The sequence below is a fragment of the Musa acuminata genome, chromosome BXJ2-10, assembly GCF_036884655.1.
Source record: "Musa acuminata AAA Group cultivar baxijiao chromosome BXJ2-10, Cavendish_Baxijiao_AAA, whole genome shotgun sequence".
Lineage (NCBI taxonomy): Eukaryota > Viridiplantae > Streptophyta > Magnoliopsida > Zingiberales > Musaceae > Musa > Musa acuminata.
The window spans coordinates 157,781-301,959 of record NC_088347.1 but is presented as its reverse complement, the minus strand read 5'-3'; the positions used below and the strand labels follow the sequence as shown (position 1 = coordinate 301,959).

At 39.9% G+C, this 144,179-nt stretch overlaps 1 protein-coding gene across 2 annotated transcripts; it reads left to right on the top strand.

Annotated features, from left to right (window-relative positions):
* The first annotated feature begins 67,205 nt into the window (after positions 1-67,205).
* Positions 67,206-138,231, top strand: LOC103999782 (mitochondrial thiamine diphosphate carrier 2). Of its 2 annotated transcripts, none has more exons than XM_009421630.3 (7): positions 67,206-67,516; positions 75,359-75,475; positions 82,406-82,517; positions 103,560-103,687; positions 121,747-121,899; positions 132,638-132,787; positions 137,688-138,231. In XM_009421630.3, the coding sequence occupies exons 1-7, from the start codon at positions 67,400-67,402 to the stop codon at positions 137,904-137,906; spliced, it is 996 nt and encodes a 331-aa protein (XP_009419905.1). In that variant the 5' UTR covers positions 67,206-67,399; the 3' UTR covers positions 137,907-138,231. The 2 variants fall into 2 exon arrangements, with proteins under 2 accessions (XP_009419905.1, XP_009419906.1); XM_009421631.3 differs by having other exon boundaries at positions 67,410-67,516; positions 75,359-75,467.
* Positions 138,232-144,179: the final 5,948 nt, after the last annotated feature.

Below are 144,179 nucleotides of genomic sequence, written 5' to 3'. Positions count from 1 at the left end.
GGCTCAAGGATAACATATCTTCATCACGTAGGATGGATCTCCTCAAAAGAGAATTCTGGGTCTCACATAATAGATATCGCAGGAAAGTACCTTAGAGAGGGTAAACTGTAGATCAACACCGTTAGGATTGTAGAGTTTGCTGCAAGGATTCTCCACAAAATTTGGGCCGAAACTGACAACGTTTGGCCACCGATCGTCAAGAAGAAAACTCTTAAACATAATCTTTCTCTCTCCTCTTTTCTCTGCACGCCGCAATCTCACTGTGCGCACCCACACACTGCAATCTGCCCAATTTTGCCCTTTCTCCCTTAATTACTGATTTGGGCTCAATAGGCCCCAATTGTCTAAGTCCACATATGGGCTGGACCCAACAATTCTCCCCCTCCAACTCATATGGTGGACTGTACCAAGCCCGCTCTTCGCCTACATGCTTCAAGCTTCTCCTTAGGCAAAGACTTTGTCAACATATCTGAACCATTATCATTGGTATGCACCTTTTCCAACTGTAATTCTTTCATCTCAAGCACATCACGAATCCAGTGATATCTCACATCAATATGCTTGGATCTAGAATGGTACGTTGAATTCTTGGAGAGGTGAATAGCGCTCTGACTATCACAGTAAATAGTATATCCTTCTTGTTTCAAGCCCAATTCCTGTAGAAACTTTTTCATCCATAAAGCTTCCTTGCAGGCTTCAGTAACTGCTATGTATTCTGCTTCTGTGGTTGATAGAGCAACACACTTCTGTAACTTAGACTGCTCCTCCTGGAAATGTCATCAAGAATCCCGAAGTAGACTTCCTGGAATCAGTATCACTTGCCATGTCTGCATCTGTGTACCCTTCTAACACAGGTTCATCATCTTAGATATCTTAATATCCATTTTACTGCTGCCCAATGTTCCTTTCCAGGATTTGAGAGAAATCGGCTAACAACTCCAACTGCATGAGCTATATATGGCCTAGTACAAACTATAGCATACATCAAACTGCCTACTGCAGATGAGTAAGGCACTCTGGATATTTCTTCTTTTTCTTTCTCACTTGTAGGACATTGTTTTGAACTCAACTTGAAATGACCTGCAAGTGGAGAACAAACTGCTTTGGCTTTACTCATGTTGAATCTTTCAAGAACCTTTTCAATGTAAGTCTCCTAAGATAGCCAAATCTTCCTTTTCTTCCTATCACGAAGAATCTTCATGCCAAGTATTTGTCTCACCGATCCTAAGTCTTTCATGACCAAAGACTTACTTAGCTCTCTTTTAAGCTTTTCAATTTTTCCAACATCATGGCCAACAATCAACATATCATCAACATATAGCAGTAAAATAATAAAATCATCATCTGAAAATTTCTTCATAAACACACAATGATCAGATGTGGTTCTATCATACCCTTGGCTCATCATAAAGGAATCAAACTTCTTGTACCACTGTCTAGGTGTCTGTTTGAGTCCATATAAGCTTTTCCTAAGCTTACATACCAGATTTTCTTTTCCCTTGACTTTGAAACCTTCTGGTTGCTCCATGTAAATTTCTTCTTCTAAGTCACCATGAAGAAATGCTGTTTTTACATCAAGTTGCTCAACTTCTAAATTCAAGCGGGCAGCCAAACCAAGAATAACTCGGATATAGGACATTTTCACAACCGGAGAAAATATTTCTTCAAAGTCAATATCTTTCTTCTGACTAAATCCTTTCACAACTAGTCGTGCCTTGTATCTTTGTTGTGAGCTATTATTTTCAGTCTTCAATTTATAAACCCACTTATTCTTGAGAGCTTTATTCTCTTTCGGCAGCTTTACCAAGTCATAGGTGTGGTTCTTAAGCAAGGATCTCATCTCTTCTTACATGGCTTTAACCCACTCACTCTTATTCTCATGTAGAATAACTTCTTGGTAAGTTTCTGGCTCTCCCCCGTCAGTAAGCATAACATACTCATGTGGAGGATATATGGAAGAGGGTTGTCGCTCTCTAGTGGATCTTCTCAATGGAATCTCAACTGGTGGTGGAGGTGCCTGTTCAGTTGGTTCAACATCATCAATTGTAGGTGTATCATCATTAGTATTCTCACCATAATCTTCTTGTTCATCTCCCCCATGATCATCATGAACTACAGGTGAAGGAACTAGACCCAAACTCCAAGGAATATAAACAAAGGTTTCTGGCTTCTCAACATTATCACCATCATCAAATAATTGGTCTTCAAGAAACACAACATCTCTACTTCTAATAATCTTCTTGTTCACTAGATCCCATAATCTGTACCCAAACTCTTCATGACCATATCCCAAGAAGATACATGCTTTTGTCTTATTATCAAGCTTGGACCTCTCATCTTTGGGAATATGAACAAATGCTTTACACCCAAAGACTCTCAAATGATTATAAGATATATCTTTTCCTCTCCATACTCTCTAGAAAATCACCTTGCAGAGGAACTGATGGAGAAAGATTTATCAAGTCAACTGTAGTTCTCATAGCCTCCCCCCAAAATGACTTTGGTAACTTGGCGTGGGAAAGCATACACCTAATCCTTTCTTTAATGGTTCTGTTCATCCTTTCTGCCACACCGTTCTGCTGAGGAGTTTTAGGAACTGTTTTCTCAAGCCTGATACCATGGAACCTACAATAATTCTCAAAAGGACCCCTGTACTCGCCACTATTATCTGATCGAACACACTTTAGCTTTCTGCCAGTTTCTCTTTCAACATTGACATGAAACTCCTTGAAAGCATCGAGTATCTGGTCTTTAGATTTTAAAGCAAAAGCCCAAACTTTTCTAGAATGGTCATCAATAAAAGTAAAAAAATAAAGAGCACCTCCAAGAGTTCTAGTTTGCATAGTACAAACATCAGTATGAACTAAATCAATAACATCAGATCTTCTAGATGATAGATATGTCTGAAATGCAACTCTATGTGTTTTTCCAGCTAAGCAATGATCACAAGATTTAAGAGTTTGAAGTCCCTTCTAGCAACTCTGGTAAGAACTGCTTTCTAGCAAGAGTTTGAAGTCCCTTCTCGCTGATATGTCCAAGCCTCTTATGCCAAAGATCTATACTTTCACCTTTTCGAATTGCATTAATCTCTCCTTTGTGTAGCTTAGCTTCCATGACATAAAAAGAGTTAATCTTCTTTCCTTTTGCCACAATTAGAGAACCTTTAGTGAGTTTCCATTTACTTTCACCAAAATAATGTGCAAAGCCCTCGTCATCAAGTCTACCTGTAGATATCAAGTTAAGACGAATATCTGGAACATGTCTTACATCTTTGAGTATTAATTTGCTCCCAATACTAGTCTCCAAGCAAATATCTCCAATACCCACAATCTTAGATGTACCACTGTTTCCCATTATGACATTACCAAAATCACCAACAGTGTAAGATCTAAAGAAATCACCATGAGAAGTGACATGAAATGAAGCACCAGAGTCAATTACCCAATTACTATCCTGGGCTACAAGGCTAACACAACCTTCATCACAGACAATAGTGATATTACCTTCAGCAGCAACTGTATTGGTCTCTTTTTCATTTTTCTTCATTTCATTCTGTTCTCGCTTCCAAAACCTACACTCTTTCTTCATGTGACCTGGCCTATTATAGTGAAAACATTTGATATCTCTTCTAGATTTAGATCTTCCTCTATAACCATGTGGATTTCTGCTATGACTTCTTCCACGTCTTTCTTGTTTTTCAGTAACAAATGCACCAGAAGAAGATTCACCATGTTCTTTCCTTTTGGCATCTTCATTTAGCAAACTGTCTTTAACCATATCTATGGTTAGAGTCCCCTCTGGCGTGGAGTTACAAATAGTCACAACATACGTTTCCCAACATTCTGGTAAAGAGCTGAGAAGTAATAATCCCTGCATCTCATCATCTATATTCATTTTCATAGCAACCAACTTGTTTGCAAGACTCTGAAATAGGCTTATGTGCTCAACAATGTTACCACCATCTTTATACTTCTGAGGAGAGAAATTCTATTTCCCACTGTCTTTTTCGCAAAGAGATTTTCTAACCTTTGCCAAACAACATCAGCTCTGATTTCATCTGAAATATGCTCATGCAAGTTTATATACATCCATCTTCTAATATAGGCAATAGCTTTTCTATGTTGAACTTCCCATTCTTCATCGTCCATAGTAGAAGGTTTATCTTTAACCTTGATGGGCTTATACAAATCTTTGCAATAAAGCAAATCTTCCATCATACGTCTCCAAGTTGAATAATTTGATGAGTACAATTTAATCATACCATCAGACTCCATTTCAATCACACAAGAAAAACTAGCACCAAACAACCTGATGCTCTGATACCACTTGTTGGGAAGAAACCTGTTAATGCGGAATAATTCTTTTCCCTCTTTGTGTATCAAAATAGGTTCCTCATCAAAATACCAACTTGATATCAAAATGCTAATATCAATCAGCACAACATAAACAATAGAGCAATAAATCAATCACACAGTGAGACCAAATCTTTTTAACGTGGAAAACCCAATGTGGGAAAAACCACGGGACCGTAGTCCACCTCAAACTTCCACTATCAATAATAATGATAATAAGTTTACAGTAGGTCTTCTCTAGAATAACTAGAGGATCAGAATAACATCAAGATCATAGATCTTGGCTCAAGGATAGCATATCTTCATCACGTAGGATGGATCTCCTCAAAAGAGAATTCTGGGTCTCACAGAGTAAATATCATAGGAAAGTACCTTAGAGAGGGTAAACTGTAGATCAACACCGTTAGGATTGTAGAGTTTGCTGCAAGGATTCTCCACATAAAATTTGGGCCAAAACTGACAACGTTTGGCCACCGATCGTCAAGCAGAAAACTCAGAAACCTAATCTTTCTCTCTTCTCTTTTCTCTGCACGCCTCACGCTCACTATGCACGCCGCACACTCACTCAATTTTACCTTTTCTTTCTTGATTTCTTTGATTTGGACTGATGGCCAAATTTGTCCAAGCCCACATATGGGCTAGACCCAACACAATTTCCATTCGCGTCGACTCGGAACAACAAGAACAAGTGCTAATCCAAAGCTAGTTTGGTTTGGGCAAGACGTTGGTTGTGCATCAGTTCAATTAACTGTTTCTTTTGCTTGATATTGAGATGAAGACGAAGACTAAAAGTAAATAGGTTTCTATAGAATAAAGTCAGAAGAGAGTACACTCCAAAGCTTGAACTCAAAGGATCGGATCGGTATTAGTACCAAAGTAAGGTTAAGGCAACGAAGCAGGAAGTGTCGTTGAGTCAGCAGAGTCTCTTTCTTTAGTTAGTGGGCGGCAGGGCTGCTAAGTCATGTACTTAATTCTTCCCTTTCTTTCCGGTACTTCATTATTCCTTTTCTTTGTTTACCAGTCAAGGCATATTCCCTTTCTTTCTTTGTTTACCGGTCAAGGCACTAAGAAGTGCATGAGTTGACCGGTTCGATCGGCCAGGCCCTACCCCCATCGTTCGGGATCAGAATAAGTGTTAGCTCCCAAAGAATCAGTTTCAAGAGAATCAGCGGGAGTAGAATCAAGATCAAGGAACAGAAGTTTACTTTCCCTTTGCGCCCGTTGCTTGCTTATTTGTTGAATCGAGGCGACTCCAATGTCCTGTTCGACTGAATTGAATCAAAGTTCGAAACAAGCTACTTGTTAGTTCAATTCAAAAGATTTAAGGGAATGGAGCCCAGCCCCTTCGAGCCCCATGTATATAAATATCTCCGTAATTTGAGTGTTATTCTTCATCTAAATATCTCCATAATTTGAGTGTTATTCTTTCGTTCTTTGTTCTGTGCGAGTCTTAGTATACATCTACAATAAAAGAAGCAGTGCGAGGATAATCTGTCTTTGTTGTCGATTCGATCGAATGGAGCCTAATCTACTCTGTCTTTGTTGTTGATTCGATCGAATGGAGCGTATCAAAGCAGTTCCTTCTTGGCGACAACAGTATCGCCGTGTGTTAGCCAAGCGGCCACAGTAACATGCTGCCTCAAGCGGAGTCACTGAAGAAGCACAAGACAGGGATTCAGAGCCAGTAACGAGCATCGTCTTGGCTCTGCTCATCCACTTCTTCTCTTTCTTCATCGCCGATCTTGCTTTTCTTCGCCGGCCTTGCTCCCTCTCCTATTTGCTGCCTACAGCAGACACTCTCCGTCGTCGTCACGCAAGGAGGAAAACATTCTCTCACTGCCTCCTCAATAGCGGTGAACGGCGAACAGCGGTGTCTTCCTCGCTTCCCGGCCAACAGCAGTCGCAACTGCTGCATCTTCCTCTACCGCAGCAGCCTTCGCTGCCGCTTCCCTCTACACAACGGCGGTGTCCTCCTCCTCAATAGCTACGAACGGCGAACGATGGTGTCTTCCCCGCTCAGTCTTCCTTGCTTAACGACGACTGCTGCGTCTTCCTCCTTCGCTGTCGCGGCCGCTTCCCAGCCAGCAGCAACCGCAACTGCTGCATCTTCCTTCCTCTACCACAGCAGCTTTCGCTGTCGCTTTTCTCTATACATCTAATTGCTGCAGATTTCTCTCACTGCAGTTTCCTTGAGTAACACTGCAGATTTTCGCTGTCATTTCCCGGCGAACCGCAGTCTTGAGTACCGTTGCAGTTTTCGCAGCCATCTTCCGGCGAACTGCAGCCTCTACAATCCGCTGTAGCAAGCAACAATCAACAGCAGCGAACCACAGTCTACATCTAATTGCTGTAGATTTCTCTCACTGTAGTTTCCTTGAGTAACACTGCAGATTTTCGCGGCCATTTCCCGGCGAACCGCAGTCTTGAGTACCGCTGCAGTTTTCGCAACCATCTTCCGGCAAACTGCAGCCTCTACAATCCGCTGCAGCAAGCAGCAATCAACAGCAGCGAACCACAGTCTTGAGAATCGCTGTAGTTTTCGCGGTCATCTTTCGGCAAACTGCAGCCTCTACAATCTGCTGCAGCAAGCAGCAATCCACAGCAGTTGCCGACAACTTTGGGCACTGTTGTAGATTGCCTAATCTGTTGCAGCAATCTATAGCAGCAGCCCCCTCCCTCATTCTCCACTTCTTCTATAAAAATAAAAAATAAATAAATAAATAAAAACGAAGAAAAAAAAAAATGTCTTCGTTCACTTATTCTGATGTTTCAGTTCCTGTAGGGACTCCTACTTCTTGTTCTTCTACAGGGCTTATCTCCATCAATGCTGCCACGCTGATACCCTTTAAGTTATCAAAGGGTGGCAACTATGCGTCCTGGCGAGCTCAATTTTCTAATCTTTTATTTGGATACGACTTGCTAAGTTACATTGATGGCTCTTTCAGATGTCCTCCAGCCATGCTCAACATCCCCAGCGATCCCAGTCCAGTACCCAATCCAGCTCACAAACTGTGGCTACGTCAAGATCGTATCATCCTCCAAGCCATTCAAGCTTCAGTTGCTGGATTTGTTGCTCCCTTGATATCTTCATGTGTGACAGCTGCTGATGCATGGTCTACACTGCAAACCACCCTGGCAAATCATTCGCGTACTCGCAAGCTCAGTCTTCTATCCAAGCTTATGGTGACAAAATAAGAGGGAAGTAGTATCTCTGATTATCTACAACACATCAAGGTTATCATTGATGACTTGGCCTTAATAGGTCATTCCCTATGTGACGAAGAGGTTGTCATTCATACCCTCAATGGTCTCGACACTGACTACAAGGAATTGGCTGCTGCAATTCGGGCACGCGACTCGCCAGTCTCTTTTGAAGATCTCTATGATAAGCTGACTGACTACGAGATGTACTTGAAGCGTGCGGACAAACTACCTGGATCAACTGTCACTGCTCAAGTCAGTCATAAGTCTAAACGGAAGAGCACTCGGTACTCGCCGAACATCACCCAAGGTTTGGCTAATGCGCCTCTTGATTCTGTGAGTTCCATGCAACACCCCTCCTATCCTCCTAGTCATCACTTCTCGCAAAGTGGCAACTCCCGCCATCATCCGTCTTGGCGTCCTGCCCAACCGAGCCATCAAAGACGGGTCGTTTGCCAACTGTGTGACAAAGTCGGCCACTCCGCTAAAGTTTGCCGGTCTCGTCCCCGCCTCCCTGCTCCGTCACACTGGCCTCAGGCAAATCTCCTAACTTCTCCGACACCTAGCCAGTCCAACTGGATTGTCGACTCTGGTGCCTCTAATCACATCACCGCTGATCTTCAGAATTTGTCTCTTCACAATCCCTATGGCGACGATGAAGATATCATCATCGGTGATGGTAAAGGACTTCCTATAACTCATACTGGTTCCACAACGCTTAATTCTGACTATAATACATTTACGCTCGATGATGTTTTATGTGCTCCTCATATTAAACGCAACCTCATTTCTGTTTCTTAATTTTGCAAACATAACAATACTTCCATTGAATTCTTTCCTTATTCTTTTCTTGTTAAGGACTTGAGCACGGGGGCATCATTGGTCCAAGGCCCGAATAAAGACAACATTTACGAATGGCCGTCAACCTCTCGAATAACCCAGCCCACTGTTCATTCTTCTGTTGCGGCTCCGATTGATGTGTGGCATCGTCGGCTTGGTCATCCCTCGTCCTTTATTCAGCAGAAATTATTATCTCGTCACTCTCTTCCTCTTTTTAAGTCAACTAATTCTATGATGCATTGTGATGCTTGTCTTAGTAATAAGAGTCATCGGCAGCCTTTTGGCTCATCTTCCATTTCCTCTTCTAAACCTTTTGAAATTATATATACTGATGTTTGGGGTCCTGCTCCAATCTTATCTTTTGATAAGTTCCGATTTTATGTTATTTTTGTAGATCACTTCTCTAAGTACACATGGATATATCCTCTTTCCCATAAATCTGACGTTTCTCGCATTTTTTCCACTTTCCAGAAGTTGGTCGAAAACTATTTTCAGTCTACCATTAAGACAGTCTACTCTGATGGTGGTGGTGAATATCAAGCCCTGGCATCCCATCTCTCAGCTTGTGGCATTCAACACCTCAAGTCTCCCCCACATATTCCTCAACTAGTTGGTTCTGCCGAACGCAAACATCGGCATATAGTAGAAACTGGACTCACACTTCTACATCAGGCTTCCATGCCTTCAACTTTTTGGACAGCAACCTTTCAAACTACTGTCTACCTAATTAATCGAATGCCTACACCAGTTCTACAATACCGGTCCCCCTTTGACACACTATTTCACAAACCCCCTAACCTTCGTAAACTCCGAGTGTTCGGTTGTTTATGTTATCCTTGGTTACGTCCCTATGCCTCCCATAAGTTAACATCCCGATCTACTCCTTGTGTCTTTATTGGTTACTCACTTGAACATAATGCTTTCCGCTGCTATAATCTCCACAATCATAAAATCTTCATATCACGTCACGTTGTCTTTGTTGAGTCTAACTTTCCTTTCCAAACCCTTCCATATCCTGCCATACAGACCACTTCACTATCTCATTGGGGTATACCTTCGGTCCAATCGGACGAGCCTCCCATGACTTCGTTCCTACTCCACTCCACTCTTCCCCACTTGATGGGGCAATATGTTCCGAGACACAACCATCCTCTTTATCTCCTTCTTGCCCAAGTGCCCCTGACGTGTCTCCACTTGACCCGACTTATGCCACAGATCCTCACCCAACATCACCTCCCAATCCTGTCATCTCTAATCATCCTATGACCACTCGCTCTAAGCATGGTATTTTTAAACCTCGTCAGGTACTTAACCTTCAAGCTATCATGAATTCCTCATCCCCCAACGTTGAACCCACCACCTTTACTCAAGCCCAAAAATCTCCACATTGGCGTACTGCCATGAGTGAGGAATATAATGCCCTCCACCATAATTCAACGTGGGATCTCATTTATTTTCATCCTTCACAAAACATCATCGGGTGTAAGTGGGTCTTTAGAATTAAGCGGAACCCAGATGGCTCTGTTGCCCGATATAAGGCACGCTTGGTCGCCAAAGGGTTTCATCAACAACCTGGGGTTGATTTCACTGAGACGTTTAGTCCTATTGTTAAACCCACTACAATCCGGCTCGTCTTGAGTCTGGCTACCACTAAAGGCTGGCAATTACGACAATTGGATGTTAATAATGCATTTCTACAAGGATCTCTATCCGAAGATGTTTTTATGCAACAACCCCCCGGTTTTACTCATCCTCAGTATCCACAGCATGTTTGCAAACTTCGGAAAGCCATTTATGGACTTCGTCAGGCTCTGAGAGCTTGGTACACTGAACTTAGCTCATTTTTGCTTTCTGTCAGCTTTCTTAACTCCAAATCTGACACTTCGTTGTTTCTGCGACATTATCATGGAAACACAATGTATATTCTGGTATATGTGGATGATATTATTGTCACAGGCAATAATCCCATCAGCATCCAAGCGTTCATCAAACAGCTGGCAGCTCGATTCTCGCTTAAGGATCTCGGACCCTTGAGCTACTTTCTGGGCGTTGAAACTACCTTCATATCTTCCGGTCTCCTTTTATCACAACGCAAGTACATTCAAGATTTGTTATTAAAGACAAACATGCAGGATGCTAATGCAGTTACAACCCCCATCTCTACTAGTGGTTCTCTCAAATTATCGGATGGAAGTCCTGCTACAGAACCCACTCAATACCGCCAAGTTGTTGGCTCTTTACAATACTTAGCTCTCACGCGTCCAGATATCTCATTTGCTGTCAACAAATTATCACAGTTTATGCATCAGCCATCTACTCTACACTAGTCTGCGGTCAAGAGACTTCTACGATATCTTAAAGGGACCCTAAATCATGGACTCTTTTTTTGTAAACACTCTCCACTTTGTCTTCATGCCTTTGCCGATGCTGATTGGGCAGGTAACCTTGATGATAGAACATCCACATCAGGATATATTATCTTCCTTGGTGCTCATCCAATTAGCTGGAGTTCTAAGAAGCAAAAGACAGTCGCTCGGTCTACAACTGAAGTTGAATACCGTGCCATTGCTGCTACCACTGCATAACTCAATTGGATCACGAATCTACTCCAGGAACTCAACATCGATTCCACCCCTACAATATATTATGATAACATTGGAGCTACCTATCTGTGCGCTAATCCGGTATTTCACTCCCGCATGAAACATATTGCTATCGATTTTCACTTTGTACGCGATCAAGTTATCTGCCGTCAACTTCGTGTTTCTCATGTTTGTTGAATCTCGGATTTTGATGATGAAGTCAATTGTCATTTGTTATCTAATCTATGTGTTGAGATAAGTGTGCAGGATTAACTACGATGAGAGTAAGACAAGCAGTAGGAGTTGCGCCGGAGTCAAGATCATGATCACGTTGGGAGTTCGAGAGTTCGACGGAAGTTCGGACGGTCGTCGGAGGTTCAGAGAGAACAGATCCGAGAAGTCCAGAAACTTGCCAAGCGAAGCTCGTCGGAACTCGCCAAGTGGATCGTCGCAAAGTCCAGGAGTATGCCGGATGTCCGCAGGAGGATCACCGAAGGTTATCGGTTGATCGACGGAAGTTGGCCGGAAACTCGCCGGAAGAAGCGATTGACGCATCGGAGCAAAGCTGCAGAAGTTGTCTTAGAGATAATCGTAGTTAGCACGATGATTAAGCATGAAAATGGGAAGTAATCCCATTAGCTTAATCTTGGGGCAATTGGGCCCCTGAAAAGATTCAAAGTGGGTCGAATGGAGTGAACCATTCGGACCCTGATTGCACCAGGAGGTGCAACCGCCACAGCCAGGAGGTGCAACCGCCTGGGCTGTGGGGTTGAGAGGTGCAACCGCCCCAGCCAGGAGGTGCAACCGCCAGGGTTGCAAGGCTGGGAGGTGCAACCGCCCCAGCCAGGAGGTGCAACCGCCAGGGTTGCAAGGCTGGGAGGTGCAACCGCTCCAGCCAAGAGGTTGCACCGCCAGAGCTCAAGTTCCGAGCTCTGCCAGGCGATACAACCACCGAGCTCAGTCTTCGAGCTCTGGCAGAGTGGTGCATCAGCCTGAGCTCAGTCTCGAGCTTTGCCAGGTGATGCATTCACCAAGCTCAGTCTTCGAGCTCTGGCAGAATGGTGCATCAGCTTGAGCTCAGTTTGGAGCTCTGCCAAGTGATGCAACCACCAAGCTCAGATTTCGAGCTCTGCCAGGTGATGCAACCACCAAGCTCAGTCTTCGAGCTCTGCCAGGTGATGCAACCATCGAGCTCAGTCTTCGAGCTCTGGCAGAGAGAAGCAATCGGCAGAGCTCAGTCTTCGAGCTCTGCCAGGCGGTGCCACCTCTCCAGTCGAGAGGTGCAACCGCCTGATCCCAGAATTCTGGGATTTGATCGATTTGATCGTTTTGAGCTCGAATTTTGAATTGGGTTGGGGCCTATAAATACCCCACCCATTCAGCACTGAAAAGATAACAGACCCATACCAAAATCGTGATCTTTTCTGTGATTCTAAAGAGCTCAAAAGTGTTGTAAAGCCTTTAAGTCTCCTCCTTCTGTTCTTCAAGTTTTCGATTGTAAAAGTGAGGAGAGAAAGGTCTGTAAAGGTTGTCTCCTAAGCCTGTCAAAAGGAGAGAAATTGTAAGAGGGAAGTTTGGCCTTCGCCCATTGAAGGAAGGCACCTAGTTGACGTCGGCAACCTCATCGGTGGAGGAAGCCAAAAGTGGAGTAGGTCAAGGCTGACCGAACCACTCTAAATCTCTGGTTTGCGTTTAATTTCGAGTACTTTATCATTACTGCAAACCTCCCTCATCACTACTGCTCTCTGCGCTTTCACGAACAAGTTCTAAGAGCTGTTCTTCCAAATCTGCATTCAGACGTAACTTCGTATTTTCATACATTACAGTTTACGTTTACGTTTGATTCTGCAGAACTGTTTTCCGCGTTTTTACGAACGAGCTTCCTTGCAGTTTACGCTTACATTTTAATCCTATTAATAACTGCAATCTGTCCTCTACGATTTTACGAACGAGTTTCAACATTTAGACGTAAAACTGCATTCAGACGTAAATCGGCTTTCCTCGCTCAATCGTCAGATTTCAGTTCACATTTACGTCTTGATTTCAACTGCATACTGCCTTCTGCAAGTATATAAACGAGTTTCAAAGTTTAGACGTAAATCTGCGTTTAGACGTAAAACTACGTTTAGACGTAAATCTGCGTTTAGACGTAAATCTGCATTTAGACGTAAAACTGCGTTTAGACGCAAAACTGCGTTTAGACGTAAAACTGCGTTTAGACGTAAATCTGCGTTTAGACGTAAATCTGCGTTTAGACGTAAATCTGCATTTGGACGTAAATCTGAGTTTAGACGCAAAACTGCGCTTAGACGCAAAACTGCGCTTGAACGCAATCTGCGCTTAGACGCAAACTGCACCTTGATACAAACTGCGAATTTGCTTTTGCATCACAATAGTTTTTGAACGAACGTAGCTTTTGGTTTATAAATTATTATAAGATTTCCGCTGCACTAATTCACCCCCCCCCCCCTCTTAGTGCTCTCGATCCTAACAATTGGTATCAGAGCAAGGTTAACTCTCTAAAGGATTAAAACCCAAGAGAGATGGCATACGCCGGAAACCAAGAGGGGCATTCAATTACACGTCCACCCATGTTCAGTGGAACGGACTACACTTACTGGAAGACCCGAATGAGGATCTTTCTTATTTCTATGGACTTTGAACTATGGAACCTTGTTGAAAATGGATTTTCAAAATCTTCTCTTCCAATGATCGATTGGAACGATTTGGAGAAGAAGGCTTTCGCTCTTAATGCAAAGGCTATGAATGCCTTATTTTGCGCACTAGATAAAAACGAATTTAATCGTGTTTCAACTTGCGAAACTGCTTTTGATATTTGGCACACACTTGAAGTGACCCACGAGGGCACAAGTAGAGTGAAAGAGTCAAAAATCAATTTGTTGCTACATTCTTTTGAACTTTTTCGAATGAAACCGAGTGAAACCATTGGCGACATGTTTACCCGTTTCACGGATGTCGTCAACGGTTTAAAAGGTCTCGGAAAGAGCTTTTCGGATTTTGAGCTTGTTAATAAGATACTAAGATCCCTTCCTAAGAGTTGGGATCCTAAAGTCACCGCCATTCAAGAGGCAAAAGATCTGCAAAATTTCCCTCTTGAAGAACTAATCGGGTCATTAATGACCTACGAAATGACATGCAAAGCTCATGAAGAGCAAGAAGACATCCTTCCAAAGAACAGGAAGGATATGGCACTTAAAACTTCTGAATGCCACTTGAGAGGAAACTCAAGTGATGAGGACTGTGATGATGACTTGGCACTTTTGACAAGAAAGTTTAAAAAATTCTTCAAAAGAAACAAGTTTAAAAACGATGTGAAAAATAAACTTGAACCTAAGAAGGACCAAGTAATCTGCTATGAATGTAAAAAGCCGGGACATTACAAAAGTGATTGTCCCCAAGTCAAGAAAAGAACAACAAAGAAGAAGGCGCTCCAAGCAACATGGGATGATTCGAGCGCATCTGAGGAAGAAGAATCCAACACCGAGCAAGTTGCTCATTACGCATTTATGGCCATCGAAGAGGAGGTAACGGATTTATTAGATGCTGATTTATCTTTCGATGAATTATTAAATGCCTTCCATGATTTATTTGATGAATGCAAAGTTATAAATAGAAAATACAAGTTGCTAAAAAAGGTACATGATAATCTTACTTGTGAGTTTGATAAGTTAAAAGTCGAACATCATGATAATTTAAATTCATGTATCAAATGTCATGATTTAGAAACTTTACAAAAAGAAAACTTGCTACTTAAGGACACCTTGAAGAAATTCGAGGTTGGTAGCAAGTCATTAAACATGATCCTTACAAACAAAGGTCATGCTCCCAAAAGAAGTGGGATTGGATTTGTGAGGAGTCCTCACCGAAATCCAACTACCTTTGTAAAAGGCCCCATCTTACACGTTCAACACCAAACCATGTGCAACTTTTGTTGCAAATCTGGACACAAGACACATTGTTGTCCATTCAAGAAAATAAGTCCAAACAAATTAGTTTGGGTTCCTAAAGGAACCATGATAAACTCTATGCAACATGATAGAAAATGTAGATCTATTTATGAAGCACCCAAAAGCAAATGGGTACCTAAACATCATCCTTTCTTGTAGAAAACTAAACAATCGCAAGCTAGGAGCAAGAAATGGTACCTTGATAGTGGATGCTCAAGGCATATGACCGGAGATCCATCTCAATTCTCTAAGCTCTCTAGCATAGACGAAGGATATGTCACCTTCGGAGACAACAACAAAGGTAAAATCATTGGCAAAGGAACCATAGGTAACAAATCCAACCTCTCTATTGAAGATGTTTTACTAGTTGATGGTTTAAAACATAACCTCTTGAGCATTAGTCAATTATGTGATAAAGGATATATTATAAGATTTGAATCTAATGCCTGCATCATTGAAAAACCACACAAAAATATATCTATGATTGCATTAAAACAAAACAACGTATACACTATTGACATCAATGACTTATGTGATGAAATGTGCTTTGCCGTTATGAATGAGGATGCTTGGCTATGGCATAGAAGATTAGGTCATGCTAGCATGAAACTAATCAATCAAGTATCATCTAGAGAACTTGTAAGAGGAATTCCTCATATCAAGTTCATCAAAGATAATGTATGTGATGCTTGCCAATTAGGTAAGCAAATAAGGGGTAGCTTCAAAGCTAAGAATCAAATAAGCACCTCTAGGCCCTTACAATTGATCCATATGGACTTGTTCGGACCAATATCTACATCGAGTCTAGGAGGTAGCAAATACGCCTTTGTCATTATTGATGACTACAGCAGATATACATGGACCTACTTCTTAAAACAAAAAAATGAATGCTTTAGACATTTTACCAAGTTTTGTAAACTTGTTCAAAATGAGAAGGAATCTATGATTTCGTCAATTAGAAGTGATCACGGTGGAGAATTTCAAAACCATGACTTCCAAGAATTCTGTGAACTCAACGGATACAACCATAACTTCTCTACTCCAAGAAATCCTCAACAAAATGGGGTAGTAGAAAGAAAAAATCGAAATTTGCAAGAAATGGCAAGAACCATGTTGAATGAACATAGCCTACCCAAATATTTTTGGGCCGAAGCTGTAAACACTGCATGTTATATTTTAAATAGAGTCCTAGTAAGACCCTTACTCTCCAAAACTCCCTATGAGTTATGGAATAACAAAAAACCCAATGTCTCATATTTTAAAGTCTTTGGGTGTAAGTGTTTTATCTTGAATGAAAAGGATAACTTAGGAAAATTCGATGCTAAATCTGATGAAGGAATCTTTCTTGGTTATTCTTCGGTTTCTAAAGCTTTTCGCATCTTCAATAAAAGAACCTTAATTATTGAAGAATCCATCCATGTTGTTTTCAATGAGATTTCAGAAATTAAGAAAAATGATCTTGATGATGATGTTAATTTTGATTCCTTGAATTTAAACGAAACCCCGTCTCCAACTAGCAACTTGGTTGCATCCACTTCCAAAACATCCTTACCCAAGGATTGGAAGTATATTGATGCTCATCCTAAGGAGCTAATCCTAGGAGACACATCAAAGGGGGTTCAAACACGATCTTCTTTTAAAAACTTTTGTGCCAACGCCGCTTTTCTCTCCCAAATTGAACCCAAATGTATTGATGAAGCCATGAAAGATGATTCATGGATTATCGCAATGCAAGATGAATTAAATCAATTTGAGAGAAATGAGGTGTGGACGCTTGTTCCTAGGCCAAATGACCATTTAGTAATTGGTACTAAATGGATCTTTAGAAACAAGCAAGATGAAAATGGTATCGTGGTTAGAAACAAGGCTAGATTAGTGGCCAAAGGTTTCAACCAAGAAGAAGGTATCGATTACGAAGAAACCTTCGCACCTGTGGCTCGATTGGAAGCCATAAGGTTGCTCCTTGCCTACGCTAGTTGCAATAATTTTAAGTTATTTCAAATGGATGTTAAAAGCGCTTTTCTAAATGGTTTCATTTCCGAAGAAGTTTATGTTGAACAACCTCCTGGATTTGGAAACAATGGCTACCCTAATCATGTGTTTAGATTAACTAAAGCTCTCTATGGTTTAAAACAAGCCCCAAGGGCTTGGTATGAGAGACTTAGCTCTTTTCTCATTGAAAATAATTTCATTAAAGGCAAGGTTGATACTACATTATTTATCAAGAATTTTGAAGATAATTTTCTCATTGTTCAGATTTATGTTGATGATATTATCTTTGGTTCTACAAATGAATCTCTTTGTGAATCCTTTTCGAAAACTATGAGTCATGAATTCGAAATGAGTCTAATGGGAGAGTTAACATTCTTCTTAGGCCTACAAATCAAACAACTAAGCAATGGCATCTTTATTAGTCAAACCAAATATGCTGTGAGTTTGCTAAAGAAGTTCAAAATGAATAATTCAAAAGCCATTGACACTCCTATGAGCACCTCCACTAAGTTAGAAATTGATGAGAATGGAGAAAGCTTCGATCAAAAAACCTATAGGGGTATGATAGGAAGTTTACTTTACCTCACTGCCACAAGACCAGACATTATGTTCAGTGTAGGACTTTGTGCTAGATTTCAATCAGACCCTAAGATATCTCATCTCAAAGCTGTCAAAAGAATACTCAGATATCTTAATGGAACTACCAATCTAGGATTATGGTACCCAAAATCAGAAAATTTTGAATTAACAGCTTATGCTGATGCGGACTTCGCTGGCTGTAAACTAGACAGAAAAAGCACATCAGGATCATGTCAATTTTTAGGACATGCCCTTGTATCCTGGTCATCTAAGAAACAAAACTCGGTTGCCCTATCAACAACCGAAGCTGAATACATTGCAGCAAGTGCATGCTGTGCACAAGTTGTATGGATGAAAAACACTTTAGAAGATTACAAAGTGAATCTTAAAGATATTCCCATTAAATGTGATAACACGAGTGCAATATGCTTAACTAAAAATCCTATACAACACTCAAGAACAAAACACATTGATATTAGACATCACTTTATACGTGATCATGTCACTAATCATGACGTGACCATAGAATTTATTGATACCAAACATCAACTGGCTGATATCTTCACAAAACCCCTATGTGAAGAACAATTTGATTACATAAGAAGAGAATTAGGAATGTTGATGTGTCCGAATACTTAAACTAGTTAAAATTATCTTTCGGATGTTATTACTATTACATGCCTTGACAACGCTTGATCAAATAACATGTTGCAAATTATGTGACAAATATTTTTAACCAAATGCATGTAAGAAGTTCATTTTTCAGGTTGTATGCTAAATATGGGATGTTCCCGTACACTCTTATGAAAACTCCTTGGAAAATGACTTTCCTCCGTCAAGCAAAAACAATAAAGTGATATATGTGTCATGACTTCCTTTATATGCTTGATAATGCTATCATGCTTTTTGTTGATGACAAAGGGGGAGAAAAATATGAATTGATACACACTATGTCATAGATGAACTGCCATAATCATATCTATGTCATAGTTGCAAATACTTGAGTGATGCTATAAACAATGTTATGCCATCCTTGCATCATGTCTTGATTTGATATTGTAAAGAAAATGCAAACTTACTAGAAAATCTCAAATGTGAGCATCATGTAAAAAGTCCTTCGTTGCTTTATATGATTACATGATGAATGGTTACAAACACAATCATACAATCTTGATGATGTATGTCATGCATTGACATAATTATTGAAGAGATACATCATGATAGGCATCATGATGGGAGCATTGATAAGTTTAACTGATCTAACTTATCAATACGTCACTTGAATTCTTAGGTCTTGAATTCAAGGTTGACTTATCTCAACTATGGCATATAGATAGGGGGAGTTAAGGACAACTCCTTTATCAATTGATTGTCATCATCAAAAAGGGGGAGATTGTTGAATCTCGGATTTTGATGATGAAGTCAATTGTCATTTGTTATCTAATCTATGTGTTGAGATAAGTGTGCAGGATTAACTACGATGAGAGTAAGACAAGCAGCAGGAGTTGCGCCAGAGTCAAGATCATGATCACGTTGGGAGTTCGAGAGTTCGACGGAAGTTCGGACGGTCGTCGGAGGTTCAGAGAGAACAGATCCGAGAAGTCCAGAAACTTGCCAAGCGAAGCTCGTCGGAACTCGCCAAGTGGATCGTCGCAAAGTCCAGGAGTATGCCGGATGTCCGCAGGAGGATCACCGAAGGTTATCGGTTGATCGACGGAAGTTGGCCGGAAACTCGCCGGAAGAAGCGATTGACGCATCGGAGCAAAGCTGCAGAAGTTGTCCTAGAGATAATCGTAGTTAGCACGATGATTAAGCATGAAAATGGGAAGTAATCCCATTAGCTTAATCTTGGGGCAATTGGGCCCCTGAAAAGATTCAAAGTGGGTCGAATGGAGTGAACCATTCGGACCCTGATTGCACCAGGAGGTGCAACCGCCCCAGCCAGGAGGTGCAACCGCCCCAGCCAGGAGGTGCAACCGCCTGGGCTGTGGGGTTGAGAGGTGCAACCGCCCCAGCCAGGAGGTGCAACCGCCAGGGTTGCAAGGCTGGGAGGTGCAACCGCCCCAGCCAGGAGGTGCAACCGCCAGGGTTGCAAGGCTGGGAGGTGCAACCGCTCCAGCCAAGAGGTTGCACCGCCAGAGCTCAAGTTCCGAGCTCTGCCAGGCGATGCAACCACCGAGCTCAGTCTTCGAGCTCTGGCAGAGTGGTGCATCAGCCTGAGCTCAGTCTCGAGCTTTGCCAGGTGATGCATTCACCAAGCTCAGTCTTCGAGCTCTGGCAGAATGGTGCATCAGCTTGAGCTCAGTTTGGAGCTCTGCCAAGTGATGCAACCACCAAGCTCAGATTTCGAGCTCTGCCAGGTGATGCAACCACCAAGCTCAGTCTTCGAGCTCTGCCAGGTGATGCAACCATCGAGCTCAGTCTTCGAGCTCTGGCAGAGAGAAGCAATCGGCAGAGCTCAGTCTTCGAGCTCTGCCAGGCGGTGCCACCTCTCCAGTCGAGAGGTGCAACCGCCTGATCCCAGAATTCTGGGATTTGATCGATTTGATCGTTTTGAGCTCGAATTTTGAATTGGGTTGGGGCCTATAAATACCCCACCCATTCAGCACTGAAAAGATAACAGACCCATACCAAAATCGTGATCTTTTCTGTGATTCTAAAGAGCTCAAAAGTGTTGTAAAGCCTTTAAGTCTCCTCCTTCTGTTCTTCAAGTTTTCGATTGTAAAAGTGAGGAGAGAAAGGTCTGTAAAGGTTGTCTCCTAAGCCTGTCAAAAGGAGAGAAATTGTAAGAGGGAAGTTTGGCCTTCGCCCATTGAAGGAAGGCACCTAGTTGACGTCGGCAACCTCATCGGTGGAGGAAGCCAAAAGTGGAGTAGGTCAAGGCTGACCGAACCACTCTAAATCTCTGGTTTGCGTTTAATTTCGAGTACTTTATCATTACTGCAAACCTCCCTCATCACTACTGCTCTCTGCGCTTTCACGAACAAGTTCTAAGAGCTGTTCTTCCAAATCTGCATTCAGACGTAACTTCGTATTTTCATACATTACAGTTTACGTTTACGTTTGATTCTGCAGAACTGTTTTCCGCGTTTTTACGAACGAGCTTCCTTGCAGTTTACGCTTACATTTTAATCCTATTAATAACTGCAATCTGTCCTCTACGATTTTACGAACGAGTTTCAACATTTAGACGTAAAACTGCATTCAGACGTAAATCGGCTTTCCTCGCTCAATCGTCAGATTTCAGTTCACATTTACGTCTTGATTTCAACTGCATACTGCCTTCTGCAAGTATATAAACGAGTTTCAAAGTTTAGACGTAAATCTGCGTTTAGACGTAAAACTACGTTTAGACGTAAATCTGCGTTTAGACGTAAATCTGCGTTTAGACGTAAAACTGCGTTTAGACGCAAAACTGCGTTTAGACGTAAAACTGCGTTTAGACGTAAATCTGCGTTTAGACGTAAATCTGCGTTTAGACGTAAATCTGCATTTGGACGTAAATCTGAGTTTAGACGCAAAACTGCGCTTAGACGCAAAACTGCGCTTGAACGCAATCTGCGCTTAGACGCAAACTGCACCTAGATACAAACTGCGAATTTGCTTTTGCATCACAATAGTTTTTGAACGAACGTAGCTTTTGGTTTATAAATTATTATAAGATTTCCGCTGCACTAATTCACCCCCCCCCCTCTTAGTGCTCTCGATCCTAACAATGTTCATACGGCTGATCAATTGGCCGACTCATTTACGAAGCCTCTAGCTCGTAAACTTTTTGCATTACATCAGTCCAAGATTGGCCTCCTTTATCGGAGCACCATCTTGCGGGGGCATGATAAGTAGATGAGATTTCCTAACTATTTGAGGAAATCTCTCTACTCTGTTGAGGGAAATCCTCTAATCTGTTGAGGAAAATTCTCCCTTCTAACTTGTATAAAAGGAAGGAGGATATGTTAATAACAATCAACTACTTCTAAAACTTGTTTATTTATTTATTTTCTAACAGTTTCTGTTTCCCCGAACTGCTTCATACGTTTCTACGGCTTCTTTTACAGATCAGGCTTTTGCCTATAATTCTATATACGATTTCAGTTAAGCGCCAACCAACCCATCTTTCTTGATTAGGATCATCTGCAACAGAAGAAAGTATTACACTGGCTCGGTGAAAGTAGAGTTTCAAGAAAGAAGCATTATAAGTTAATCGAAGTAAAGTGCGTAAGGAGAGGGTGCATCTGTCCATTCTTATTTGTGTTTGACTCGTCCCAAGATATAGTTGACTCGGCCCAAGACTCCATATCAGCGTCAGAGTGACTATTGCACGGAAGGATCAAAGAAAGTTGGCGCGAATACAGGACTACAAAATAGGGTGTTTTACTTCCAGTTTCATCCCCAGTTTCAGTAGCATCATTACAAGTTTCAGTAGTCGAATGGCCAGTTCGAGTCAGGTTAAGGCACACAAGCAAAAGAGTTCAAAATACTATATATAAGTGAGAAAATATGGGTTCCCATGCCTAAATTCCTTTCTTAGATTTCGGGAGGTTACTTTACTATCTTTTATATGTTATGTGCACTTTATTCCATTTTGAGAAAGAAATGAAGGTGGTTTAGGTTACTCCAATCTATACTATGCCAGTGAGATTCAATATCGGATATTCCTCTCTTATATGTGCATAAGTTATATTGAAATGGAATGTAGCGCTAACGGTTAGGAGAGTTGAAAGCGTTAGCGAGCTCTTTTAAGACATCCATTATGTAGATCAATCCTTCGGCTATGGAAAGGCTTTCTTTTGATGATAATGTCCGTTAGACGAGGCGAAGTGCATACATGGATTCTTTAATTAATGAATAATTGAGTGGCCTTAGCCAACAAGTTTACAACGATAAAGCGAGCTCCTCTATATTATAGCAGTTGGCACCTTTGGTGAGGTCCAAGGGTGTGTTGGAATTCCTACAATCCTTCTTTCTTGTCTTTACCTATGGTGGATAAATATATGGCGAGAACCTATCTGCTGGTGGATAAATATGGTGAGAACCTATCTGCCTCTCTTGGAGCGAGTATTCCCCCAGTGGGCCTTATCTTATAACAAGCGTCCTGCTAAATGGAGCCTTACCCAAGTGTGTTTGATAAGGAGTTTATTATCTTCTTTCCCGGACTAGCCTAGAATAGTTTCTCTATCATCTTTCTATTATCATCTCTTGTTTGTCCTGCAGTGAAGGGCCGCAGAAAGCTAAAAGGGTTCGAGGAAGAAAATCCACTTCTCTTTCTTTCTTATTTGGCTAAACTCCATTTGGCTGGTAAAATCACAGCGCTTGCTTGGACCGGGGGACGGTGCCTTGTTACGGAGGTGAAGTTTTAGTCACGAAGGACGGGCAATTTCCAATATTATTGAAAAGCGCTAATGAAAGCTATTACCAGAATCTCTTAAGTTTAGTTAGTGCATTCATTCCATTTTCGCATTCAAGAGTGTTGCCAGAGGTATATGAGCAAGAGAAGGATCCGAGGCAGGGGGTTAACTCGCTAACTCCAGTTCTAGTTGAATCCCTTGTTTTCTCCTATCTAGTTTCATCCGTATTTGTTGGCTACGAGAGATATTATTCGGCATCAGGAAAGGGAGTTTTCGTTTACAGTTCAGTGTCTGATTCCAAATCAAAGGATGCAGTGCGAAAGAAGCAAGTTGTTGTCGGTCCTCTTGCTCCCTCTCTGGGCTCTATAAACTAAGAAGAAAACTCATAAGAGACGAGCAACGTAGTTAGTTGCGCGGCAGAGCCGCTAGAGTTCCCGCAGTTAGAACTTAGTTATAACAATTCCAGCTTTCGTCGGCGGCAGGAGCTATCTAGTCTGTACTACTAAGAATTCCACTATTCAATATCAGAATTCAATGCAAGTAGCATTAGGTACGATCTCGTTTAGTAGTAGCGTGTCTTCCGCTCCCATACAATACTTGCTCGTACAAAGTCGAAAGTAATAAGTAGACCGCGCTTCAAAAGGAAAGGAAACTATAGAATGGAATTGACTACTTGCTGAACACATGGGTTATACTACTCCCCTGCAGACAGTAGCTTCTCTTCTTCCTTGAAAACGGAATGGAACTGGCACTTAGTATACGCTTGGCCTGGTCATTGAATAGCACGTGACGAATCGTATCGGAAGAGATATCTGGTGCTTTCTGTCTCTTATATTCTGATGATCTGACGGATGAGCAGGGACGAGAGTCAGGCAAGGCCAACTACCATCGAGACTGTTAGAAAATAAATAGATAAACAAGTTGTAGGAGAATTTTCCTCAACAGGTTAGAGGATTTCCCTCGGAGTAGAGAGATTTCCTCAAACAGTTAGGGAAATCTCATCTACTTATCGTGCCTCCGCAAGATGGTGCTCCTATCAAGGAAGCCAACTTATCGTGCCTCCGCAAGATGGTGCTCCTATCAAGGAAGCCAATCTTGGACTAATGTAATGTAAAAAGTTTACGAGCTAGAGGCTTCGTAAATTAGTCGGCCAATTGATCAGTCGTATAAACATGAGAAACACGAAGTTGACGGCGGACAACTTGATCGCGTACAAAGTGGAAGTCGATAGTAATATGTTTCATGCGGGAGTGAAATACCGGATTAGCGCACAGATAGGTAACTCCAATATTATCACAATATATTGTAGGGGTGGAATCGATGTTGAGTTCCTGGAGTAGATTCGTGATCCAATTGAGTTCTGCAGTGATAGCGGTAATGGCACGGTATTCAGCTTCAGTTGTAGACCGGGCGACTGTCTTTTGCTTCTTAGAACTCCAACTAATTGGATGAGCACCAAGGAAGATAATATATCCCGATGTGGATGTTCTATCATCAAGGTTACCTGCCCAATCAGCATCGGCAAAGACATGAAGACGAAGTGGAGAGTGTTTACGAAAAAAGAGTCCATGATTTAGGGTCCCTTTAAGATATCGTAGAAGTCTCTTGACCGTAGACCAGTGTAGAGTAGATGGTTGTTGCATAAACTGTGATAATTTGTTGACAGCAAATGAGATGTCTGAACGCGTGAGAGCTAAGTATTGTAAAGAGCCAACAACTTGGCAGTATTGAGTGGGTTCCGTAGTAAGACATCCATCCGATAATTTGAGAGAACCACTAGTAGAGATGGGGGTTGTAACTGCATTTGCATCCTGCATGTTTGTCTTTAATAATAAATCTTGAATGTACTTGCGTTGTGATAAAAGGAGACCGGAAGATGTGAAGGTAGCTTCGACGCCCAGAAAGTAGCTCAAGGGTCCGAGATCCTTAAGCGAGAATCGAGCTGCCAACTGTTTGATGAACGCTTGGATGCCGATGGGATTATTGTCTGTGACAATAATATCATCCACATATACTAGAATATACATTGTGTTTCCATGATAATGTCGCAGAAACAACGAAGTGTCAGATTTGGAGTTAAGAAAGCCGACAGAAAGCAAAAATGAGCTAAGTTCAGTATACCAAGCTCTCGGAGCCTGACGAAGTCCATAAATGGCTTTCTGAAGTTTGCAAACATGCTGTGGATACTGAGGATGAGTAAAACCGGGGGGTTGTTGCATAAAAACATCTTCGGATAGAGATCCTTGTAGAAATGCATTATTAACATCCAATTGTCGTAATTGCCAGCCTTTAGTGGTAGCCAGACTCAAGACGAGCCGGATTGTAGTGGGTTTAACAACAGGACTAAACGTCTCAGTGAAATCAACTCCAGGTCGTTGATGAAACCCTTTGGCGACCAAGCACGCCGTATATCGGGCAACAGAGCCATCTGGGTTCCGCTTAATTCTAAAGACCCACTTACACCCGATGATGTTTTGTGAAGGATGGAAATGAATGAGATCCCACGTTGAATTATGGTGGAGGGCATTATATTCCTCACTCATGGCAGTACGCCAATGTGGAGATTTTTGGGCTTGAGTAAAGGTGGTGGGTTCAACGTTGGGGGATGAGGAATTCATGATAGCTTGAAGGTTAAGTACCTGACGAGGTTTAAAAATACCATGCTTAGAGCGAGTGGTCATAGGATGATTAGAGACGACAGGATTGGGAGGTGATGTTGGGTGAGGATCTGTGGCATAAGTCGGGTCAAGTGGAGACACGTCAGGGGCACTTGGGCAAGAAGGAGATAAAGAGGATGGTTGTGTCTCGGAACATATTGCCCCATCAATTGGGGAAGAGTGGAGTGGAGTAGGAATAGAGGAAACGGGCAAGTGTTGAACCGGAGTGATATAGTGCGGATAAGGAGGGGAGGAAGTAGACGAAGTCATGGGAAGCTCGTTCGATTGGTCCGAAGGTATACTCCAGTGAGATAGTGAAGTAGTCTGTATGGCAGGATATAGAAGGGTTTGAAAAGGAAAGTTAGACTCAACAAAGACAACGTGATGTGATATGAAGATTTTGTGAGTGTGGAGATTATAGCAGCGGAAAGCATTATGTTCAAGTGAGTAACCAATAAAGACGCATGGAGGAGATTGGGATGTTAACTTATGAGAGGCATAGGGACGTAACCAAGGATAACATAAACAACCGAACACTCGGAGTTTACAAAGGTTAGGGGGTTTGTGAAATAGTGTGCCAAAGGGGGACTGGTATTGTAGAACTAGTGTAAGCATTCGATTAATTAGGTAGACAGCAGTTTGAAAGGCTGCTGTCCAAAAAGTTGAAAGCATGGAAGCCTTATGTAGAAGTGTGAGTCCAGTTTCTACTATATGCCGATGTTTGCGTTCGGTAGAACCAACTAGTTGAGGAGTATGTGGGGGAGACTTGAAGTGTTGAATGCCACAAGCTAAGAGATGGGATGTCAGGGCTTGATATTCACCGCCACCATCAGAGTAGACCGTTTTAATGGTAGACTGAAAATAGTTTTCAACCAACTTCTGGAAAGTGGAAAAAATGCGAGAAACGTCAGATTTATGGGAAAGAAGATATATCCATATGTACTTAGAGAAGTGATCTACAAAAATAATATAAAATCAGAACTTATTAAAAGATAAGATTGGAGCAGGACCCCAAACATCAGTATATATAATTTCAAAAGGTTTAGAGGAGGAAATGGAAGATGAGCCAAAAAGCTGCCGATGACTCTTATTACTAAGACATGCATCACAATGCATTATAGAATTAGTGGACTTAAAAAGAGGAAGAGAGTGACGAGATAATAATTTCTGCTGAATAAAGGACGAGGGATGACCAAGACGACGATGCCACACATCAACTGGAGCCGCAACAGAAGAATGAATAGTGGGCTAGATTATTCGAGAGGCTGACGACCATTTGTAAATATTGTCTTTATTCGGGCCTTGGACCAATGATTACCCCGTGCTCAAGTCCTTAACAAGAAATGAATCAGGAAAGAATTCAATGGAAGTATTGTTATGTTTGCAAAATTGAGAAACAGAAATGAGGTTGCGTTTAATATGAGGGGCGCATAAAACATCATCGAGGGTAAATGTATTAGAGTCAGAATTAAGCGTTGTGGAACCAGTATGAGTTATAGGAAGTCCTTTACCATCACCGATGATGATATCTTCATCGTCGCCATAGGGATTGTGAAGAGACAAATTCTGAAGATCAGCGATGATGTGATGAGAGGCACCATAGTCGATAATCCAGTTGGACTGGCTAGGTGTCGAAGTAGTTAGGAGATTTGCTTGAGGCCAGTGTGACGGAGCAGGGAGGCGGGAACGAGACCGGCAAACTTTAGCAAAGTGGCCGACTTTGTCACATAGTTGGCAAACGGCCCGTCTTTGATGGCTCGGTAGGGCAGGATGCCAAGATGGATGATGGCTGGAGTTGCCACTTTGCGAGAAGTGATGACTAGAAGAATAAGAGGGGTGTTGCATGGAACTCACAGAAACAAGAGGCGCATTAGCCAAACCTTGGGTGATGTTCGGCGTGTACCGAGTGCTCCATCAATGCTGCCATGCTGATCCCCTTTAAGTTATTAAAGCGGCAGCGAAAGTTGCTACGGTAGAGAAAGGAAGATGCAGCGATTGCGGCTGCTGTTGGACGGGAAGCGGCTGTGACAGCGAAGGAGGAAGACGCGGTAGCCGTCGTTAAGCAAGGAAGACTGAGCAAGGAAGACATCGCCGTTCGCCGTTCGTCGTTATTGAGGAGGAAGACACCGCCGTTGAGGAGGTGCCGTTGTGTAGAGGGAAGCGGCAGCGAAAGCTGCTGCGGTAGAGGAAGATGCAGCAGTTGCGACTGCTGCAGGCCGGGAAGCAAGGAAGACACCGCTGTTTGCCGTTCGCCGCTATTGAGGAGGCAGTGAGAGAATGTTTTCCTCCTTGCGTGACGGCGACGAAGAGTGTCTGCTGTAGGCAGCAAATAGGAGAGGGAGCAAGGCCGGCGAACAAAGGCAAGACCGGCGATGAAGGAAGAGAAGGAGTGGATGAGTAGAGCCAAGACGGTGCTCGTTAGCACTGGCTCTGAATCCGTGTCTTGGTGCTTCTTCAATGACTCTGCTTGAGGCAACATGTTACTGTGGCCGCTTGGCTAACACACGGCGATACTACTGTAAAAGACGATGACGGAGCTCTATGATGATGGAGCTCTATGATGCATCCATCTCGGAGTTGAAAGAGCCCCCTCGCTACAAATGAGCACTTGCCTAATGACTTGTACTAATTAGGCTAACGCGCAACGGAACAAGTAAACAAATAAGAGGGTACTGTACAAACGGAAAAAACACTTTTTCCCTGGCCTGGCGGGCTTTTGGAACTCGTATTCAGTACACAGCTTAGCAAGTGGAATTAAGAAAGAACATGAACAATGGCTTTCGTTCGAACAAGCAAGTAAAGGGTTGAGTAAGCAGTGTGAAGTTACCTCATTTCTATAAGAAAGATGTTAACTTTATGGGCCTAGAAAGGGTTTTAGTGTTGTGAGCTCCGAACTATAACGTTAACAGTTAGCTTACTTTCTTCCGGGGTGGGTGCTTAAATTCTCTTCTTTTACTATCTGGGTGCCCATCCTCATTGTTGCGGGGCGATAACGTGAGAGAGAGTTTGTGTCTTTAGTAATAGGTTTGGTTACTCTCTTCTATTTTTGGTGAACGATAGATTCTTTTCCGTATAGTCTAGGTTGCAACCAAGGGTCTATCGTCATAGGCTAGGTTGCAACCAAGGGTCTATCTTCATAGGCTAGGGTGAAAGCAAGGGTTTATCGTCTGCCTAGTATCCAGTGAGTTTTCAAGTAATACTCCGTTTTCACGTTATTATAGAATGTGTTGAGATTTGATTCATAATTATCTAGATAGTTATCATGATCTAGTTGTTACATAATGATTTCAATAATCACCTCAATCATGATCTAGTAGTTATAGGGTGATTTGTGAGTCTAGGGCTACACCAATAACCAACCGATCAGATAATCCTTTATTAAGTACTATATACAACGTACGGTGCACCTGCAAAATAGGATGGTACAGTGGCTGCACATTGCATGTTATCTAAAAGAGTAAACGCAGACCAACATTGTGGTTGATATGAATCCCTCCCTTTTCTGTGAATATGTGGGTGCATAGTCTGATTCAAACCCAACATGTGAAACTTGATTTGATCGGATTAATTTGGACGCAAGACCATCTAATAATATATTTGGTTAGTTTGGTAAGTCCCACATAGTCCCACATCAGGAAAATCAAGCTTGGTATCTCCTCTTTAAACTATAAATAAGGGCCTAGGCTTTGAAGTCAGATGCACCACAAGAAAAACCTAAGTGTTTGCTTCAGGTTTAAATCCACACTCCTCAGTTAAATAGTTTGGGCTTATAGTTTAAGTTTTTCTTGTCTAATAGATTCGGGTGTTTTATGACTTAAGAACATCTTTCTAAGGCATTTGTAATAGTCCCTCTTTTATAGTAGTGATTTGCTTTTCCTTCGTCCGTGGATATAGGTCAATTGACCGAACCACGTAAATTTGATATTCTTGTCGCTTTTATTATTTCTGCTTTATTATCTTTGTTGGGTTATCAAAATTACCCTTGGATAAATTTCCTGGGGTTAGCTCTAACAAACTGGTATCAGAGCCTGGTTTTGGGATCTTTTGGCAACGATGATAATAACAAAGATCGTTGTTGAGAAATTTGACAGAAATGTCAACTTTGGCATGTGGCAACTCAAGATGGAGGTCATTCTGGTTCAAGACGGAGTTAATTTGGCACTATAGAGAGCTAAGAACATTCCAGATGGTACGTCAAAAGAAGATCTTGCGGGTATGAATAAGAAGGCCCGATCAAGCATTATTCTAAATCTTTCTGATGAGGTTTTACGGGAGGTAGCTACGAAGACTATGGCTAAGAGCATGTGGGACAAACTTAAAACCTTGTATATAAAGAGGACAGTGGAGAATCATCTCTATTTGAAGTAGAGTTTGTATATGCTTCGGATGACTAAAGGTATATCTATACTCTCACATCTTGATAAATTTGATTTCTTAGTTATGAATTTGGAGAATATATATGCGAAAATTAATGACGAGGATAAGACCCTATTACTTTTGTGTTCTCTTCCCAATCCTTTAAATATTTTCGTGATATTATGATTTATGGAAAAGAAATAATTTCGTATCAAAAAATTAAATCTGCACTAAAATCTAAGAAGCAGAGAGACAGGGATATCATTGGGGAAAGTAGAGGGAATCAGGCTGAAGGTCTGGTTGTCAATGGTAGAATGGATAAAAGAGAATTTGACAGTAGTAGATATAAATTTAGATCTAAATCCAAACTTAGAAATTTGGAATGCGGATATTGTCATAAAATGTGGCATATTAAAGCTGATTACTTTAAATTGAAAAATAAATTAAAGCAAAAGGAAAAAATTGTTGAGAAAACTACTGAGTCTGCTGAAGCTAGTGTAGCAGTTGATAAGAATGATGGAAATATTTTCTTTGCTACTAAGGACAGGACGAGGTCTAAAAATGAATGGATTTTAGATTCGGATTGTTCTTATCACATGTGTCCTAATAGAGATTTGTTTTCCACATATGAATATTGTAATGGTGGAATTGTTTTGATGGGCAATAATGCAGCATATGATGTTGTTGGTAGAGGAACAATCCGAACTAAAATGCATAATAGTATTATGAGGATGCTCACTAATGTTAGACATATTCCTGATTTAAAAAAGAATCTCATCTCTTTAGGCACCCTAGAGGCTCTTGGGTGTAAATACGCAGTTGAATGTGGAGTTATGAAAGTTTTTAGAAGTGCTCTTGTTGTTACGAAAGCTTGTAGGTCTGGTAGCTTATATATTTTTTCAAGGAACTACTATCACAGGCTCGGTTGCGGTCTCGTCATCATCATTGTCTGATTCTGACATCACCAAATTATGACATATGCGTTTGGGTCATATAAGCGAAAAAAGTTTGAGCATATTGAGCAAAAGGGGTCTACTTTGTGGACATAGTATTGGGTCATTGGATTTTTATGAACACTGCATTTTTGGAAAGTAGAAAAGAGTCAGCTTCAATTCTCCGTCAGCTCATAAAACAAAAGGTACTCTTGACTATATTCATTCAGACCTTTGGGGTCTAGCTCATGTTTAATCTAAGGGTGGTGTCAGGTATATGTTGACTTTCATTGATGATTATTCCAGGAAAGTTTGGGTTTATTTTTGAAGTATAAAAATGATGTTTTTCTAACCTTTAAATAATGGAAGGCTTTGATTGAGAAGCAAATAGGTAAACAGATTAAGCGGCTTCGAACAGATAATGGCATGGAATTTTGTGAAGGTGACTTTGATGAATTCTACAAAAATAAAGGAATCGTTCGGCATCGCACTATTAGGATAATGCTTCAACAAAATGGTGTGGCCGAAAGTATGAACATAACACTCTTGGAGAGAGCAAGGTGTATGATCTCAAATGCAGGGTTGACAAAGGACTTTTGGGCAGAGGCGATTAATATGTCCTGTTACATTGTCAACCGCGCTCTATCTGCAGCACTTAGCTTTAAAACTCCGGAGGAAGTTTGGTCAGGTACTCCTGCTGATTACTCTGATTTAAAATTTTTTGGGTGTTCAGCATACATGCATATAAATGAAGGAAAATTAGAGCCTCGAGCTAAAAAATGTATTTTCCTTGGGTATGCTTCTGGGGTGAAAGGAAACAGATTATGGTGTTCTGATCCCAAATCCTCAAAATTTATAATCAGAAGAGATGATACTTTTGATGAATTGTCTATGTTATTTTCTAAAGAAGAATCTACTAGTTGTACAAATGATAGTGCACAGAAGTAGGTGGAGCTTGAGATTGGTAGTTCTAATTCTTTTCAGTCTAACTCTTCTATTCAAAGAATGCCGGTAGATTGTCCTGAGTCTACTAACAAAGATGATCTAGAGGAAAAGCAATATTTCATAGCCAAGGATAGACCACGGAGAAATATTCGACCACCACAAAGATATGTAAATTTGGTTGCATATACTTTGTTTGTTGCAGAAGAAACAAGTGAAGTTGGTGAGCCTACTTCAGATGCAGTTTCTTGTGATAATTTCGCTAAGTGGTTGATCGCGATGAATGAAGAAATTGAATCTCTCCATCGGAATAGAACTTGGGATCTTGTGAAGCCGCCTTCGGGTAAGAAAATTGTTGGGTGCAAATGGGATACTATTGCTGAGGGAAAGATCCTTGTTAAGAAAATTCATACGAAGGACAATCCAGTTGATATGCTTATGAAGCCTCTTCCGGTTTATAAGTTCAAGCAGTGCTTGAACTTGGTTGGTATTCATTGTTGGTGATTGCCCGTTGGGGCTTTTGTGAAGAAGGTGGAGCAAGTTTTATTGGAATATACCAAGGTGGAGATTTTGTTAGTTTGGCAAGTCTCACATAATCCCACATTGGGAAAATCAGTCTTGTTATCCCATATTGAAACTATAAATAAAGGCCTAGGCTTTGAAGTCAAATACATCATAAAAAAACCCTAAGTGTTTGCTTTGGGTTTAAGTCTACACTCAGTTAAATAGTTTGGGCTTTGGGTTTATAGCCTAGGAACATCTTCCTAAGGCATTTATAATAGTCCCTCTTTTATAGTAGTGATTTGCTCCTCTTACGTCCGTGGATGTAGGTCAATTGGTCGAACCACGTAAATCTAATGTTTTTATCGTTTTTATTTTTTTTCGCTTTATTATTTTTTTGGGTTATCAAAATTATCCTTTGATAAATTTTTTGGGGCTAGCACTTACAGTTACTCCTTTCGATAAATTTCAAGGGCTAGAAACTAGGTTATTGTGCCGTTGTGCAGTGTACTGTCTTAAAGTCAGCAGTGAGATTACTTTATTACAGAATAGTTTTGAGTTTGACTCTTTTGTCAAAGCAAGGGAAGGGTTTTGCAGCCCCCTGTGAACCCTTATTAAAGAACAGAGAGAAGAGAGGCAGAGTTGAGAGAACAAGCCAGGGAGAGAGTTTGTTAAGTGAGTCAACAGTAGGCAGTTAAGATACTATAAGAAGTAGGCAGTTAAGATACTCTCAGTAGTAGGCAGTGAAGGTACTGTATACCGTGTGCACCTCATAAGTAGTCTGCTTAGACTCAATGTCGGAGAGGAGCCAAAGGTCTCAGAGATTCAATAAGTCTGCTTGTCTCCTATTTGTGAGTTGAATTCTTATACTAGGTGTGGTTAGTGACCCTAATATCTATTATACCGAGCAAAATCCTCTGATTCGGGGATTACCTTACCTTCCCTTTTGCCTCCGGTCGATCACTACTTTGACTCAATCATACCAAGCACCAATACTCTTTTACGTGGGTGCATCTTTTACTTGCGCGTGAAGAGGTCCTGAGTCAACCCACCCTTCTTTCTGCGTGGGCCCTTAACGTAAAGGAAGCAGTTAACCCTGATTGAAACTTATTACAGTGTTGGGTTGTCCAAATAACAGGACTTGCAACTAACTCGTTATAATGAGTTATTGCAGTTGCCATTGCCGAGGCCACAATGGAAAATAGACGACGTTGCTTGAGCAACTAGGAGCGGAATCTACTGGCATTATAGAGTTGTAGTTAAATAAGTTCAATCTCATTCTGTGCATCAGCGTCAGTGAATTCTTTTAGTTGTGACAATGGAAAGAGAGGCCTCCATAAGAAGTTTCGGCAAAAAGGGGTATATTCTGGTGTCTCTGTTAAGAAGGTAGTAATAGTTCAAGCATAATAAAGATCATAAACAGCGCTCAGAAGGTCTGGGTTCGGTGCTTTACTTGAAGTATAGGTCGTGTAAGAGGGAATCATAAATCGGCTCTTAGTCTTAAAGTAGAGAGTCTCGAGTATAATAAGTTGCTGTATCTAGATCTTAAACTGTTGGCAAGTAAGTTTCAAGTCATTCTTTATCTTTACTATAATATATACATTGTTGGATTTCTTTATCTTTACTATAATATATACATTGTTGGATGGGTTCATTCTCCTCTTTCTGCTCTAAGTCTCAAACAAGTATTCCGGAAGTCTTATAAGTTGCAGCAGGAAGTTCCGTTGAAAGTATTGTTTGTTCTAGATTCCGTTGGAGAGTAAGGATAAGAAGAAAGGGTCTGTCTAGCTTAGAACACCGACAGCAGTACAAGCAAGGGAAAAAGCATAAGCCGAATCCAAGTTATCAACTGCCCCCGCCGGAGCGATAAAGTCTAAAGTGTCAGCAGCAATCGGGTATGGGTATCTCGGGCGAAAGGAATCCAAAATGTAATAACATTCAATATCTTTAGTTTAGTATCAATGAGCCTTAAGGAGTTCTAAATAATACTCTAAAGTATGTTAATAAACCCTGGGAAAAGCCGGAATCTTCACGCCTTAAGAATCATGAAGGGGAGGTCCTTCGCCACATTCCCGCTCCAGACAGAAAGGTAAACTCTAATAGTCGCAGAAGAAGAAAGGCTGGGTAGGATCGTCAACTCATCTGCGAACACCTAACAGCTGAGGTTGGTTCCCAGGACTTGGTAATAAACTTTAAATACAGATCTTTCGAGCGCAGAAGCTCTTTCTTAATTGAGTATAGAATGAGATTGAACTGACACAATAACCTCTCTTGCAGACAGTGACTCTTTCTTGCAACAACTGTTGTACCATACCAATAGGTAGAACTCAAGTAATACCGAAATCCATACTTTTGGCCTATGTAAAAGTAAAGGAAAACCAGTGAATGGAACTTCTGCAACTAAGTCAGGTGCCGCGCCTAAACTTTTAACTGACTGATGATGCACTTCATTTCCATATTACTGATTGATGTTCTATACCAGAGGAATGTAACCTTTCTCTTACTCTGATTACGAGATATTTCCATATGCAAAGGCTCACGTAAGCTTCTTCTTATACTTTACCTTGAAACCGCTCCGCTTCTTATTTATATATTATTGGGTAATCTGGCTCGTCGACTACTTTTTCACCCCAACTAACTCAACCACCCTAAACATAAAGCAAGCCAAGCTCCCACCTTTCCGACTAAACTACTTGGTTCCTATAACACAACCCCTAAACATAAAGAAAACCAATTGAATCGCTCACACTCCTGAGACTTATTTATAGAGCGCATCTCCTCTCCTTATACATCTATTCCAGATAATATATCCTCTCCTTGGTTACCTATATTCGATTAGATCTATTGTAATATAGCGGGTAACAATAATTCTTTCGGTTGCTTCTTCATCTTCGACAACTTATCCTATCCTAATTAACGCTTCTGATCCCGATCCTAGCTCTTTCAACTCTCACAGGAACAGGTCATTCTTCTGCTTGGGATCCGTATTCAGATCTATCTTCTGTCGGAACTGTTGCTTTAAGAATTGAGGAATCCTAACGAACGCTATACCATAATCCCACGTCGGGAAAATCAGATTTGTTGTCTCATGTTGGAACTATAAATAAGGGTCTGGATTTTGAAGTCAGATGCACCACAAATAGCATCACAAGAAAAACCTAAGTGTTTACTTTGGGTTTAAGTCCATACTCAACTTTACTTTCGGTTCCGAACTCAACTTAAATAAAAATAAGGATATGTTTCTTGCCTTGCGTCTAGTCGTTAGCCGAAAACTTCACTTTCCGTGAAGAATTCCATTGTTGATTACCCGGTTGCTGCTGACGATTTAACCGTGGAGCCGTGAACTGATTTAGAGCCAATAACTTCATTTTAGGAATCGTTTGCTTATGTTCTAGCTTATCTCTTCTTGACAAAACTATACTTGGAAACTTTCCTTCCCACTTATACGCCTGTAGATTCTTTCCCGAACAAAACTTTAACTGCGAGCTTGAGTCGACTTTCCATCTTCATACCCGGACTTTGATATCTGCTAAGAAGTCAGAGTTCAGGGACATAATAAAGTACTTGCTTTGATTCCCCAAGTCATAGAGATAAGAGAGAGGTTCCTCCTGTGTATTTCTTGTGCGAGGAACGTCTACAAGCGAGAGATCGGAATCCTGATAAGATTAATAAATGTTTCTTGCCTTGCGTCTAGTCGTCTTCCGATTTGGGGGTCAAAACACTCTCCCCCGCTTTTCTCTAGGGTGCCTTTTCTAGTCCAAATCCACCAGGAGAATCCATGGACAGTCTTGATCCAGAGAGAAATCCTTCAGACTAACCCGCCTGCCTTTCCTCCATACACACACCTGTTAGGAATAAATGAGTTTGACTTCCCACAATCTGGCATTGTAAATGGAAAAAAAAAAGATTGTTCTCTGAGATGGACATGAAACTGGAATCCCAACAGATCATTATTCCGCTTTTAGTACTGGATGTAAAATGAAAAAAAAAAAAATCCTGTAAAATTGTTCTGCGAAGGACTGGCTAGGTCGAAGTGGTTCTTCTCCCTCGATCTGTCTTTTCGTTGGAAGGTTGGGTTTTCCCTCTATCTGGGTGTCCCGTTGAGTGCTACATCCGGTTGTCTCCCTGTTGGGAGGTTTGGTTTACTCCTTTTCTACCTTATTTTGGTTTTCCACAACTGAAACACCATGCCCTTTCTCCAGGGCTAGAATAGGATAGGTAAGAACTCCCGATCCAAAAAAGTATTGACTTTACTCTATGCCGTCCGCTTAGACTCTGACTGCTTGCTTTCATGAGTGCCGGTCGGGGAAGATAGACCAAACTACTTCGGCGCACGAGGTGGTGGCTAGGTAACATAATGGAAAGGTATCGGACTGCAGAACTCCATAAGCGCTTAACTGCTCAATGGAACTTTCAACACTAAATAGAGCAGCGGTCGACCGACGCCTTAGGTCCTTTAATTAAACCCCTTTTCACGCTAATGCTAATAGGGTTTTAGTTTTTACTCGCATCTATTGATTTGGATTGGATTGCTACGTGCGATACAGCTTAGTCGAGGTCTACTTGGAGTCCCGGTTTAGAGGAGTTTCTTAGCTTTAGATGGGAGGCTTTCTCTCCTTGGGGTAATAGTTTTGTAGGATGGCATCGAATTATGTGGTAGGACGGGAAAAAGCCCTAAACGCAGGAAGAATGAAACAAATCCAAGAAATACTGTTTGTTTGCGAGGAATCAAACGCGCACCTTAATCAATAGGTATAACTAGCCGGCAAAAGAAAGCCCTCCGAGATGCAAGAAAGGGACGGTAGTTGAGTCATCTGCGGGCCCAAGGCTTTAGGAAAAGGCGTCACTTCCCTTGCGACAATGCTCGATAAAGGCTAAAACTTCTTTATTTATTTACGATTACCCTTATTTTTGTCCTTACCTGCAAGCTTATCATTTGAGAGAGCGTAAATAAAGTCCTCTGCTGTAAGGCCCAAGCAAGGAAAGAAGGGCGGGAGACTCAGAAAGATGGGGGTTAGCGAGGCGGGTCGCAAGGTTTTAATTGATTGAGAAGGACTTGGCCCTATCGTCAATCGCCGGTCAATATTATTATTTCTTTCTACTAGACTAGTTCTCCAATAAGAGGAATCGGGGACGGCACTTAATTTTGACATTCTTTCTTCGTTGGTACCCCAGAACAATCAATAGTAAGTAGTCAGGTATAGCCAGTAGTTGGCCTTAATCCTAGCAGTGTTACGGAATCATGTTCAGGTGTTTCCTTTCTTTAAATATCAAGTCTGAATGTACTTATCTCTAAGAGAATGGCTTGCCCTCACATGTTTTAGATTTAGAATCGAAGAGTAAACCCTCGGATGCCGGTCTTTCACTCCGTGAAGGCTTTACAGAGAACTAACTAGGCTTTTAGGTTCATTGGATAAAGGCAGAGATCACACTGGTTTGTAATTGCTTTCTTTGGCTGTCACTTCATTCATCCGTGATAACCCAAGGCCTTCTTTTCAAAAGCATCTTTTGATCCTGCTTTCTCTGCTTTAGGGTAATAAAACAGAATAAATGGCAACTAGACTAGTGAGTAATTTCCTACTTATGTCGTTGGGGAGCGGAAATGGCACAGCAAGAAGAAAGAAGAACCGAAAGTCTTCGACTTACCTCTAGCATTTTCTTCTGTAGCTAATACAACCGATGTTGCTTCATCTCCTTTCCCATCCGCCCGGGGAACCGAGTCCTCCTCTTTAGTTATTAATGAATTGGCTGCTTCAGAGGATTGATACCACTTATGTAACTGACTCAGTAGATGGAGGAGACCAACCCTCTTTCACCGAGCCGAAAAGTCTGCGTTGCCAGCTGCTTGTTTCATTCTTTATTCTTATATTCTTTATTTCTTGTTTCATTCCTTTACTTTAACGCCCCCAATCCTGAATAGATAGAATATCGATGACTCTGACCGAGACTCCTGCTCTTATACCCGAATTATTACTTTAAACGAGCACTCAACGGCTCCTATACCGCCAAGCAACATAAACAAAAACAGCCCTTTTTCCCAGGTATTGAGTTAGTAGTTGGAGTCTTCGAGTACAATGCTTGGCCAGTTTACAGTGAAGTCGGTTAATAAATCTCCAGTTTACAGTGTAGTCGGTTAATAAATCTCTGTTGAGTGTAAGTTGAATTGAATGAGAAACTCGGAATAAGGAATTACAGAATGCAGCAACTACTACATAAAAAGAGTAGGAGACTCCGGATAGGAATAAGGGTACTATAGAATGGAAAGCATGAGACTCCGGATAGGAATCCATCCCTACCAGAAGTAACAGAATGAAACCACAACTATTCTCTACTAACTATAAGGATGGAACTGCTGAGTATCGGCTTTGACCTAAGAGTATAAGATTGGTACTATCCCTCTCTGGCTCTCTAATTCTTATTTCTCATTACAAACCTCTTCTTATTATTTGATTACTAGCCACCAAGCAACTGACAAGTAAGGAAACCTATCTAATCAAACTCTTACCTAGTACAATACCCTGGAAGCAAGAGCCATCGGACACAGAATCAGAACGAAACCGCTACAAATCTAATTAGAATTGACACCGGATCAAGGAATCCAGCTACAACAGATAACAACAAGGCTTTGACTCGAAACCGGGAATTACATCGCTGACTAAAAGACTGCTTTCCTTCCAAACCGGGAATTCCATCGCTGACTAAGAGACTGCTTTCCCTAGACCCCAGGCTTACTATCTTGTCTTTCGCTCTTACTTACCCAGCTCTAAAACAAACACTCCCGACTCGGATCTTTGAACTCTGGCTTGGCTCCCCTACTAGGCACAACTCCTTACTTACACAACTCTAAAATTGACATTACCTTCATAGCTTCACACAAGTACGACTTTCTTAGACTTAACGAACACTTCAACTAGAGCACTGAAACGTAACTTCCCGCTTCTAAGCCAACACTCGATTCAACGCAACCTGTACTTTATCCAGTGAGGTCACTCTGGGCCTTGCCTCTTTCTCCCGTAGGATTCAGCACTAGATCATACCCATGCTTATACTTATTTGTTGGGTTCTATGTTCTCTACAACATATCCCGTAATATCCCGTCTATAGTGAAAGAACGTTGGATTCAGCACTAAGTATGGGTTGGTGCCTATAGTAGTGAGACTTAGAGACAGGGGCGGTAGCTTGGGAGTGAAGGTATAAGTTTTTAATTGGATTGCCGGACCTAGTATAAGTATGAGTTTCCACTACGATTATTATTATTATTATTATTATTATTATTATTATTATTATTATTATTATTATCATTATTATTATTATCATTATTATTATTATCATTATTATTATGACATACCTTATGATATCCCTTTATAATAATATACCTTCTAATATATAAGTGGATAAGTAATAAGTAAAGACAGTCTAATAGGCATGGGTGTTTAACTCGCAGCCGCTACACTTTTTCTCTCTTCTCTTTCCCGCTGACTAGATACTTAACCTATGTAGAGCAACTTTACCTTCCCTTTGCTTTGCTGACAGTGAGAGGGCTCTCATGGCTAATCATCTGATTACCTGCATATCTCAACTCGGAAACAATCCTTATAATTCAGGGGTTGGTCTATAATATAAGTTTAATTTCACTTATTTTCTTTAGTTAATCAGTGAGTTCCGTAATTCCTATTATATAGGCGTGGTGAGGGAAATCTTTTTCAATTGATTTCTGCGCAAGAATACTCTCTGTGGCCGGTCAGTCGAAGTCTCAAGGAACAGTAGACAGTGGAAAGAAGCATGCTGAGATTACATTCTTAAACTGGCAAATCCAACAAGAATGCTGAGTATATAAATATGGGTAGGTAGTAATTCTTTTCTGCGCTCTAAGATAGATGATGGGGATATAAAGAGGAATAATCTTTATATATGAACAAATACTAGAAGATCCAACGGAATAAAATAGAAACACAATCAAACAGAACACCAAGATATACGTGGAAAACCCCTTCAATGTGAAGGGTAAAAATCACGGGACAAACTAGAGATAATCCACTATGAGAATAATAAATATATAAATCTCAATCTCTTGCCCTAAACCCTAGCAACAACAACAAGAGAATAACTGGGATACAAGGATCACGTCACTGCCCAACAATATCTAAAATCTCCCCAAGTAATCACAACAAGAGTCTACTGTAGATTTGATCTAACCTGAGATGAGAACACTGCTAGATGATTGAGAACAGCCTCTCTGCGTTGTCCTTGTCTTCTTCCCTTTCTTTCTCTTCCTTTTCTGCCTTGTTCTCCTTCTTCTCTTTGGAATCCCGTGGCACTCAAGATCTGCCTCGTTACTGCCTTTTTATAGCCTTTTTCTGCTTCTAAAACGCAGCCACCACACCCCCCTAATCTTAATTAGGGTTAGGTTAAGAGGGGGTGTGGGCTGTGGGATGCCCTAGCCCACATGGGCTGAATATGGGCTATCAGCCCAACAACCTCCCTCTTCAGCCCATAAGGGAGGTTGTCCCATGACTCCTCAATGTGAAGCCATGCCGACCAACTATCGACATATCTCCTGTCTTTCTTTTGGTAAGGTCTTCGTCAACATGTCTGCTCCGTTGTCATCTGTATGAATTTTCTAAAGCTGCAACTGCTTCTCTTCAAATACATTTCGAATCCAGTGGTATCTGACATTTATATGCTTTGACTTGGAATGAAACATTGGGTTCTTACACAAATGGATGACACTCTGGCTGTCACAATGCACCACATAATTTTTCTGTTTCAGCCCCAATTCTTGTAAGAATTCTTTCATCCATAACATTTCTTTGCATACCTCTGTAGCAGCAATATATTCTGCTTCTGTGGTGGAGAGAGCAATACACCTTTGTAACCTGGATTGCCATGACATAGCTCCTCCTGCAAAAGTAAGTACATAACCTGAAGTAGACTTTCTCGTATCTATATCTCTTGCCATATCTGCATCTGTGTAACCTGTCAACACATGTGGTCCACCTCCAAAGCTTAAACAAACCTTAGAGCTCCCTCTGAGATATCTAAAAATCCACTTCACTGTTGCCCAGTGCTCTTTACCTAGATTTGCAAGAAATCTGCTAGTAACACCCATTGCATATGTGATGTCCGGCCTCGTACATACCATTGCATACATTAAACTTCCAACTGCTGAAGCATAAGGAACCTTTTGCATTTTCTCCTTCTCCTCATCACTTGATGGACTCTGTTCTGAGCACAACTTGAAGTGGCCTGCAAGAGGAGAACCAACTGGTTTTGCGTTGCTCATACTGAATCTTTCCAATACCTTCTCGATGTATTTCTTCTGTGACAACCAAATCTTCTTGTTTTTCCTGTCACGAGAAATCTGCATGCCTAGTATTTGCTTTGCTGGCCCCATGTCCTTCATTGCAAAAGACTCACTCAGTTCCTTCTTCAACCTGTCAAATTTAGACATATCTTTCCCAAGAATAAGCATGTCATCAACATAAAGTAAGAGAATAATAAAATCCTCATCAAACCATTTGATGTACACACAATGATCTGAAGCCGTTCTTTTGTATCCATTTTCTATCATAAATGAATCAAACTTTCTGTACCACTATCTTGGAGCTTGCTTTAGCCCATACAAGCTCTTCTTCAACTTGTAGACAAAATTATCTTTACCTTTGACTTTGAAGCCTTCTGATTGCTCCATATAAATTTCCTCCTCCAAATCACCATGAAGGAAAGTTGTCTTCATATCTAACTACTCAACCTCCAAGTCCTAGCTAGTAGCAATACCAAGAGCAACATGAATAGAAGACATTTTAACAACAGGAGAAAATATCTCTTTAAAGTCAATACCTTTCTTTTGACCAAAGCCTTTCACAACCAATCTAGCTTTGTACTTTGGTTGAGAACAATATTCTTGAGTCTTCAACCTAAAAACCCACTTGTTCTTCAAGGCCTTCATTCCATTTGGTAGCAGCACCAAATCATAAGTGTGGTTCTTCTGAAGAGCATCCATCTCTTCCTGCATAGCAACTAACCACTTCTCTTTCTGCTCACTCTCAACTGCTTCCTAGTAACTCTCTAGTTCACCTGCATCAGTAAGCATCACATACTCATCTGTAGAGTATCTTCTGGAAGGTTGACATTGTTTAGAAGATCTTCTCAACTAAGGTTCTGCGGGAACTTGCTCTCCTACTTCTTCTTGCTCAACATGTTCTGCAGGTAAATCAACATCAGGCTCTACACTATTTTCCTGCACATCTCCCCCATCACCCTGATATACTGGAGGAATAACTGGGTCACAATCTGCTAATCCTTCTACATAAGTCTTGGCTGGTGCCTTCTTCTTCAAATCCTCACAATCTGCTAATCCTTCTACAGAAGTCTTGGCTGATGCCTTCTTCTTCAAATCCTCAAAGGTTTGATCCTCAAAGAAGACCACATCTCTGCTCCTGAACACCTTCTGCTTTTCTGGATCCCAAAGCCTGTAACCAAACTGATCATGTGAGTAACCAAGAAAAATACATTCTTTAGACTTACCATCCAGCTTGGACCTCTCATTATCTGGAACATGTGCAAATGCACGACAACCAAACACTCTCAAATGCCTGTAGGAAACATCTTTCCCTGACCATACATGCTCTGCAACATCACCATCTAGGGCTGTACATGGTGATAAGTTGATCACATCAACTGTAGTCCTCAAAGCCTCATCCCAAAACCTTTTGGGTAGCTTGGCCTGTGAAAGCATACATCTGATCTTTTCCATGATGGTGCGGTTCATCCTCTCTGCAATTGCATTATGCTGAGGTGTACCAGGAACTGTCATCTCATGTTGGATCTCATATGACCTGCAATAGTCATTAAACAATCTCGTATACTTACCACCATTATCTGATCTTATGCATTTCAATTTCCTTTCTGTCTCCCTTTCAACCCTGGCATGAAACTCTTTGAAGACATTAATAACCTGATCTTTGGTCTTCAAAGCATAAGCCCAAACTTTCCTGGAAAAATCATCTATAAAAGTGATAAAATAAAGTGCACCACTTATACCAAGAACATCAACAGATCCACCAGGAGTTTTTGTCCTCAAAGGATCACATACATCTGTATAAACACGGTCTAAGGCATGCATTTTTCTAGACAAAGCAGCACTAGCAAATGAAACTCTATGTTGTTTATCAACCAAACAATCAATACAAGGGTTCAGATGTATACCTCTGAGATTTGGTAATACCTCTCTCTTGGAAAGAGCTTGTAGCCCCTTCTCGCTCATGTGTCCCAATCGCCTATGCCACAACTCCATATTGAAGTCTTTCTCTGTAGTATTTAATTGCTCACCATAAGCTTTAGCCTGCAACCTGTACAAAGTATGACATTTCTTTCCACTAGCTATAGCAAGAGAACCCTTACTGAGCTTCCATTGCCCTCTGTGAAATCTGTTTTCATAGTCTTTATCATCTAGTCTTCCAACTGAAATTAAATTCAGCCTCAAGTCAATCACATCCTTAAGCACCAACTTGCAGCCAAAGTTGGTCTTTAAATGGATATCACTCATGCCAATGATGTCTGCTGTGTCATAGTTGCCCATCTTGACAACACCAAAGTTTCCAGACCTGTATGTAGCAAAAAAACTCTCTCCGAAGTGTAGCATGATAAGAAGTACCTGTGTCAATCACCCACTCAAGATCCTAACACACACAAGAAAAAATATCATGAGACAAAATCAAATAATCATCACCCTACACTGTAGTTGTAGTATTATCCTTTGACTATGTAGACTCCACTTCTTTTCCCTTTTTCTTATTCTTCTTAGGTTGCTTACATTGGTTCTTGTAATGTCCTTTCTCACCACAGTTATAGCAAACAATATCTTTTATTGATCTTGACTTGCTCCTACCCATACGTGAACTGCTTCTAGACTTTGACCTTCCTCTGTTCTCTAAGATAAGTGCCTGTGAATCATTATGAGATGTTGCTGAACTCTTTCTTCTCAACTCCTCATTCAACAAACTACTTGTTACTTGACTCATGGTGACAATACCATCTGGCGCAGAATTACTAAGGGAAACCACTAGTGTCTCCCAACTTTCTAGTAATGAACTGAGAAGTAACAATGCTTGCAACTCATCATCAAGAGACATTTTCATAGAGGATAACTGGTTAGTAATACTCTGCATTTCATTCAAATGCTCAACAATAGAAGCACCCTCTCTATATTTTAGGTTCACAAGTTTTCTGATCAAAAAAGCTTTGTTACCAGTTATTTTTCTTTCATAGAGACTTTCTAACTTTTTCTAAAGAGAATATGCAGAAATTTCAGTAGAAACATGGTAAAAAACATTATCATCAAGCCACCGTCGAATAAACCCAATTGTTTTTCGATCTAACCTCTTCCACTCATCATCTGTCATAGTTGTGGGTTTTGCACTATCCCCCTGCAAAGGTCCATACAAATCTTTGCAATACAAGAGATCTTCTATTCTTGGTTTCTATATCATCCAATTGTTTCCATTTAAACTAATAATGCGAGAAATATTACTGGCCTCCATGTTAAAATACAAAAATTAAATCACCAAAACCCTTGCTCTGATACCAGTTGATGGAGATATAAAGCGGAATAACATTTGTATATGAATAAATACTAGCAGACCATGATATGCAGCGGAATTAAATTAAATCATAATCAAATAGAACATCAAGATATACGTGGAAACCACATAGCAAACTAGAGATAATCCACTATGAGAATAATGAATATACAAATCTCAATCTATTGTCATAAACCCTAGCAACAATCATAAGAGAACAACTGAGATACAAGGATCACGTCACTATCCACGATATCTAAAATCTCTCCAAGTAATCACAGCAAGAGTCTACTGTAGATTTGATATAACCTAAGATGAGAACACTACTAGATGATTGAGAATAATCTCGTTTTCTTTCCTTTCTTTCTCTTGTTTTTCTACAATTTTTTTCTCCTCTTTGCTGCTGCGAAATCACCACGTTGCTATCCTTTTCTGTCAAAAAACGCTAGACCATTTGTGCGCCCAATAGATGTGTCTTCTTGGGGCGCTAGACCATTTGTGCTTCAGGACCCGTGCTGAGAGCTCTTTTGACTTTCCTTCGTGCAGGCAGCGGTCTTTCTCCATGAAGATTCCATTCCCTCTTTCGGTAAGCATCCAGTATCTCCGCAAGAAAGAGACTCCGGATGATTTTGTTTGCAAGGGGTAATAAATCATGGAGGTGATATCGAAGAATCGCATCCAAGCACTATTAGATAGAAATGAACCCATATGGACTAGATAAATAGGGGAGCCCCGGCTGTGTATCGCACTTATTCTGTATAAAGATGAGTCTCTATGGTAAAGATGCCTCTAATCAGTTTCCACTCTAAAAATTATATCGATAAAGGGCCTATGTTATCTATGTTATCTATTTTATGCCTAATCCAGCCTATGTTGAACCAAGCTATAGATGGTTGAAGGCCTATGTTGAACCAAGCTATAGATTGTTGAAGCAAGAAGAGAATCATAGATTGATGTCACATAGTTCCATGTTGTATATTAGATTGCTGCATTGATTTCCTCTTCTATAGGGGTCTGTCGATCTCATCGGACACCTATTGCTTGGCCGCTTGCTTTACCAATTGGCTTTCAAGGACGTTATTGAGAGTGGAGTCCAAACCAAAACCCATTCATTCATTTAGAATACTAGAATAGCGCTTAATTAGTTGGTGGCAACCAGGCGGAAACATCCGAGACCCGACCCAACACCATATATCCTCTTCATCACATGAAGAAGGTAAATCCATGTAGTTTCTTGAGTTATATCGATGGTAATCAACGAGAATAGAAAAAGAAGGCTTGCACAGCTAGGCAGACGGGTCTCTCGCGCCGCCACTACTATACATCGAAGGAACATAACAAATAAGAATTTCGAAGACAGAATAAATAAGAATTCGCATGGTGGTTTGGAAAGATAAGATTGAAGCCCAGCAACATACTTTGAGTTTTCATATACATTGCCTCTCGCTCAACTAAAAATAAGACCTTTCGTCCATGTCTTTAGGTCCAAAAGAGAAAAGAAAGAGGCTAGAGCACCGAAAATCCACCCGAGGCGCGAGAAACTATCCTATTAAGGAATTTATAAGTTGTGTGGTGTAGACCTAAAATCCATTTAAGGGTTTCTGCCCTCTGTCAGTGCATTAGGATGTGTCTATTTCTATCTCTTGACTCGAAATAGGAGAGAGCTGGTTGGAGAAAAAGGATCTTAGAGTTTATAGGGTATCTCTTGACTCGAAATAGGAGAGCTGGTTAGTTGTCAAAAAGGATCTTAGAGTTTATATGGGTCGCCTTCTCTTCTTTCTTTCCATCAGAGTTATTTCACAAAGACTTGGTCATGGTAAGAGAGAAGGGGGCACAAGCACACATGAAGAGCGCTGTATAACAAAGAGTTGTATGCTGCCATTCAAGAAGGTCCCAAAATGAATCTATTAAATCTCGCTTAAGGTGTAGGTGCGATGATTGACTTTGACTTCACGGGCGAGGTAAGGGAAAAAAAGAATGGAATAAGCATCTTACTCTTTCGAGCATACAAAACTTGGGGCGATATTGCTCCGTTGGTATAACTCTGCTCTTGCTATTAGGTCGTTCCGATTACGGGTTAGATGTCTAATTGTCAAGACGGTAAGAAAGAATATAGTAAGAAAGAATAAAGGCAAAGAACATAGTAAGAAAGAATTCAGAATATAAATAAATAAAAATAATAATAGAATAGTATAATATAAATAAATAAGAAATAATAGAATAGTATAATAAATATTGTAAGTATAATAAATATTGTCAGAAATAATAGAATAGTTTAATAAATATTGTAAGAAATAATAGAATAGTATATTGTACCTGAACCCGTGGCTCACTTTTCTAAGTAATGGGAAAGAGGACCGCGCTGAATGACTCCATTGAGACAAAAATAGAGGCTGAACGTAGAGGAGGTGCGTTGGTCTAATCTAGTATGGATCTATCATGGACAATAGTTTGAGTAAGCGGCTCTCCTAGGGTTAACTCATCTAGTATCCCAGGGGCAGAGAAGAGAGGTATTTTCATAATTTAGACAAAAGATAGAAACTGAAATTTCTCAAATTCCGAGGGGTAAAATTATCTTTTGCCCAGAAAACCCTAATGCTCTCATCCTCCCTTGTTGTTAATGCTGCCGCCGCCTCCGCCATCCTGTTGGCGACGGGCTATGTGGCGGAGGGTGGGGTCGAGCCCTCGCTTGCAGGCGGCATGCCCACTAGCGGCACTGCCCCTGCAGCTGGGCGCCCCGGCGGGCTCCTTCGCCTCCGCGGGCGGGCCCCCCTGTGGGCATCGTCCCCTCCGCGGGCGGTTCTGCCCGCAAGGCAGTGCCCACAGGCGATGCTGCCTCGCCGGGCGGCCACCCCTGCTGGGTTTTTGCCCACGGGAGTAGCGGCCACAGGCGTCGCTACCCTGCGGCACATCACCACGTGAGAGCAACGGCCGTAGGCACCGCTGCCCTTGCGGTAGCTGCTTCAGGCTGCCTGCCTACACGTAGATGGCAGCGAGGGCAGCAACAGTTGCTGCCCTTTTTCGCTTTTGCGTCAATGATTTTGACGTCAAAAACTTCTCCAAAATACAACACAAGCAGTTTAAAACCAATCTATTGCACGAACAACCTAGCTCTGATACCACTGTTGGGAAAATCTTTGGGGGCGATATCACATGCGCAGCGGAAGAACAAGAAAATAAAATCCCCGATTCCCAAAGAGATGTTCATCGTTGTGCGAAGATTGGTGCGCAAAATCCGCGAAATTGAAAAACTGCGTATATAATAGATTGTGTTACCTAGGGATATCATATATCCATGTTTCCTTGTAGATCCTTAGGATAGGGTGAAGGAGGTCAAGCGTCCTCCTCTCTAGCGGTGATCCACATAGCAGGGCTGCGACGACGCTCCTAAAAAACTCCAAGCCTACTCTGAGGTAGAGAGGGGAAGGAGAATAGGAGAGGCAAGCAAAGGCTCTAGCCTATGAGGCTCTGAATCCCTCCTATTTATAGAGGTCCCCTGTCAAACCCTAATGGATCCTCGCCTAGTGGGTATTGGATCTGCATCCAATAATCCAAGTCTTTTAGATTAGTGGATCTCTATCCAATAATCTCTCATGGGCTCTTATTGGATCTCGTCCATGGGATCCAATAATTTAGGGGCTTATTGGATATCCAATAAGACAAGGGCTCCGTCGGATATCTTATATCCAAACCTCTACTCATCATAATGCCTACTATATGTGTGTGACCCTCTAGGCCCAATATCGAGCTGGCCGTAAGTCATACCTGTCAGAACTCCTTCTAACTCAATGAATTATTATCTCTATAATAATTCACTTAAATTATTGACTACGGACGTACTAGGCCACTACGTCGTAGTCCCCAGACGATACAGGGGAATCTAATCCATTGGATTTGTCTGTCCTCAGTTACCGTGTACCTATAGTCCCTCATCCATCTAATATCCCAAAGACCATATATCGAGTATGGTGCTGTCAGACCCATACGATTTCTTCTCGAGTCTCGCTCTAATCGGATTCTCCCGGAGAACTCTTTCTCTCTTAACCCGAATGACCTTGGCCAGGGATTTGTCTGAGCAAGAACATATTGGATATTTCTCTCATGACGCTGAGAGTGTATGATCCTCTATTGACACTCAATAGCCCTCGTAAGGTCGACTACCACTCCCAATGATCAATTGTACTAGATTTGGGACAGCCAAATCTATAAGTCTGGTATCAAAGAGTGGAGCACTTATACAAGACATCCTTAGTGCCTCAAGTCTAAGGACCAGATATACCACTAGGACTATGGAATCAATGTTTGACAATAAGGCATCATCAACCATCTAACATTCCGTAAGCGAATAAATTAGTGAACTCATTCTCCAATGAGCACCTGTACTAATCCCTACACGAGCAGCTATGAGACCAGCTGCATCCATCATATAGACGGGTATACAGCACACTAGTCTGTCCGGTTATCACGATGTCCCTCTCGAGTAACCTATGACCGGGATTATTTAGGATATGTGTTTAAAGGTGAATCGATCTCATTTTCGTGATCTCATCATGATCCAATTCCCATTGCACAAATCCAAGGATATCACAATATATGTATGCATTTATGCAATAGTTATAAAGTGATATAGGCTAAAATATAATAAGCAAAAAGATTTTGTATCAAGTCACACGTGACATCACTTACGTGATTGGCTTACTGGGCACCTATGACTAGCAGATATGACATCCTTGGTGTCTCAAGTCTAAGGACCAAATACACCACTATGATTATAGAATTACTATTTGACAATAAGGCATCATTAACCATCCAACATTACGGAAGCAGATCAATCAGTGAACTCATTCCCCAATTAGCATATGTATTACATCCCTAGTGTCCCGACATGAGCAACTATGATACCAACTGCATCCATCATATGGACGGGTATACAACACGCTAGTATATTCGGTTATCTCAATGTCCCTCTCGAGTAACCTACGATTAAGATTATTTAGGATCTGTGTTTAATGGTGAATCGGTCTCATTATCGTGATCTTATCATGATTCGATTCCCATTGCACATATCTAAGGACATCACAATATATACATGCATATATGCAATAGTCAATATAAAGTGATAAATGCTAAAATATAATAAGTAAAAAAATTCTATGTCAAGTCACACGTGCCATCACTCACGTGATTGGCTTGCTGGGCACCTATGACTAGCACCTCATCCATCTAATATCCCAAAGGCCATATACCAGGCATGGTGCTGTCAGACCCATAAGGTTTCTACTCGAGTCTCGCTTTAATCGGATTTTTCCAGAGAACTCTTTCTCTCTCAATCTGAATGACCTTGGCTAGGGACTTGTCTGAGCAAGAACACATGTGATATTCCTCTCATGATACCAAGATTGGATGATCCTCTATCGACACTCAATAGCCCTCGTAAGGTTAACTACCACTCCCGATAACTAATTGTGCTAGATCTAGGACATCCAAACCTATTAATCATGTATCAAAGAGTGGTGCACTCAGATATGACATCCTTGGTGTCTCAAGTCTAAGGACCAAATACACCACTGTGATTATAGAATTACTGTCTGACAATAAGGCATCATTAACCATCCAACATTGCGGAAGCGGATCAATCAGTGAACTCATTCCCCAATGAGCATCTGTATTGCATCCCTAGTGTCCCAACATGAGCAGATATGAGACCAACTACATCCATCATATGGACGGGTATACAACACACCAATCTATCCGGTTATCTCGATATCCCTTTCGAGTAACCTATGATCGGAGTTATTTAAGATCTGTGTTCAAAGGCGAATCGGTCTCATTATCGTGATCACATCATGATCTGATTCACATTACACAGATCCAATGACATCACTATATATATATATATATATATATATATATATATATATATATATATATATATATATATATATATATATATATATATAAAGTGATAAATACCAAAATATAATAAGCAAAAAGACTGTGTATCAAGTCACACATGTCATCACTCACGTGATTGGCTTGTAGGGCACATATGACTAACAATCATTCACTTGACCTACAGCCAATCACCTATGTATCTATTGAATCTCGTATTTTGATGATGAAACTACTTGATATATGTTTATTATTTAATCTGTGTTTTGAGTGACGTAGGATGTTTCGATCAGGATGAGACAATTAAAGCAGGAAAATCATGTTGTGCCGGAGGAACATGTCAGAAGATTGGACGTCGGGCCGGTGGATCGGTCGACGTATCGACAGAAGGCTTCGGGCCGTGGACCTTGGCATCGGGCCAAGAAGAGCGGGTATTGTGCCAAGGATATCGGAGTTGCAGAGTCAATTGGCCAATTGGGCAATAGGCTCGAGGAGAGGATGATGCGCCAAAAAATCGGACGAAGCGTCGAGGGACCAATGACATGCCGGACAACATGGTTAATTGCTTAAGATTAATTGTCTCGATCGAAGTTTTGTTTTAAGTGTGCAGGATTAACTACGATGGAAGAAAGACATGCAGTAGGAGTTACGCCGGAATCAAGACAATGATCACGTTGGGAGTTCGAGAGTTCGACGGAAGTTCGGATAGTCGTCGGAGGTTCTGCGGGAACAAATCCAAGAAGTCCATGAGCTTGCCAAAGAAGCTCGTCGGAACTCGCCAAGTGGATCGTCGCAAGTCCAGGAGTTTGTCAGAAGTCCGCAGGAGCATCACCGAGGGTTCATCGGATGATCGACAAAAGCTCGCTGGAAGCTCGCCGGAAGAAGCGATTGACGCACTAGAGCAAGTTGCAGTAAATGTCATAGGAAATATCGTAGTTAGCACAATGATTGAGTTGGAAATGGGAGGTGATCCCATTAACTTAATCTTGGGACAATTTGGCCCCTGAAAAACCCAAATTGGGCCGAATGGATCAACCCATTCAGACCCTGATTTCTGCCAGGCGGTTGAACCGCCCAAGCTAGGCGGTGGCACTGCCTGGGCTTAGTCTCTGAGCGAGACTGGGCGGTGCAACCACCCCAGCTAGGAGGTGGCACCGCCTGGGCTCGGTCTCCGAGCTCTGGTTGAGCGGTGCAACCGCCTCAGTCAGGCGGTGGCACCGCCTGAGCTCGGTCTTCGAGCTCTGGCAAGAGGTGCAACTGCCCCTGACAGGAGGTGGCACCGCCCAGAGGCTCAGTCTTCGAGCTCTGCCAGGCGGTGCAACCGCCAGATCCTGAAATTCCGGGAATTGACAGTTTTGAGCTCCAAATTCAAACTGGGTTGGGGCCTATAAATACCCCGCCCTTTCAACACTGAAAGGGCACCCAGAAACCACCAAAATTCTGATTTTACTTTATGATTTTTAGAGCTCAAAAGTGTTGTATGAGTTTGAAAGTTCTTCTTCCTCTTTTCTTCCAAGTTCTAATTTGTTAAGAGAGGAAAGGAAATTCTGTAAGGGTTGTCTCCTAAGCCCGTCAAAAGGAGTGAAACTGTAAAAGGGTGGTTGGCCTTCGCCTATTGAAGGAAGGCCTCTAGTTGACGTCGGTGACCTCGTCGGTGGAGGAAGCCAAAAGTGGAGTAGGTCAAGATTGACCGAACCACTTTAAATCTCGGTTTGCATTTACTTTGAGCATCTTATCTTTACTACAAACCTCCTCAAAAGCTTACTGCATTCTGCGCATATACGATCATGTTTCAAGCTCTGCATTTTCCGAATCGACGTTTAGACGTAAATCTGTTTTATCGTACGAACATCATATTTCAGTTTGCGTATACATTTTAACTTCCATCATAACTGCAAACTGCCTTCATAGATTTCCTTTAACTACATCTCGCTTGATTACAAGTTAAAGAGATTTACGAATCGGCTTTTCTATCAAAATCATTTTTATCGTACGAACACTTTTTTAATCGTCGAAAGTTTTCCGCTGCACTAATTCACCCCCCCCCACCCTCTTAGTGCTCTTGATCCTAACAATTGGTATCAGAGCCCGGTATTTCTCATTTCGGATTTACACCCGAGAGAAATGGCTCTTCATGGCTTTCAAAAGGGCTTATCAGTTGTTCATCCACCGTTGTTTAACGGATTGAACTACACTTATTGGAAAACTCGAATGCGAGTTTTTTTTATTTCTATGAATTTGGATTTATGAAATATTATTGAAAACGGTTTTCAACTTCCCTCTAAACCGATGAACAAATGGTCGGATTTGGAGAAGTAGTATTTTTCTTTAAACGCAAAGGCTATGAATGCCTTATTTTGCGCTTTGGACAAAAATAAGTTCAATCGGATTTCTACGTGTGAAACGGCTTTTGACATTTGGCGAACACTTGAAATCACGCACGAGGGAACTAGTAGAGTCAAAGACTCGAAAGTTAATATTTTATTGCATGATTTTGAGCTTTTCGAATGAAACCAAGCGAGACTATAGGCGACATGTACACCCGTTTCACGGATGTCATCAATAGTTTAAGAGCTCTTGGAAAATGTTTTTCAGATTTTGAACTCGTAAACAAGATTTTGCGTTCTCTTTCTAAGAAGTGGGATTCAAAAGTAACTGCAATACAAGAAGCTAAAAACCTAAACAACTTACCACTTGAAGAACTAATTGGTTTGTTGATGACATATGAAATGGTGCACAATGCACATGATGAACATGATGAACAAAATCACATTCCAAAGAACAGGAAGGATTTGGAACTCCGGACAAATGAATACCACTTGAGCGATGACTCAAGTGATGAGGACAATGATGAACTTGAACTTCGAACACTAAATTTTAATAAATTTATTAAATAAAAATATTAAATAAATAATAAACTTGAACGAAGGAAGAGGCCAAAGAAGAAGAACACAAAGTGGGATGAATCGAGCTCCTCCGAAGACGAGGAGAAAATCAAGAAAGGCGAGGTGGCAAACTATGCCTTAACCGCTTTCAATGATGAGGTAATCGAAATCCCCCTAATTTATTTTGAAATTACTTGATGCTTTCATGATGTATTTTCTTTTTTATTTTAGAATTAATTTTCTTAAAAATTACATGTTTAAAAAAAAAAATTATGATCATGCTAAGTAATTTTGAAAATGATAATATTGCATATTTTATGATAAACAAATAAAATGATTTTGATTGAAAATATGAAATTATGGTTAAGAAGTAATAATGTGTATTACGTTGATTTCCATTGTTATTTCTCGATTTTGATTAAAAAAATCATGTTTGTTTTGAAGAAATGCATAATGATGTAATATTAAATATTTTGATTAACAATTTTATGCATGAGATTTTAAGCTATACATGATGATAAGCATGTGTTATTTTCATGAGTGTATTTGAAAAACTATGGCAAAAATGTGCTCGAATGCATGAACTTGTTAAGATTATTTTTCGGACTTTCTTGATTCAATGTTCAAATCACTTAATTGCCATGATGATTTTACACTATTACATGCCTTAATAACATGTTGGAAATTATGTGTTTTGGATACAAATTTTTTATGATCATGAGCATGTTTTATCTTCATGATTGAACTTGAAAATCTATAGCAAAACCTTGTCCTAATGCATAAAAGTGTTAAATTTCATTTTCGGATTTTCTTGATCATGATAATTTATTTTTGAGAATCTATTGATCTTGATGGTTTTATAATGAAATTCATTTTTCGATCCTAAACGTTGATGCATGTTTAACATAAATGAAAAGCATGCTAACATGAAATCAATCACTTAAAATGAAATACTTAAAAAAAAGGAAAAATATATTATCTATGAAATCATGAATCTACTTATGTTATGAATTTTGTGAACCATAAAAATGATTTTTGGTGATTTGAATCTGAATGAGTTTTATCCAAAATCATGATCTTGGTTCCGTGATATTTACAAATTAAGATTTATTATGAATCAAGATTTTTTCATTAATCGTTCACGTAAGATTTTCTTTTGATTAATTATGGAGTAGGTTTTTCAAAAAGAAATCATGTCTTTTGGTATTCACATGTTCTAATCTTTCATGATATGATTTTTATGCAATTCCTTGTATTCATGAAATGTTTATCTCATCACCTAATAATTCTTCTTGATATTCCTTATGTGATGATAAGAATACATGAAATATTCATTAATTTGTTTTGATGTATACAAATAAGAAGTTTCGATCATGTATGGTAGAATGTAATTTGACAAATTTGGTACCATCATGTTGCAAAATAAATGATGATTAGGAATCATGCATTAATGATGATTGTATATTTTATGATTTGGCATGATGCATGCAATGATGAAATATTCATGAATTTGAAATGATGCATGCAATACTTATGATAATGATGTACATGATGTATTGCATATGATATATATCATGAATGCTTTAAATGATGAATGTTTGGTATCATGATCAACATGTTGATAAATGCTTAAAAATTTTAATGTTTGAGTATCATGTATGATATACCCATTAAAGATGATTGATTTATTTTTCGGTATCGTGCATGAAAAATAAGGTTTTTGAAATTGTGTATGTTTTAATTTGAATATATAATGATGCACAAATAAAATTGATACTTACCTTTGTCATAATCTGAAAATTGAAAAAAGGGTCTTCCCTTCTTTTTGACAATGACAAAGGGGGAGCAAGAATTTCTAGCATGGACATCATGAAAAGAGGCAAACTAGCTAGCTTACACGATTCAAGATAAAAGCAAAAATTACACTCCTCTAAAGAGAAGATGCAAATGTAACAGTTACCAAATTATTTGCTTGCCTCATGAAAAACATTCTCTTGCTAGTTTGGCATTTTGCTAGCTTGCACTTTACAAAGAAAGCAAAAATGACACTTCTCAAAAGAGAAGAAAGAGCTTGTTATCTTGAACATCACAAGTTTGCCAAACAAAAATTACAAAAGTGCTATCTTGCCTATCTCAAGAAGCAAAACTTGCAACTTGCACATTGCAATAGGAAGCAAGAATCATAAGCTTATACAAGAAAGCTATCTTGCATTTACTTTCAAAATTTTTGCTAGCTTGTATGTAGTAAAACTTGCATATCGTAAAAATTGCTAGCTTGTAGTATAAAGAGAAGCAAATAGTTGCTATCTCAAAAAAATTAAATATGTTAAACTTACACCTTGTAATGGAAGCAAAATTGCGAGTTCAAACATTGCAAAGGAAGCAAAAATTTGCTAGCTTGCAACTTGCATATTTCAAGAAGCACGAGTTGCCTTCTTGAACATCTCTAAATTGCTAGCTTGCAAGTTCTAAAATGTTGTAACATTGCTAGATTGCATGTTCTAAAAGTGCTATCTTGTATGCTGTAAAACTTGCATATCTAAAACTTGATAGCTTGAATGTTCTAAGCATGATGTAACATTTGCTAAATTTTCTGGCTTCAAAACTGCATGATGATAAAACTTGATATTATGTTTTTCATGCAATAAGTTAAACTAATATTCCAAACACAAGAATAGTTGGACTTCTCCTTTTTGTTGATGACAAAGGGGGAGAAGTATGATGTTATGCATAAGTTTATGCATAAGTTCATGATGACGTGTTGCAAGTATTCATGATGAATATTGCAATGACTTGAATTCAGTTTGAATTCAAGGTTCTATCAATATAGCATATTGATAGGGGGAGTTTGTTTAAACTCCGGGAGTTAAGTTTAACTCCGTCATCAAGTGGTTGTCATCATCAAAAAGGGGGAAATTGTTGAATCTCGTATTTTGATGATAAAACTACTTGATATATGTTTATAATTTAATCTGCATTTTGAGTGACGCAGGATGCTTCGATCAGGATGAGACAATTAAAGCAGGAAAATCATGTTGTGCCGGAGGAACATGTCAGAAGATTGGACGTTGGGCCGGTGGATCGGTCGACGTATCGACAGAAGGTTTCGGGCCGTGGACTCGGGCATCGGGCCAAGAAGAGTGGGTATTGTGCCAAGGATATCAGAGTTGCGGAGTCAACTGGCCGATTGGGCAATAGGCTACAGGGGAGGACGATGCGCCGAAGAATCGTACGAAGCATCGAGGGACCAATGACATGCCGGACAACTTGGTTAATTGCTTAAGATTAATTATCTTGATCGAAGTTTTGTTTTAAGTGTGCAGGATTAACTATGATGGAAGAAAGACATGCAGTAGGAGTTGGGCCGGAATCAAGACAATGATCACGTTGGGAGTTCGAGAGTTCGACGGAAGTTCGGATAGTCGTCGGAGGTTCTACGGGAACAAATCCGAGAAGTCCATGAGCTTGCCAAAGAAGCTCGTCGGAACTCGCCAAGTGGATCGTCGCAAGTCCAGGAGTTTGCCGGAAGTCCACAGGAGCATCACCGAGGGTTCATCGGATGATCGACGGAAGTTCGCTGGAAGCTCACCGAAAGAAGCGATTGACGCACCAGAGCAAGTTGCAGTAAATGTCATAGGAAATATCGTAGTTAGCACAATGATTAAGTTGAAAATGGGAGGTGATCCCATTAACTTAATCTTGGGGCAATTGGGCCCCTAAAAAACCCAAATTAGGTCGAATGGATCAACCCATTCGGACCCTGATTTCTGCCAGGCGGTTAAACCGCCCAAGCCAGGCGGTGGCACCGCCTGGGCTCAGTCTCCGAGCGAGGTTGGGCGGTGCAACCGCCCCAGCCAGGAGGTGGCACCACCTGGGCTCGGTCTCCGAGCTCTGGCTGAGTGGTGCAACCGCCTCAGTCAGGCGGTGGCACCGCCTGAGCTCGGTCTTCGAGCTTTGGCATGAGGTGCAACCACCCCTGACAAGAGGTGGCATGGCCCAGAGGCTCAGTCTTCGAGCTCTGCCTGGCGGTGCAACCGCCTCAATCAGGCGGTGCAACCGCCAGATCTTGGAATTCCGGGAATTAACAGTTTTGAGCTCCAAATTCAAATTGGGTTAGGGCCTATAAATACCCCACCCTTTCAGCACTGAAAGGGCACCCAGAAACCACCAAAATTTTGATTTTACTTTATGATTTTTAGAGCTCAAAAGTGTTGTATGAGTTTGAAAGTTCTTCTTCCTCTTTTCTTCCAAGTTCTAATTTGTTAAGAGAGGAAAGGAAATTCTGTAAGGGTTGTCTCCTAAGCCCGTCAAAAGGAGTGAAACTGTAAAAGGGTGGTTGGCCTTCGCCTATTGAAGGAAGGCCTCTAGTTGACGTCGGTGACCTCGTCGGTGGAGGAAGCCAAAAGTGGAGTAGGTCAAGATTGACCGAACCACTTTAAATCTCGGTTTGCATTTACTTTGAGCATCTTATCTTTACTACAAACCTCCTCAAAAGCTTACTGCATTCTGCGCATATACGATCGTGTTTCAAGCTCTGCATTTTCCGAATCGACGTTTAGACGTAAATCAGTTTTATCGTACGAACATCATATTTCAATTTGTGCTTACATTTTAACTTTCATCATAACTGCAAACTGCCTTCATAGATTTTCTTTAACTACATCTCGCTTGATTACAAGTTAAAGAGATTTATGAATCAGTTTTTCTACCGAAATTGTTTTTATCGTATGAACACTTTTTTAATCGTCGAAAGTTTTTCGCTGCACTGATTCACCCCCCCCCCCCCCCCCTCTTAGTGCTCTTAATCCTAACAATATATAATCCCCATCAGACCCCTATGACACTCAAAGATAATCTGAGACAATGACTTTGTCAATAAATCTGAAATGTTATCTTCGGATGAAACTCTTTCCACTACTACATCTCCTCGTGTCACGATCTCTCTCATTAGGTGGAACCTCCTCAGAATATTTCTGATGAGACATAGGTTTCCTAATTTGAGCAATCGCCTCATTGTTGTCGCAATATAAGGAATCAGCTCCTCGCTTCTTGGCATGACCCCTAGGTCTGTGATGAACTTTTTCATCCAAACTCCCTCCTTTGCTACCTCTGTTGTAGCAATGTACTCCGCTTTTGTGAGTTAGCAGTAGTATCTCGCTTGGAACTCTTCCAGTACATTGCTCCTCCATTCAGGGTATACATAAACCCTGAATTTAACTTGCTATCATCGACATCGAATTGGAAACTTGAGTCTGTGTAGCCTTGAACCCTAAGGCTACTACATTCATATACTAGTAAAAGATACTTAGTCCTTCTCAAGTACTTAAGGATATACTTTACTGCTTTCCAATGCTCTAGGTTTGGATCCGCTTGATACCTACTAGTGAAACTCAAAGCATGCAAAGTATCAGGCCTGGTATATAGCATGACATACATAATAGACCATAGTACTGAGGCATAGGGTATCCTATCCATGTTTGTCCTTTATTCAGGAGTCTTTGGAGACATACTTCTAGAAAGTGATATCTCATGTGTCATCGGTATGAGACCTCTATTGAAATTTTCCATGACAAACCTTTTGACAATTGTGTCTATGTAACTGGATTGGGATAAGCCAAGCATCCTCTTGGATCTATCTCTATATATTTGAATCCCCAAGATATAGGATGCTTCCCCTAAGTCCTTCATGGAGAAATGTCTAGATAACTAAGCTTTATTGTGGATAGCATTCCTACATCATTCCCAATGATCAGGATGTCATCCACATATAACATCAAGAAGGTGATAGCGCTCCTACTTATCTTCCTGTACACATAAAGATATGATTGCGTTATCAAATCTTATGTTCCAACTTCGGGAAACTTGCTTTAGTCTATAAATTGATCTAAGCAACCTGCACAACTTATATGGGCAATCCTTGGACATGAATTCCTCGAGCTATATCATATACACCTTCTCCTCGAGGTTGCCATTGAGGAATGCAGTTTTCATGTCCATTTGCCAGATCTCATAATCATAGTGTGCTGCAATAACCAATAGAATTCGGATGGATTTTAGCATGGTTATAGATGAGAAGGTTTTGTCATATTCAACACCTTGCCTTTGACGATACTCATTCGCCACTAGCATTGCTTTATAGGTCTCTACCTTTCCATCTACTCCTATCTTTTTCTTAAAGATCCACTTGCAACCGATAGGTACAATACTCTCAGGCGCATCAACTGGGTTCCAAACCTTGTTGGAGTACATGGAATCCATCTCCTCCAATATGTCTGAGGATCAATATCCTCAAAATCCTCCCCTCTAATATGTCTCACATATCTCTCAAGAGGATGGGATACTCTGTCGGACCTATGTAAAATTGAAACTTGTGTGTTAGATACCTGAATAGACTCAGGTTGTAGAGTGGTGCTTGAGCTATGTTCTCTAACCTCACTCAACTATATCATGCTCCCACTGTCTCCACCAAGAATGTGATCCTTCTCAAGGAACACCGCTCTCTTGGCTACAAAGACATTTTGGTCCTCGGGATAATAAAAATAATACCCATAAGTTTCCTTAAGGTATCCCACGAACTTGCACCGCTCCATCCTTGATTCTAATTTATCGATGTTATGTTTTGTAACATGGGCAGGGTAGCCCCAAATCTTAACAACCTTAAGATCGGGCTTCTTCCTTTTCTATATCTCATATGGTATAGAAACTACCGACTTAGTTGGAACTATATTTAGAAGGTATGCTGCGGTCTCTAGGGCATATCCCTGGAATGAGATGGGTAGGTCAATGAAACTCATCATGGGCCATACCATGTCTAACAGCGTATGATTCCTCTTTTCAAACACATCATTAAGTTGAGCTGTATGAGGAGGTGTCCTTTGGGATAATATCCCATGGTCCTTGAGAAACTTAGTAAACTCTGTACTTAAGTACTCACCTCCTCAATCAGATCGAAGAGTCTTGATACTCTTTCCAATCTGGTTCTCCACTTCATTCTTATACTCTTTGAATTTCTCAAATACCTTGGACTTGTACTTCATTAAGTACACATATCCATAACTTGATAATTTATCAATAAAGGTAATGAAGTAGGAGCAACCACTAATGACATGAGTTAAGATGGGTCTACATATATCACTATATATGAGTTCTAATAACTCAGTGGCTCTCTCTCTAGTTCCACTAAATAGAGAATTTGTCAGTTTTCCACGAAGGCAAGGCTCACAAGTTGCATATGTCTCGTAGTCAAATGGATCTAGATATCCATCTTTTAACAATTTTTTAATTATTCCCTCATAGATGTGACCTAACTTACAATGCCACAAGTATGCACTGTTCACCTCATCTCGTTTCCTCTTAGACACACTTATATTCATGATATGTGGAGTAGTGTCTAATATAAATAAACTATTATGTAATGTTCCTCTTGTGATGGTCTCATCATCTAATAATATTGAACAACCATTGTTCTCAAAAACTAATTTATATCCACTAACTGTAATAAAAATAATACTTTTGATAATAGAATTAACAAAATAACATGTATCTAATGCAATATTAGCTCCACCAGGTAGATGTAGGGCGACCTCGCCAACAGCCACTATAGTAACTTTTGTTCCAGTGCCCATCTTGAGGCCCATCTCATCTCTCGCCAATCTCCTAAGTCTTGCTAGAACCTGTAACAAATTATAAATGTGATAAGCACTACTAGTATCTAATACCCAAGTGTTATAATAAGATTCTAATAAATAGAGACTGATCATGAATGTACCTGAAGTTTCTTTAAGATTTTGTTTCGCCTTCTCTACAAGGTACATTTTGTAATTCCTCTTCTAGTGCCTATCTTTTCCATAGTGGAAGTACTGATCTTTATTATTTGTTGGGTCTTTTTTAGCCACCTTTGCTTTACCTGGTCTGCCCTTATCCTTGCCCTTCTTAAGGGACTTTTCTGTTTTCTTTTTTTTTCTAGTCTCACCAGTGTAGAGAATTGGTTTCTTTTTCTCGATAGTACTCTCTGCCTCCCTCAACATATTTAGGAGCTCCGGGAAAGTCATATCAAGCTTGTTCATATTAAAATTCATTATAAACTATGAAAAGGAATTTGGTAGAGATTGATGTAATCATCGATAATTTTTTTCCTTAACATAAATTAATTACTATAAATGATATATTACTTTATTATTAACTTCTATATTTGTATATTATAGTTAAGGAAATGATTAGATTTGGTTTCCTTAATCATATGGATAAGTTAGGAATTCTACTAATCAATTAAATTATTAATTAATTTATTTCCTAATGAGTGATTTGATATTTAGGAAGTAATAGTTTACATTCCATTTTTGTGTTTGAACTATAAGAAATAAATATTATATTACTTTTTTATGTGTGAAAGCAAATGTAAAATAAATTAAAAATAAAAATTAAATTATTACTTACCTTTCGGGGAGATCTCATCATCTCCTATATAAAGGGACTATTCATCCCTCATTTTCTACTCGGCCTAACAATAGAATGATTGAGGAGATGACTTTTTGGGGAGATGATATCAAGGAAGGGATAATCGAAAAGAGGTAGGATCCTTTCTTTTTAATTAGTTTGGATTTGTGTTTTGAAATCTTGACATTGAGATTGTTACAATTTTATAATGAATAATGATGTTTTAATTTCGAAATTTCATGATTTTTAAATAATAATAATTGATTTGTGATGTTAGACTAATTATTTGATTTGTATTGATCTTTTAAGCTTAAGTGAATTTTAATATTGATTTAATTATTAAAATTCTTATTTAGTATAATAGTTTTAATTTATTTAATTAGTTATATCTATATTTCAAGAATTATGTGTGAATTTCTGTAATGTAATTAGTTTTAAATTTTAGATCATGAATTTAAAGATTTAATTAATGTATTTGAATAATTTTTTAATAATTTTAAATATTAAAATCTAATTTGATAAGATGAGTCTAATTGGGGTCTGACTTGAGTCAAGTTGATCGATCAGATCGAATCGACTCAGACCGTGTGATCATGTACAACCTAGCTTATGTGACTAAGTACAACCTAGCCCATGTGGTCAGGCATGACCCAACCCATGTGGCTAGGTACGATCTAATACATATGACCATGTATGACCTAGCCCATGCGGTAAGGTACGACCCAACCATATGGTTAGGCATGGACCAGCTCATGTGGCTAGATACAATCCAGTCTATGTGGCCATGTATAACCCAACTCATATGGTAAGGTACGACTCAACCATGTGGCTAAGCATGGGCCAACTTATGTGCTAGGTACAACTCAGTCTATGTGGTCAGATACGATCCCAACTCATGTGTCTATGATCAATTCGTGAGCCAAGCATGGCTTAGTTCAATGGTAAGACCCATCCCAACTTATAAGTGAGGCTTAGCCTAGTCAATGAAGTTAAGCCTGCCCAGCTACACGATTGATATTAGACATATCATCGCTCCTTTTATATAGCCCGTCGTACCTCAACTCAACCTAGTATTTGGAACAGGTATATGCAATGTATATGACCCGCCCAAGACTCAGGTGGGTTGGTTCGGTTTGGGTTAGTACTATACGACATAGTCCAATCTCCTTCTCTATTGGTTTGAGCTCATTAATTGACGAAATCAAACAGGTTTGATCAGTTAAAGCTGATTTAGGGTGATTCCAAACAAACTTGACTGGTTCAAACCTATTTGACCTAATCGAGATCAATCTAATCTAAATTAGACCGGTTTAGGGTGATTCCAAACTGGTTCCATAAGGATTTGGTATTGGTTCCGTTAGATCATAATCGAATTGAGTTTGGTTTAAGTCAATTGAGCTATTCCAATTAGGGTTTTGATTGATTGAGGACTATTAAGATATTAATATTTAATGCTTTTATGATATGATGAATTTAAAGGTTTTATCTGAAGATGTCATTTGAAAATGATTATTGGTTTTCTATGTTTATGATATTGATATGATAAGTATCATGTAGTAGATGTGACTAGACTAGTAGTTCACATTGGGAGTGCAACCTGTGAAAGAAGCTACGGGCCCATCATAGTGCGGAGCCACCAATGAACATAATCTAGTAGATTTACATCAAGTATAGTCTCTCATAATATTTAATCATATTGATTTCTTGATGTATGCATGAGTGATTGAATGAGTGTAAATGAATGATCATGGATGTTTATGTATCCTTGCCGAGGGCAGGTATGGCGATTCCCTTCGGGGATTAGCGGGACGTCAGACGTGATGGTTAGACGGTTCCTCCATCCGTTGTTGGGAGGAACGTGTCCCCACTTGGGCGGGTGAGGGATACCACTCCATCCGCTGTTGGGAGTCCGATATGGATTATCTCTATCCGCTGTTGGAAGGAATCCATCCCGTGGAATATGCCTCTCCATCCGCTGTTGGGAGAGCGCACCATTGGGTGATGTGCGCCTTTGTTATTATGTATGTGTTGTATGTGACTGATGCATGATTTTGTTTATTATGCAAGAAATTATCATCATTTTTCTGATGCATAAGTTTTATGATGAATAGATATATTTTCATATTGAATTATTGATATTTGTTTATATTTCATGAATATTAAAGATTATTTTTATGACTTTTCTGAGGTTCCTACCAGCATGTGTGGTTGCTGATGTGTTTTTATTTTATATTTATTTTCAGAGTAATCGACTATTGTGTAATATATCTGAAGCTTGGGTGGAAGAGACTTGTGACCCTGTGAAGAATATGTCATTTTTCTAGCTAATAGAATATCTACTACTATAAAGACAATAATTTGAATTCAAAGACGAATGAAAAGAAAAGGAGGGAGTTTATTATGTAAATTATGGATAATAAATTACTGATTTATTATTCTTTTTATAAATTCGGGATGTGACAATTGAAGTACAAGATCCATACATAGGTTATTCTCTAGGACCATTCCTAGATTTATGAGTTTCTCTATCCACTCTATCATCTTTAGGATAGGGTAGAACTTGTGTCCCCTTAGTCATTCTAGTACGGAAGAGGCTTTTGAATATCTCATATCGTTGAGTCCTTCCTTGTTCCTCAAACAGTTTATGGACATATAGGAGAATGGATCTGACATTCATCTTTTCATGTTGTCTCTGTAGGTCAAGAGTCATTGAGCCCAATATGTAATACTGAGCAAGAGTGGAGTCATCAATGTACTTCACGTAGCGAGCGATCTCATCCTCGCTTGCGCCTTCCTCAGGCGTGGGCATTATTGTATCAAGGACGTATAAGATTTTCTCCATCGTGAGAATAATTCTCAAATTGCAGAGATAATCCATATAATTTGGACCAGTAAGACGATTGACATCAAGTATGCCATGTAAAGAATTTGAAAATGATATTTTTTTGAAAATAAAGATGAAACAAAAATAAATAACATATATATTTTACAGAAAATAAATAATCAAGATATAGACTTCTATCTTAATATGCTCCCATTATTTTATTGGCGAGTCATGCAACACCCTCAGCCCATGAAACGGAAGTCTCCGGCAGACTTCTAGTAGGGATTAAAATCCAATCAGTGTTTTAGTGTAACCTCGAGGGACTCGACCAATCACACTAAGCCTGAAAGATATACAACTCTTGTCGATCGTAACTCCTAGTGATTGCCATCTTGTTCAGCCTCCAAATCATCATGGTCTCGAGGGACTCGACCAACCATGATATTCGGTTAAGTCAACACCATCGTTATAAGATAAGTTTGATTCGATGATATACCCTCGAGAGACTCGACCAAGCATACCATATCCTCAGGTTACTAGTGACATCTTTATGTTGTAGGCAAGATAGCGAATCACAATATAGGTGAGCCTTGTGGGACTCGACCAACTCAACTTGCACCGAGAATCAGTCCCTACCTATAACGATGGAAGGTCACATGGGTCAATCTAATTACCTCATATTTACTTACTTAATATTGTAGAGAGAGGGGTTTCTTTGATTTGGTCTCCTAATATGATATGTCACACACATACATATTTAATATATATCTATATCGCATGTAAATATATATATATATATATATATATATATATATATATATATATATATATATATATATATATATATATATATATATATATATATATATATATATATATATATATATATATATATATATATAGTAGGTGTATAAGCAATTATATATTACATGAGCAATCACATCATATGATTTGGACCATAACCTAATGTGATCAGACCCAAGCCAGTGGGCCTAATTACTCACATCAAGATTTATGTGTAGTAGTGTATCTCCATGCCCTGTGATCATCCATCTCGTCCTTATCGGTTCTATCGACATCTCGACGCATCTCCATGCATCGCGATTGTCCATCTCGTGGGACCCGCTATCGCATCCATGCTCCTACTACACTTCCTTGTGTGATTACAACTTTATTATAGGCACATAGGCCTGACAATAAATAAGAAATAAAATAGAGACTCGCAGGCCCCAATAATAATAATCACAAGTACACACATCACACGGTCTATGATCATCCATCCACACACATCATACATCACATGTAAATATTATTTTATACGACTATTAGATAATAATAAAAATAATAATCAATTAAACTTTTTTATTAATTAATATTTTCTGAAATCAGGGACATGTAGGAAAATTTTTGAATTATGAGGGATATTTTTATAATTTGGATAAAAGGATAGAATATGAAATTTCTAAAATACAAAGGGGCAAAACTATCTTTTGCCTCAAAATGCCCTAATCCTCCCCATCTTGCTGCTTACTGTAACCGTCGCCCCTGTGGGCAGTTCTGCCCGCGAGGGCTATTCCTACAACTACCACCCCTATGGGGGTTGCTCCCTCAATCGTCGCCCCCGTGGGCGAGCAATGCTGGCTACCTGTGGGCGTGTGCCGACATCGCCCCTTGCATGCCGTAAGCAGCTCTGCTTGTGTGCGATCGATTGCCTGCGACTGCAACTATGTGCAGCAACAGTTGCTACGCACAAGCGGCCTGCCTGCGATGATGGCTGGCTGCATTTTACCCCTATAAATTTATGAAATTTCAATTATGTCCTTTCGTATTTATCTTATCTATTCAACTTTCTAAATAAGAGTAAATGCACTTCTCGATATTTGTAACAAAAAAAAATCGAGCAAGAGTTTTCTTCTAGTTTTCAACTTTTTAAAAAACTGCATTCAAGGTTAAGATTTTGAATCAAAGGATATATGTAAAATTTCATTTTTAGTTCAGTTTTTTCAAATAAACTAAACTAATAAACAAATTGGTTCAAACAAGTATATACTTATTTGCCAGATTATATCCGCTATGGAGGGCCAGATCGGGTCGGATGGGACCCAATCTGTTGTGACCAGCCTTAATATTGTCCAAGATTGTACATGGGAGACTTAGCTTAACCGAAACCATCCGACCCATCTGAATCACATACCCAACCCCGCGTGGAATTTATTTGACTTTCCAAAGTTCGACAAAAGAAAGAAAGAAAAAAAAAAGAGACGAATAAAAACCGGGCTTGTAAAAGAACGGGTCTCTATTAAATACTAACAACAAGCCGTCTCTCGGCCTATCTTTTTCCTTTATTTTCCCTTTTCCAGCGGTGGTGTCTTGTCTCTTCGCCTCGTCTCGAACCCCAAATCCCTCACGTGCATCGCCTCTTCTTTTGTTGTCCGAGGCGATCCCGTCATATCCCAACTCGCTTGATCGTGGAACTCCACTTTCTTGCTCCGTGCCTTTTCGGGGCTCTAGGGGACTTTAGGTATTCGTGGTGGATGGAGGAGCCGGGGCAGTTGAAGCGAGCGCTGGTCGATTCTCTGGCCGGCGCCGTCTCTGGTGGGATCTCCAGGACGGTGACTTCGCCGTTGGATGTGATCAAGATTAGGTTTCAGGTGCGTCTCCGTTTCGGTGGATTTACCTTTTTTTGTTCTTTATTATGCATTCAGTTTGTTTCTGTGATGCGATTTTTCTTATAATCAATTTTTTCTCTGTTTGAAAGAATTAGCGTGAACGAAAATTAGTTCATATTATAAAGAATCGCTGTAATGTAGGTCTAAGGTTTGTGTAAAGGGCAGAAGATTTGGTATGATAGGTTGTTTCCCAGCAGGCGAGAGGTTATTTTGCTGGTCTGGTGGTGGTTTGTACTATGGTCCCTTGTGTTCTAATGCTATTATATTAGTACTGTTTATTTTGCTTTCTTAACTGGGTGTGTGTAAACTTTACATCGAACATATACCTGGTTAAAGCCAGACTACTAAATTCTTGACAACATCCGATATGAGAACAACTCTTAATTTTATTATGATATCCCGTAAAGGGTTGTTATTTGGAAATAAAAATAGAGTATCCAAGTATTTTGATTATTGGAGTTAGCTTATTTTTGTTATGTGTAGATTAAGTGGAAGCTGTTTCTGCATATGGACCTTGTACTCAGAAAATGATTTTTACTCATCCTGGTTGAATGGTAATTTTCATTTGTGGGCATTGCACTTTCTACTTTACAAGAAATGGTTTCTTGATCGATCACAATGATCAAAATTCTTTTTAATCAGCATAAAAACAGAACTTGGTGCCTTTTTCCTATTTCTCCTATTTCTTTGATGTATGTTTGATGCTTTGCAATTAGAATCTTAGAAAACATTCGGGAACTATTAACAATGATGCATTATCCAGACTAAAAAATTAATTTTCCTTGCTTATTTGTATACCTGCTTCTCATTTGCTATATTTTCCAAATAATATACATATGAAAGATTTTTTCTAACACTAGTGTGATCACAATGTGCATGTAAAGTTGAGAGCTTACTTATCTCAATTGAATCCTTTTCAAGAGAGTGGGGATATTTGAAATTTCATCTATTTTTTCTTTGTCAAATTTTAGTATTTGTAACTAATAGCTTAAACTGCTATCCATTTTAAAATTTAAATAAGGTTTGTATGTTTGCTATTATACTATTTTTCTAATCCTTAGGTTGTTGTTTATCCCTTTGATCGTTGTTTCACTCATAACAATATCAAACGGGTGGCATGTACCAGTTTAGACATAAATCGGTATGCAGACCACCCCCAGGTAATATAACATTGTCACGCACGAAAAGGTCAAGATAACTAGGATCTCAAGAAACACAAAACAGCTAGCTTTTATTAGGCACAAAAAGCTCCTGCAAATGGGCTGAACAATCACAGAGGGTTAAGAAGCATATACACGGACACAGACACTGTGACAAGCCATTTTTAAAAAAATTAGGATACAGACACGGCACACATTGTTTAATATATATATATATATATATATATATATATAAAATATTTGATTAACATGTTTTATAGTATTTATATATTTAAATTTTACAGACTCAGTAATATGAATAAATAAGTATCATCACACAAATTTAAATAACTAAAATAATCTAAATCTAAATATCAATCTAAATCTAAAGATTCATGACCTAACTAATCTATTAGCCAAAAATAACTATGTAGAATCTGAAACAATGCAAAATCTTTAACAATACAATGGTACTCTCTATTTTTCAAGACAATGCAAAATCTGAAACATAATAATAATATTCTAAAATAGGTTAATTAATAGGTTAATAATATGTTAGCAAGTTAATCAGCAGTAAAAAAAAAGGTTAAAAGAATAATATAGGTTAATAATATGTTAACAATTTAATTAATAGTAAAAAAACCCAGATTAAAAAAGAAAAAAATAAAAAAAGGTTAATAATATGTTAACAATTTAATCAGCAGTAATAAAACCTATATTAAAAAAATAAAAACTAAAAAATAAAAAGGTTAATAATGTGTTAATAAGTGTTTTTTTGTAAAAAAATATAAACAAAATTAATTTACCTTCGTTGGATGTCGGATGTTGCTGAGGAAGAAGCTTTGCTGGACGTTACTTAGGAAGATGGTTTGCCCGATGCTAGTGAAGTCATTGTGGGCTCGAGAGTGCACAACGATAGCAGGGTCGCGACAGAGGGGGGCTCGGGGCAGAGGGTTTGGCAGTGCGACGGTAGCGGGGTTGCGATAGAGAGGGAATCAGGATGGAGGGTTCGACGACGTGACGACAACATGGTTGTAGCAGAGGGAAGCTCGGGGGGGAGGGTCCAATAGTGTGACAACAGTGCATGTTGGAAGAGGAGGCTCAGGGCGGAGGGCTTGACAACACGGCGAGGAAAAAGGGAAGCCGGTGAGGAAGAGGGGTTCGGTCGGGTGTTTAGGTACTTAATGTTAATCCTCTTGGAATCCATGATGAAGGTTTTCGGATGCCTCCCGCTCATGGTGAGAAATCCTGGTTTTATGATGTCGTTGCTCTGCTCATGGTGAGAAAGAGTCTGACATGTCATCTCGTATTTGACACGTGCCCAGTCTTGTCGACGACGAATCCATGGTCGACATGTGTCGGACATGGATATGCCACTAAGTCCAGTGTGTCCATGCTTTATAGACAGAGGGTCTTCCGAATGTAGGTGCATGCCCAATATTCACCTAGCGCTTTCATAGAACAGAAAGTGGGCACATTAAAGACATACCACTTCTCATAACCAAGGCCCAATTCGACCTAGTGCTACCCATGGGGTTCCAGGGTGTCGAGATAGCTTACATTTCATGCCGCAAGGTCATTAGCTAGAAATTAGCTCGTGACATATGGGAACTAGGTTGTTTTGGCTATTTTTCCCATCACGTGATAGCTCCATATCCTATGGATTTGTTGCTTGGCAAGAGAAGAGCCTTTACACTTATGCTTAAGCGCCTTTAAGGTGTCACCTTGCTAGAGCTTGATTGGTTGGAACTTTGCCAACTTTAGATCATAGAACTTGAAGAGTCTTTGGCCTTGTCCCACAAAGTTTGCCATCACATCTTTGGATCCTTCACCATCTCGTCCAAGTAGGTTTGCATTATCCCCTTTTGAGTTAACTTGATAAAAGGATAGTACACGGACATATTCCTTTGGTATAGTCGATCACCCAATAGTGAGGAGTTGATGGTTGTTGGCTTCTAAGCACTTCAAAGGGACCTCCAATTGATGCAGAGCTCTATTGCATAGGTGAGAAGAATTGGGTTACTTTGATTGCTTTATCCAAATTTCTCAGCTTGTACTTTTTTACTTTAAGATGGTTACTTGACTTCGCCCACTCTTCACCATCACACTTTAGGAGTATAGAAATTGTTTTTCGAACCTGAGTTGAGTCTCACCCTTAATTGTTTATATGATAGCTTGGGATCGCTCATGTCCCATTTGTGGTCGAAATTGCATTCTTGTCTCAAGAGCACAAGTTGAGTCGGCACTCGGAAGACATGTCATTATGGTACTATGTCTTATCCTTTGATATTCGTGACCTTTAGCATGACACTTTCTCGTCCAAGTTCTTAGGTAGCCAAGTCGCTCTTGGAGTCGAGGCCGGCCCAGTACCTTGCCTCTTTTTATTAGCAGCATTTGCACACGTGGCTTAGGAAGCATTTCCCATCCAATCTTCTGTCAATCAGACAATTAGACTAAGATTTTGGTGTGGCCATCATCATTTGCTTATTGTAAGGTCTTTTGCCAACTTTGATTTTTTGATTGTTTGCTTGGTATTGATCATCGCTCATTCGATCTCGCCCCTTGAAAGCATCTAGATACCCATGAGTAAAGATAAGCTTTGACAGTCTATTGTTTGAGATTCTTCCACTTTCAGAATGATGCCCATTGTGGATGGCCGGTGAGATCTTTGACTCCTTCACTGAGTTTGAATTGACGTTCCACCTTGTATCATCCTGGAAAGGGCTTTGGTAACTATGTTGTTAGCAAATCAACATATTCTTCAAGAGTGTTCGTTTCAATGGATCATTGCTTCGCACCAAGGCCTTCTGACTCTAGCTGCATTATTGTGGGATCTCTTATCTTTCCGTCTTGATTCCTCCTTTACTTGCACGACTAAGAGTATACGCATGTCCTTTGAAGCACTATTCGAAAGTGGCACTGTGCATGAAGAGTCATCGTCCATTAGAAAGAAAGAATTCAAGAACGACATAGGGCCTCACGCTGAAACTCCACCACAAGAATGACATAAAATTGTCACAGGGCAACGCTATGAAGTTGGTGCTCCTGCTCCAATCTCTAATCTTGATGTTGACTCCCTTTGACAATTCGAAAAGAGGCTTTGCCTCCGAATTGACTACCTTCATATGACTCAGACTCTTTTGCCTCTCGATCTACTTTGAGGTTGTTTGTGGCTCTATGTCCACTTATGTGTGAGTCACCTTCTCGTTCAATCTGTTCAATTTGATGTTCATGGACATCAACATGTTGTCACATGCCTTAGCCTCTTTTGGCATTGCCTTTAATTGCTCCCCCACTTAGTGCATTCAAGGTCATTGTGATGATTCTTCGTCACTACTCAATTTCGACAAACATGAGGTTGAAGAGTTGGTCTTCTTCTTTAGTTTCTGCTTTGGCATCTCCTGGGCTTCATCTCGTGATACATTCAACAAATGCACATCTCTCATGCGATATGCTCTGACCTCTTCCAAAGGGAAAGAAGGTGTAAGGGCATTGAGCATCTCATGTCATTGCGGGCATTCCATCATTAGATGTTGTCCACCACACAAAAGACATCAGATTTCGCGACACTAAGCACTTGTTAGTTTAGGAACATTTTGATGATGCTTCTCCAGTTGAGCCTAGTTATTCAGACTATCAAGGAAGCAAAAAAGTTTGTTTTACTTGGTCATATCTCTTGGATATCTAGCATAATCTCGAATTGTCAAGATCCGGTGAAGTTGTCAGAACTTTAGTTGTTTGATGAATTTGTGTTCTTTAATCTTTGGCATGTGCTGAGTTTAGAATTCCTTCTTCAAGGCTTCCCATGTGTCAATTTTGTAATGACCTTGCTACATTTCTTCTTCACGTGTACACTACCATTTTTTTCATCACCGATGAGATACATTGTCGCTAAGGACACTTTATAATCTTCTTATTTGGGATTGGGTCGTTTTGAAGTATTGAATCGTATCAAAGAGAAAGTTTTCTAACTCCTTAGCATCCTGAGCACCCTTATAGCTTGGCGATTTAGGAGTGTTCACTTTCAGTGAGAGTTGGTCGCTAGACATTCCTTATTCGCATGCAGTGTTTGCATAAGTAACGACACGTTGCCAATTCCCATACTTGCCCTTGAAAGTATTGTAAATGCCACACTCCTGTTGAGCAGCTTTGCTAGTTTTCGTGCGAGTTCTCATTCGTTTTTTTTGAAACGATCACATATTGCTGCTCCCCTCTTGTATGACAATATTGTAAATTCCACCCTCATGTTGAGCAGTTATGCTAGTTTTGCCACACTACCATGCCATGACAATTCGATTTTTTTTGACCTGCTCTGATATCACTTTGTCATATCCTTAGATAGGTTTGTGTGAGACTCATGACACCTTAGTGTTGTTTCCTTGCAAGGATCGGGACATTAGTCTTATGTAGTCTATTCCATAAAGGACTAACATTAAGCGGAAAAGGTCACTAAGCAAAAAAGGTTGGCAAACATGTAGGTAATACATTGTCGTGCATGAAAAGGGCAAGATAACTAAGATCGCAAGCAATACAAAGTAACTAGCTTTTATTAGGTATAAAAACAAACACACTAAAGACATTGCACAATCCTTTAGACATATAACCCGAGTCCCATTCGGTCTGGTGCCACCCAAGGGTTCCAAGGTGTTGAGATAGTTGATGTTTTGTGCCACAATGTCATCAATTAGAAATCAGCCCATGGCACATGAGAACGGGGTTATTTTGGCTATTTCCCCTTTATACGATATCATGCAAACAAAGGATTTTAATTTTGAATAATACAGCCCGTACTGGGCGGTACGTATTAGTCCGCCAGCAGATCGGTATGCAGACTGCTTGCTATCGGGCGGTACCGTCGATTGGGACTGCTTCCGCCCCGTTACCACCCTAAATCGGTCTACCAGGTTGTCACGCACTTAGTTGGTTTTGCCTAAGTCGTGCTGCACCCTTGCTTGTCCGTTCGCGAAGATTAGCCTCCCGGAAACCTCCTATGGTCCCTTAGGACCTATAAAAGAGAAAACGAGTTAGAGAAAGCGTTTCACTAGGGATCCATAAGCAATCATTTCAGCAAACATTTCATAGCTAATGCACATTACAAACATACTTCACAAGCTCTGAACGGGCGTATAACAAAGGGTCCAAAATAGTCCACTATAGATCAAAATCCCCACAAGCGCTCACATGACATAACCTTTATTTGCAAGCCTAAGACGACCACCAAAACTAAAGAAAATGGGGCTGCTAAGCCTACTGTCAGCCCTTTACATGCTGTGCAAACTACAAAGCATAAACAAAACCGAAAGACATGGACATACATGAGCATTACATCAAATACTTCGTTTATAGTTTTGTCCGTGACAAGGTGGTATTAGTTGAGGGAGAGTCGAAGGAGAAGAAAGAAGAGGGAGAAGAGAAAGGAGAACTTGGAGATCCGGCGTCGCTCTCCCTCGATGATCCTGATCGATCGTCGCCCTCCCTCGCCGAATGTCGTAGATGAGATGTCGCCTCCTCCTCGTCTGAGGCGATGAGGCCTCGTCGTCGTCGACGACTTCTCCTCATCCAAGTGGGGAGAAGAAGCCTTGACGACGTTGCGGGGAGAAGAAACATCACCTCGTTAATGCAACGTTTCTTCACCCCACATGGGCAGAAGAAATGAGGCGACAAGGTGGCGTACGTTTCTTCTCCCCACGCGAGCAGAAGAAATGAGGCGACGAGAAGGAAACCTCAGTTTCTTCCCCCCATGCCTCATCACCCTTTTTTTGCACGGGGAGAAGGAAACCTCGGTTTCTTCTCCCCACGTGGGCAGAAAAAGGAGGTGATAGTAGTGCCCTGTTCAATCTACTTAAGAGAAAACACTCGAAAGCACCGATAGACAATGGAAAGACAATATTGAAAAACGTCATGGGTATGCGTCAAATACCTTGATTGCATTGCTCCATGATAGCATGCTGCCAACGATGGGTATGCTTCCTCCTCTGCCCCTCTTCCTCCTTTGTCCGCTGCCTCTTTTCTTCCTTTATCTTCCTTTCTCTTCCTTCTTGTTCTTTCCTCTTCAAGTCTTTGGTACATACTAATGTACCATGTGTCGGAATGTACCAACTAGTATATATCGGTCTGACCAGGTACCAATAGGGGGTGGTCGGTACGAGAGGATGATCTTTGGTTTATCCAGCAATTTGTATTTGCCTTGGAATTTATTTATGAGCTTTTGCATTTGTGCTATTAAGTGTTTTCTATTCGTCATCAATCTATTGCAATTCAAGGCAGCCAAAAGCTTGCCAGAAGCTAGTTCCCAATATTCTGGATGAGAAGAGATTATTTTATGTTTAAACACTAAGAAACGCTTGCTAGATTATTTTATAATAACAAATTTCCATGAACTGTATTTTTTTTTGTTTTAGCAAGCATACTGCTTCCTCACTGCATGGGGATCATGCTATAGTTAACACTATGAAAACTGGTTCGTATTCTCTTTTAAGTGTAGGAATCTTCATAACTGAAAAAAATTCTTCCTTTTTAAGAGTGAAGTAATCCTAATTTGTTAGGATTCTGAATAGAATGTAATTAAAAAAAGTTTTTTTTACATCTTCACTAAACAATGTACAAAATCATCTTGCATGTTTCTTGACCTCGTTCTATGTTTGAGAGCATTTAAGAAATTTTTATTTTTGGTGGCTGATTTCAGGTTCAAATAGAGCCGACATCTTCGTGGGCCTTACTAAAAAGGGATTTGTATGGTACTTCAAAATATACAGGCATTTTACAAGCTACTAGAGATATTTTTCGAGAGGAAGGTTTGTCGGTATGAATTACTTTAGACATTCATGATTCTTGTTTTTCTCCTACCATCATCAACATGCTCTTAGGTATTCAATATATTCTTTAATTTGACGAGCAAAATAATATGATAAATTAGTCAACATTAGTTGGAGAGAGTTATTTTTTTCTCACATTGTAAAATAGGTTTTTATCATTCAAATCAAGGTTCTAAATATCGTATCGTACCAGTGTACCGATCAGCTGTCAGTATGGTACATACTGATCTGTACTGAGCGTATCGACACATGGTACACTAAGGTGTACTGATGTGCCACCCGTACTGATCCTCTATCGGACCGGTATGTACTGTCCATATCAAACGGTATGGTATGGTATTGTAAACCGTGGTTCAAATCAAATGGTTGACTGGAGTACCTTTTGGCCATAGAATATTATTTGGAAACTGACTTTATACACTTACTGATAAAGGAGAAAAAAAAGATAAACATCAAGAATGGTTCTTCAGTTATGAAAGGAGTTAAGACCACATTACTAGATGTAATAAGCAATAGTGCTGGTAATTTAGTTCATACTCTTCTTGACAGTCTCTAACGTGTTCTAGATATGTTTAACATAGTTCACAGTATAGGCTGATTTCAGTGTAACACACTCACTTTGTATTGATATCATGCAAACCAATTCGATTTTGATTGATTTCTTGATTTTAGAACTATAATATTGGGAATCAGCTAAGTTAGGAAACTCTGGCACTTTTTCAAAAGAAAAAGGAGACAAAGGGAGAAAGAGTGGAAAGAAGTTGGCAGTTCACAAATGGTAACCATTGGAGGAGAAGAAAATTTCCTCTACCACTATTATTGCGATACATGCTTGATAGAAGACACTTTTAGGTAGAGGAATTAAGGCGTTAGAGATTGACCCCTCACTTCTATAGGGAATAAATGATAGATAAAATCATGAAAAAGTAGAAATAATTGTATTTTAGAATCTTGATATTTTATGGATGCTATCTTCAACTAAATTATTTATTTGTCTTAGCATTGCCCAACACTTCATCTGCATGTTTATTACGGAAGTAATGGGGTGAAGTAAGGCTGATTATTTTTATATCATTTTATGTGACACATAATAGCTCTCTAACACATTAATATTTCTTATGGTATATTATCCTATTTGTTAATAAATATATCATTAGTTATATTTAACAAACCATTCTCCATTATTTTTATTGTTATGTCATACATCTTCTTTTTTAAATATTTTAGTTCCATATATAATTTATTCTTTGAAATAGATATCTTATGGATTATGAAGGTAAAAATATCTTTTAGCATATGATATTTTATTTTTAATTTAATTTAATTTTTCTAATGCTTTACTATTCTATGATTTTTCATATTTCTTCTTTTAGATTTTTTGGCTGATTACGATGTTGATCCCACTCTTGATCTTGCTAAGTGTGATGTTAAGCCCATAACAGTGCAAGATTTGAAGAACTAGTGCAATTGTTACGTACCAATCGGTATTTTACCAATCCAACAAGGTGTTGTCGTGCAGATCGGGAAAGTTTGTCCACAAGTTTTTGTAAATCTAGACAACTGAAAAGAAATGGTAAAAAGATAAAAAAAAATAAAATCTAACAATTTAATCGAGAGGAGGTGATTTCATCGTTGTAGCTTCACTTCCTCTCTCTCTTTTTCTTTTCTTCCCTTGATAGCAATCTCTGCTGTTGCTGCCTCAACATTTGCCTGTCTTCACTGCCATTGTCTCTGTCATCTCTACTGCCTCCTATGGCACAGAAAAGTTGTTCTCTGCTTCCACCTGAACATTCATCTCTCTCCTGTTTGGTCATGCTAACTGGCATATATGGGGATACCATATGCTGGTATGATGGTATGATGCGAGATGATATTGCTGGTATGTGCCAGACCCATACCAGTTTGGCTAAGGACTGGTTTAGGTCTTGGACCAAAACATGAAACCTTGAATGATAGTTTTGTATTTCAATTCAAGTTGACCTCTAAGATGACTCGTGTGTTCTCTTTTGTTGGTATAGTTGTTCCTGTTTACTTTATTATTATTGGGATGCTTGCTGCTATATTCATCATTATTCTCAGTCTCAAACATTTAACGGACAATTTTATGATAGAAAACAGAAGGTGACTTGTAAATTGTGAATCTTTGCAATCAAGTGATAGACTTGGAAAATATTCCCGTCTTTGGTTATTGCAGTCCGAGGCATGATCTTGAAGGTTATGCTTGGTACGTTAAGGTTGATTTTAAAATTTAAAGCATTACTGTAGTGCTACTTAGTTCTTGAAAGGAACACAATGTCTAATTTATTAGAAGGTTTAATCTGCAGAGAAAGCAGCATAATGGTGGGAGGTCTTTACTTGAACCTTTTCCTCTCATCTTTCCCATTAAAATTTATTGAAGCAGAGTTACCTTGTGATATTGTTCATGGGTTAAACAATAGTTTCATGGTTAGCCTAAAAGTTAAGACTTATTGATGCACAAGCTAAGCTTGAACAAATGCTTGAAAGTTCTAGAATTATGTGGATAATTAATGCACAGAATTGAATCAAACACAATATAGTGACTAGGTAATGCTAAGAAGGTGCAAGTATATTTTCTTGAAGGTTCTTAGGAGCCAATTAACCCAGTCTCTTTTGATTTCTCTTATATATACTTATCCATAGGTTTCTAGTAGTGTTCTCTGATACAAGAGGCTTCTTAGGATAAGCAACTGGCAAAACCTCGAGGCTTATCTGGGACTTTCAGGTTTGCTTGCCAATCAAGTCCATCCATACTTGTTTACTTTATTCCTTTTTCCTCTCTCTACTGGCTTATTAGTGTACATGTAGGTTACCAAAGGATAAATTTGTAGGCTAAGCAAGAAAGAAGCTGCCTTATGATGTGTAACAGTTTTTTTCAAGACCATCCTTTCAGTTTCATTCCTTCTTCGGCTTATTCTTGTTTCTCAGGTCCATTTTCTTTATCATCCAACAGTGCACACATTGCTTTATGGTAGACTGGGTTATAGAGGTGGATTTTTTTTTTTTCTGTTGATGTTTCTCTGGCTTTTTCTTCTTGGCATATCTGCCTGACTAAAGAAAACTTGCTCAAGGCATCATTTTGTTTGGGATTCAGGTTTAAAGAAAGTTCAGTATTAAAACACAAGCATAGTCCAGGTTTAGGAATTCTGACAAATTAGGTCTGATTTGATATGTTGACATCATATTGGTCTATCTTGGATTGGTTTCAATTTAGTTGGAGACCAATTCAGGTTAGTTATTTTAAATACATACATATATGTAACCAGCTACTTGTTTTTAACTTGTATATTCATTGAATATTTTGGATCATATTAGGTGGGATTTGGGTCAATTATAAACATCAAGGTTGATTGAGTTTGCATATCTTCATATATTTACTTTGGTGAAAGTTTGGATTAAATTTTGGGATTGGATTGTCCAAAAGATATACATTTCTGTTTGGACAATTCATGATGTCCAAAACCATGTATGGAATGGGGGTACTGGCTCTTTTGCCAATGGAGGTCTGGCCTCTTAAAAGAAAAAAATAGTGTTCTTGACTGAGTTTCATTTGTTATAGTCTCCTTTTGGCCTGATATGGCTGAGGGTTCATTCTTGCCCAGTTAGAGGTCATGTTGCCAACTACTGTTTCAATTAGGATTGACCTTGTTGCCACCTCAAAACAGGTCCTATTTGTAGCCAAATCAGAGTATATCTGGATCACTTGACAATGAGGGTTACCACAAGCAGAATTGTTATCTAAGGGTGTTGATTGGAGATCGAGACCTGCTAGTTGGATCATGACTTGCCATTTTCGCTAGTAGGCCTTGGCTTCTTCCTAGACAAACCTTTTGGTTAATTTATAGCACGAGGAGTGAATTTTTATGGTTGAGGAAGGGGTCTTCATGTTATGTGATAAGAGTAAGTGCAGGAATGTTGCTTTTCTGGATCTGGCTTGTTGCTGTTTTGGATGAGGGTTGGTCACCCATGCTGTAACAAAGATACTCTTTTCCATGCTTGGATGACATTGAGAGTCTAGCTACAAAAAGGCATGCTTACCATTGTAGAAGTAATTTGTAGGAAGAAAAACAACTTCACTCTGAATCTGTTGTTTGTTCAACATTCCAAAGTTGAAGGTTTGTGTTTGTGGATCACATAGTAAGTGATCCATTATAGTTTTCCACAAATTATATTGGTCTCTGCCAGTTCATGGAGATCCATGCAAGTGATGATGGCGTGAGAAGTGTAAGTCACCATATTCCAAATAATTAGATGTCTATATTTAGGATTTCAATGTTGGTTTTAATTCCAAGAAAAATCAAGAATATTTAACCTTAAGAGAAAGGTATACTTCTTTGTTGATTTTGGCTGTTTGCTAGGTGTAGGATGATTTCACTTGTTTGAATTTAGCCATGGTCCTTTATTGCTGAATTTACAGAAGTATTGATTAAAGTAAGTTGTGCATCAAAATATTCCATTAAGTTATAATTTAATAAGTAGCTCAATGAGCCAATTGCTGGAAGATGCTCCTAAAGATCACATGTCTTGGATCCAAATTCACCATATTGGTAATGCACTTTGGAATTGGCAAATGCTTTTCTTTATGGTCTTTAAGTTGAAAGAGGAGGGCAAATGGAGTTTGGGTTCTACATGAAAATAGAAAGGAAACGTTGATATTTTGGTGGTGTTGACAATAATAGAATAGTTACTTTCTATGTATTTTATTATGGTCAGTCGAGTCATTTGGGTTTGAAATTTTGGTAACTCCATTTGGATAAGGTTTAGGACTTTTATCGTGATATGATGTAATCATAAAAAGAATACTTGAGATTTAAAATAATAGAAGTTAATAGCAAGGTTTGCGATTTCGAATCATACTGTTTGTATCGGGCGGTACGTATCGGTCTGCCTGTGAATCGGTACGCGGACCACCCGCTACCGAGCGATTCGCTCGATATAGCGGTTTGGTTGTAGCGAGGTTAAGGGAGAAGCGTTGAAGAAGGAAGAAGAAGGAGAGGGCATTCGAATAAGAGGGAGAATCGGGAGAACCTCGATGCAAACTTGTTTCCACGTTGTTGATCGATCCCGATTCGACGCCGCCCTCCCTTGACGATCTCGATCCAGGAGGTAACGATGAGAAGAGTCGTAAAGAGGAGGATCTGGAGGCGGCAGTTAGAGCAGCGGAAGAGGCGATCTCCTTTATCGCCTCGTCTGTGACTCTGCGGCCTTCTTCTTTGCCGCATTCTTCATCGAAGGCCGGAGACGCTTGCAGCCTTCGATCTCTTCGTCGTCTTCTTTGCCGAATGCCGCAGACGAGGAGATGAGGAGGAGGCGACGTCACTGAGGCTACGTACGCCTTTTATATAATTTTTTAATATTGTTTTTTATACTTTTTATATATATATATATATATATATATATATAGGCATACCGCTCAGTATGACGTATTGTGCCGTACCAAGCAAAGCTCGATATACTGGTACGGTACGTACGAAATTTTAAACCTTGGTTGATAGTACTACTTCTTACAATTATTTATGTGAATAAATTAAATGGATTCAAAAGATTCTTTTGGTTAATGTGGAAAATAAAAATGAAAATGCCTTTTGTTTTTTCTTCAACCTCAGTTTCCTCCTTTTTCCCTTTCCACTTCCCTCTTTTTTTTCGAAGTTATCAAATTGATTAGAATTAGTCAAGATTGGCCAACTCCAATTGAGTTTCGTCAATTCTAGCAAATCATGATCAAAATATCTGAATGTAAGACTGGAAACCTAGACAGAATTGGATAGACTATGTATGATACCAATATAAATTGTACATATCTCATTGAAATCAACCAATAACAAGAACAGTGATCTCAGTGTGATCAATTTTAGTCACGGAAGTCTTATTCCTTTAGGTGGTTTGATCAATTGAATTTTCTCAATAAAAGACACCATCTTACAGGTCCCCCCTAATGGTACTTTTGTGCATTCAAACTGTGAAAACAAAATAATTTTAAAAAAGGAAAAACAGGGTGGCTTGCTTATGGAGCCAACCAATGCATATGCAGTATACATCTTTGCTTCCTTCTACTTTCCTTCGCTTCCATTCCTCTTCATTTTCTTCTCTTAAGCTGTCAAATCAATTAGAATAGGTTAAAATTATCTATCTGTGAGTTGAGTTTGATCACTTCTACATGATTGATTGTTGACCAATTTTCGGTGATAAGACCCAGAATTCAGGCAAAATTGAATCTGTCCAAGACAGACCTATGTAGATTGGTGTATCATATTGGAATCAACTAGTACCACAATTTATAGGTTCCACCTCAATAAAGAATTTCAAGTGAAATCTCATTGTCATTCTACCATGAAGTAGAATGCACAAAAAAAGGACCAACCATGGTATGCAATTTCGAATGGTACTGCTCGGTATAGGCGGTACGTACCGGTCCAACGACATACTGGTACGCGGACCGTCTGCTACCGGACGGACCGTGTTATAGTGTTACACTGTAGTAGTGCTATAGTATTGCAGTAAGAGGAAATCGCTCGGTAAGCCATGGTGTACCACTCGGTATGCCAGTACCATACCGTACCAAGCCAACCTCGAAACACCGGTACGGTATGGTATTGCATACCTTGGGACAAACAATACTTATTCTCATGGGACCTACAAAATAAAAGAAAAAAAAAAGTTGATTGGCTAGTGATTGGGAAGAAAAGCTTGATGTTTTATATATAGAGTATACATTTGTGCTTTAAGATTTCTTATTTTTGAATTTTAAATGCTTTAGTGGTTGTCTTTATAAAGAGTAGAATTAGATGTGTAGAGGAACATAATTGATTTTACAAAAGCATTTCAGATTATCCCATATGTTTACTTTTGAAGAGAGTTATTGCTTTGTTTTAGTTTCAATAAATAGCATAATGAAACAGGGATTCTGGAGAGGGAATGTTCCAGCTCTACTATTATACATGCCTTACACTGCTATACAATTCACAGTTCTGCACAAATTGAAAACTTTTGCAGCAGGCTCATCTAAAACAGGTATGCAATTCTGGGAGAGGTTGTTGATCTTTTTACTTTTAAGATTTAGAGATATTACTTGCTTATACAGCAATAGTTTCAGCCTGTCACATGCTTGGATGTGCTACCTTGTATAAGATAGACATGTCTATTCTTTTGTTCTCTTCATTTTTTTCAATGAATAATTTTTCCCTAGCTGTTTAGCAACATCTTTATTTCACACTTATTTGATGATCTGGTTGGGTGGTAATCTTATTTTTATGTTCAATAGTGTCACCCTAAATATTCTAAGCAATATTACCTAGATAACATAGAATGTGGGAGATTCTAGGTTGATCTATGGATGTGGGTAGTAAGCATGCCATCTTATCTTGTTTTGTGATACTTTGAGGGTAGGGTTAGTTGGTTTATTATATAAAACTCAGAATTATGCAGTAAATAACTTAGCAAAGTTGCTTTCCATGTTGAGTAAGATATTGTGCAGCATCTTGGTAGTCACATGACTGGCACGAAACCATCGTAACAAACTACTATGCATAGGCCAGCATGAAAATGTATTCGTAGGAAATAAATGAAAGTGACAATTATTATTTATTGTAAAACAAGGTTTGAAAATTTGATTGGACTACTACATATCAACCAGTATTTACTTTTTTTACATGCAGACCAGGTAAGCCTAGACCAGTTGAAATAAGTACTTTACATTTTTATATATTTTTAAAATTTATACAGCTGAAAACAAATGATAAAATAATGAAAAATCCTGCCTTTTTGTCGAGTGGAGCAATTTTGTTGTTGCAATTCTGTTTTGTCTCTCTCTTTCCTTTGCTCGGCTGCAACCTTTATCACTTCTGTTCAAGCATCCATCTCCTCCTATTGCTGCCACCACTACTTCTGTATCATTACCACTGCAGTTTTCTAAAATTGCCTTGGCCTTCACTTCATTTTTTTTGTTGGTGGTTCCTTTATTTGTTGGTTACTCTAGTTTCTATATTAAGTTTGTACCATAAAATTTATGAAGACTAATTTAGTGCTTTATTTATTGTGATCTTTGCAACTCTTATGACAATTCTTTAGGTGGCTATATAATAGTTTAGGTAATTTATGCTATATGTTTCAGCATCTATGGCTATTGACTATTAAGTTATTCTGTTTTGAGCATATTTTTCATGGAATGATATGAGGTGACAATTGCTTGGAAACCTTAGGGCCGCATCATATGCGCAGCGGAAAATAAAAATAAAAATAGTTCCCAAAACATATATTATCGGATCGTCGTGTGATGACCGCGAGCGGAAAACTCGAAACGATAAAACCACATCAAGGGGTGAGATGTTCTCACTAAGGGGAGATCGTATATCCCCTAAATCGCGGATCCTTGTCCGTGGGATGAAGGAGCTTTCATGAACTCCTCTCTAGCGGTAATCCACACAACGGACGCATCACTGACGCACCTTCTTGCGTAGCGGGTTCTCCCCTCGTGATCGCGCACCACTATGCAGCAGTAATCAAGAGGGGCCGACCCTCTTGCTGCCCTCTCACACCAGGGTGGCTCACGACATGGAGGGATGGGGGGGAGGAGATAGGAGGTCGACGACTATAAGGGTCAACCTATGATCTTTTGAGCCTCAACTACTATTTATAGAGAGCTTTTGCTAACCCTAATGGATCATTCTTAGTGGGTATTGGATCCCCATTCAATAACCATTGGCTTAATGGGTATTGGATTCCCATCCAATAACTATTCTAAGCTTTATTGGGTCCTCACCCAATGAATCCATTAAAACAGGGGCTTATTGGAAATCTTATATTCAATCCTTTATTCGTCGTGTCATTCACCATATTGTCATTGACTTGGCTGGAATTGCCTAAGTCGTGAGGTACCCTTGCGACAAAGTTGCAAACTTAGCTTGAGTTGCCTAAGCCGCGAAGCACCCTTACGCCAACTCCTCGGACTTAGCTGGGATTGCCTAAGTCATGATGTGCCCTTACGATATGCATCCGCAAAGGGTCAGCCAATTTGCAACCTCACTCAGGTACTGAAGGACTTGTAAAAGAGAAAGTTGATTAGTTCGAAAAACGAGCGGTGGACAAGTCTCGACGTCTCGCGAAAAGGGGAAGCTTTACAAGCAATTCAGCAAGCACCTTGCGTGCATGAGAGAAAAGAGAGGAGGAAAACAAGGACTTTAGAAGGTAGAATGAATAGTTGCAAGTCCACAAACAACTGCTCACCAGGTGCCGGGCGCGAAGGCAAGTTCCTGTCAAGTTAACGTGCGAACTTGTGAAGATTGTTTAACGCCCGACAATATATCGAAGCCCCATCCAGCCCTTTGCCACCCAGGGGATTCCAGGGTGTTGAGATGGTTGATGTTTTGTGTGCAGATGCGGTTTGTAGAAAACAAGCCATGGCATGCGAAAACTAAGCCATTTTGGGGCAGTTCGGCCCGGCGCAACGAGCGGTCACACTGTAGCATTGCAAACTGTCGTTGCTTACATTTTCCAAGCAAAAACACATAAAACTAAGGCAAAACATGCTGCCATGTCTTTGTATAAGCATGCAAAAGCGACGAACGGTTCGTTGAACGAAGTTGCTGCAGGTCCGCAACGACTGTTTGTGACATTCTCCCCGACTTAAATTGTCGACGCCCTCGTTGACGCTTGTTGGTAGTTGTTGACGATTGCTTCTTTATGTCGTAGGGCATCTTCGGGCTCCAAACTAGCTTCGATTCGTAAAAGCTTTCGTCACTTCACCAAGTACTCGGTCTGCTCAGCTCCATCGGGTAGCTTTATCTTGCGATCAGCAAGAATGGTTTTAACTCGCTTCTCGTACGAGGCTCTGGTGGGGGGTAGCCGAGCTAGAACACTTCGGGAAGTATCTTATGGATCTGAGTGGTAGGCTTTCAAGTTGCTGGCGTGAAAAACATTGTGAATTTTGAGCCATGCCGGTAGCTGCAACTTATAGGAGACGTTACCTATCCTATTGATAATTGGGAAGGGCCCTTCATACTTGTGCACCGATCCTTTGTGTACTTTGTGCCTAAAGAATTGGAGTGATGTTGGTTGGAGCTTCACCAACACCAAATCGCCGAATTTGAACTCTTGTAGTTGCCTTCCCAAGTCGGCCCACTTCTTCATCTTTTTGGCCACTTTATCTAAGTGAGCCCGCGCAATATCTGCATTTCGGTGCCATTCTCTTGCAAAGTGATATGCTGACGGACTACTCCCTGTATACCCGATAGACAATGTGTGAGGAGTCGACGACTGTTGTCCTATAATGATCTCGAAGGGGCTCTTGTTGGACGTAGAGCTCCGTTGCAAGTTGTAGGAGAATTGGGCTATACTCAACAACTTTACCCAATCTCGTTGGTTGTCACTCACATAGTGCTGAAGATATTGCTCAAGGAGCGAGTTTATCCTTTTGGTTTGGCCATCCGTATGGAGGTGGAGGCTTGTGAAGAAGTATAACTTAGACCCCTACAATTTGAATAGCTCAGTCCAGAATCGTCCTAGGAATCGAGCGTCTCGATCACTGATGATATTGTGCGGGACTCCCTAATACTTCACCACATTCTTCATCATCAGCTTGGCCGCCTCCTTTGCTGAATGGTGTAGGGGTGCAGCAATGAAAGTTGCATACTTTGAAAATCAATCGATCACCACGAGTATCGATTTGAGTCCCCCTATTGTCGACAAGCTTGATATGAAGTCCAAGGAAATGCTCTCCCATGGGGTACGAGCAACAGCTTTAAAAGTCCCTCCGGCTTCCGTTGCTCCACCTTATCTTGTTGGTAAGTGAGGCACGTTCGAATATATTCCTCCACTTCAATCCCTATCTTCGACTAGTAGAAGACCCTCTCCACGAGAGCCAAGGTTCTGTTAATACCCGAATGTCCAGCCCAAAGGAAATCGTGACACTCTCTCAAGAGTTCACGCCTCAAATTATCCACTCGAGGAACATAAACCCTATTCTCTTTTGTGTAAATGAGTCCCTTCTGGACCCAAAATTGTCGTGCCTTGCCTTCTTTGATGAGCTGCATCAGCATTACTGCTTGGGGATCATTGTACAGTCCATCCCTGATCTTGGAAAGGAAGTTGGAGTCCAATTGACTTACTTGGCCTCTGCCCTCCAACTGTATTGCATTCACTCGCTCCACTTTCCGGCTCAGTGCATCGGCCACGATATTTGCTTTTCCAGGTTTGTACTCCATTGCCATATCAAATTCAGCTAAGAAGTCCTACCATCGTGCTTGCTTTGGGAAGAGTTTCTTTTGAGTTTGGAAATAGTTCAAAGCGATGTTGTCTGTCCTCAGCACAAATCGCGATTCGAGAAGGTAGTGCCACCAAACTCGTAGATAGTGGACCATCGTTGTCATCTCCTTCTTGTGCACCGGATATCATCTCTTGGTCTCGTTGAGCTTGCGGCTCTCGTAGGCCACCGGGTGACCCTCCTGCATGAGTACTACTCTAATAGCGAAATCTGAAGCATCTGTATGGACTTCGAAGGGCTCCTCATAGTCTGACAATTTGAGCATCGGTTCTTCTAACACAACAGTCTTCAGATCTTGGAATGCAGCTTCACATTTGTCAGACCATCTCCATGGCTGCTCCTTCAGCAACTTCGTTAGTGGAATTGTGCGCTTCGGATACCCAGCTATGAAGCGCCGATAGTAGTTGACGAAACCAAGGAAGGTTCGACACCTTCTTTGGAGTTCGCCATTCTACAACAGTTTGCACCTTTGATTTGTCCATCCGAATGGAACCATCATCGATTCGATGCCCCAAGAATAAGATCTTCGTTTGAGCAAAGTAGCACTTCTCCCTTTTCACGAACAAAGTGTTCTCCTTGAGAACCTTGAAAATTGTTCGAAGGTGGTTGACATGCTCCTCGAGCGTTTGGCTGTAGACGATGATATCGTCCAAGTAGACGATCACAAACTTATCCAAATACTTTTTGAATAGTTGGTTCATAAGAGTGCAGAACGTAGCTGGAGCATTGGTTAAGCCGAAAGGCATCACCAAGAACTCAGACGCTCCATACCTGGTCACGTAGGTAGTCTTCGCTTCGTCGCCTTCAGCAATGCGCACCTGCCAATATCCCGGCTAGAGGTCGAGTTTGGAGAAATACTTTGCTTTGCTCAGTTGGTCGTACAAGTCCGTGATTAGCGGGATGAGATTCTTGTTCTTCATCGTCACCTTGTTGAGGGCTCGATAGTTGACGGGTAGTCGGAGGCTCCCATCTTGTTTCATTTGGAAGAGAACTGGAGCTCTAAATCATGCTTTAGAACTGCGGATGAGACAACCGCTTAGCAGTTCATCTAATTGCTTCTTGAGCTTTGCCAACTCTGGAGGGGACATATTATCACGACCTTAGCTGGTTTTGCCTAAGGCGTGCGGCACCCTCGCGCGTCCGTCCGCAAAGGTCAGCCTCCCCGAAGCCTCCCATTGTCCCTTAGGACCAACAAAAGAGAGAACGGGTTAAAGAGAACGCCTCAATCGGGATCCACAGGCAAACATGTCCGAAATACACTTCATAGACAATGCAAATTACAAACAAACTTTACAAGCTCTGAATAGTTGCACAACAAAGGGTAAAATGGTCCATTACAGACCGAGAAGCTCTCGCACGTGTCCACATGACACAACCTTTATTTACAAGCCTAAAGAGGCCACCAACCCAACTAAAATGGGACTTATAAGTCTTCGGCCGCCCCTCTACCTGCTGTACAAGGCATGAACATGCCAAAAGACAACGGACAGACATAAGCATTACATCCAACATCTTGTTTAGAAGTTTGTCCGTTACATTCTCCCCCACTTATCCCTTCGACGTCCTCGTCGAAGCCTTTGTGAACACTGCAACTCTTCGCCTTTGCTGAGTCTTCAATCTTCTGCTCCAGCTGCAATGCCCCTCCTGGCTCCCAGCTGCTCTCCGCTGCTGTTTCTGAGTAGTCGAACCTTTGATCCGCCATGCTGCTTCAACTCACCAATGACTCTGACTCTGTTGGGGGGTTTGGCTGAGTTGTGTTGATCCTTGTTGATTCCTGCGGATCCGCCAGATGAAGGAAAAGACCATCTTTACTGCGCCAGTTTCTAAAAAATTCCACATGTTGCTTGAACTGGGTGGATGCTTGTTGGAGCTTTAACGAGCATCGCCTCGCAAACTTCTGAAGTTTTGGGTCCTTCCTCCACAAAATCTGCTCATTGACTCTTCTTTCAGTTAGTTGTCACATCCAAGTAGGTTCGCATCACTTCCGCTTTCGATTGGCATTTCGTTGGGAAATGAAGCGGACAATCTACTCTCAGTAGCACTGATCACCGTTGGTGAGGATTTGACAACTATTGTCTTCCATTATATTCGAAGGGTCTTTGAACTTGTGCAGAGCTCCTCTGCTGGATAGATAAGAGAACTGGGGTACTCGGTTTCGCCCATTCTCTTAAGAGTTGAGAAGGCAAAGGTTACTTTGACTTCGCCCGCCTCCTCGAGGTTGTACTTCATGCATCGAGCTGGTTACTAGTCTTCGCCTGCTCTTTGCTCACACTTCTGAAGCACTTGAAGTGTTTGCACTCCTTGCATTGAGTTAGCTACTGTGATTCACCTTCTCAAAGCCATTGAACTTCTGGAATGCAGGAAGTTTTCACCCCAACTTGGAGTAATTCTCTGATAGATGAGGTCGCCTCTGGGATTGTACCGTCTTCTCCATCAACCCTGCCGCCTACTCCACTGAGTAGAAAAGGTACAGCACCGCGTATTGCCTGCTTCGTTCCTTGGTCGTGCACTCTTGCATGACCCGAAGTCCTTCACTTACGGCTATCTTGATGAGAAACTTGTTGACACCGGTCTTACGAAGTTGCTTGGCCTCTGCCCTTCAGCCTTGTCTCGGTACTTGGAGATTGCCTCTGCATGCTCCACCTCCTCGGCCCCTTTCACGACCAAGCGCTCTCCCTCCATGAGAACAAGGGATCAATGACTTGCACGGAAGTCCCGCCTCTGCGGTACCATGGCGCTGCCATGCCCATGGCCCTACTATCCGTCGCCTCGCCTCTGTATCCCTTTTCTTCACAATCAGTAGAGATGTCTCCGTGGCACTCCTCTGAGTCCACCTCCATTCTAACTGATGCTTGATTTTGGGTAGCTAAGTCCCTCTGGACTCGTCGTCGCTTCCTCGCCCCTTTTCGACCCCCTGCTTCAACACCACTGTGTTCTCCAAGCAGTCCGTTTGGTCGATGGAAAGACAGACTGCAACTCCCATGCATGGCCTCTGCCATCACGTTGTAGAGTTTGCACCGATTCTGTTCTCCTTAGCTTCCTTGGTAGCAACGTTCGCTTACTCGACCTTGTCCTCTGACTTGTTGGGCTCCCTTAAGCGAATATGAGCTCTGGAGCAGTCCAACTCTCCAGCTGCTTCGATCATACCTCTGTATGATCAAGTCCCTCCCATGGAACTCACTGGTACTTGCATTCGAACTTTTCCCTTGGTGGAACACAGCCCCCATATGCTGATGACCAAGGCTTTCATCCGATGCAAAATTCGATGCACGCCCGAAAGACCCGCCTCTACGGTACCATGGCCTTCACTCCTTGAATCCATAGCCCTTCTTGCCGTCGTGTTGTTCATCGAAGTGGAGCTTCTAGTAACTCCCGATCATACCTCCATATGATCTCATCCCTCACGGGACGATGTCGTGTGTGTCGCATTTCCACGAACTGTTCCACCACGATCCGCTGCACCATGTCGCCTCTTGGTGACATCTCCATTGCATACTGATCTTTGTAGAATAAACTCGAATTGTGAACCCTCCATGTGTGGCCTCTGCCAATACATCGCAGGGTCTCCTCCACCTTCGATTTTGTTCACTCCTTTGGCAATCGACCTTCATCCACCCACTCTTGGGTCACACCTAGATGAAGAACCGCTCTAGGACAGTCCGTCGCCTAGTAGCTCCCGAAGTCCACCGACTTCACTATAGTTTGTGCACCATTGTCTGGATCCTGGGCCTCTGCCCCTACCAGCACAATCTCCGCTGCGCACTGCTTCCTTCATGGCAACTTGAATGGCAACACTGTGGTATATTCTTCAAGAGTAGCCGCCTCTGCGTCCTCTTGCCCCGTGCTAAGGCCTCCTAAACCCAACTTCGCCTCCGCAAATTGAGTCGCCTTAGTTCCTCCATCAAATGCTCCTCCGAGATAAGGTGCATGTGCCCAGAAGCTCCCTTCGTCTTTGGCACCATGCAAGATGAGTCCGCTCCGTCAGAATGAAGGACCCATGGAACAACATGATCCTACCTTTGCCTCTGCAAGAGTTCATGTCTTTGACCTCTGTCTAAGGAAAGCACTGTGCTTCTGCTCCATGTTCCAACTTCTCTGCTGGCTCCCTTCAGGCGGCTTGGGTACTTCGCCAAGTTACACCCAAGTTGCTCCGCTCCTCTTTTTTGCATTGAGTCGATGGTGGCCCTCGCGCCCACCATTCCACGGGTCAACCCTCCCTTGAGTCCGATCTCCATATCGACTCTAAGTGTGCCTTCATTAAAGTTGCTTCAGGTCGCTCCCCCACTTGATCTCGCAATGCATCCACCAATGCATTCGCTCGAGCGAGATCATGCGGCAACTCCTCGCTGCTTGCTCGGTCCATTGAGCTTCGTGGAGTTGTTGTTTGTGAGGTACTCCTCCTCAACATGTGAAGTCCGTCTCACATGATTCTCCCTCTGGAGTGCCGAGACTTATCCCTCCTGGATAACTGTCCCGTTGGAGCAATATCTCTCTTCGTTTCGGAGACCACCATCCCCTTGGACTACTCCGATCTGCTGAACAAACTGTGCATTGTTCTGCCTCCTGCAGACGCACTTGCTAGATTGCGCCTCCACGTCAATACAACCACTGCTGCACCCCTTAAGGCCTAGCAACATGCTGAACTCGTTGCACACTTCAGCCTCCTCCGGACGTATCCTTCGCCTGCCGAAGAGAAAGTTTCAATGCTCCATGGCGCCGAGTCTCGGTCGCCTTGGGATGGCCACGAACATTCCATCGTCCGCATACAAGCCCATGCATGAGTACCAAATTCTTCGAGTTAGCAATTCCCCTCACCTCTGTGAGCTTTGCATAACTCTTTTGGTCGTTGAACAACTCATTCCACCTTGGATGGTCTCATTCTTGCCAAGCGCCTCGCTTGCCTAGAGCACCATCAAGTATAGTTGTCAACGTTGAGCCGCAGCTCAAACTCAGCCATCCCAGCCTTTGTGCGCTCCGCATTCTTCCAAGCTTGCCTGTTCTCGTGGTGCCTCTTGCGCGAAGGGTTGGCCATTCCTCAAAATGCCAATGTTTGATGCCCGCTCCTTTGAGCGACTCTTTTCCCTACATCTCCATGCCCGTTTTCCCTCAAACGGTCGCGCGTGCTGACTGCCCTCAACGCAGCCCCGCTAGGTCCCCCACGTTTGCATGTCAAGTGTTTCTATGAGTGCTTGTCCCGCTCTGATACCATATTGTCACGACCTTAGCTGGTTTTGCCTAAGGCGTGCGGCACTCTTGCGCGTCCGTCCGCAAAGGTCAGCCTCCCCGAAGCCTCCCATTGTCCCTTAGGACCAACAAAAGAGAGAACGGGTTAAAGAGAACGCCTCAATCGGGATCCACAGGCAAACATGTCCGAAATACACTTCATAGACAATGCAAATTACAAACAGACTTTACAAGCTCTGAATAGTTGCACAACAAAGGGTAAAATGGTCCATTACAGACCGAGAAGCTCTCGCACGTGTCCACATGACACAACCTTTATTTACAAGCCTAAAGAGGCCACCAACCCAACTAAAATGGGACTTATAACCCTTCGGCCGCCCCTCTACCTGCTGTACAAGGCATGAACATGCCAAAAGACAACGGACAGACATAAGCATTACATCCAACATCTTGTTTAGAAGTTTGTCCATTACAATATGGTATGGTGGTCTTGCTACATGCTTCACTCTCGGCTCCAACTCAATATGATGATCCACGCCTCTGCGTGGAGGCAGAGTTTTTGGCAACTCAGGTGACATAACGTCTGTGAACTCCTTTAGAACGTTCGCCACCATAACAGGTTCGTGAATGGTCTCCCTGTCGAGTGGCCCTAGCTTCACAGCAGCCACGAAGGTTAATTCTCCTTTTCGTACCCCTTTCTTCAATTGTAATGCCGATATTTGTTGGGGGTCCTTGGTTCCACTCCGAGAGACGGGAACCAAATAGGGGTTGTTGCGTCCCATCAGACATAGGGAGTTCAGGAGTGGCATAGGCACCAACTTTGCTGCGTGCATGAACTCCATTCTGAGAATTACTTGGAAGTCGTCTAGTAGCACCGCCATTATGTTTGTGCTTCTGCTCCATGTCCCGATCTTGATGGGGACCCCCTTTGCCAGCCCGAAGATCCGCTTGGCCTCTGAGTTCACCGCCTTCATCCGACTTGGGTTCTTCTTCAAGATCAGCTCAAGTCGCTTTGCTTCTCGATCGGCAATGAAGTTGAGGGTAACGCTCGTGTCCACCATTGCACGGGTTGTTTGGCCATTGAGCTTAATGTCCACGTACATCAGCTCACTGCTCTTTGCTTTATGTGACTCTGTCTTTATGTTCTCCCCCACTTGACCCCGCAAAGCATTCAACAAACGTATTGCTCCCATCCGGGGTCCTTGCGATTCCTCATTGTCACTGTTGGATTCTGAACTACTCGAACTAGGAGCGATGACCTTGCCCTTGTCTGATTTGGGGGGGGGGTGGATTGAAGCTGTTAAACCATTGAGTGGCTATTTCTGTGGGCACTCCCTTACCATGTGCGACCCTCCGCACAAGAAGCATTCGCCAGGTTTTGGGGCCTTGCCTTTTGAGCGTGGCCCTTTGTGGGAACACTTCTTCCTTTGTTCGCCCCAGGGCTCCTTCCCTCGAGATTATTTTGGAGGGTAGTTTCCTAAAGATCGTTTCCTTTTCCCCGAGTCCTCCGAGGAAACAAAGTCGGTGAGCCTTTCTGCGGCCGCAATTGCCCTGATCACATCGGTGACATTCCTTCGATGTAATTCTTGTTGAGCCCATGGTTTTAGGCCATCGAGGAAGCTGAACAACTTATCCTGCTCGAACATGTCCTATATGTCCAGCATCAGCGCATAAAATTGGTTCACTTAGTCTCGGATGGAAATACTTTGGCGGAGTTGTCTCAACTTCCTCCTTGCGACGAACTCTGTGTTCTCGGGTAGGAACTAAGTTCTCAACTCCCGCTTTAAGTCCTCCCATGTGTCCACTCGACACCGACCTTATTAGATCTCCTCCCAATGGGTTCGCCACCAAAGTTTTGCATCCTCGTTCAGATACATGGTTGCTATTGAAACTTTGGTATCTTCAGAATCAGGCCTTGTAGCTCGAAAGTACTGTTCCATGTCAAGTGCCCTCAAATTTTGTGATGGTGCAACGCGGGTGTTGCTCCCTCCCGTATTCAGTGCCCTTGTGAGTGCTGTCACTCTGGAAGTGAGTTTTGCCATGACTTCGTGTAAATGTTGTACAGAGTCTTTGGTATCGTTTGTCAGTCGATCGACTAGGGCCTCAACCTTGTCGATTTGGGATTCAACTTCTTCTTGCGAGCTCTTTACCCCAAGAAACCTTCGGTGGCCTCGGTAGAGTTCCTCCAAGCTCGCTTTAAGAACATCCAAGCGGGTTTCCATTGTTGTAAGTCCCTCCTTATAGCTCTTGTTCCCGGTCGGCGCTCCAGATTATGCCTCTGCTCGCGGGGAGTAGCCAACTTCTCGTTTATCATGTTCGCTACCACGCTCCTTTAGGGCGACTCCCACAACATGAGAGCGAGTTTGCACTTGCAGCCCACCTGCGGCTGCTTGGGGCAATGGTTCGACTTGCTCCGTCTTTCTCGATTCGCCACGATACTTTGCCATGGCAAGATTGTGAAGTTTCTTCGCTGCTTGCTCGAATTGCTTGCCTGCTTTGATACCACAATATCACGGGCTTAGCTGGAATTGCCTAAGTCGTGAGGCACAATTGCGGCAAAGTTACAAACTTTGCTTGAGTTGCCTAAACCGCGAAGCACCCTTGCGCTAACTCCTCGGACTTAGCTGGGATTGCCTAAGTCATGATGCACCCTTACGATATGCGTTTGCCAAGGTTCAGCCAATTTGCAACCTCACTCGGGCCCCGAAGGACCTATAAAAGAGAAAGTTGATTAGTTTGAAAAACGAGTGGCAGACAAGTCCCGATGTCTCGCGAAAAGGGGAAGCTTTATAAGTAATTCAGCAAGCAACTTGCGTGTATGAGAGAAAAAAGAGGAAGAAGGAAAACAAGAACTTTAGAAGGTAGAACGAACAGTTGTAAGTCCACAAACAACTGCTCACCGGTGTCGGGTGTGAAGGCAAGTTCCCGTCAAGTTAACGTGCAAACTTGTGAAGATTGTTTAACGCCCGACAATATACCGAAGCCCCATCCAGCCCTGTGCCACCCGGGGGGTTCCAGGGTGCTGAGATGGTTGACGTTTCGCGTGTAGCTGTGGTTTGCAGAAAACAAGCCGTGACACACGAAAACGGAGCCATTTTAGGGCAGTTCGGCCCGATGCGGCGAGCGGTCACACAATAGCGCTGCAAACTCTCGTTGCTTACATTTTCCAAGTAAAAACACTTGAATCTAAGGCAAAACATATTGCCATGTCTCTGTCAAGCATGTAAAAGCGACGAACGGTTCGTTGAACGAAGTTGCTGCGGGTGCGCGACGACCGTTCATGATAATATGTGTGTGACCTTCTAGGCCTAATACCGAGCTGGCCGTGAGTTGAACTTGTCGAAACCTTTTCTGATTCAAAACTCCTTCTAACTCAGTGAATCATTATCTCCATAATAATTCACTCAACTGATCGACTATGGACATACAAGGTCGCTACGCCATAGTCCCCAAACGGTATTGTGTATTTATTGGACCTATCTACTCTCATTTACTGTGTATCTGTAGTCCTTCATCCATCTAATATCACAGAGATCGTATATAGGGCATAGTGCTATTAGGCCCATATGGAATCCATTTGAGTCTCACTCTTATCGGATTCTTTCGGAGAACTCTGTCAATTTAAATGACCCTGGCCTAAGATTTTCCTAAGTGAGAATACACAGGATATTCCTCTTATGATATCGAGAGTGAATGATCTTTTATTGACACCCAATTGCCTTTGTAAGGTTTGTTGCCATTCCTAATGACCGTCTGTACTGGATCTGGAACTTCCAGACCTATAACTCCGGTATTAAAGAATGGAGTACTTAAACAAGGCATCCTTAGTGTCTTAAGTCTAAGGACTAAATACACAATTGAGACTACGAAATTGTTGTCTGATGATGAGGTATCATTAATCATCTAACATTCCATAAGTGGGATCATTTAGTAAACATTCTCTAATGAGCACCTACACTATATCTCTACTGTCCCCACACAAGCAGCTATGAGACCTGTTGTCTCCATCATATGGACGAGGACGAGTATATAGTCCACCGGTCTGTTCGGTTAACTCGATGTCCTTCTCGAGTAACCTATGACCAGGAATATTTAGGATGTGTTTAAAGGCGGATTGGTCTCATTATCATGATTTCATTGTGATCCAATTCTCATTTCACAGATTCAAGGACGTCACAATATATTCATCATATAATATAAAGTGAGATAATACCATTATTAATATCAACCAAAAGAGATTGTGCAGTGTGTCACACGTGCCATTACTCACGTGACTGACTTGTAGGGCACCTGTATCTAGCAATCTCCCACGTGACCTAAAGCCAATCACCTACATGCCTGATCCCCGTCAGGTCCCGGTGACACTCGAAAACAATTTAAGACAACGACTTCGTTATTGAATCTATAATGTTATCTTCGGACGAAACTTTTTCCATTGCTACATCACCATGGACTACGATTTCTCTGATCAAGTGGATCCTTCTCAGAACGTGCTTAGACTTCTTATGAGACCTAGGTTCCTTTGCTTTTGAGCAATCACTCCGTTATTGTCGTAATATAAGGGAATCGACTCGTTGCTCGGCACGACTCCTAGATCTACGATGAACTTCTTCATATAGATTGCCTCCTTTGTTGCTTCTATCGCAGCATATACTCTGCCTCAGTGGTCGAGTCAACAGTAGTGTCTTGCTTGGAACTCTTTCAGCTTACTGCCCCTCCATTCAGGGTGAACACATACCCTTTGTTTAACTTGCTATCATTGATATCAGATTGGAAACTCGAGTCCGTGTAGCTTTCAACATTAAGGTTACTTCTTCCATATATCAATAAAAGATTCTTAGTCCTTCTCAAGTACTTAAAGATACATTTTACTGCCTTATATGGTTTTAAACTTGAATCCGCTTAATACCTGCTCGTAATACTTAGAACACACGCTACATCAGGCTTGGTACATAAAATAGCGTACATGATAGACCTTATCGCTGAGGCATAAGGTATCTTATCTATGTCTGTCTTTTCTACAAGAGTCTTTAGGGACATACTCCTGGAAAGTGATATTCCAATGTCTCATCGGTATGAGACATCTTTTGGTATTTTTCATGCCAAATCTTTTGATAATGATATTTATGTACCTGGACTGGGACAAGCCAAGCATCCTTTTAGATTTATTTTTATAGATCCGAATTCTTAAAATATAGGATGCTTCCCTGAAGTCCTTAATGAAGAAGTGTTTAGATAACCAAGTCTTAACCATAGAGAAAATTCCTACATCATTTCCAATGATTCAGATGTCATCCACATACAACACCAAGAAGGTGATAGCGATCCAACTTACTTTCCTGCACACACAAGGCTCGTTTTTGTTCTTAACAAAGTCATAAGATTTGATCGCCTCATCAAATCTTATGTTATAATTTTGGGAAGCTTATTGTAGTCCATAGATGGAATTAAACAATCTGCACACTTTATTTGGACTTTTCTTGGACACGAATCCCTTAGGTTGTATCATATACACTTCCTCGAGGTTGCCATTAAGGAATGCGGTTTTTATGTCTATCTATTCGATCTCGTAATCATAGTGTGCTGCAATAGCTAACAGAATTCGGATGAATTTCAGCAAGGCTATAGGCGAGAAAGTTTCGTTATAGTTAATACCTTGTCTTTAACGATATCCTTTAGCCACTAGCCTTGCCTTATAGGTCTTTACCTTTTTATCTACTATGATCTTCTTTTTGATGATCTATTTACAACCAATAAGTACAATATCCTCAGGTGCATCAACTAGATTCTAAACCTTGTTGGAGTACATGGAATCCATCTCGGAATTCATGGCCTCTTACAACTTTCTGGAGTCTATATTTGTAATAGCATCCTCATAGGTCTGAGGATCGATATCCTCAATGTGATCACCCTTGATATGTTCCACATATCTCTCAAAAGGGTTGGATACTCTATTGGACCTACACAAAGTCAGAACTTGTTTGCTTGGTACTTGAACATACTAGTCTTGTGGAATGGTGCTTGAGATAGGTTCTCTAACCTCGTTCAACTCTGTTATGCTTCCACTATTTCCACCAAAAATATGCTCCTTCTCAAGGAACATCGATCTCTTGGCAATAAAGACCTTTGGGTCCTTAGAGTGATAGAAATAATGTCCACAAGTTTCCTTGTGGTATCCTACGAATTTGCCCCGTTCCGTCGTTGATTCTACCTTGTCGGGATTGTATCTTCTAATGTGGGTAGGGCGGCCCCAACTCTTAACAATCTTAAGATCGGGCTTCTTCCCTTTCTATATCTCATATGGTGTAGACATTATCGCTTTAGATGAAATTCTGTTCAGAAGGTAAGTTGCAAACTCTAGGGCATACTCCTAGAAAGATACGGGTAGGTCGGCGAAACTCATCATGGACCGCACATTGTCTAACAGTGTGTGGTTCCTTCTTTTTGATACACTATTGAGTTGAGGTGTACAAGGAAGAGTCCATTGTGATAGGATCCTATTGTCCTTGAGGAATTAGGTGAGCTATATGCTTAAGTATTCTCTTCCTCGATCTAATTGAAGAGTTTTGATACCCTTTCCAGTCTGGTTTTCTATCTCATTCCTGTATTCCCTGAATTTCTCAAAGGCTTCGAATTTGTACTTCATTAAGTACACATGTCCATATCTAGAGAAATCATCAGTGAATATAACGAAGTACGAGTAACTAGTTGTGGCTTGAGTTGACATAGGACTACACACATCAGTATGTACGAGTTCTAGTAACTCAGTGGCCTTATCTCCAGTTCCACTAAATGGAGAGTTGGTCAATTTCCCTTGAAGGCAAGACTCACAGGTTATATATGATTCTAAGTATCCATTCTTTAGTAATATTTGAATTCTTCCCTTATGGATATGACTTAACCTATAATATCACAAGTATGTATCATTCATCTCATCTCGCTTCCTTTTAGACACACCAACATTCATGACATGTGGAGCAACATCTAATATAAATAAACCATTATTTAATGTTCCCTTACTGATGATCTCATCATCTAAGATCAGTGAACAACCATTGTTCTCAAGAACTAATTTGTATCAATTATTTCTTAAACAAGAAATGAAAATAATATATTTGATGATCGAAGGAACGAAGTAGCATGCATCTAATGCAAGAATAGCTCTACCGGGCAAATGTAGGATAACCTCGCCAACGGTAAGAGCAACAACGGTTGCGCCATTCCCCATTCTAAGGTCCACCTCGCCTCTCGCCAATCTCCTGGGCCTTGTCGAACCTGCAACAAATTGCAGATATGAGATACACTGGCGGTATCCAAGACCCATTTGACAAATGAAAATTAATCATGAATGTACCTGAAGCTTCTCTAAGCTTCTATTTCGCCTTTTTAGCAAGGTGTTCCTTACAGTTCCTCTTCCAATGCCCGTCTTTCCCGTAATGGAAGTATTGGCCTTTGTCCTTTGTCGGGTCCTTTTTAGCAACCTTTGCCTTACTTAGTTTGCCCTTGCCCTTGCCCTTCTTAAGAGACCTCTGCTTTCCTTTTCTTTTTGGTCTCACCAACACAGAGAACTAGCTTTTCTTTCTTGATAGAGCTCTTAGCCTCTCTTGACATATTGAGTAGCTCAGGGAGAGTCACTTCAAGTTTGTTTATATTAAAATTCATTATGAACTGGGAAAAGGAATCTGGGAGGGATTAAAGTCTGAGATCCAGATACAGGTTATCCTCCAGTACTATTTCTAAACTCGTAATCTTCTCAATCCACTCAATCATTTGAAGGACATAGTTCTGAATTGATACCCCTTTAGTCATCCTTGTGCGGAAGAGACTCTTGGGTATTTCGTATCGTTGAGTCATTCATTCTTCCTCAAACAATTTATGAAAACGAAGGATGGATATAACATCCATCTTTTCATATTGCCTCTGTAGCTCGGGAGTCATCGAGGCCAACATGTAACACTGAGCTATAGTGAAATCGTCTACATACTTCTTGTAGCTAGCAATCTCTTTCTCACTTGCCCCTTCCTCAGGCTTGGGCATTATCACGTCAAGAACATACACGATTTTCAATGCCATGAGAATAATTCTCAGGTTACGAAACTAGTCCATGTAGTTTGGACCAATGAGACGGTTGACATCAAGTATACCATGCAAGAGGTTTGTAAGCGACATTTTTATAAAAAGTATAGATGTAATAGATAATCAATAACATGCAAACTTTTGGATTTCTGAAAAAAAAATCAAGATATGAACTTTTATTTTAATATATTCCCACCATTTTCTCGTGAAACACATGATACCCTTCGGCATGTGAATTGAAAATCTCCGACAGATTTTTAGTGGGGATTAGGATTCAATCGACGCCTTAGTCTGACTTTGAGGGATATACTAAACCTAAAAGGTAGGCAACTCTTGCCAATCATAACTCATTGTGATTCCCGTCTTGTTTGGCTTCCAAACCATCATGTCCTTAAGGGACTCGACTAATCATGATGTTCGGTTAAGTTAATACCATCATTGCCAGATGATTCTAATTCGATAATATATCCTTGAGGGACTCAACCAATTTTATCATGTCCTCAAGTCACTAATGACATCTCTCTATGTCGTAGGCAAGATCTTAAACCCTAATATAGGTGAGCCTCACGGGACTCGCCTAACTCAGCCCATATCGAAAAATGATTTTCGCTTATAATGATGGAAGGTCGCATGGGTCAATCTAATTGTCTTACGTTTACCAACTTAATATTATTATTAGAGGGGTTTTTTGATTTAATTTAGTCTCGTAGTTAAATAACGTGTCACATACATATATTTAACATATATCTATATCACATGCAAATATGTACCTAGTAAGCATATGTATATATATATATATATATATATATATATATATATATATATATATATATATATATATAAGCATCCACACCAGATGATCATGGACCAATATCTAGTGTGATTAGGCCTGAGACAAAAGGCTTGATTACAAATAAAAGCTCTACGTGTGACTCAGCGCATCACTATGCTCGATGATCATCCGTCTCGTCCTCATTGGTTCTGTTGGCACCTCCACGCTCTCGCCATGTCGTCTCATGCAATTACAACTCAATTACTGGCATGTAGGCCCAAAATATACATATCACATAAATAAGAAATCTTAATCTTATCAAGGAGAGGTATAATTCTGAGAGAGATAGAATTACATGCTAGATTTAATGAGAGAGAGAGAGAAGGAGGCTTGTAAGCCCCAATAATAATTACATACACATACAATCATCACATATAGTCCATGATCATCTGTCCACAATATATATCACATGTACATACATACATACATACATATATATATATATATATATATATATATATATATATTTATATTTATCGGACTAACTAGGTGATAATTAATTAAACTATTTAATTAATCAATTTTGGATTAACTTTTAATCCTTTGGGAAACCCTAGTGGCTAGAGTCCCTAGTGACTAGGAATCCCTGGCCGTTAGGATTCCTACCTTGGCTAGAGTAGCCCAGTGCCATTGGTTAGGCCTTGCAGCCATGCTACTTTCGGTCGGCCAGGGCTGCAAGCAGCCTGCTCTCGATCGGCCAGGGCTGGAAACAACCTTGTTCTCGGCCAGGCAAGGCTGGAAGCCGCCCCTTTTTACTAGCAGATTGCAAGCAACAACCCTTGCTGCGTCTTCCTAGTCTTGTCGTCAACTCTTTGATGATAAAACCTTGTGCCATCTGAACATTTCAGATTTAAAAGATATGTTGTCCTGATTTGAAATCAACGAAAAATGTAACTAGTTTATGAGAAAATCGATTTTACATAATATGTAGTTAATAACCGGTCATCGCACGGGGAACCTAGCTCTGAAACTATTGTTGGGAAACCTTAGGGGAGCATCATATGCGCAGCGAAAAATAAAAACAAAAACCATTCCCAAAACAGATATTATCGGATCGCCGTGTAATGACTGCGAGCGAAAAACACCAAACGATTAAAACTACATCAATGGGTGAGACGTTCTCACTTAGAGGAGATCATATATCTCCTAAATCGTAGATCCTAGTCTGTGGGATGAAGGAGCTCTTGCGAATTCCTCTTTAGCGGTAATCCACACAGCGGACGCAACGACGATACACCTCGCGTAGCAGGTTCTCTCCTCGTGATCGTGCACCACTACACAGCAGCAATCAAGAGAGGGGCCAACCCTCTTGTTGCCCTCTCACACCAATGAGGCCATGGCAGGGAGGGATGGGGGGAGGCGAAGATAGGAGGTTGGCAGCTATAAGGGTCTAGCCTATGATCCTTTGAGCCCCAACTCCTATTTATAGAGAGCCCCTTTTGCTAATCTTAATGGATCTTTCTTAGTGCGTATTGGATCCTCATCCAATAACCATTCTAAGCTCTATTGGGTCTCACCCAATGGATCCATTAAAACAGGGGCTTATTAGATATCTCATATCCAATCCTTAATTCGTAGCGTCATCCACCATATGTGTGTGACCCTTAAAGCTCAATATCGAGTTGGCCGTGAGTTGAACATGTCAGAACCCCTTCTACTCACTGAATTATTATCCCCATAATAATTCACTCAACTCATCGACTATGGACATACTAGGCCATTACGCTATAGTCCCCAAACGGTATTGGATGATCTAATCTATTAGACCTATATGCCTTTAGTTACCATATATCTGTAGTCCTTCATCCATCTAATATCCCGGAGATCGTATACCAGGCATGGTGCTGTCAGGCCCATATGGAATCCATCCAAGTCTCACTCTTAACGGATTTTCTCAGAGAACTCCTCTCTCAATCCGAGTGACCCTGGCGAGAGATTTGCCTGAGTGAGAGCATGAAATATTTTTCTCATGATACCGAGAGTGAATGATCATTTATTAACACTCAATTGCTTTTGTAAGATTGGTTGCCATATCCAATGATCGTCTGTACTATATCTGGAACTTTTAGACCTTTAAGTCCGATATCAAAGAAGAGAGTACTCAAATAAAGCATCCTTGGTGTTTCAAGTCTAAGGACCAGATATACCACTACGACTACGGAATCGCTGTCTGACAATGAGGTATCATTAACCATCTAGCATTCCGTAAGCGAATCATTTAGTGAACTCATTCTCCAGTGAGCACTTGCACTATATCCCTAGTGTCCCCACACAAGCACCTATGAGACCAATTGTCTCAATTATATGGACGGGTATATAGTACACCGGTTTCTTCGGCTATCTCGATGTACTTCTCGAGTTACTATGACCAGGAATATTTAGGATCTGTGTTTAAAGGCGGATTTGTCTTATTATCATGATCTCATCATGATCCAATTCCCATTATGTTGATTTAAGGACATCACAATGTATTTATTATATAATATAAAGTGAGAGAATGTCATTATTAATATCAACTAAAAGAGATTATACAACGTATCACAAGTACCATCACTTATGTGATTGGCTTGCAGGACACTTGCAACCAGTAATAATTTCAATGCAATTGGTCTAATTTACATTATTTTTGCTATTAATTAGTCATGTGCCTTGTTTTCAATGTCCTTATATGACATACTTTGCCTGATTAGTTGTTCTTTTCCAGAGGATCACTTGCAGTTGAGCCCTTATTTGTCTTACTTTAGTGGGGCATTAGCAGGATGTGCAGCCACGATAGGATCATATCCTTTTGATCTTCTACGAACCATTTTAGCATCACAGGGTGAGCCAAGGGTAAGCATTGATCTTTCTCAGTTCTTGTGCTTTTGACAAAAAGTCCATTGCTAGATCCAACATCATATTCTCAGTTATAGTCTATTGGCTATAAAAGCCACAGTCTTGAAGTTGAAACTGCCGGAATTCTGTGTTTTGTAGACTTTGGATCCTTAAGTTACTTGTTGGAAAAAATCTTAGTGATGTGAGAAAAACTCAGAGACATGATGTGTTCTCATGTTGTAATATCTATTCTGTGTACTAATTATATTAATACAAAAACATTCATTTTATATAAGAAACTCCCGTGACTTGTATCTTTGTTGGTAGGTTGGTCATGCCAATCCTTCTAAAGTTTGGGGGTTTGGAAATACATTCATGGAAAGAAAAAATTACTTTCCATGTGGTGACTAGAATCAGTGACCAGGTATTTTTTTTGGAGTTTGGGGGTTTTAGTAGGCATGTCCCAGTTTCATTTTTTTTTTCTCTATCACCCTCATTTTCCACTTATTGCTCAACAATTGGTTAGGTTGTGTGCTCTTGTGCATTTGCATATAGATGATGGATAAAGAGAGGAAAGAGAAGAGAGTATGAGACTCTCATAATTATCTAATCCATGACCCCATGCCATGAATATAAAAGACCTTTTGAACATTTAGCTTGTTTTTAGAGCTTCCAAGTGCTTGGATCAACTTCCAACCTAAACAGGAGATTATGGTTTCTTTGCTTCATAAATTCTGACATCAATCTAAAATATTAATGTGTTATTATTTGACTGATTGTTGTGCTTGTGATTTTCTGATATATATATAAACAAAATTATGTTCATATTAGCTTTTTTATCCTTATTTTGTTTTTGATTATTAGTTTTTCATTTTTGATTATGTTTCAGCCGATTCCAATCCATAGTCTCATTTTAATTGTATAAACTAACGTCAATCTGCATCTCAATTCTAATGCAATGACATGATTGTGCCTTGAATATTAGGTTAGTTGTAGGTTTTTATAGAAAGACTTTTTTCTGCTCTCTATGACTCGAATAGTTGGCCTAGTGAGTGTACTTGTGTAATGATGACTCAAATAGTCTAATTTTATATGTTGGTGTAGTGAGTGTACATGTGTAATGATGACTCAAATAGTTGATGCCCCTAACCTATTTGTTCTTCTGTTGTATTTATCCCATCGGAAAATTAATTTGCAAATGTTCTACCCAGGTACGAGTGTGATTAAGAAGCTATCAGCTCAAAAATTTTTTGTTGCTAACTTGCTACTTATGTCAATTGTTGTTGCTCAAAGCTCCCTAATAGAGTTAATTAATTTATAAGCAGTTCCTCCACACTTTCAATTAATATTCTTGGTCTTTCTTCAATTTTTGAGTGATATTTTTGTAATATATTGCATGCTTGGGCTATTTGCAATGCATGGTTACACAAATAACCATAATATTAGAATAGTTTTTGTTTTGTAACTTTATGGTATTTTCAGAATTTTTTTTTCTTCATATTCTAATAAATGCAGTATGGATTATCTATTTAAGGATCATTGTTTTTAGTCATCGGACCTATAATGGTGACTTGGTCGGACTAGTCCGTGTTGGTTGGTACCAGTGTATTGATGCATGGTACATTGGTACGTACTAGTGTCTCAAAGAGAAAGAAGAGAAAGAAGAGGAAGCGGTGGTTGAGGAAGAGGAGGAAGGAAGATGAAGGAAGAAGCAATGGCGGTGGAGGAAGAGGAAGAGGAAAAAACAGAGGAGGTAATTAAGGAAGATGAGAAGAAGAAGAAGCATATTCGTTGGTGGGGCATGGCTAGTGGCGACGGGTTGTCACGGACAAAGCTGTAAACGAGGTGTTTAATGTAATGCTTGTGTATGTTCGTGCATTTCGGTTTTATTCATGCTTCGCACAGCAAGCAGAGGACTTACAGTAGGTTTTGTAGCCCCATTTTGGTTGGTTTTTTATAGTCGTTTCTAGCTAGTAAATGCAAGTTATGTACAATCATTGTGTAGAGGCAAAACTATCTAGAAATAAGCCATCCAGGTAGTCATTTTGGGAGTTTTCTAACTCCGCAGAGTGGTGTGGAATGTCAATCAGCACAGTGCCCAAGAGCTACCCTGGTGGCACATGGCCGAATGCGCTTTTGGGGTAGTGTCTAGGGTGATTCGCTGCCTTGTTCTGTAGCAATGTTATGTGGGCACTTGTGGGGACTTTTAGTTGTGGTAGACCACTTTGGACCCTTTGTCGCGCGATTGTTCAGAGCTTGCGAAGTCTGTTTATTATTTGCATTGCCTATTAAGTGTTTGTCGAAATGGCTGCCTGTGTGATCCTGAGTTAAATGGTTCCTCTAACTCATTTTCTTTTTTCTAAGTCCTTAAGGGACCATAAGAGGTTTCGAAGAGATTGACCCTTTGTGGATGGATACATAAGCATGCTGCACAACTTAGGCAAAACCATCTAAGTTAGTGACAAATGGTATTAGAGCGGGACAAGCATACTTAGAAACAATTGACATGCAAACGTGGGAGACATAGTGATGTTGCATGGAGAGCTGCCAGCATATACAACAATTATTTGAGGGAAATCGTCGTTGAGACGTAGGGAAATGAGTAGCTTAGAGGAGCGGACATCCGAGATTAGCATTCAAAGGGATAGCCAACCCTTCGCACAAGAGAGACCACGAGGACAAGCAAGTTAGGAAGAACGCATAGTGCATAAAGGTTGGGATGGTTGAGTTTGAGTTGCGACTCAACGTTGGCAACTAAACTAGACGGTGCTCAAGGTAAGCAGAGTGCTTGGCAAAGTATAAGACCGTGCAAGGAGGAATGGGTTGCTCGGCGACCGAAAGAGTTATGCAAAGCTCATAGAGGTGAGGTGAATTGCTAACTTAAAGAATTCGATACTTATGTAAGTGTTTGTACGCGAACGATGAATTGTTCGTGGCCATCCCAAGGCGATCGAAACTCGGCACTATGGAGGATTTTTTCTTCGGGATGAGAAGGATATGTCCGTAGGAGGTTGAAGTGTTTAATAAGTTCAACATGTTGCTAGGCCTTGAGAGGCACAATGAGACCTGTATTGGTGGAGAGTCACAATCTAGCAAACGTGTTCGCGAGGACGAAACAGTGCACAGTTTGTTCAGCAAGATGGAGTAGTCCAAGGGGTTGGTAGTCTCCGAAACTTCTAGAGGGAAAAATATGAAAAGAAAAGTTACTCCAACGGGATAAATATCTAGGAGGGATGAGTCTCTGTTCTCCAGAGAGAGTATCATGTGTCACGGACTACACGTTGTTAAGGGGTACCTCAAGACAACAACTCCACAAAGCTCAACGGATTGAGTGAGTTATAAGGAGTCGTTGTATGATCTTGTCGAATGATCTCGCACGAGGTAATGCGTTGGTAGACGCATAGCGAGATCAAGTGGGGGAGCGACCCAAGGTAACACCAAACGAAGGCACACTTAGAGTCGATGTGGAGATTAGACTCAACGAAGGGTCGACTCATGGAATGGTGGGCATGAGGGCCACCATCAACTTAATGCAAATCGAGGAATAGAGTAATTTGGGTGGAACTTGGTGAATTGCCCAAGTCGAATGAAGGTAGTCGACATAGAAGACGAAACATGGAGCGGAGGTACGAAGCTTTCCTTGGAGAGAGGTCAAGGACATGAACTCTTGCAGAGACAAAAGCGAGATCATGTCGTTCCATGGGTCCCTCGTTCTGATGGAGCGGACTCAACTTACATAGTGCCAAAGTCGAATAGAGCTTCGAGGCACATGCACCTTCTCTTAATGAAGCATTTGATGGAGGAACTAAGGCGACTCAACTTGCGGAGGCAATGTTGGGGTCAGAAAGCGATGCCACTAGGAGGTGATATAGTGCAGCGGATCGTGGTGGAACAATTCGAGGCAATGCGACACACACGGGACAAGTCCCATGAGGGCCTTGATCATACGGAACTGTGATTGGGAGCCACTTGGAGCTCCACTTTGGTGAACAACAAGTGAATGCCAAGGAGTGAATGCCATGATACTGCAAAGGTGGGTTTTTCATGCGTGCATCGAATTTTGTATTGGATGAAAGTGTAACACTCCGCTCCTAATCCACCCATACCTTACATATATGACTAAAGTAGGATGCCACATTTTAATTTTTCATTATTATTATCGATGGGAATACAACGGAAGTAGACAATCTAAAAATTAAAACATGCTAACTTACTATACAAAATTGACAGGGTTTTCCCCTGTACACAATATTTTTGACACTTGTAGATAATTATAATATCTAACCAAAAGAAAACCCAAATATAATATGTTTAAAATTTATACACATGAAATACTCATAGGTCATCGTCCATATCTGTATTAGCATGGGCTTGTACATGCTCACTTCCCTACCCAATTATTTGTAGTATTTTTATCGACAAAATAAGGTTTATAGTAAGTAATCATTCTGTAAGTATAAGCCTTTATCGCTTTAATCAGGTGAGCATGTATTATGTCAGATATACCATATTTTAAAATCATCGTCATAAGACAATTAACACTAAACACCTCATCATATGACTTTTCTAGCAAACATAACTCTACAACATAACATATGTAAAATAAAGAGGTAAAAATCTATGTTGAAATAATTTAGAATTCTTATATGCACATGTAAGAAACATAGCAAATTCATGGACTTCTACGTCCCATATCATAACATATACATGCACTCCCACATCACACTTATATGCATATGAAAACATAGCAAATTGCATCGCTACTTCTAGTTAGTATATACATGCTTGTTATCATAGCTTAACTTCATATTCAAATCCTCTCGCACACTTTGGCTTGTTGCGCTATACTTAACACAAACATTAATGCTTATGCATGCTTAACCAATATTTCGTAGAACATTAAGAATGATATTTATGAAAAGCATGTACTTGAATCTTAAAAGTCAAAAGCATGAGCATGTCATTTATCTTATTTATGAATCATAGACATCACAAATCATTCGTCCTTGAAATTTCTTACTTGAATATTATACTTAAACATTAATGGTTATGTGTGCTTAACCAATATTTTGTAGAACATTGAGAATTGTATTTATGAAAAGCATGTACTTCAATCTTAAAAGTCAAAAGCATGAGCATGTCATTTATCATATTTATGAATCATAGACATTAGAAATCATTCATCCTCGAAATTTCTTACTTGAATAGCTCTGGCTATTTCTCACGTATCCCTTCTTCCCTTTCCCAAGTTGCTTGTTCTGTTGCTTGATTCCTCCATATCACTTTGACTAAAGCGATCTTCTTATTACGAAGTTCTTTCTCCTTTCTATTAAGAATCTTGATAGCTCGTTCTTCGTATGTCAAATTTTCATCCAATTCTATTGGTTGTTCTTCGAAAACATAAGAAGGATAAAAAATATACTTCCTCAATATTTATACATGGAATGCATTATGCATCTTTGCTAATGCAGGAGGTAAGGGTAGTTTGTCGATCACATTACCAATTTTATTAAGAATTTCATGTGGTCCTATATATCGAGGACTTAGCTTGCCTTTCTTCCGAAATCTCACGACTCATTTTATTGGTGTCATCTCTAAGAATACTTTATCGTTTATTTTAAATTTCAAAGGTCTCCTATTATCAATATAATATTTCTGCCTGCTTTGAGCTGTCTTTATCTTTTGGCGAACTTTTTCAACTATCTCTGTTGTTCTTCTCATCAAATCTAACCCTAGATATTTCTTTCATCTATCTTATCCTAATGAATAGGCGATCTGCACTTTTTGCCATATAGTGCTTCAAATGATGCCATCCTAATAGTTTCTTGATAATTGTTATTGCTGGCAAACACTATTAAAGGTAAATATTTGCTTCATGACCCCTTAAAGTCCATGACACAAGCTCTTAGCATATTCTCTAATATCTGATTGATTATTTCTGAACGACTATCTGTTTGAGGATGAAAAGTAATGCTAAAAGCTAACTTTGTGTTAGAACCCTTGTAGATTCTAAACTTGAGATTGATCTCTTTAGGGGATCGGCCTCCTTGGAACTCTATAGGGGTTCGTCCCTCCAAGTTGCTGCTCAAAGGCTGCAGAAAAGATTCATCTATTGCTTATGAAAAGAGGTGGAATACATGACTATTTATAGGGCTTCTAAACCCTAACTCCTAATAGGACTCTTACTTAAGACTCCTGCTTCTAACCAACTCCTAATAGGACTCCTACTCAAGACTCCTACTTCTAACCAACTCCTAATAGGACTCCTACTCAAGACTCCTATTCCTTTACAACTCCTTATTCTTCTCTAAGAAATAACCTCCTAACCCTAGCCGGCCAATTCACCTCTTTAATAGGGGTCGACTTAGGTAGGTTTTACATGAATGTCCCTCTCAATTAGGACTCTCCTAGCTAGAGTCCTAACAAACCTGCCCTCTTCAAATCAGCCTTGTCCTCGTGACTGACGATTCATGTATTTTGGAAATTTGATCTTCAAGTCATCATAGTTCTCCCAAGTGGCATATTCTGTTAGTAGGTTTGCCCACTGTATTAGCAATTCAGTAGTGGATCATCGTCATCGAGTCACGATCCGTCGATCAATAATGGCACTTGGCTGAGTCTGAAGTTCTCCTTGGGTAGTCATATTTGGTGGGTAGCTTTGGGCTGTCTCCAAGCACCTATTTACAATTTTCGTCTAGTCGTCGGTTTGTGGGTGATATGCCATACTCCTTTTCAATTTAGTACCCTGCATATAGAATAACTTTGTCCAAAATCTGCTCGTGAAGATGCAAGTAGAATTTATCATAAGCACAATGCGTCCCTTATAGTGTAATTCTTTTGAGTCCCAATTGTAATGAGCCATGGGGCTTGGTGCTTCCTCCAAATTTTTTTTTATAATCTTACTAGTCTTTGAATCTTCCTGCCATTCCATCTTAATATCCTTAAGAAAGTCGCTGGCCGGAAGTGAAACGGTCGAAACTTCAACTTGCTCGGGTAGTTGCGAAAGCGCATCTGCAAGAACATTCTCTTTCCCCTTTTTGTAAGTTATATCATAATCAAATCCAAGAAGTTTTGTTACCCATTTTTGCTGCTCAGGGGATGATATCTTTCGCTCCAAAAAGTACTTGAGGCTTTTATGGTCGGTTTTAATTTGAAATCGTCGGCCAATCAAGTAGGGTCTCCACCTCGTTGCTGCGCGCACAATGGCGAGCATCTCCTTATCATATGTTGACTTATTTTGATGGGAGGGAGATAATGCCTTGCTAGTGTATGTGAGTGGTCGACCATCTTGCATGAGAATGACTTCAATTCCGACTCCAGATGCGTCAGCCTCAATAATGAAGGGTCGGTTGAAATCTGGTAGTGTTAGCACCGGCGTCGTCGTCATGGCTGCCTTAAGTTTGTCGAAGGCAGCGGAGGCTCTGTCCGACCATTGGAAGACATCTTTTTTCAGTAAGGAAGTAAGTGGTGCACTGATCTCTCCATAGTTTTTCACGAACTTGCAGTAGTAGCCTGTTAAACTTAGAAAGCCATGTAGCAATTTTACGTTCCTCGGGGTAGACCAGTTTTGCATTGCTTCAATTTTGAAGGGGTCCACTATCACACCTTCCTCTGATATGATATGTCTAAGATATTCCACCTTCTGTTGAAGAAAGCAAAAATTCGTAGTGGTTGTTGTGTGTTCAAAAGGTGGTTTTCGGTATGTCTTCTTCGCACACTCATATTTGATGATACCCGGATCAAAGGTCCAGCTTTGTAAAGATTTGTGCTCCCTTTCATCTAGCAATTCATCTGCTATTGGAATAAGGTATTTGTCCTTGATGGTTATGCCATTGAGAGCTCGGTAATCAACGCATATTCGCCATGTTCCGTCCTTCTTGCGTACAAGTAGCACCGGTGAAGAATAGAGGTTGCAACTTGGCCGAATAACTCCTGTTTCAAGCATTTCTTTTACAATCCTTTCTATTTCATCCTTCTGGAGATGTAGATATTGATATGGCCGAGTATTTGCTGGAGGTTTGCCTGAAAGAATCATTATATAATGATCATGCCGACGGGTAAGAGGTAGGTTGTACGGTTCGTCAAATATATCTGAAAATTCAGCAAGCAAAGGAAGTAGGTTTGGATCTTCAAATTGTATTGGCTCTCCCTTAGTTTGCTGCTCAAGTTGTATCAAAAATCTGCTGCATGCTTTATGCAAAACCTTTCACATTTGTTGTGTGCAAATCGTCGTTAAGTCGCCCCCACGTTTCCCGTTCAGTATCACCTGTTTCTCCTTACTGTAAAATTTCATAATTAGTTGCATAAAATTCCAAGAAATATCACCTAATGTCGTCAACCATTTAATTATGAGCATGGCCTCATGATCATCAAGAGGGAGAAGGAAGAAATATGCAATTATCTCTTGGTAAGGCCTCATGATCATCAACTGTTTCACTTGCGGGCGCCTACGATCATACTTCAAAATCCATCCATCGACGACCTTAACGTCAAACCTGCTGCAATTCTCAATAGGTAAGGCCATCTGGATAGTAACCTTGCTGTTTAGAAAGTTATTAGAACTGCCCGTGTCGATGAGAACAGTGATCGGTTGTTGTTTGAGAAGGCCTCCAACTTTCATCGTTTGCGGGTTTGAGTAGCCGGCTAGTGCATGTACCGTAACTTCAGTCGGTTGTGGCTCTTCTTCTGCATCTTCTTCTTCATGATCAAGGCTCTCTTCTGGATGTTCAATGACCTCTTCTTCTATTGGTTCAATCATAAGAAGTCTCCCTTTACTACAGCGATGCTCACGGCTCCACGACTCGTCACAATGCCAACATAACCCCTTCGCATATCGCTCCCGAAGCTCTTCTCTTGTTAACCTCTTTGGTGTAGGGACTTGGTCGACAGTATGGGGGCCTGAGGGCTTCAATATTACTGGTTGAGGAGCGACCCTAGTCCTCCGAGCTTCATGATTCAATTGCTCCTCTTGATGTCGTGCGAAAGAGATGGCTGCCATAAGCGTATACGGTTGTCGCGCTTTAACTTCTCCTCGGATCTCTGGCTTCAAGCCCTCAATGGTCCTCAATAGCTGTTTTTGAGACCAATCATGAGTTTGATTAGATAACCTTTCAAACCTGGTTTGGTACTCTTGAATGGTAGAGGTTTGTCGGATCTTTGCTAGTTGTCCGTCAATATTCTCGTAATCGGTTGGTCTGAAGCGGATCAGCAGTCCTTCTTTGAATTGTCGCCATGAAAGGACTCCATAAGTATGTTCAAACCAGTCAAACCACTGTATAGCATCCCCTTCAAGATGTATAGCTGCAATTTTCACCATAGATGCATCCGCGATTTTATGGTACCGAAAATATCGCTCCGCGCGCGAGATCCAACCAATTGGGTCTCCTTCTTCCCATCTAGGAAAATTTACCCTCATGCATGGATAGTTGGGGTCAGTCATAAAGCTTCCCCTCCCTTAGAACTCATCTCTTCGGGCTTGGTGCGATTTGGCAAAGCTCTCTCCTTGATATGATTTTTTCGGGCTTAGTGGTCGGCCCAATCTGAGTTCGGTAAAGAGCGTCCAAATCTTATCCTCCATTCGTGCCTCCAAGGCTTTGAATTTAGCATTGATTGCCTCCTTAGATGCCATAGTATATGCCTCCAAATCTATGATGTTAAGATCTCTCTTTTGTTGTTAGGTTAAAGGCATGTATAGGTTGAGAGAAGTGATGGTCGAAAGGGTTGGTGGATCGGTGGATGTAGGCTACGATTTAGGCTTGTTTTGTGGCTGTTTTGGGTGCAGTTTGAGGGTGTGGTTTAGTGGAGTTTTAGGGCTGTGGATGAAAGTTTTGGATCTGTGGTAGATGGTAGCAAAGGTTTGATAGAAATAAGTGGAAGTTGCAGCAAGTATGTGCTGTCTTGTAAGAGTAGAATTGTCGTCGAAGAAACAATGGTTTCTCGATGTAATTTCTACCAAAAACTTGAGAGAATTGAGGAGGGAATTGATAGCAAAATTACAGTTTATATGACAGCAAGGATGTCTAATTTAATTAAGAGAATTTCGACAGTATAACAACAAGAAAATTGGTGCAAGTTGCGATAGCAGAATTGTCATCGAAAAATTTCAACGGTTTACGACGAAAATTTGCAACAACACAAAATCGTTTTTAGAGATGAATTTCTCAATAGATCAATCTTTAGATGGAAGCCAAGATAATCTATGAAGTGTATAAGAAATTTCATTCAAAAAAGATTGCAAATAAATGGGTTAAGGCAACAATAAGCGGCTGAAACTTTCTGCAGCATAGATTTTTAAGTATAGTAGATTGGACGTAAAAGATCAGTGATTTATATTGAGAATTTTTTTATGAAACCAAAGGGAAATCCACTGTTAGGAAGTGTCAAAGCTATCATAAAAATTTCGTAGAGATTTGGATAGAAACAACGTAGTATCAAGATCAAACAATCAGTACTATGCGGTTGAAATTTCACAGTACAGATTTTCAAGTATAGTAGATTAGATATAAAATATCAATGGTTTATATTGAGAATTTTTTGACAAAACCAAAGGAAATATGCTATTAGGAAATGTCAAAGATGTCATAAAAATTTTGTAAAGATTTGGATAGAAAAAACACAATAGCAAGATCAAACAGACGGTTCTATACGATTGGAATTCTACAATGTATCTTTCGTTGTAGAGATGAAAACTTTATGACGAAAAGTTTATGCAGCAATATATGAATAATTTTTTTGGGATTTTCAAATAAGGATAACTAAATTGCAGCAGCAGTAAGGTAGAAAACCAGAACCTGTTGCAATTCACGGGGAGATCAAAGGATGATCCGTGGTGGTGGAGATGACGGCGGAATTTGGCAACGATCTCTTAAGCAATTATGGGAATTGTTTTGGGCGGTTGTGGAGGGTTGATGGATGGCTGTGGAAGGGCAACGAGACGCCAAGAACGCTGCTCTGATACCAGGTGTTAGAACCCTTGCAGATTCTAAACTTGGGATTAATCTCTTTAGGGGATCGGCCTCTTTGGAACTCTATAGTGGTTTCTCCCTCCAAGTTGCTGCTCAAAGGCTGCAGAAAAGATTCATCTATTGCTTATGAAAAGAGGTGGAATACATGACTATTTATAGGGCTTCTAAACCCTAACTCTTAATAGGACTCTTACTTAAGACTCCTACTTCTAATCAACTCCTAATAGGACTCCTACTCAAGACTCCTACTTTTAACCAACTCTTAATAGGACTCATACTCAAGATTCTTATTCCTTTACAACTTCTTATTCTTCTCTAAGAAATAACCTCCTAACCCTAGCCGGCCACTTCACCTCTTTAATAGGGGTCGGCTTAGGTAGGTTTTACATGAATGTCCCTCTCAATTAGGACTCTCTTAGCTAGAGTCCTAACACTTTGTTCCTAGTGCCTTGTAGAGACTCTTCTAAAATCCTGATGTGAATCTGGAGTCGCTATTTGGCACAATGGACATCGGCACGCCATGGAGTCTAATTATCTCCTAGGTATATAATTGAACATTTTGGTCCATGGAATAGTTAACACGAATAGTTAGGAAGTGGGTTGTCTTGATCAATATATCCATAATAACCCAAATTCTATCATGTCCCTTGTTGGTCTTAGGCAAACCCATGAAAAAATCCATGCTGACCGCTCTTCTCATTTCTATTGGGGTATTTGCAATGGTCTTAAGGTACTTGCTAGCCTCTATTGTTCGATTTTGATTTGTTGACGTCTGAGACACTTCTTAACAAATTGGTATCACATCTCTCATCATTCTTGGTCACTAATAGTACTCTTTCAAATCCCTGTACATCTTGTTTATTCTAAGGTGCACTACGTATAGAGATGAGTGTGCCTTTGGTAAAATTTTTTGCTTTATGCCAGTCTCCTTTGGTACACAGTCTACCTCCAAATCTGATTACCCCTTTATCAATGTGAAAATATTTTCTTTTCCCCATCTCAATCTCAGACTTCAATCAGTTCAAATAAGGGTTCTTGACTTGCAACTCTTTAATTTTCTCAGAAAGGTTTGGCTGTAGTGATAGGGCTGTTAATCTTCCAATTAAACTTTTAAGGATTATCTCATATTTAAATTTTTGTATATCAATATAGAGAGGTTTTTGAATCGTTGATAACGTAACTAAATTGGCTAACTTTATACGCAATGCATCAGCAACTGTATTCGCTGTCCTACGATGAGAATTGATCACACAATCATAATCTTTTACTAACTCCAACTATCTCCTCTGCCTCATATTCAAATCATTGAGTAAAGAAATATTTCAAACTCTTATGATCAGTATATAATAATTCATTAACTCAATGCATCACCTCCTGTCCTTGGGCTGATAACTGCCCTAGTTGTTGAGATTGTCTCTCCACCAACTCTGTTAGCTTATTAATCACCACATCTCTTTAATAATCATTAACTCAATGCATCACCAAATCATTTTGAGTAAAGAAATATTTCGAACTCTTATGATCAATATATAATAATCATTAACTCAATGCACCGCCTCTTGTCCTCGGACCAATAACTACCCTAGTTGTTGAGATTATCTCTCCACCAACTCTGTTAGCCTATTAATCACCACATCTTTGTAGTGATAGCGCTGTTAATCTTCCAATTAAACTTTTAAGGATTATCTCATATTCAAATTTTTGTATTTCAATATAGAGAGGATTTCGAATCGTTGATAAAGTAACTAAATTGGTTGACTTTGTACTCGATGCATCAGCAACTGTATACGCTTTCCTACGATGAGAGTTGAACACACAATCATAATCTTTTACTAACTCCAACTATCTCCTTTGCCTCATATTCAAATCATTTTGAGTAAAGAAATATTTCAATCTCTTATGATCAGTATATAATAATTTATTGCACCGCCTCCTATCCTCGAGCCAATAACTGCCCTAGTTGTTGAGATTGTCTCTCCAACTCTGTTAGCCTATTAATCACCACATCTCTTTAATTGCTTTGTGTGGATGCCTCTCTACCATCGGGAGTCTGCTCTCGAATATTACCAGAGTTACTAGCTTGCTCTCTAGTTATAATATCTTCCTTAATCCCAAGTTGTTTACACTTTAGTTGCCAAGTATAAGAGCTTTAAATAATGATATGAAAATTAATACAACTCAATTATTAAAACTTACAAGATAGTTGAGCAGTGTGCCTCTTGTTTTTGTAGATATAAATAGTCTATAGGACTCATGACTTGGGCTATGATATCACAATTTTCTAATATCCTACTCCTATTTTCTCCTATACTCGATATGTATGACTAAAGTAGGATGTCACATTTCAAATTTTTATTACTACTATTGGTAAGAATGCAACGGAAAGTAGACAATTTAAAGGTTAAATTGATAGGGTTTCCCCTTGTATACAATGTTTTTGACACCTATACATAATTATAAAATTTAACAAAAAAATCTAAACATAACATGACTGAAATTTATACACACAAAATGCCCACAAGTCATCATCCATATCTATGCTAGTATGTGCTTGCATGTGTTCACTTCCTTACCCAATCACTTGGGTGGAAAACTGGTATATTTGTAAAATAGGGTCTATATTGAGTAATCACTCAGTAAGTATAAGCCTTTATAAATTTATTCAGGTGAGCATGCATCATGTCATGTATATCATATTTTAAAATCATCATCATAAGACAATTAACAATAAACACCATATTCTATAACGTCTTTAGGAAACATAACCTTACAACATAGTATATGCAAAATAAAGAAAATTCTACGTCGAAATAATTTAAAATGCTTATATGCATATGTAGGAAATATAGTAAATTCATGGATTTCTACATCTTATAGCATAGCATATACATGCACTCCCACACCGTACGTCATAACATACACAGGCACTCTTACCCTACACGTCATAATATATACATCACTCTTACACTGCACATCATAATATATATGTGTATTCTCACTCATAATACGTACGTACACTCCCACACCTTATGTTATAACATATACGTGTATTGCACGTCGTAACATATCCGTGCACTCCCACATTGCACGTCATAGAAAACACGTGCACTCCCACATTCCATGTCATCAAATATGCATGCATATAAGATTATTTTATTATAATTCATATATTTTTATGCTAACAAAAGACATACAATCACATATAGCTCATGACGATTATATCAGTCGAAACATGTTTTCTAAAATATATTATGAATACGATACTTTATATGATCACTATTTTGTAGTGAATTAAACTTATACTTACCTGATTGAACTTGAAAATGGAGATGCTAAGGAAAGATCACGTTTCTTAATGATCGAGTGTACTAGGGAGTGATATACTTTTTAAATTGAGAGCATAAGGTCATGAGATACTTTAATTAAGAACCCCATCTATTGAATTGTCGATTTATATTAATTCATTGTACTAACCCATAAAAATTTTGATAAAATCCCTTGTAGAACAAACCATACTTAACCTGAACATTTATCTAGATTCCATTGTCAAATTTTTTAATAATTCACTTTATATTCAAATGAACTAGTTTGCATCAATTAAACCATCGCACAATTCTGTGAAGAAATTTTATTTCACTATTCTAGCTGACCAAACGATCTTGAATTATCCTGAAATTTTGTAGAAAACGAGAAAATATATAAAACTAAGTACACACTAAAATTTAGCTTAAAACAAAATCATTTGGAGGCTAAACCAACCTCCTAATTCAATTATCAACACCTATTTTGTTTTGTTGTTACTAGGTTGGGACTATCTGAACTTATAAACCTCATATCTTGGTATACAGAGGTGGTATTCACTTAGTTCGAAATCTCACAAAACCCTAAGGGACACTTTTAAAGCATATCAAAAGGATAGAGCCTAATCATATCCTTAAGGGGGTTAAGTCAACTCAAACAAAACCCTTTCTCAGAAAACAGGAGATTCTAAGTACCTCAGATTGCGACAATAATAACTCTATATACTAAACTCAGATTAAAGTCATACCAGAGGCCTTAAAACCATAAGAGAATCATACAAAACATATTAAAAAATCATAGATAAATTTGAAGTTTAGGTTACTCAAAAGCAGTTGGAAAGATCAGCATATAATCTGTAAAACTGAAACCCTAGATATAGTAAAGGAAGATTTGAGTTTTTCTTACCTCAATCTTCCTTAGAGTCAAGGTTTCATCGCTTCCTTAAGAGAAGCCGAGAGAGTGGCTGAAGAAGGAGAGAAAGGGTCATGGGTTATCATATTAGGTTGGGAAAGAGGATGAGGCCAAAATAAGGTTGAGGTGTTTAAGTGGTTGCCTTGAGGTCTAGGGTTCAGTCTCATTAGGTCTCATTTCAAGTTTTTTTTTTTTTTTAATATAATTTTAATGTTACAAGCTTGTAGCAACTTTAATTGAGTTTAATTTGGTTCGGACAAAGATGATATTTTTAATCGAAACTCATCCTTCAATTTCGCTTAAGTATCTCAAAGTTTAGTGTAACACTCTTTGATTTGCATCCCCATTTAGTTTTTCATTATTCCATCCATGGCTAAGTAGCTTATGATCTTCCATATATATGAGGCTTAAAACTTAAGCTTCCTTACGTTAATTGTGGTCAAACTCATTCAAGCCTTGAGATTCAGTTAAGGTCAATTAAAATTCCATCGCCACTTTTAGTCACTATATGCATGCTTATTACCATAACTTAACCTTATATTCAAATATGCTAGAACACTTTGACTTGTTGCGTTATACTTAATATAAACATTAATGCTTATGCATGCTCAACTAATATTTCGTAGAATACTGAAAATGATATTTTTGGAGAGCATGTATTTCAATTTTAAAAGTCGAAAGCATGAGCATGTTATTTATCATATTTATGACGCATAGACATCACAAATCGTATAACATATACATATTATTTATGCTTCTATTGGTATGCTAGTTGTAATTTAAAGTGTGAGACTCGAGCATTATAGAAAGCCTTGGTCATCAGTATATTGGGGCTGTGTACCATCGAGGGAGAATTCGAAGTACAAGTACCAGTGAGTCCTATAGGGGAGCTTGATTATATAAAGGTATAATCGGAGCGGTTGGAGAATTAGATTGCTCTAGAGTTCATATTCGCTTACGGGAGCTCGGTAAGTCAAAGGACAAGGTCGAGTAGGTGAATGTTGCTACCAAAGAAGCAAAGGAGAACAAAATTGACACAAGCCTTGTGACAAGAAGGCGGAGGCCATGCATAAGAGTTGTAGTTTATCTTTCCATCGACCAAGGGGAATTACTCGGAGAATACAAAGGTATTCAAATAGGTGGTTGAAAGGGGCGAGGAAGCGATGACGGGTCCAAGGGGACTTAGTTACCCCAAACCATCGGTTAAAATGGAGGTGGACTCGAAGGAGTGCCATAGTATCGCAGAGGTGGATTTGCTGATCACAAAGAAAGGAATGCAAATGCGAGGCGACATGGTAGCGCTATGGTACCGTAGAGGCGAGACTTCCGTAGAGTCATCGATCTCTTGCTCTCATAGAGGGATAAAGCTTGGTGGTGAAACGGGTCGAGGAGGTGGAGAATGCAGAGGCAAACTCCAATACCGAGATAAGGCTAAAGGGCAAAGGCCAGCGAACTTCGTAAGACCAGTCTTAACGAGCTTCTCATCGAAATAGCTAAAAGTGGGGGACTTCGGATCAATGCAAAAGGGCTCAACTTAGGAACGAAGTAGGCAATATGCAATGCTGCAACCTTTCTACTCAGAGGAGTAGACGACATAAATGATGGAAAAGATGGTACAATCCTACAAGCGACCAAAACTATTGAAAACTTACTCTAAGTCGGAGCGAAATTTTGTTCTTTTCGAGTAGAGCTTCTTGCATTCCTAAAGTTTGATGACAATGAGAAGGCGACAACTATTGTCAAATCCTCTCTAATGGTGATCGGTGCTCTCGAGAGTAGACTGTGTGCTTTATTTCCTAACAGAATACCAATCAAAAGTGGAACTAATGCGAACTTACTTGGAGGAGACAACTAAGTGAAAGAGGAATCAATGTGTAAATTTTGTAAAGGAAAGACCTAAAAAATTTCAAAATCTACAAGGCGATACTCATTAAAGCTCCAACAAGTATCCAACTAGTTCAAGCGACGCGAGACATCTGAGAGATTGGTGTACAATAAGGAAGGTCTTTTCCTTTATCCGAGGGATTTGCAGGAACCAACAAAGACCAGCACAACTCGGCCAACCCCATAGTAGAGTTAGAGTCATTTGTGAGTTGAAGCAACATGACAGATCAAAGTTTGACTACTTAAGAACAGTAGAGAGCAACTAGGAGCCAAGAATCACGTTGTAACTGGAGCAGAAAATTGAAGATTCATCAAAGATGAGGAGATGCAACGTTTACAAAGGTTTCGACGAGGACGTCGAAGAAATAAGTGGGGGAAAATGTCATGGAAAAATTTATAAATAGGGTGTTTGATGTAATGCTTGTGTATGTCCGTGTCTTTCGGTTTTGTTCATGTTTTGTATAACATGTAGAGGTCTTGTAGTAGGCTTGATAGCCTCATTTTGATTGGCTTTTGTGGTTATTTTTGGCTTGTAAACGCAAGTTGTGTGTAGTCGTCGCACAGAGGCAACACTGCCTAGAAACAAGTCATCCAGGTAGCCATTGTGGGGGTTTTCTAGCTCTGCAGAGTGGTGCGAAGTGTCAGCTAGCACACCACCAAGAGGCGACATGATGCAATATGTGATAGACACACAAAAATGGCTGACCCTTTGCGGGGATGACACGCAAGAGTGCCACCATCCGAAACGGGGGTGGTCTATATATTGGTTCATGCTCGGACCAATATGTACTGCATGTTATTTATCGGTCTGGGCAAAACAGGTAATCTTGATGTACCCAAGATTGTGTTTTCTGAGGGAGTGTTTCTCCTGTGTCTATGAATGAATCTGAATTATTTTGTAAAAGAGTTTTTGGATAACATGTTAAGATTTGAGATTTTTTTAATAGATGCAATTTATGTAATGAATGCATTATGAGTGTGGGTGGTGACTGTTAGAATTTTTTTGTTAATCTATAGGTTTATACAACCATGAGATCTGCTTTTCTTGACATCATGAAAACTCGTGGTGTGCGAGGATTATATGCTGGCTTCTCACCTACACTTGTTGAGATCATTCCTTATGCTGGACTGCAATTTGGATCATACGACACTTTCAAGCGATGGATGATGGTAAATATTAAGAATTTTCTGTTATTTTTATTCATTTCTTGAAATGTTTGATTGTGTAAGTTTCGCATGTAATTACTATTGACGGTGTTCAATAGATTGCATCAACATAAATGTTTGAAACAAGAACTTAATTACAGTTTACATTGTCCTCATATCAACCTGTCAACGTTGCTACATTTGGACTGAAAATATTAATCTTACCAGTTGAAATATCACTAACCAATAATGGTTCTATTCATAGTTTCAAGTTTTGATCCAAGACCCTACTTATCCGAACTGATGTGGGTTTGATATATACCAATATGCCAACACAGTAGGTGACTGGCAACACCAGTCAGTATGGACCAAAGGGGAAGAAAGAGGAGACGAGGGGAAGAAGATTATGACCTGAAAAATGCACCTGTCAGTAACTATCAACAAGAGTTTTTTGCCATCCAGGACTCCAGATTCCCAGAAAAAAAATTTGTTGGAGAAGAGGATCTGAAAATGTTCCTACTATGACAGCCAACAATAAATAGCTGTTTTCTATTGTCCAGGATTCCATGTTAGATAAAAGAATATTATTTCAAAAGAGGACATGAAAGTGCACTTGCTGTTGATAACGAACAATAAATAATTGTTTGCTGCTGTTCAGGAGTTCATATCAAAAAAGAAAAAGAAATTCTGTTATAAAAGATGGCTTGGCAATGAACTTGCTGTTGATAGCTGTTCCTATTTTTAACTGTCTAGGGCTCCAGGCAAAGAAAATAAAAAAATAAAAATAAATTTCCTAATCAGACTGAGCTTAATTGCCCTTGCCCGGTTTGGGTGCTGGTCTTTGGTCGGACCAGTAAAAACTGTTGCTACATATCGTTTTGATTGTTTTTAACCATGGTTCTATTTACGCTTGTATATATATGCATATACATGATCCAATTAAAATCAATAATTAATATTCTTTCAGCATTAAGATTTATTTGTATGTTATATCTTATATGTATAGACTAAGCCTCACCATATATAGACCAAGTCAACTAGGAAGGTACTGTTTGTAGTTTGAAGCCACATCATTTTGTTCTGTCTATTGCATATCACATAATAAAATTTGTCATATGATTTGGAAAACATGTAGTGTTATCTATAAATTATATCTTATGTATATATTAGATGTATTCAAATGTATTGATATTTTTAATGATTATAACACGTGATTTCACAATTTTTTTAACTTTATTGCTATTATAATGAAAAATACTTTTCAAATTGAAAGTAGCATTTGTTGAGAATTTACGATCAACTATGTTGAAAAACAATATTGAAGTCAAATATGAGAAATATCGCCTTTATATTATTTATTGCTTTAGATGAATCTCAAACTGCCTCACAAACATGTTATTAGATCCAATTATGTTGATTTATTTTCTCTTGAAGCGAAGTTAAATATTAAAGATTGTCATTCTATAGTTGATGAACTTTGGCATGCTTGGTTACACAACCTCCAGATAGATTATGTGGCCAGGGCATGAAATTTCAATGGATAAAAGTTAAATTTTCTGATTTAAATGGGGCTTTGTGACATAAAGTTCAGAGTAAGATTTGCAATACTGGGTGGTATGGTACAAGTGATATTTACTGGTCCAATAGTCTATCAATACACAGACCAGGGTAAATTGGGTGGTACAGACCTAGTACCAGACAGTATTTTTTCTTTTCCGGCTTTTTTTTTCTGATTTTTCTGAAACTCGGTACTTGTTGGCCCGGTTCAAGCCTTGACTGGTACATGAAAGTGAACCTTTGTTCAGAAGATGTAGCTAGTACCAAGTTGAGAGAAGGCACAAACAAGTAAAGAATACTGCTAGAATAGTATAACAATCTCCTTAGTTCTATAGAGCTTTAAGGTGTTGTTATGCATAGACAAGTGACTTCCAACTTGGAATTTCCACATGATGCTAAGATTTTTTGTGTTTCATGTATCCAAGCACGAAGCCATATAGAGAACTAGACATACACCCATCTATCCACTTAAGCTCATTGAAGATCAGTTGCATACACCAATGGAAATATCACATAGATAACATACTGTGTGAATGGAGAATACAAACATAAGTTATAGTGCTATGTTGTAACATAGAGCAAATGCTTTATGGTATAGAGGATGAATTGAGACAACTACATGATTCTCCAACTTGGGGATATAGTGATGGAGGAATTGATATGATGTAGCCTTTCTCAGCTATCAAATTGTTAATATGGCTGCAATGAGGTCCTCCATTGTCCCATAAAAGGGTCAACCAAACTAAGGCCATGACCAACCTAATATCGTAGGTTCGATTCCTTATGGGATGTTTACTTAGCCTGAGTAGTTAGGGAAGCGGCCTGCCACATCTGTTCAACCCCTGCATCATGCATGATTTCTTTCACAAATTACATGGGAGTTCTAATTTACTTGGTCATGGTTTGACTAGTCAATCATACTGATTCCTATTTAGGCTATTAATGGGGATTGACTGATTTTCTTTTATTTTTTCCTTTTGAATCAATTGCAATTCATGTCTCTTAATCAATTTAGGTTAACTAGGATTCATGCCAATAGGAACCTTAGAATGCAAAAGTTAGGTCCAACCATCCCTTACATGGAGGCTCCACCTGTGGGGGTTGACCGACCAGCTTGGGTGATTCAGGCGGAGAGTCAACTAAAAGTAGGACAGCAAACCTGTGATGGGTATTCCAATCTATATTTTTTCCCTGACATTGAGCTAGCTGACCTGTGATGGGTATTCCAATCTATATTTTTTCCCTGACATTGAGCTAGCTAACTAGTCAGCTAGCCAGCTAGCTAACTAGTCAGCTAGCCAGCTAGCTTAGAGAGGTTGACGTCCAAGTAATCTATGTATGTGTGTTATACCTCTTGGGCATGTGTCTGAAATTTTATCCCACAAATATGTCTATAGTTCTTTTCTAATTTCTATCTAATCTACCCCTCGACTTTCTTCTTCAAATTTTCCTATTTATCTCTTGCAGGATACTTTCTTTCCTTACGGTAAGGTGACAGTTGTATCAAATCATATACAGTGGTTGCAGCATATAACAAAGGCAACAATAACAACATCCCATCTATAACATTTTCTTGTCTTTCTTTCATCTCATCTTCCCTCTTCTGCTTCCTGTTCTACCCTAAGGAATGATGAGTGTTATAGGAAAACCTGGAAGTCTTTGTATGACCTGTCAATTGTAGACACATTGGTCCTTGCTTGTTTGCTCAATAATTGAACCAAAAAACTAGCTGATAGTACAAAACATCCCTTACATGGAGGCTCCACCTGTGGGGGTTGACCGACCAGCTTGGGTGATTCAGGCGGAGAGTCAACTAAGAGTAGGACAGCAAACCTGTGATGGGTATTCCAATCTATATTTTTTCCCTGACGTTGAACTTTTTAACTAGTCAGCTAGCCAGCTAGCTTAGAGATGTTGAAGTCCAAGTAATCTATGTATGTGTGTTATAACCTCCTGGGCATGTGTCTGAAATTTTATCCCACAAATATGTCTATAGTTTTTTTCTAATTTCTATCAAATCTACCCCTCGATTTTCTTCTTCAATTTCCTATTTATCTCTTGCAGGTTACTTTCTTTCCTTAGGGTAAGGTGACAGTTGTATCAAATCAAATACAGTGGTTGCAGCATATAACAAAGGCAACAATAACAACATCCCATCTATAACATTCTTCTTGTCTTTCTTTCATCTCATCTTCCCTCTTCTGCTTCCTGTTCTACCCTAAGGAATGATGAGTGTTATTGGAAAACCTGGAAGTCTTTGTATGACCTGTCAATTGTAGACACATTGGTCCTTGCTTGTTCGCTCAATAATTGAACCAAAAAACTAGCTGATAGCACAAAACGTTGATCCCATAGAAGATCAACTACATTTGAAAGGAGTTGTACTGAGGTTGGTTGGCAAGTTTTGTACTCGTTAAGAAATCTAATGCACATATTCATTGACTTTATTAACTTAAAGATCTTAAGAAAAAGAGCAGTTTACCCTCGAGAGTGGACTAGGAGTTTGAGGTTGGCCGTAGAATATGCATTTTCCAGTTTCGTGGATGCTTTTTCTTCATAAAATCAAAGCTTGATATGCTTAGATTTTGAGGTGAAAATGTTGTCCGCTCACCTAACATGGTTTGCACTACAGATGTTTCATTGTTTGAGTGGGGTCACCGACTGTGTCATTCACAATACGGGTGTCAGCTAGGGATGATTTGACTTGGATCCTATGTGTCAGTCAGATTGGACCAATGGGATCAAAACTGATAGATGAAGTAATTCAAAATTAAAGACTTTAATAGATATATTTAAAAATAAAAACACTAAAAAAATTAGAATTAGGAAATAAGAACATACAATGCTCAAAAGTCCTTTACATGCATATTTCGTAGAAATCTATCTTTAAAAGAAGTATATAAAAGATAAAGGAATTCAATAAAAATACTATTATAGGATTATTAAAAAAATAATCATATCATATTATGATATTATTACAGGTAAATAACTCTTGTATATTGCACCAAAAATTATCGACCTATAGGTTTAAAGATAAGTCCCTTTTGTGGCCCTAATGTTTCTCTAATCATCATCCAAGTGAATTGTAGGGTAGTGCGAATCAAATAAAGAGGGTTTGAGATCAACTTTGAATCTTATGACATCTCTATTCCCTGTGGCTACTTCCCTGTGTATGCTTACAATGTCATGGATTATTTGTATCCTGATGGGGTTACAGGCTATTTCTATCCTTATGAGGTCATGGGTTATTTTTATCCTTGTGGGATCACAGATTATTTATATCCTTTTCTCTCTTTAGACTCTTTTCTTTGTATGTTACATGATAGTGGATAGAGATATTGCAACAATGGTGGTAGACAACATATGCATTGGTTATAACAAAAGGGTAATTAGAACCATGGTATGCAATACCGAATGTTACCGCTCGGTACGGGTGGTACGTACCGGTTCGACGGCATACCGGTACGCGGACCGTTTGGTACCGGACGGAACGTGCTACAGTGCTACAATATTACACTATAGCAGCACTACAGTTTTATATTGTAGCAATGCTACAGTGCTACAGTAGGAAGAAAATATATAAAACTGTTCGGTACACCCTGGTGTATCGCTCGGTATGCCCTGGTGTACCGCTCGGTACGCCCTGATGTACCGCTCGGTATGCTAGTACCGTACCGTACCGAGTCAACCTCGAAACACCGGTACGGTATTGCATACCTTGATTAGAACATTATCATAGTCACAAATTTTTTGTTTTCCCTTTATCGCAACTTAGCCCTATTCATTCCCTTTCGACTCCTCACTTTTCTTTCTTCTTTTGATATTCTTAAAATTATCTAATGGTGAAAATCAACCAAATTTGGCCGAGTAGGATTGTCCCATCGGTTTCTGAGTAAAGGCACATAAATTGATCAAAGTTTATTTGACCTTGGATGATACCGATGAGGATGCACATATCATATTGGAATGACATTACCATACGTTGTCAATAATGGATTGGAGGAATAAATCAAAGTTCAATTACTTTTGACTTTGAAGCGTACACCAATGACATTCTCATTGAATGTACTACAGTTAAAGAGACAACTAGTCGACCTCTAAGAGATGTTCAACACCCAACAAGGTGTGTGGGCTGCTAAAAAAGTTAATTCAGCCAAATATGCCTTCAGGGTGAGGCCTAATAATTTCCTTGGTTAACAGGATAAAAAATCTCACATCTAATGTTTGCTGATGACATCATTATGACTTTCAAAAGTTCCAACAACACCTGTATTAATCTTCAAAGAATCCTTAAGACCTACTCTTCTTTCACTAATCTTCAGATAAACCAACACAAATTTGAGTTATTCTTCCCCAAAAACAGACTTGCTGATGTCAAACACAAAATCACTTACCTTCTAACTTGAAACACTGGTAGTTGATCTATGAAATACCTTGGATCCTTTTTATCTGTTTCCTAAATTCCTGAGTTTGCAAAACTCCTTGGTTGACAATGCTACCAGAGAATGCAAGGATGGTTCAAAAGCTTGATTACACAAGCTGGCAAAACTATTCTTATAAACTCTGACCAATTCCATTCCAACTCACTTTCTTTTGAATATGAAAATTTCTTACAAAATCCTTAATCGAATCATCAAGATTTCTAGAGAATTTTTTTGGCATTCAAACCCCCACACAAAAAAAAGATCAACCTTATTGGTTGGGACTGGATTGTAACCACCAAAGCTAGTGGAGGTTTACGTATCCGAAATATCCTCACCATCAAGAAAGCCATATGTGCCAAACGTCTCATCCCCCTTCTAAATCAAGACAAATACTCTTTGGGTTCAAATTCTCACTAAGAAATATGGTTACCTCGTACCTTTGGCAAACCAAACCCAAAGCCATCGACTCTGTTAATTGGAAGAACCCTTGCTCTCTTACTGACCATATCAAAACTGGCCTTAGGAAACACATTGGAAATGCCAGGAACACCTCCATTCTAGTTGACCCTTTGATCTCCAACTCTCCAAATGGCCAACCTTCTTCAACCCTGATACCCCCCAGTCAACCAAAAAAATCTCAACTCTCCTAATGGGAAATCATTCGAATCCCCACATTCTTCAAAGATTGTTTCATTTCCTAATAATTCAGATGATTCAAAGCTTCTATATTTCAGCCCACCCTGATGATGACTCTTGGGTATGGTCCTTTACTCCAAACGGTCAAGCTTCTATTAAAAGTGCTTACCAATTTTTGAGAAAAGAGGGCCAGAAAGATGAAGATGATTAGCCTAGATGGAGGGTTATGTGGAAACTAAATGTTTATCTCAAAACGAAGATATTCCTTTGGCAACTTTTGCTCAACAGATTGCCTACCTCTAGTTACATCTCTAGAATACTCCATTCCCAAACTGATAATTGTCATGTTTGCAAGGAGTACTCTGACTCTCCTTGACATGTCTTCTACGAATGTGAGCTTGCTCGAGAATTCTGGATAATCGCTCAAAATCACCTACAAGCTAACTTCACTCTCTCTGAAACTTGGCATCAATGCTCCTGGCTTCTTGAAACACATCCTTCCAACCTTATTCCAGATTATGATCTATGAAGTATCATTGGCCTTTCACTTTGGCATCTCTAGTTAAATCACAACAACTCCTGCTTTTGCAACTTCCAAATCGAAGCTTCTTCATTATGGAGGAAGGTGGCGATTTCCACCAATGACCTCCGTCAATCAACAAGAGATGTGAGGGGAACTTGTCCATCAATACTAAAACCACTTCCACTGTTCCTCTGCATGATTTTGTTCTTGAATGCGATAGAGCTTTTTTACCTAACCAACACAATGCAGGCTATGGAAATACTATCAGCGATGTACAGGGCAACTTGATTGCAGCTGGATGTTCTTCATGTTTTGTCGCTTCCTCCACTCAAGCTGAAGGTGTTGCCATCCCTAAGAGGCTCCAGCAAGCACAGATGCTTGGTCTTTGATGCATTTTGATCCTCTCTGACTCTATGAACTGCATCAACTATGTCTCTAATGTAATTAAGGTACCTTGGTACCTATCTTCTCTCTTTCGGGACATTTTGTTTATGGCCGAGGTCACCGCAGTTAGTTATTGTCATATTCCCTGTTGCTCTAGTGGTTACTCTCACTTTCTGGCATGTCGGAGCCTCACCAATAGTTGGGAATCAGCCTCTACCATTGCCCCTCTCTCTATCAGATCTGTAATCACTTTTTTGAGTGATGCTTAGTGTTTTATTTGAAAAGAAAAACTTATGTGCTTCTTAACGTCAAGCTAAACTTTAAAGAGGTTTCACAACATGGTAGATTGAATTCCACAGAACCATTTATGATGTCTAAAGATTTAATGGGCCATGAAAATCCTTGTTCATGATCTACAAGGTGCCTTCTTTTCTTGAGAACATTTTAGAACATAGTGGTTTTTCAGATACCAAAAGGTCTTTGATTGACCTATTTCGGATTATTAATAATATGATCAATCACCAAGTTGCAACCCAATAAGAAACTCTTTCTAAGCAGCCAATTTCAACCATCGGCTTGTTACTTATTTGACACTAATTCGTCCACTTTTAAATCATACCAACATGGACTGTGTACATTGATAACAAATTGCTCACTTGGGGGCTGCCTCATTCTAGCTACTCTGGGTAGCTTCGTGGCCTGAAACACCCTTTATTTCAGTTCTAAGGCCTCCATGGCCAACCACAATGCCTTTCTAATTGAACTGCAGTTAACATAACTGAGTGAGAATCAACAAACATTTGATTGGTAACAATGGTTAGGGTGAGAATGGGGCATAGGTACTTGTATGATCAAAGATCTAGCAGAGCCAAGGTGATGGCTGTTAAATTTTGAAAGTTTGAAATGCAGCAGAAAATACTATGATTATCTGTATCATCAACAATCAATCTTGGTTCAAGTTCTTGAGAAGTTTGGAGGATATTATTTCTGAATGTATCCTGTCCAATGTTTTAAAATGTAATTTGCATGTGTATGCAGTCATGTTCATAAGGCCATGCAGCCTTGATGTATGGTGTTATTGTGTAAGCAAAATTTATAGCACATAAGTGGTGCGCATAAGCAAGAAAATGAGATCACAAAAATTTGTTTGTATTTCCTCAATGGGATTGTTTCAACTTTTACTATTATTCTTAACTGTTATATATGGTCAATGATAATGTAACATTTATTGTTGAAGCCTTAACCCATCTTTTACATCTTTAATTAACTACTATCTAAAGTGAGGATAATTGGCATTCTATTATTTGGCCTTGGTATATTTTTACCACTAACTATGTAGTCTTGATTTTGTGTCTCTAGGTACACGTAATCTAATATTTTTGAATATTCTAATTGAACCTCATATAGTCATTGCGTACTGCAAATGTAGTGTTGTACCTTGAGTGTGTGGTTTACTACAGCATTTTAAAACATTGATTCTGTTGTTGTCTATTTGTGAGATGGAGCCTTGCCCGAAGGCTTCCTGTAAGCTTGGAAACTCATTTGACAAGTATCACACTTTATTTGGATTAATGGGAAACTCTACTAGTGGTTTTACATATTGTCATACTTCAAGTGCCTAAGATCAAAGGGGTTGTCCTTGAGGAAGTGCATCAAATTATTTAGGGAAACCATCTGGCATAGACCATAAACCAACAAAACTTTGTGCCAAGGCTACTATTGACAGACTTTCAAGTTGGCTGTTGAAGGGTTTGTCAACTACTATAGTCATTGCCAATGCCGTAAGAACATCCTTAACTTACCAACAATTTTCAAGGCAGGTACTAAGAGCTTGGTTCTTGTCTGAGAGTCCAGCACGATCATCTTTGTTACCAAAAGAACTCTTTTTTCTATATCTTCAGTGTTGTATTTTCATAAACAGATCTGGATAATTCACGGAGGAAGCCAGAGAGGAAACAAGCAAGGATACTTCATTTCTCCCTATAGATTGAGTTCAAAGAGAGGAGGGGACTGAAGAGGTCAGAAGGTGAGGGAGGGTGGGATAGGACTAGGTGGGACATAGGACTTCGGATGGTGATAGTGATGTGACAAATGGTTTGTCACAGAAGCTTTATCCTAGAGGATGAACTAGGGGAGCACAACTTGAGGATCCAAAGCTTAAATCCTAAGGCAGTGGGGGAAGAAGTGTTTAATTCTGTCTCTACACCATACCAAGGCAAGGCCATACCAACTCCTTACCCCTGGCAATAAGTATGTGAGTTTCTAATGACTTGGAGGTTTGAAGATTACTTGAAAGTAAACTTACTAGTTTTTTTTTGCAGAATTAGAGGATAAGTGTGCAGTAAAGAGGAACACCACATCCAAATGTGGCCATATGGCTCCTGTTTAATGAAACTCTAGCCTCGAACAGTACATTAGCCTATTATGTTGTTCTCCACATGACCCTACAACCATGTTAGCCCAGAATTAGAGTATCAAGATTCCATCATTATCAACTTCCATATTGCCAACATCTAGCATTACATGGAAAAAGGAATCCAACTTTTGAATGATATGGTGCTCTATGCAGGCAACCAACAGTCCATGAACTAGCCAGTTTCTGAACATTTTCATGGGCCAACATTGATGTGTATCGAACCCTACCATAGATCAAGATGGCCTTTGGAGCATCAGGATGCCATCCTTTTCAACTTCCATATTGCCAACAGCTGCCATTACATAGAAAAAAAAATACAAATTTTAAACCTTGCTTTGTAGATCAAGAAAGGTCTAACTTGATATCAACGGAAGCCAAGCACTCGTTCCATTTTAAGGTGCATTTGTCATGTCAAATTTTGTGTCTCTCCACAATCAAAATCCTTCTGTTGGTTGTCATATGCCAAATGCTCCAATCAAATAGGTACACGTAAGCTATAGGAAGGGTCAATGTACGCAGCCTTATCTTTATGTGAAAAATATGAAAACCCTAGGGCATTTGTCACCGTATTGCGGGAGCCTCGTGCATTGGGTATGTTTTTCTTTAAAATATATGTTTCTATAGCTTGCGCATGTTTAACAATTTGGTTTCACCATTCTACTACCAACACTAGAATCATTCATCCTTGGGCTCAAAGCATAAGATCGAAGGGTAACATTGACTTATATAAGATTTTGCATGACTTTTAATTTATCTTACAATGTGTTGCATGCTATTTTATTCAATGGTTGTAACTAGAATTCCATTTTTTCCTACATACAGGCGTGGAACAGATACAGATTTTCCAATATTAGCTCAATGAGGCCAGATGATTCTCTCTCTAGCTTCCAGTTGTTTCTATGTGGGTTTGCAGCTGGAACGTGTGCGAAAGCCATTTGTCACCCTCTTGATGTGGTCAAAAAGAGATTCCAGGTTACTCCATAGGTCACCTTAATGTAATGCTAGATGGCCCAAAATGCTTGATACAACCAATCTAGATCCTTGTCAATGGACACTACTTCAAGGGTCTTTCTAGCTTTGCATAATCCCATTTATCATTAGTTGGTCAAAGATTGAGGCCAAGCTCCTTAATATCTTGTTTCATTACTTTTCATAAAGGTTTATTACTTTTGACATTATTTAGATAATTTTTCTGCTTGCTCCTTTTAGTAAAAACTAATATATGATACTGCTTCACATTCGACAGAGGTTGTGCATCTCCTTTTCTGTGGCAATCAATATTGTTTGAATTCACCAACTTAATATAATATATAATGTTGATCAGTTCAACTTGAACTAGTTAATAATAGATACTATTCTAAGCTTTTTGGGTTTCTTAAAACTTTTAAAAAGGTTCCTTTGAATACTATGTTTATTTTTTTCAGAATAATTTAATGGCAGGTGTATTATTATCATTTTCAAGCAGGCATTTTTTGTCATAAGAAAATTGGACAGTTACGTAACATAAAAATTAGTAGTAATTTGCCATCAGAGCATGTTAGAACCATGAGCCATGTTGTGGTATAGAGTGAGAAATGTTTGTATATATTAAGTTGAAATAACATCTGTTTGCATAAAAGAACAACTGATTCTTTGAAGTGTTTATTCATGAAGGCCACCGAGTGCACTTTGAAGCAGATATTAACTAAAGGAGTGATAAAACCCTAGGGCTTTATCTAAGAAAATAGATAAGGATTTGATTGCTTCGAGGGGATCAATCTCTAAGTTGGCTAAAGGCTTTTAGTTGTATTTGATTGCTTGAGAAAAATAAGTCAAAAGCATTATATATATATTAAGTTATGTAATCCTTAGTCAACTAGGACTAGGATTTCTGACAAAAATAAAAATAACAATTCCTAATTTGCTACATCAAAGGACTCCTAACGTAATTAGGAAAAATTTAGAAACTCTTACCATAACTAAGAAAAACTAAATAGCTTTGTCCCTATAATTAAGGACTCTTAAAATTAAGGAACCTTAACATTTCTTGCCTCTCTAAAATAGCTTTGTCCTCCAGGTTAAGTAGCAATAAATTTTGGAAACTTCTCTAATGCTTTGTAAGACTCCAAAATGGTATCTTCAATTAGTAAGTTGACCCATTGAACAAGCACCTCGGTGACAAGATATCTATAATGCATCATAATACGTCGATCAAGTATGGCTTGAGGCAGGGTTTAAACCTTACTAGTAGAAGAAATATGTGGTAAATGGTGTTGCACCACATCATCCTCACCTAGCTTCTTTTTAAAGTAAAAAATATGAAAAACTGGATGTATCCTAGAGCTTGTTGGCAAGTCCAAGCGATAAGCAACTGGGCCAATATGTTCCAACACCTTATAAGGCCCAAAGAATCGAAGAGATAGCTTCATAGAAGATCGAACCTTTTGTAGAAGTTTTGCTTGTAGGGTTGAAGTCGAAGGAAAACTCAATCGTCCACTGCAAACTCCCGCTCACTACAATTCTTATCAGCTTGTTGCTTCATTTTAGCCTATGAGACTGAGATTATCTCTTAGAAGTTGAATAATCTTATCCCTATCAAGCATTCCTTGTCCACTTGATCAACCTTAGAAGAACTAGGCATATATTTTGTAATCATGGAAGAAGGGTCGACTATAAACCGCCTCAAAAGGAGTCATTTTAGTACAAGAGTGATAAGTGATATTGTACCACCATTCTACCCAAGGAAGTCATTTCATCCACTCATTTGGTTTATCACTGGTAAAACATTTGAGATAGTTTTCTAGACGTTTGTTCACTACTTCAGTCTGCCAATCTGTTTGCAGGTGATAAACAATACTCATATTCAACTAGGTATCCTGTAAGCAAAAGAGCTCTTTCCAAAAGGTGTTAGTAAAAAGTTTATCTCGATCACTAACAATGTAATATGGAATTTCATGCAACTTCACTATATTTTCAACAAAATTGCGAGCAACACTTGTAGTAGTATAAGAATGTCGTATAACACAAAAACGAGCATATTTTGTAAGACGATCAACAACCACAAAGATGATGATTTTACCTTGAGATGGTGGAAGTCCATTAATAAATTCCATGGATATATCAATCCAAGCATCATCAGGAATAGGAAGAGAATAAAGCAAACCAGGGGTAGCAACTATCTCACCTTTGTTGCGCTAGCAATCATCACATTTTGCAACAAACTTCTTGATGGTTTTCTTTGTACCCTTTCAATAAAAAAGGTTGACAGATGTGTTGATCATCAATGAAACTCCTTCAAAATTATGTTATGGCAAGAAGAATTTGGTGCCAAGACAATTCTGCCCTTGTAGCGCAAATCTATAAGATCCCAACTGTAATTAAGAATAAAAGTTGGATCTTCTTCTAGCTTTTTAATAACATCTTGAACTTCAGGATTATCTAACCATTCACTCCTAATAAGTTCTAGCGTTTTACAAGTAGAAATAGAAATAGCCACTAGTTAAGCTTTTGCTCTGGAAAGAGAGAAAGTGCATTTACAACTAAATTCTTACTCCCCTTGAAAATAATTTTGTAGTCAAAACCCAATAGCTTAGTGACCCATTTTTGCTGATCTAAAGAAGAAATCCTTTGCTCAAGAAAATATTTTAGGTTTTTGTGATTAGTGTGTATTTGAAATCGTCGACCAATTAAGTAAGGCATCACCGAGGGTTCATCGGATGATCGACGGAAGTTCGCCGGAAGCTCGCCGGAAGAAGCGATTGACGCACCGGAGCAAGTTGCAGTAAATGTCTTAGGGAATATCGTAGTTAGCACAATGATTAAGTTGGAAATGGGAGGTGATCCGGTGCGTCAATCGCTCTTCCGGCGAGCTTCCGGTGCGTCAATCGCTTCTTCCGGAAGACATTGACAGTGTTGACAGTGATGCAACAGGTAACTAAAGTGGAAATAGTTTCAATCTAACAGGCTTAATTCAGACATTCTTTAACATTACTGCATGAAGAAAAAATTAACATGAAAAAATTGCAAAGTATCTGATACATTAGGATTCCGATTACGAATGGTTGGAGTAGTGGACTTGCTAGTTACCTGTTTATTAACACTCTTGGTTCGACGATTTTTCATGTTAATTTTTTCTTCATGCAGTAATGTTAAAGAACTTGCAGTTGTTATAGTGTGAGGTTAGCGAGCCTTAATTTTATAACGAATGTCTGAATTAAGCCCTTCAATGAATGTTCCCACAAATTGCCTTTTCAGTCTAATCATTAGCTCGATTTAATAGTTGTTCAAATCGACTTTGATACTCTAACACCGTATAAGTTTGGTGAATCTTGGCAAGCTACCCATCAACATTCTCATATTCGTATGGTCCAAAATGAACAAAAAGCCCTTTCTTAAATTGCGCCCATGAGGGAACTCTATGACAGGTTTCATGCCAATTATACCATTAAATAGCATCCACATCCAGTTAGATTGAAACTATTTCCACTTTAGTATCTTCTGGAGTTTTATAAAACGAAAAAATTTCTCTGCTCGAAAAATCCAATCGGTCGGATTTCTATTGTCCCATCTAGGAAATTCTACTTTCATACGAGGATGGCCATTGTCATGCTCTTAGTAACCTCTTCCTGTAACTTCAGATCGGTTTAGCTGTTTTACTAGCAGAAGTCGAATTTCCATCTTGTTGATTTTTGCTAAAACTCTCAAGCTAACTCTTTTTGAAATCATTGAGAGTTTCTTGCAACCTATTCTCAATTTTTGCTTCCAAGGCTTCAAATTGAGATTTCATAGAAGTATCAGTAGTTATTATGTATGATTGTAGATCTGCAATTCCTAAGTTCATAGAAGTATCAATAGTTATTGTGTATGATTGTAGATCTACAATTCCCAAGGGCATGAGCACTACTTACTTGGTGTTGAAGGTGAAGTGGTCGTTGGCGGTGCGGGCATTAGGGCCTACGGCAGCATTGGAGAGGAGATTGAGGGAACATCGAGGAAACATTGCAAATACTTTGGGAACGTCGTGGAAATGCTACAAGAACTTTGGGAAGGTTGCTCTGATACAATATGATAAAACCTTAGGGCATCTAAGAAAATAGATAGAGATATGATCGCTTTGAGGGGATCAACCTCCTTTTGATCACTTCGAGAGGATCAACCTCCAAGTTGGCCTAAGGCTTTGAGTTGTATTTGATTGCCTGAGAAAAATAAGCCACAGGCATTACATATATATAGAGTATTTAATCCTTAGTCAACTATGATTAGGATTTCTAACAAAAATAAAAATAACAATTTTTAATTTACTACATCAAGGACTCCTAACTTAATTAGGAAAAACTCAAAAACTCCTATCATAACTAAGAAAGTTTAAATAAAAAAATAAAGATTAATATCAAATCCCTAAAATTAAGGACTCCTAAAATTAAGGAATCCTAACAAGGAGATATTAAATAGTTCAAAAATAGACATTTAATGGAAGTTTTATGTTTCTAGTACCATGAAATTTTTTCTAATTGATCTGAATTTTGATGTCTGAATTAAGTGGAACAACTGGTGCCAGTACACATTCAAATTATTTATCTTCCTGCGTCCCATGCTTAATGTCTGGTTACTACTGCTTCCATCTCCTTTCAATGACACAAACACTTTAAAAGAGGCTCCTCACGTCATCCATGATTATCCTTTGCTACTCTTATCCACATGGTCAAATTCAGGTTGCTATTGAAAATATACTCTATTATCTCCCATGAATTGGGAGGCTTTGACTTCAATGGTGACCGTGAAACCATGTTTCTCTTGCACAGTTTTTCTGTTATATGTCTCCCATGCTGCATGCCATTCTTTATTTCGGGCTTTCTCTTGTTCTGCACTGTAAATTGGGCTTTCCTTACTGCAGATTGAAGGTCTACGGAGACATCCAAAGTATGGGGCAAGAGTTGAGAACCAGACATACAAGAACATGTACCATGCCCTATGGCAGATATTGCATGTGGAAGGGTGGCCAGGTCTCTACAAGGGCATCTTCCCATCGCTAATAAAATCTGCTCCTGCTGGTGCAGTCACATTTGTCGCGTACGAGTACATCTCGGACTGGTTGGAAACTCTACTCACATGAAAAGCGTTAATATAGTTATTTGGTTTGTTAGTTCTCTATACAGCAATTCTTTTTAATTTTCTGGGGAAGTGCAATTTTCATTAAAGCCACTTCATTATGGCAAACAATGTTTTGGTGCATCAGATGAGTTTTTGCAAGCCCATGCAATCATGATGCATGGTTAGGAAGTGTTAGCAACAACTTAATTATGCTCATTCTTGCATTTGCTTGCCCTAACAAGGCCCTGTCTTTTGTAACATGAATAAACCACTCGGGCTAAAAGATATAGCTCTGTAATTTTTTTTCCCAGGAAAGGAACGAGGGGAGAGGTTGCTTTAAAAGCTCACTGGGGTTGTGTTATTCTCCCTTTTTATTGATTTTGCCTCATGCTGCATGATGTTATCATTATTTCAGTTATTGGCCATCAATAAGAGCTCCATTTCATCTAAATGTATGAATCATATCTAAGGATTGAATGAATTCGCAGATGTGATTGATGAAGCTTGTCCTTGTCTGACCGGTGTGTGGGCATTGGTCATACAGGTCGGCTGTCACTGAAGTCCTAATATATTATTTCCAATAGGTATTATGATTACTGGAACTGGACAGTGATTAACCTCCTTGTCTTTTTTGTTTTGTGATTATAAACTCCTAGAGTTTTTTGTTTTAATTATTTTAAAGAGGCATTAAAACAATAATGCGCTCTGGTCTCTTTGTTAATGTTTTTTAGAACCTGTCTCGGCAAATCTCTTCCAAACTGATATATGCAACAGGGATATTGCTCTCTATTTATTTAACCTGTTTATAAGGAATGGTTGCAGCATGCAATCCATGATGGTCTGGTTCCATGATTCATCTTGCGGGGAACACAAAATAAAGCAACAAAGGTCTTGCTGCATGCCTTCACGTATAAGTACGATTAAAGTTTTGCTCGAACATGATGTTGATCCCTGATTTGGACACAAACACGTCTTGCTTTAATATGATGCTGTTACCTATTTGTTTGGGTCGTCCGCTCATTCCAACTTCCACATATAATTTATCTCGTTGCCGAAGTCTCTTGCTTCCGTATGACGTAAAAATGAGTGCAACTTTGATTGCTGGTGCAATTCAATCAAACAATGAGTCAACGTATGGGTCATCATTTAAGTATCGGAATCAAAATTGCAATTAGTGAAATCAAAATGGTCAGAACATGGTCTTAATTCTTTAGGTATTTTAGTGCACTTGCATCTGAGATCAAAATCTAGTTCAAACGTGGATGTAATAACTATTGGATTAGGAAATATTGGATATTGGATGCCATTCGACAGTGAGGGTTTTCTTTCTACTGTAAATTTCATTCATTTTAACAAAACAAGCAATTCAAACTTGCTAATTAAGTAACGATGCTTTACAAATTTAGCTATAAAACATGGAATAGTAAACGATCACAATATTGTAATATAAGCACGTCTATATATATATAAATAAATAAATAAATAAATATATATATATATTGTTAGGATCGAGAGCACTAAGAGGGGGGGGGGGGGTGAATTAGTGCAGCGGAAATCTTACAATAATTTAAAAACCAAAAGCTGCGTTCGTTCAAAAACTATTATGATGCAAAAGCAAATTCTCAGTTTGTATCTAAGTGCAGTTTGCGTCTAAGCGCAGATTGCGTTTAAGCGCAGTTTTGCGTCTAAGCGCAGTTTTGCGTCTAAACTCAGATTTACGTCTAAACGCAGATTTACGTCTAAACGCAGATTTACGTCTAAACGTAGTTTTACGTCTAAACGCAGATTTACGTCTAAACGCAGTTTTACGTCTAAACGCAGTTTTACGTCTAAACGCAGATTTACGTCTAAACGCAGTTTTACGTCTAGACGCAGATTTACGTCTAAACTTTGAAACTCGTTTGTATACTCGCAGAAGGCAGTATGCAGTTGAAATCAAGACGTAAACGTGAACTGAAATCTGATGATTGAGCGAGGAAAGCCGATTTACGTCTGAATGCAGTTTTACGTCTAAATGTTGAAACTCGTTCGTAAAATCGTAGAGGACAGATTGCAGTTATTAATAGGATTAAAATGTAAGCGTAAACTGCAAAGAAGCTCGTTCGTAAAAGCACGGAAAACAGTTCTGCAGAATCAAACGTAAACGTAAACTGTAATGTATGAAAATACGAATTTACGTCTGAATGCAGATTTGGAAGAACAGCACTTAGAACTTGTTCGTGAAAGCGCAGAGAGCAGTAGTGATGAGGGAGGTTTGCAGTAATGATAAAGTGCTTGAAAATAAACGCAAACCAGAGATTTAGAGTGGTTCGGTCAGCCTTGACCTACTCAACTTTTGGCTTCCTCCACCGATGAGGTTGCCGACGTCAACTAGGTGCCTTCCTTCAATGGGCGAAGGCCAAACTTCCCTCTTACAATTTCTCTCCTTTTGACAGGCTTAGGAGACAACCTTTACAGACCTTTCTCTCCTCACTTTACAACTGAAAACTTGAAGAACAGAAGGAGGAGACTTAAAGGATTTACAACACTTTTGAGCTCTTAGAATCACAGAAAAGATCAAGATTTCGGTGTAGGTCTGTTATCTTTTCAGTGCTGAATGGGTGGGGTATTTATAGGCCCCAACCCAATTCAAAATTCAAGCTCAAAACGATCAAATCGATCAAATCCTAGAATTCTGGGATCAGGCGGTTGCACCTCTCAACTGGAGAGGTGGCACCGCCTGGCAGAGCTCGAAGACTGAGCTCAGCCGATTGCTCTTCTCTGCCAGAGCTCGAAGACTGAGCTCGATGGTTGCATCACCTGGCAGAGCTCGAAGACTGAGCTTGGTGGTTGCATCACCTGGCAGAGCTCGAAATCTGAGCTCGGTGGTTGCATCACCTGGGAGAGCTCGAAACTGAGCTCAGGCTGATGCACCTCTCTGCCATAGCTCGAAGACTGAGTTTGGTGAATGCATCACCTGGCAGAGCTCGAGACTTAGCTCAGGCTGATGCACCTCTCTGCCAGAGCTCGAAGACTGAGCTCGGTGGTTGCATCGCCTGGCAGAGCTCGGAACTTGAGCTCTGGCGGTGCAACCTCTTGGCTGGGGCGGTTGCACCTCCCAACCCCACAGCCCAGGCGGTTGCACCTCCTGGCTGGGGCGGTTGCACCTCCCAACCCCACAGCCCAGGCGGTTGCACCTCCTGCCTGGGGCGGTTGCACCTCCTGGCTGGGGCGGTTGCACCTCCCAACCTCGCAGGAAGACATAGCCTGGGCGGTGCTACCTCCAAGCTGGAGAGGTGGCACCTCTTCACTATTCCAGCTCACTTGGTTTGGCTCCAAACTTGGTCCAAACCAGTCCGAACTTGGGCCTAATTGGCCCCTACTTGGGTTATAGGATTAACACCTAATCCTAACCCTAATTAACGTGCTAACTATGAATTTAAAGACATTTTCTAAGCTATTACAAAGTCCGCAAGTCAAGACTTCTTCTAGCGAGCTTCCGGCAAACTTCCGGCGGTCTTCCGATGAACTCTCGGAAACCATTCTGCGGACTCCCGGCAAGCTCCTAGACTTCACGATTTGTTCTTAGCGAGTTCCAACGAGCTTCTTCGGCAAGCTCCGATCTTTCTCGGCGAGCTCCGCGAACTCCCAACGAATCTTCGGACTTCCGTCGAACTCTCGAACTCGCAACAAATCCTTCGCGCTTGACTCCGACACTTTGTTTCGCTTTATGTCTTCATCGTTATCATAGTTAATCCTGCACAACAAAACAAAACTTCAATCGAGACAATTAATCCTAAGCAATTAACCAAGTTGTCCGACATGTCATTGGTCCCTCGACGCTTCGTCCGATTCTTCGGCGCATCGTCCTCTCGTGCAGCCTATTGCCCAATCGGCCAGTTGACTCCGCAACTCCGATATCCTTGGCACAATACCCGCTCTTCTTGGCCCGATGCCCGAGTCCACGGCCCGAAGCCTTCTGTCGATACGCCGACCGATCCACCGGCCCGACGTCCAATCTTCTGACATGTTCCTTCGGCACAATATGATTTTCCTGCTTTAATTGTCTCATCCTGATCGAAGCATCCTGCGTCACTCAAAACGCAGATTAAATCATAAACATATATCAAGTAGTTTCATCATCAAAATACGAGATTCAACAATCTCCCCCTTTTTGATGATGACAACCACTTGATGACGGAGTTAAACTTAACAAACTCCCCCTATCAATATGCCATATTGATAGAACCTTGAATTCAAACTGAATTCAAGTCATTGCAATATTCATCATGAATACTTGCAACACGTCAACATGAACTTATGCATAAACTTATGCATCACATGTCATGTCATCAACATACTTCTCCCCCTTTGTCATCAACAAAAAGGAGAAGTACTACAATCAAGTGTGTGTGATATTGGTTCAACTCATTGCATGAAAATCATAATATCAAGTTTTATCATCATGCAAGTTTGCTAATATCAAATACCAACATGAAAAAATTGCGATGTAGGCTTTTGATATCATAATGCAAACATTTCAAGTGTTTATCAATTATAGCATTTCATCACATGGTAGGATATCAACGCGTAAAATTACGATACAAGTTCTTGATATCTTAACGCATGATGAAAACATGGCATAATACAAGTTTGGCAATCATAGCATCAATTCATATATCTCTTAATGATGCAAGCATTGCAAATATGGCAATCATATCAATTCATATATCTCTTGATGATGCAAGCCTAGCATCAGTGTTCATGGCATCAATTCATATATTTCTCCCCCTTTGTCATCAACAAAACGGAGAACGATATAAGCAAATTTTAAGCATAAGTGCTTGTTGTTATGTATGTGAAATAAATCCTTGCAAGTAAAAACACTTTCATCCATATTCATCAAATCCATTTCTCAAAAAAATATTTTTCACATGATGTGTGTATGAGAGATGTATTTGCTAGTCAATTACATATGTCAAAAATCAATGATATGAACTAAACTTGATATGGCATATGCTTGTTAAGTTTGGAAGAGAGTGAACTTGATATGTTAGACTCAAGAGAATCCGAAAATGAAATTTGAGTCTTTCTTCCATTCGAACAAGGTTTTGCTATAGATATTCAATTACAATCATGAAGGTAAAGCATGCTTGTTATCATGGAAGTTTTGTATTCAAGCACATAATTTTCAACATGTAATTGTGTAAAATCATTATGCCAGTCAAGTGATTCAATCATAAAGATAAGACATACTCATCATCATGATAGTATGATAGCAGGTTTACCATATACAAGCTAGCAAAAAATTTGTACATTTTAAGGCCCGCAAGCTAGCAATTTTGAGATGTTCAAGAAAGCAACTCTTGCTTCTTGATATATGCAAATTTGTCAAGTTTTGCTAGATGTGCAAGTTAGCATTTTTGCCTCTTGAGATAGGCAAGCTAGCAATCAAGTTTTTCATCTTCTTGACTTGTACAAGCTAGCTATCTCCCCCTTTGTCATTGTCAACAAGGGAAAAACCCTTTACATCAATTTCTAAATCATGACAAAGGTAAGTAATCATTCTTATTTGTGCATCATTATAGTTTCAATGCACAAATTTATTAACATTACATTTCAAAAAATTTATGCATGATACCGAAAAATCAATCATCATCATGAGCATATCAAACATGATATTCAAGCATTCATGATACATCATTTTGGCAGCATGATCATAGATATTCAAACGATGGTATCTAGAATTCATTACATCCTATTATGCATGATCATTAACTCATCATTTGTATTTCATGCATTATTTCATTTCATCTCATAAGGAATATCAAGAAGAGTTATTGGATGATGAGATAAATATTTTATGAATACACAGAATATCATAAGTGTTTCATGTATTCATATTATCACATGAAGCATATTATCATTTTTAAGATTCATAACATGAATAACGTTATTACTATTTCATCAAAATTAGTTTCGAGATTCACATAATATCATGAAATCATTAATCTCGATAAAATGGGAAAAACATTTTCTTTTTAAGTGATTCTTTTAACACATCATAAAAAAGAAAAACTCATTCATAATTCAAGTGATTTACAAGATATCATAAATGAATTTATCACTTGTATTTCACCAAAATCGAGAACTCTAGAGTTAGAAAAATGATTGAAGCATTTAATCTGATTGAAGAATGATTCATATTTAAAGTGTAGCATTTGTCAAATCTGAAATCATCAAGTATAACTTTAATATTTTCATTGCAACATTAAGCAAGGTTTCATTGAAGATAATTTTGAATGATTCTTATAAA

What these genes read in the sequence shown, in the direction of transcription:
- LOC103999782 (XM_009421630.3), top strand. Translation starts at nt 67,400, where the DNA reads ATGGAGGAGCCGGGGCAGTTGAAGCGAGCGCTGGTCGATTCTCTGGCC. An exon ending in TTCGAGAGGAAGGTTTGTCG is followed by an intron (nt 75,476 to 82,405) that starts GTATGAATTACT and finishes ATAATGAAACAG; the next exon opens with GGATTCTGGAGAGGGAATGT. An exon ending in CTTTCAAGCGATGGATGATG is followed by an intron (nt 121,900 to 132,637) that starts GTAAATATTAAG and finishes TCCTACATACAG; the next exon opens with GCGTGGAACAGATACAGATT.